The sequence below is a fragment of the Aythya fuligula genome, chromosome 6 (assembly GCF_009819795.1).
Source record: "Aythya fuligula isolate bAytFul2 chromosome 6, bAytFul2.pri, whole genome shotgun sequence".
In the NCBI taxonomy this organism is placed as follows: domain Eukaryota; kingdom Metazoa; phylum Chordata; class Aves; order Anseriformes; family Anatidae; genus Aythya; species Aythya fuligula.
In genome coordinates this window covers 22636913-22745464 of record NC_045564.1, presented here as the reverse complement: position 1 = coordinate 22745464, position 108552 = coordinate 22636913, and the positions used below count along the sequence as shown (strand labels likewise).

The following is a 108552-nucleotide window of genomic DNA, read 5'->3' as shown; positions in this document are numbered from 1 at the left end:
AAAAGCTCTCATAGAACAGCTTTGCAGCAGCCAGGTTTATGTGCCACTGCTATTTGCAGAGTCCTGAAAGCTGGGAGTTTTGCTACCCATTTAATTAATCTTCAGAAGGATCCAGAGCAGATCCCCGTGACTTTCAGACATTTTTTTGTCAGCTCGGTGTGTGCCACTACCATCTACTGGCCAGGCTGGGACTGCGTTTCCAAGCTCCCTTTCCAATGTTGCTGCAACTGTTGGAGCTCAGCTAACTGCTCCTGCCAGCTCCCCACACAAGGGCTGCATCAGACTGTCACAGATCAGCACTGCTCTTCAGGGGTTGCAAATCAACACAGCGCTGATCACCAAAGGAAATATTATTCTAGCTCAAGAGGCCTTTTTATTGAGAGCTGAGGATTTTGAACCCAGTCGCTGAATGGGCACAATTTAGCTTTACACCAAAAAAACCTGCTTATATATAAATGGCCTGGAGGGAGGGTATGCCACGGATTTCATTACGGGGGATTTATTATTACAGGAGCCTGAGGATGACTGTTATTAAACTAATGGAGGGGCAACATGATGGAAGAAAAATGTAGGAGGCTAAATTAAATGGGATTTTGTGCTGTGGCACCCTGGGAACCAGAGCTGGCCAAGTCTCACATGGTGTGCAAAGTTGTTCTTCCTTACGCTCCCTCTGGATCGTAGTGCACAGATTTAAAGCAGCCCCACTGCCTCTCTTCACAGAAGTGTGAGCATCTGTGCAAAGGCTGGGGAAGGGAGGAGGCTCCCTGAGCACAGCAGGAGAGCACTGCTCATGAGAGGCACAACTGGAGAGCTGAGCCTAGGAGTCACGCTGCCCGCTTCCAGCCACAAGCCTTGCTTCGCCCCTTCATGCCAGACACGTCCAGCATACATACATTCCTATTGCAGCCTCCTGTCCAGCTGGGATGCAACAAATTCATCAGCATCTCACATCTTTTTCCTCACAGATGCACGGCAAGGACTGCCTAAGGGACCAGGAGGTAAATTCTCTCCTGAAGCAGTCTGCAAAAATAAGCATGTTTGTTGGTTGGTTGGTCGGTCTTGTTTTGCTTTTCTCAAAAGTTACTATCTGGCAGACAAGGTTTGTTATACACTGGCCTGAGTACACCCATCTCTGATGGGGATACTCTTCCACTCTTTCCACTCCAATTCACAGGAGCGGTGAAACGTCTAACACTTCCCTCTCAATAAACACACTCAAAGAAATGGGCACAGCAGGGGAAAATGCAACCTTCACTTGCCTGCTCAGGCTCTGGTGAACCTGGTTCTTGGACATGGGAAAGACCTCAGTGCCACAGCAGAAGCTACCGCTCTTCAGTCCGTGTACTTCCACCTTGCTTGTGGCAGAAATGAACAGGATCCCACACTACACAGCCTCTGCAATCTAGCAGGGCAATTCCTCCTGCCTGTCACCCTCCTGGAGGAGCCTGGCCCCCCAGCTGCAGGGAACAGGCACTTGGCTGAGAGAATATCCACGCATCACTGATGTGCTCCCCCCCATTGTACCTACTGACAGCGTGTGGCTTTTTCCCCTCCCAGAACCTCCTGCACGCAGGTCCCAGGACGCCCTTGTTCATGCCCTGGGGAACACCGGAGCCATCACACATGTGCGTGGGTCTGCTGGGTCCAGCCAGGTAGGCAGAAAGCAGCCTGCTGCAAGCAGTCCCTCTCTGCCAGGATAACCTGGTGCAAAGCCTGGGAACTGCTGCTACAAGATACTAAAGCTTGGCAGCTAATTAAAGCTGGGGGAAAGGAAAACTGCAGCACAGAGAGTTGTTATTCACACTTTAATTTTCCAGTTGAAATAATACAGTGAACGTCACTGCCGGTAGTATCACAGTCAGCAATCAAAACGTAGGCACCACGTACTCTGATCAGGAACAGGGTAGGAGATCTTGAATTAAGGGAAAACAAGTGAGCTATGGTAAAATCCATAGAGTCACAGAACAACCCAGATGGGAAGGGACCTCAAAAGATCAGCAGGTTCAAACTTTTATGGCAGAAGGGAACCTAGATGAGATTATCTGGCACCCTGTCCAATCACATCTGGAAATCCTCTAGTGATGGGGGCTCTACCATACCCCTGGGGAGGCTGCTCCAGCAAATAATTGTTCTCAGCATAAAAAAAGAAGTTCTTAGATTTACAACAAGGAATAGAAAGCAATCAGCAGTTACATTCTTGAGTGAATAATACTTGCAATTAGAAAAGTTAAATGATGAAAGATTTTCAAAATAAATATTTACAGGACTGTTCCCTTAGAACTATTTCAAAGCATGAAGAAAACACTGCTTGAACTGTTTTTCCCTTAATGCAAGATCACGCACATCATAGTCTATGTTAATCAACAATCACTATTTTGAGGTTAGGGTTATTTATTATACAACTGCCCTTCAAATATATTAAAAATGATTACAACAGACTTCAAGGAAAATTGATAAAATGCCTACGTCAAGTTTTTTGAAAAAAATATACACCTTCATTAACATCAAAATCTGACAGAGTATGCTTAACTAGGTAACAGCATAAGAGCCTGATAAATGCACGTCCTCTCAGGTGACCCAGCTTACTCTTGCAAGCAAAAAGCATCCTGCAAGCCACTCTAACTGCTGTAAAAAGGCAGTGTGTACACGTGTCAGTGAATGTGATGAACAAAAGATGTTGGTTTTAGCTCCTCCAACTGTATTTAAATAGGTGAAATTCTCACGGGGAAGGGAGTGATGGTCACAATCTTTTATTTTTTTTAAATGTGAGATACCGCAAAATTAGCCCCATGGAAGCTATCACAGTTCATACACACAAATAGCGAATGGTCTGGCAACTGCACTCCAAAGCTGCAGTGCACAACCTGTAATAATGGGCTTCACATACAAGCAGTCCCATACATAAATCTGCAGATCCACAGCCAAGCTTCAAAAACATTCCTGAAGACTAATGGATGGGGTCAAACCACTAGACAAAATATACAGAGAAAAGCTATTCAGCTTTTCTGATAAAAAAATCTGATGGAAAAATCCCGACAGGAAAAAAAAATTCAGAATAAGAACATCTAATAGTTACAGCCACAGAAGTTTTTTTCAAAAAGTCAGATGAAAATTGTATTGGGATCAAATGCATCTGTAGCCTCCTTGACCACGTTTCTTGAATTCTGTAAACCAGCACAGAAATGTTCTATGTATCAAGTAATTAAGAAAAATATAACCCTAGACATAATTATATGACATGAAAAGGCAATTTTTGCAATGTTTATAGAACTGGCCATGTGAAATCCAACTGAAAGGAAGTCATACATTCCTCTGTATGCGCATAAATACTAAATAAAAACACTGCAGTTGGCTTTGGCTGCTTGCTAAACTCTCAAAAATGTGCCTCCATCTTAGGGCTCTTGCAAAATTCCTAGAATGAGTCACCACATAACAAACAAACAAACCGACCCAACAACATGCGCAGCCCTTCACAGCAGCCTTTAGAGATGATTGAAGGCACAATAATTACATGCTGAAGTAACTCTTTGTGATTAACATTTTGTTTTTCCACTCTGCAATAAAAATAATAATAAAAAATCCTCCAAAAGCCATTCAGATATTTTCACAGAAGTGGATGGAGGATTGGGTAGGGTTGTGGGAGTCCCCCAGGGAGTCAGCATGTCCACTTTGGACCACTGTAACCTGAAACTGGGTCTTGCAAAACCACCAGCCTGAGAGGAACAACTGGCCAGTGCAAGCTCACTCCTTCATTAGCACCTTAGTATGATGACTGAAAGTGAAAAGCAGCCTTTTGAGGGTGTGTTTTGGGATTACAGGACTCTCTGACTAGAGAGAGGGGCATCCTTTGGGAACTGCAGATGTGATTCTCCCTCATCTTCTCCTTATGTTTGGAGAGCTGAGTCTCAGAAGAATGCACATAAATACTACTTGTAGTATTTCTGTAGGTGAACACCAAAGCCATTTATTACTGTAACATTAACAAGACTCATAACAGTATTTTTCTTCAAATGGATATTGTCCCAAAGTGTCTTTAAAAGAGGTTGATGGGATTTGATTTCTGAAATAACCTGGGTGAGAGATCACATTGTTTTCTAACAGAGCACCAGAAGCATCCCTATTGAATATATTAACTTCAGGATGACAAAGTCCATACATCATCGTATCTCTAGCCTAGTATATTTTATAATGTAAACTAGACAAACTACCACAGCTCTGACACTCCCAAATCAAAAGTCGCTTCACTTTTCTGCAGGCTTGGAAATCCACCTGGCAAGGATCCACTGCCTGAAAATTAACTCTTCGTTTTACAGATGCAATGGGTATTAGAAAGAACTAACCTATAATCCTTGGAATAGGTTTCAGAGTTCCTAAATACAAGGACAAATTTTAATGCTGGCTCATGAGCAGCTTCTGCAACATGTAAAAACAAAGCACAAAAGCCCAAACGTTCCTGAAGGAAGAAGCTGCATGGAAATGCCCACTGCTCAGGGGCTCGGACACAATTGTTCCACATGAGGGGTTTGAGGTTTATACTATGGGAGTGTTTTCAGTTCTCAGCTTTTCCCAAAGAAGCCAATTTCTCCACAGTTCTGTGCATCCTCACCAAATTCTGCCACCAAGCCAAAGCAGTCCAAGCACAGCAGCCCCTGCGTGTTTCTAGCAAAGTTACAAGGGTTTCTCCAGAATTACATGCCCTGGGTTGCCTGCAAAGGGGCTGCAGACCCTCTGCCACCGAGGAAGGTTGGGCTCGGTGCTGGTGAGATCAGATGTGCCTGGTGCTCAGCTCCTCACAGCTCACCATGAAAACCTTTCAGACACTTTGCTGCAACAAATTGAAAAAGAAGGGAAGAGCAGTGGCTGCCACTTCACTCCTCTCGCCGCTCTTCCAGCAGCATTTAGGTGTCCTTGCTGATGGCAGAGAGAATGAGCTGCAACTGGTTCACGGAAAGAAAAATGCTGTAGGATGTGAAGTGTAACACTGAAGATGTGACTGCTTGTAACTCCCAGTGGATTAATTGTCATCTCTCTCAAAATCAGAAATGAGGATGCTTTCTTCCAAAGCAGGAACGTCTGCGTTAATCTGTGGGAAATAGGCATTTCTAATCCACAGTATCCTGCTGAAGAGTCTGTTGTTCTGTTTGTACAGGCACCACAAAAAAATGGAAATGGCAGCCAGCATCACCAATGTTACAAGAACAGCCAGAGCTGCAAGCCCAGGGTATGATGCTGAAATGGAAGAACAGAGATTGTTATTATGTAAATATAGTTTCATTTATGAATTATTTTAAATACAAAAATACAAATATTTTATGTAAAACACTCTTCATATGCATTTTAAATCACAGGCTTAACAGTTAAAAAAAAGTAATCTCACAAAATATCAACCCAAAACATATTATTACTCCTTATAAAAATTAAGAAAGGACCAGAAGGAACTTACATTTTTCAGAGGGTGCTGTTGCATCAATATCTGAAATAGAATCCAGAACAGTTAGAAAACTATCGACAGAACTAACAAAAATTAGTATATACACTCAGTGTAACACTGACACTCAGAAGACAATCTGCCCCAAAACATACAAGAGCAGGCTGTTCTTTGTTTAACTTTACTCATGTCAATAGGATTACAACAGGCCAAGTTAAACATGACCAAATCTGTTACCTAAAATATCTTAAGTTCAGAGGAATGTATTAATTGGCATTGTGGCAAGGATGAACAACAGCATTTATGCACTTTAGAATGTGCAAATGCATGAACAGAAGAGTGCAGTGGTGCATTATTTGAGCTATTGGTCCCTGCAGTGATTTTGGCATTTTGGGTGAGCTCTCACAACACTTCAGGTCTCTTGCAGATGTTTTCCCATTGCTCACATCCGTGCAGGTGCACATACTGCAGGGTCTGTGGAGCTCAGCCTGGCTCTCTGTGCACCCATACAAAAGAAAGTCTACTGCAGAATGCAGCAACAAAAAGGCTGCACAGGTTCCTCACAGGGAGGTTACCCTGGCTGGTTTGTTCTTCCACAGATATTTTTTCTAGTACAAAACAACAGAATTATTTAAATGAAAACTGAGAGAAAGTAACAAGGAACACATAAACAATGGTTATAAGGACACGATTGCCTGCTTCTATGAAAGCACGTACCTGCATCCATTTTACATACAAATCCTTTTTTTTCTCTGCATGGAGATATTTGCCATATACCATCTGTGGTCCTCAGGCTGATACAGAAATTTCCTTTGAGATGATCAAATTCAGGCTCTCTGATGCCCCAGTTAGAATAATTTAAGGGAGAGCCATCAGACCAGGAGACTGTCTCATCTAAGGGCAGAAGTTATAAATCATTATAAAATGTTATCATGCTTTGTTAAGCATCTGTGTTTCAGTTGGATTTACCTTCACACACACAAAAAAAATAATACTGTATTAAAGGAATGCCAGGATTTTGTCTGCTTGGCTATTATAATCCTTTTTTGTTGCTTAAGAATTTAAAAACATAATACATAGCTGATACAGAAGATAGCCTGCAGTGCTTCTTTAAGAAGCAAATTAAGGCCCTCTCACACATGCATATATATTGACTTTTCAGAAACCTATTAAACGATTACAGAAAAAAATTGGTACACAACAAACAGGTAATAAACAGCGAAAAAAAGTTTCAAAAGATAATACTGCTTTGGATGGGGCTTATACCAGCATTTAAAAAAAATAAAAAATCCATATTCTTACATTCAGTTCTCTTCCACCCAAAACTTACTATCTGTAACATGCAGGATGTTCAACCAAACCATTTGCACAGAATAACCCAAACTGTGCAATTCTTCCAGAATGAAGGTATTTTCATCTTCATCTTGAATAGTCAGAAGATTAGATCCTGTAGATTAAACACAAAACAGATTTTCAAACAATTCCTGAAACTGAAAATTAACTTTGCACCTTTTAAAAAGTTAATATGAGGAACCTTAATTGAAAAGGTTGAAATGTCTGGTTATACATTATAACTTCTTAAATTTTGCAACTAATGTTAAAAAGGCTCAGGTTGATATAAAACTCTTTGCACATCATTTTAAAACAATTTTGAAGTGAAGAAATAAGTTTTGTGTCTTATTCCAGAAATCAGTATTTTCATGCAGAAAGGAACATTTTTTGATATATATAGCCTCCAATTTTGTAGTTGGCTTATGAGCTCCACTGTTGTTATCTTGCACTAGAGAAAATACATGCTGTGATTTTCAGAAGAATGGGGGTTTTTACGATATCATGATGACATTTTACAGCTACAAAATAATCACTTACCTTGATTTCTGCAGACTTCATATGCAGTATCAAAACTTGTGCCCTGGAGAACTGTGGTAAAACTGTAGCAACTGTTTTTGAATTTGATCCAGGGAACAGTTTTTTCTGAACATAAGCCTTTATAGTCAGTGAGTTTCTTCTCTGTGATGGAAATAACAGCACAGCTTTATTGGCACTACAACATACACATTAATATAACATACCACACACTGTTTTGGAATAATGCTAATAAGCATGTTATTCTGTTATGTCTCTATTTTTCAAAGTGAAAATCTAGCAACTGTATACATTTGTATTAGAACTGTAGAGCTGGTTTTATTCCAGCTGAAAATCCTTGAGGGCTTGCACAGTAATAGCAGGATATTTATCTAACACAGAGTGATGTGCACGGGGAGTTGAGGAGCATCCGGCAGGCACTCTGGGCTGCTCAGCATCTCCAAGGGATTTCCAGGGGCTGCAGAGCTTCTCTCCACAAAGCCACAAAGATAAATGAATGCCAAGTACCGTGGCACGGAGGCAGATAAGAGCTTCCCATTGGAGCTTCCCATTGGAGTGCAGCAACCAGCCTCTCCAGTGTACAACATACTGTGCCAAAGAGCCTCCCTGAGTCAGCTTGAGTGTAGTTCCAGACCTGAATTCTATGTTCAAATAAAGACCAGGTAATTGGTAGAGCTCTAAGGACACTAAATGTATTTTAGGATACAGGAAATTATTCTCACCTTTATTTAAAAAAAGAAGTTGCAAAATCTTTTATGTGCAATCAGTGAAGATGTGACTTATTTTTTCACTTTGCACTAAATGCTTCTCTTTTCCCATACGACAGTTTATTACAATTAACTGAATTTATTTCCCTTCAAGCTAGTTATTAACAGTCATTATTTTTTCTTAGATAATATAGTATTCACTGAAGAGAGAAAGTAATTTTCTTGTTCCTTTCCTATTATGGCAGTTCTCTTTTCATTTTCAGATGGACTGGACCTGATGGCCAATATTTTATGGGAAACAAAAGGCTTTGCAAATAGGAGATAACAGCAAGAAAATACCAAAAATATATATATATATATATATATATATATATATATATATATATATCGGTTTTGAATAAAGTATCAGCATTGCTTAACCTCAAATTGATTTATTTCCTTTCATATACTTCCACTGCCCCTACACACATTTATATTAAATCTTCGCAGCTGCAAAACTTAACTTCAACTTACTAGGTGGCACGTGGCAGACTGCTCCTTGCAGAAGTCGTTCACAGTTTGCACTCTTCCAGTGCCCCGAGGTATCCATATACACACAGCTGCCAAAGGCCTGGGACTCGTCATCTTCCCAGAAGGTGAACAAGGACCTAGTCCCATCCGACCATTCAAAGTTAAGCCCGTTCTGCCAAACCAAATTTTACATTATTCCTCTGATATACTTTACTGCCATACAAATGCCTTTTCTTCTGGTGGCATCCTGACCAGAGCTCCTTCTACCCCTCCTAGGCTGGGTTATAAACAAATGGCAGTTCCAAAGACCCTCCTGACTTATTTCTAGGAGACCACAAGCTACATCTACCTTGCTTTTCTGTTTGGTGGGTGGGTATTTGGGTCATCAAGTGCAAGTGATTATTGAGCCATAAAGCAGCTCAAAATGAACCATAATTTGAACGTTAACACTACAATATATAAAATTTTTCATTTTTTTAATGTTTTCTATGGCTTTCATTTTTCAGTACTCACTGCATCAAACCATCTTTCATTAAATCTATGTATCATGTTGCGAAACATAGCTAGGGCTCACGCTAGAGTTTCACTTCCAGCTGAAAACTTCACATAACTTCTAGTGAATGATACAGATATTAGTTTGCTAATGAAAAAAAAATAAATCACATAGACAGTGAATCCATTACGCACATCTGCAGTGAACAGCCCGATCCAGTGGTTGTATCCCAGCCGATTCACAATGACTGTGAGGAACGCTTGGTGATACTGATCTGCAATGCTGACCAACTCAGCTCCATTTGCCATGCAGGTTTTTAAAGCTGCAGACCATGTAAAATTCCCACGTATTAGGTTATATGTTCTGTTTGCATACTCTAAAGTATCTGGCACCGGGTACATTTCAGATGCGTTGATGACATGCCTGGATGTGTCTGTTATAAACAGTAAAAAGATTATTTTTTTAAATGGATAGCTTGAACACAGTGGAACAAATAATAAAACTATGCTTACAAACAAATCTAAAGATTGCAAACTCCTTGATTTCAGGAAGGCACGGCAAACAAAATAGTTGACTACTAGAACAGTATCTGAAAGGTGATCATACCACAAAACTCATGACAAGAGTGAATGACTATAATGTGTCCAAAAGAAAAACCTGGATGGAGTTGGTTCCACTGAGTAGACCTTTGAAAGTCTGCAGGAAATCGCATGGGATTTGGCCATATCCCAGATGTGGGCTGCAGCATGCTCTTAACCCTGACTCCTTGCATGTAATTTAGAGCAGTTCTTTCTTGAAGGGTTATTTGCAATCTTTTCCAAGCTCAGTTCACAGCACAATATGTGGACTCACAAATGATTGAACAGGCACAACTGAAGGGATGATGAACAGTTGCTTCGCTAAGATGTGGAGTGTTTATAAATTCAGTTTCCTTTACAGCTAACAGGAGTGTTAACAAGCATCTTAAAGAAGTTAACTGATTATTTGTAATCCACAAATCATTTACAGTTTGAGAATTCTAAGCAGAACAAGTTCTGCTCTTGAGCTTACTGAAGCGCTCCATTTTGTTCCAGCTTTCAGTGTGTGTCACTGCTTAAAAAATTAAATTAGGAAATACAGTAAAATGCTGACAGAGTCCTAATACGAGCATCACTGTGAGATTAGATCCCAGTTAAGATCTCCCTCCTGGCAGCTTCCCTCCTGGACAGCCTTTTAAAGCCATTTCTGCCTGTTTGGAGCAGCAGCAAGGGGGTTAAGATAAAAATGTAAACACAAACCAATCAGAGGAGGAAAATGCATTTTTTCTTCCCTTTACTGTATGCAAGATTACTCCTGCACTCCCCACAACTGAGCTTTGTAATAAATGATGTCAAACATGGTTATGGTTCTCAAGAGCCACATGTGAGTTCTGCCCAAAGTGTGCTGGTTTACTCTATTTACTCCATTGAGCCTCTTGCGGAGAGCCACAGGAGCTACTTCCTCTTTAGGGCTTAACTATGAGGTGACAGATAAAGCTGAGCCATCCTAAACAACCACCACATCCAGTATAGCCCCCAGGGGTGCTCCACAAAGGCTCAGATGACAGCCCAGCCCTGGCTTTAGAGTGCACACTTTGCCACCAGTCCATTTTGGTAACATGCTGCGACAGCAGCACCAGCAATGCCCAGGACGTGCTCAGGGTCAGCAGCAGCTCCCACCCGAGAGGCAGCTCTGCTGCTCAGCTCGAGCAAAACCACAGCGAAACAACGTGCGTTCCCTGTGAAATCCTGCTGCTTCTGGCAAGTGGACATTACAGTGACAGAAATGGAAAAGCACAAGAAAAAAAGGCAAGCTACGACTGATCAGCCAATTGGCTTGCACTGTTCACAGAAATACATCTTCTAGAGTCTAGTCTGGTCCGAGATTACAAGTCCAACAACAACAAATACTTTCATTCAAATTATCCTGTTTTGCCTTTTGTAATTTCATGCTGGTACTCTGCTTACAATGACAGACAACATGAAATTCCATCTCTAGTCTTAAATCCACAATATGTAGCTCAATGCTAGGAACAAAATTTAACAGCAAAAATTTTTTTGAGAAATTACTTCAACATCACAGCTATTGATTTATTAAATAGTATAGAGCTAGTCTGATGAAATATCAAAGTAAAACTACCTTAAAAATCTTTTTTATTCCTGGTTTTAGACACCTCTAACAAGCTGCTTCTAGATGGAAATAAAGTGAATAAAATGGAATTCAACACAAGAACAAATGAGAATAGACGCAAACCAAAACAAATTCTTACCCTGCTTTTTTTGGCAAACAAACCCATAATTTTTCTCACAGTTTTCTAAGTACCATTTTCCCGTAAAATAAAAATTCGGGCTATTTGATACCAATGTACAAAGTGGAACTTGCTCTTCAACGTTGGCACTATTATAACGCTGCCTCTGCAATCAACACAGAATCTTACATTAATTATAAAAGACACTATGTAAAACAAGACATAATTAATAATTAACTGAAACTCACTGTTATATATATGTAGTTAGGTAGAACAATGAACATTCACATAAATGCTATTTGGCCTCGTAGGAAAACATGTTGCAAACTTGCACTGAACAAACTAAAACATTAACCAAAATACTAACTAACTTAGTGTAGAAAATGTACTAAAATATGAAATTCATAATATTATTCATAAACTTTGCTCAGACCTAGTATAAGGTACCAACCATATAATTTAAATCCCAGTGCTTGACTGAAATTGTAAAATAATGGGACTACAGCCATAAATTACATAAATAACTGTCTAGATAGTGCTCTTTTTGCAACCTCTAGCTACACTCATAAAATTGTGCCCACAGTTGTCTAAAGTTGCAGAAGTTAAGAGAAGACTAAGTTGCTATAACAAGTTTGGCCTTGTCTTTGTGGCATTTGTGATGATTGCAGCCAAAACAACAACTCAATGTCCTTAAAACCCTCAGAAATACTCACATGCACTGCTTGAATTGGAGACCAATTGGAATACATTGGAGGATTTTCATTCACCCACTTTTCATAATCATCACTCTGGAAACCTATCCAAACACTAGTTTTCTGTCCAAATAGATTCATTGTTATGAAAGCTGAAAAATGAAAACAGAAGTAAAATATCAAATACATTAAACTGGTAACCATTTGGTTGAAGTCTCTTCCAACACGTTAAAGCACTGAAAAATAAAACTACCAATCAAAGGCATTACCTACTTACTAGAAAGCAGGAACATGAGTGGCATTTCATTGTCATCTAGCTATAAATTCAGTAGCACTAATTAACTTCAGCTGGGTCAAGAGCTAGCCTATTAAGTCTTCTAGAAATTGTGACAGTAGTTCGAACAACTTAAGCTGGAGTACAACTTTATTCAGGGTACTGGATCGTTGAAAAAACTTTTTTCATTTTTGGTGAAAAGAAATATTTCTCAAATAAAGTTAGCCAATTAGATTCTTGCCACCTCCAAACAGAAGGTTTTACAAATGCATGGAATTCAACCACAGATTTTTGTGAATATGGATTTTAAATATTCCTGAATGTGCTAGCATTCACTTCACTAACATTTCCAGCCTAGCACTTTGTGCTATAATATAGATCAGATTTTAAGTAATATTAATGGATAAAAATGAGATTGCTTTGACAACAGTGTGATGTTGTATTCTTTATATTTTGGGAAAACAGGAAAGAAAACACATACTGATCTGTTTAAAGCACTGGAAACCTGAGTCCAATTTGTGTGATCTTTTTTCCTAAATCTGTATCCAAGATTAAACCTTATTAAAGCATCACAGTGAAGATGAAATTTCATTTATTTAAAAATATGTTCAGTATTCTACCTTGTTCCAGTTCATCTTCGAGGGAAGCGAGGGAACCATCATATCTACTGCAGAATGCTTGTGCAGAGTACCAGCTCCTCAGGTGGTCTGGATCCTTCGGAATTTGTATCAAAAAGCACTGTTTCAAAAAATAAAAGGCTTGCTTTGTTTTTCCTCCAGTTTAAACTGCTCACCAGTTGTTAAAAGTGCTGGATCCACAGCCACAGATACCATGCGGTCAGTAGCATACTACTGCATTTCACATAAAGACACAGGTCTCCTTCCCTGCTTTTCCAGTGTCTAACCTGTCCTGCTGAGAACCCCTGGATACCATCAGGTGGGCTAGTTAGGATTTGAATCATTGCCACTGAAACACTTCACACACTTTACTGAAACTACCTATTTCATTAGTTTCTGTCCTGTATTGGATCATTTCCACATTCTTGGTATTGGTGTTCAGCTGCACTTAGGCTTGGATTCAAACTGTTTGTTTAAAAATAAATGTAATCTAGGTTAAATTTATCATTATAGTCACTGCATTTTAGCACTGGCATAAGCCTGGACACCTCAATGCACGTCACCGTTAAGGAATGTATGTGTTTAAGAAAAGCCTAATGAAGTGACTGCCTTTGAAACTTCAATTTCAAATAGGCTTCAGTTTATAAGCATCTTTGACAAACACTATTTGAAACCACATCTTTAGGAGGATGACATCCATCGTATACACCAAGGGGTCAGAGTTCTGTTTTTAGGCCATAACAGAATTGTTACAATGGGAAAAGGCATGGAACAGGCTTTTTGATGGCATATGTATAAATGTGCTTAGAAAGCTTTTGCATAAATAAGTATACATTTCCTTGAACTAAAGTAGAATTTAACACCGTATTAAGGCACTTTCTGTGTACAAAGCTACTTAACAGCCATAAACCTTCATATCACCGTGTCAGTATTCATAAACCTAAGGGCCCTGCTTTCAAAAACTAAGAAAGTTTTCAAATACTGAATAATCTTTAAGAAGTCCAATTTCTGTCATAAATATGGAATGCGTTTTGAATAGTCAAACAGCAGGAAAAAATGTTTTACTTTGAATCCAAAGTGCAACCAGCCCTTGGGACATATTCCTTGTTGGTTCTGGTCTTTTGGAATCTCTTTCTCAATTTTCCATGCAATTTTACGTTTACAAATACAAGGAAGAGAAACAGTACAGTTTTCATCACCCCAGAGTCCTGTGTAAAAAGAAAAAAAAAAAATCAGAGTTCAATATTCACCTGAGAACTGGAAAGAACATTTTTTTTAGCTTAGATATTGTTAAGAAGGGTATCCCCTTTATTGGTTGAACAAGTCAAGATCCTACATCAAACACATTTGGACATATCATGTTATAGTACATGTGATGGTCCATGGGGCTCACATTTTTATTCACAGTTTGATTTTATTAAGTTAAACCAATTCCTCTACGCTGAGTCATGTAACATATGCCTATATCATCATTTAAAAAAAAAAATCAAAAATCAATTATATATAAAAAAAAAGAGGAAGCATATAGAAATTACATCTTCCAGATAAAATAGTTTGACTTCCTTTCATTGAAAATTGTTGGCAAGATGCAGGTAGTGACATCCAGTGCTGACCTGCTTAGAAGGAAAATAGATTTTTCAGAGGAACACAATGCACTCAACAATTTGTTGACCTGCTCCCATCTGTTGGCCAGCTGATGGGAATGGGCGGGATCCTCTTCCCCCCTTTTTTTTTCTTTTCAGTTTTGGCTTTTGGATTACAAGAGTGCAACTGGATCACTTTTTTCAGCTCTTCTCATAAATATAAAGCTGGATATTTTTTTCTTCCAAAGAACCTGACATGTTTACCTTATCATATGACTCACAAATCAGAAAACAGAAACTGAGAAATGATAAAAATCACTGGAACTGGCAACATTTTAATTTATTTTATTACAGTAGCAAAAGAAAGATCTATGTGACAATGTAGAGGCTAGCACCATTAGATAACAAAACATGGTACCCAAAATTCTTCAGCAGATTGGCTATGCGATCAAAAATGAGATAGAAACCTGAGTATTTAAAAATGTTTGCTGATATAAAAACAGTTTTTGAAAGTAGGAAAAATTGCAGCTCGGTCCATCTGGCTCTTTTGGTTATGAGAAAAGTGACTGTGAAAACCAGCAACGCATCAACACTTTTTGCTGTGCCACATAATAGATTCTTAAGTAAAAGTAAAGATTCAGTATCACTGGGGTATTTATATTTTGACATTAAAATACTAGAACTATTAATATACTTTTAAGCCCCATCACCTTGTCTCAGAGAAAATTCATGATACTTTGCTGCTCTTTTCTTAACCATAGAAACAGCTATGCAATCTATAACCACGTAACAAGATTGTAATACAAACTGCACTTCTTGAAAGCAATTAAGAACATAACCCCCTTTGGAAAACAACAGAATCAATTCACAACTTCTGCAAAACAGGAAATATAAAATGAACCTGTTTGTGATGAAATGAAGCCACATCTTTTCCCTGGTTTATGCAGATCTCGTTCTCTCCCTTCATTCCAGTTCTGATATGTTACTAGTGATTCATCTCTCCAGCTGCACAGAAATGTTAAGAGTGTAGTTACACTTTTCCCTGTCCTAACCTAAAAATACAGCCCCCATTAAAAGTGTTGTAAGTAGATACAGGGTAAAAAGTGCCCATTTATTAACTAAGCGTTAAAACAAATGAAGAATGGGTTGGTAGTCAAGCTTTGGCTTTCATCTTTTGTACCCCTTTCAGAAGAAATACTGTAACATGGAAATAAATGAAGGGTAATGTATTCTGAAAGGTATTTACATGAAAGCCGAAGTTGTCTCTTGAATATCCCACTCAGTCATCAAACAGTTTTAGTCCATCAAACTGAATGGCAGCTTGTAAACAAGACATGCCAAGTACAAATCAGAGCAGCTGAAGCACACGCTTACCGAAATTCATTGCTGGCATTTTCTGCGTGCAATCCAATCCACCAGTGAACATCACTATTCGATAGCTACAAAAAAAAAAAAAAAATGTTTTGCCATATGTTTAACTGTTGTTGCCCTCTTATCAAAGCATTAACAAACTCCTAAAACCAGACCCTGTTTGTATTCAGGCAAATAGCATCTCCTTTTGGGTTCAGATGGAAAAACAGGTGCTGAACCCTGCCTGTGTGAATTTACGGGACTACTTCTGCCTCCCTTCAGCAAGGTTATTCGTCTAAGTAAAGCATGATTTAGCCCTGTTTCCACTGGACTGCTGATGTAACTAGGTTGTCAATTTAAGGAATTTACAGCCTATCTGCCCTGGCAATTACTGTAGTCTTGGTTCAAAACTATAACTTAAGTAATTATCTATTTTTAGTAAAGTACAAATATTTCCTCTGAGCATTAGATAGACCTGATGTTTCCAGTATGCTTTCTAAGAGCATTTACATTACTTCTTATAGCTCATACAATGGATTCATAGACACACTTTTTAGACTGATTGTTATGCTCATGAAAGGTTCTAGACTTCCAGTCCTAAACGGCAAAGTATTATGGATAATTCACAGAAATAATGTAATTCAAACAGCCACTTATTACTGCTGTGCTAACTTGATTCTGATTTAAACTCTGAAGAAGCCTTCACTTTCAAGATCAGTCAAAGAGTCACGGTTTGGGGGTCAATGGGAAAGTCAATAAGGAAAAAAAAATAAAAATGTTATGAATGTTACAGGGCGCTGTAAATGTTATCTGGCCATTTGGAAGCATTACTTTTTCTCCAGAAAGAATTTAAGTGCCCTGTGTATTTTGGCAGCCATACAGCCCTTAGAGTTAGTTAGGATTTCATAAGCTAACAGCATATATAGCAATATCAAATTAAAAAAAATAAAAATCAACGTTTTGGACAAAGAACAGATTCTAAGTAATGCCGTCTGGTTTGATATTGACTGGGCCTTGAGTTCAGCTTTCTAATCATAGCACTTAGCATACATCACAATTTTTACAGTAGTGAAAAATGTGATTTTAAATCCTGTGTGAAGAAATCGTTACAAAGTTTTCTAATAGCACATACAAATTCTATCCAGACTCCTCGTTATTATTTTAGTGATTGCCATCCTTACTCCTGCTTCCACAGAAAATCAGTTACAAGCATTTAAGGACACACCTGGCTGTATTGCAAAAGTTTAGCCAAAGGCAGCAGGTTTTAAAATAGCTCAATCTGTCATATTCTGAAATGAAGCTTGAAGTTAACCCAATTTCAAATGCAAATGGAGTAAACTTGGCATTCTCACCATCAAATGCTACGATATCCACTACTTCAGTTATGAAGCTGCTTTTGAAAGATCTCTTGTAAGTAAATATGACTTTAAAGAAGCATCCTGGTTAGCCATTTTAAGTGATGTTAAGTTGGAAAAATACATCTTTTTTTACAGCTTTGTCATTTTTGAAGTCACAAGCATACAGTTTTAGATAGGACAGTAATTTCATGACAGCACAGTAGTATCTAGTAGGCATGGATGAAGACAGCTATATCAAGTTATGCTGCTCTTCCACAGTAAGCTATTTCTGCCATGAACTGCTGGTTTAGATCCAGTTCACCATGTCTTGATACAAAATCACTTTAGCAAAAGACGAAAATGACACATAACTCACTAGAAACTTAAAATACCATCCTACTAGAGAACAACCGTCCTTGTGTTTTTATTTTATGTTAAAAGCAGAGAAGGCTGTACATAACGCAAGCAAAACTACATAGGCATAAGTCGAGAGCTTTTCTGGCTCAGCACTAGTTGTTGTTCTAATGATTAAACTTTGCTATCCCTTTACATTACAACTGAAGGATTTTGCCTTCAGTAAAGCAGACAGTTTTTCAGTTATTATATGAGGAGGTTTTTTTGTATTTTCCTTCTTTCATTTTACTGAGAACACCTAGAAGAAAACACACTGTTTCTTGGAAATTCATCTGCTTCTGCAGTTATTTCTCAACTTGTGTTACCTCACTGTAGCTCTACAGAAATTCTGCTTTCTTACAGAGAGGAATTTAGAGCCAGATGTCTTTTTCCATATAAATATGTCCAGTATTAAAGGGGTCTTATTCAGGAGAGACCATACAAAGCTGCAGAAATAGGGGAATTTTGCCCAAGGTGACATATATAGAGGAAAAACTGATGTATTTTCCAAGGTCATAAGAACCCATCACTAGGGTTTGGAGCTCTAGATGAGATTAAGGTGCAGGGAAATCAGTACTCTGAAATCAGGAAACATTTTGGCCAGCACTGCCCAGGATTAATCTTTCCAATCATGGTGTTAAAGATTCAAACCATGAAGACTGTTTCAAACATCTGGATGTACTGCCCATCTCATGCTAATATACCCACTGAGGTGTCCCACAGCACTGCTGCTCCCAGACCAGCTGCCAGTCACTGAATGGGAACCAACTGCAATTATGAAGCTGTGTGGGATCAGGAGCAATCATCTGGGTGCAGAACTGGCACATGAACAACTGAGGAGCCATGAGGGGCAAGCATGAACTCAGCTCAGCTGTGCTAGTATCTGCATCCCCTTGGTCACAGAGGGGTGGAAGCAGAAAAAGATAAGTGGGACACGCATGTGAAACGTCTTTCTCTTACACGAATTCATGTCTACCTAATTACTTTCATAACTTTGGGACAGACAACTGTTTTTTGATCCTTTTACAACTCTTGAGGGAGACAGACCTGCTCATTAGCACAATGATTATGCAGATTCTGAAATGTCACTGACTTCTTTAGCTAAGCAGGGCCCCAAGGAGGGACGTGAAAAATAAAGACAGCCAGAAAATTATTTCTAAAGTAAAATGTCTTTTGGATTTTACCTGAAGTAATAGGCAATCAGACTTTCCAAAATACGCAACAGAAAATAACTAGTAAAAAAAAAAACAGGGAGAGCATTTATTTGTTAAAATTATAGTCTCTGTTACCTTCTTAATTTTATTTTCAATAAATGCTTGTTCACCAGAAGAATTTATTGTTGCCATTCCACTACGAAGCCAGCCACAGATAAACTCATAGGTGTCCCAGTCCGTAGGATTTACATGGAAAAGATACTCTGCTCCTTGGTAATATGACCATGGTAGTTCTAGAAAACGAGCAGAAGAGTGAGAACTGTGCAGGCATAAAACCTCACTGGAATTCACGTTCTTTGCAACTCACGTGGCCTGCTTCCAGCCACCTGTCATGGGACAATATTCCACAACTAGCAGCAAAACCGTATTTGACAGATTGAATTATGACAACGAATGGATAATTAGCAATTTTCGGCTTTATATTATATCCTGTGTTAACATAGCAATGTTAACAGGGTTGCCTGGACTTTGCAAAAAGGCAATTTTAATGTTATTGAGAGGATATCAAATTCACGTGTGTAATACTGGCAATATTTATTTTTTTTTTTTTATCTAACCTAAGTAGGATCTTACTTTTCAGTGTTCTTAACCAAAAGAGCAGCACATGTTCTTCTGTAGCAACAAGAAGTTCCTACAAGGTTACATAATTTAAGTTTTTAACTTAAAACAGTTTAGTTATTTATTTTTACCAACAGCTTAAATTACATTTTTTAATGATAATATTTCAAGATGTGACAAAAAATTAGAAAAAAGGTTTTCATACCAGCTATGTACCAATCTGGATTCTTTGGTTTAACACCTGCGAAAATACATAAATAAATTAAAACACATTAGATTAAGAATGAGAAGAGATACTGCACTGAAATTACTTTCCCCGCATGGTGAGAATTTAATCGAAATGATGAAGAATGTTGCTATTCATGTCCAGGGACAAAAAAAGAAAAAAATTGCCACACCTAGCAATCTTAACATTTTTAGCAACTTTTATACATCAGGACTTTGGTTAACTCCTGCTAGCTAAATACTAATCGTTGCTACCCATTTTTAACCTGCCTGAACAGATAAGTCTTTGTAACTGGCCAACAAACCCTAATGGTTGCATGCAGCTTTGCCATGATTTCATGCAGAAGACCAATAGGGAGATTTGGACAAAGAACAGTCTTTTAGATATTTTTTCTTGTTTCCCCTGAATTACAAGTCAAGGATGTAATATGCAATGTGTGTTAATTAAAATTTCACCTTTTGGTATTTTGCATATCCATTCACGTTTTTCATTGCAGTGAGCAGGAAAGACTGTTTTATTTACTTTGAACACACCACAGTTTCTTGAATCATCTTCAACATATTTGCTCTCCAAAAATGAAGACACAACCTGCAAACAGCACAGACATTATTTTTAAGGGAAAATTCAAGATAAAGCATTTCAAAATTATTATAATGGAAAAAAAGGAAGGATATGGAGATGTGCTTCATGAAGAAGTAACTTCCAGACTAGGGAACTAGAGGATTACCTAAGTTATGGTGGTATAATATTAAAAATGGGATCCATACTAATTTTCTTGCGATGTCCTGTTCAATTTCCTATCTTAAATCAGACTCTACCTTTGTAAAAGAAATTGCATAGCTATGAAACCTAAAAGTTTTTTGACATGGCACTGGAACAGTATCCCCAGGGAAGTGGTCACGGCCCCAAGCTTGCCCAGAAGCATTTGGACAACATTCTCAGACATACAGTTTGATTTTGGGTGGTGCTGTGTAGAACCAGGAGTTGGACTCAATGATCCTTGTGGGTCCCTTCCAACTTGGGATATTCTAGGATTCTATGATTAGCAGTGGTCGTCCAAGCCCAACAGCCTTTGCTTTGGTTCAGCACCTTACATGACTGAACTTTGCACTCATATTCTGCAATTACTTAAGTAGTGACGGCAGAGCTGGCACCGTTCCTTACGGCTGAAAACTAATTACAGTTCAAAAACTGACCCTTCTGTGTACTCCAAAATCCACATGCTTGTTCAGAAATCTTTTACAATGCAGTGTGACATATCCTGGGCTAACCACAACATGCTTTGCAGGAAAGCACACATCCACAAAACTTTATAATTCTACTAAATTCCTTTTGCAGTTGTACAACCCTTTTGCACAGGCTGTTTTAATAGTAGTATAATGTTAACCCTGCTGTAACAATTATTTTAAATGTAGTATGTGGTTGTGAAAAAAGCAGAACTTTCCTGGCCAACATTTGTCAGTTCACATGGCTTATTTTGGGGAACTGATGCACAGATATTACTTGAGAGGTTTCTGAAATATATAGTATACGTGTATTTACAGGTGTTCTGTCAGACCACTGCCACGTCCCTCCAGAAAGTGGGTTTCTTTTATTAAATCCAATCCAGAATTGTCTTTCTTCTGTCCTGTGGTGGGAGCAGAAAAATACTTCTTACACGCTTTTTCCTTAGTTATTTCACAGATTATTTTTTAATTAGTGCAAATACTCATTCATTTATTTATCTCACGTATCATACTGTATTACATGTATTTATAGTTTAGTATCTGGTTTTGTTTCTAAAATGTCAGGTTGTATTTTAAAGAAGAAAATGTTTAAAGTAGGATCAAATTGCAGAACCTTCATTTCTACAGGGAATGTTACTCACAAGATACTTTGACATTAATAGTCATTTGACACCTACTACAGAGATCATCTTCAAAAACAATCACATTACAGTGTTGGTATTACACTTCTTTTCACCCATTTCTAAATTCATGAGTCAAGAGTAGAGACTTCCTTAGATACTATTAAAGAGCATGGAAGGCCTTAAATCATACATTATTTTTACAGATTAATACATTTAAAATAAACCTTGTTGATGTTAATAAAGTGTACTTACCTATCAAAAATTGTATATAACAAATTGTTTAGAAACATCTCTTCATAGATATGGGAAAAACTAGCAAGATGTGCTCCAAAATCTTGGCATAAAGTTTCTGCTTCATCCCATGTTCTTTTCATCAGAACTTTTTCACTGTGAAATATCTGCAATAAAATAAACACTGTCATAAATGCAGTTGATTTTGGAGAGCAAGTTGTTTCAGAAGCCCATGAAAATCAAATATTATTTGCAGTTTTTCCTATAATAAAGTCTTACACATTTCTAACATAGTTCCAATTGAAGTCTTAAAGACTTTTATTCACTTTAAAATACAGTGAAGGATGGTAACAGTTAGGTAGAAGAAATATTTTATCTAAATATTTTTGGAACAGTTTATTCCTACACCGATGCAGAATCAATTTGCCATTTCATAAATTCAAGTTTGCCACTTACCTTGTAGCAGTTGAATAGGTTGGCTTCAGACTCCCATCCAAAGTAGCAGGAACTCAAATGTCTTTGAAAAGTAAGTTCAGGTTCTTCATAGGAATTGATTTTTTGCTTGCACAATGACATTGCTTTGAAGTTCCTACAGCTTTTTACCTCCCAATAACCAACAGGGTTCTCTCCGCGCATTGCCACACATCCTCCAGAATGACCTAAAGCACAGAAGTAAGCATCGAGTGCTGGAATAAAGCACTGGAATTTTGTGAATTTTTGGTGAAATGTCTATTTTATTGGCATCCGGTTCTATATAAAACCTTGATGGGATTACAAAGCTAGCAAGTTCTCTGGTCAGTGACCAGGTTGTAAGCCTGTCTTGGCTGACTTGAGCTTGCAAAATGAACAAAGGATTCCTTTCACAAAATGCAGAAGATAAAATGCGACTTAAAATAGTACTTTAACAAACTGCAGTAGTAAAGCAATAAATGTAGAGTCAAAAACTTGGAAGAAATTAGTGAAATGGCATGTATTTATTTTCATGTCTCCTTCTCTGGTATCTTTAAGAGGTTTATGCTTCAAAAGATGAAGAACTTAAAATTCTAGTCATCTAAAGAGTCAAAAGCTTGGCAACAACATTGGTGGTCATATTTGAATGTTCAAATGTTCTGTACATTAACCTGCTATTTAATTTTATCATTTCTATTTTCTTGTAAAGTTTTCCTCTGTATTACTATAAAGCAAAAAAAAAAAAAAAAAAAAAAAAAAACAAGCAAACTAAGTATCAGCAAACTGAAGAGGAAGAAGAAAAAAAACCTCCACACAGTGTCCTTATTGTCAGAAATGTATGTAAGACAATCGATACTCTCTTCTTCATATAAAATGCCAAAATGGCAAACCATGTGTAATGAGAGTTTTTTGCTCCCCACAAGTCTTTTTTGTTTTGTTTTGTTTTGTTTTTTTTGGTTTTGTTTTTAAATCAGTGCATTACTCACGTGGCTGATGCTTGTTCCAGTTTGCGTAGCTCACAGAGTGATTCTTCCCATCTGTTGTTAGCCAAAAGTATTCTCCTGTGTTATTAAGGTCTTGCAGACCTATCCAAAAATAAGTTCTCTCAGATTTTACCATGCTATGGATCATGCTGGTGATAAAAGCTTGTTCAAACCTTAACAAAACGATCAGGACAAAAAGCTTGTTAGAATATACATCAATTGGTGTTGTGGCAAGTAGGCATCACGAAAAAATGTAATCACCCAAGAATAGAAAAATATCTAAAACGTATTTAATTTTCTTTACAGAATTCTGTGGTAAATTTCACACAAAACTCTGTAGTATAAAGCAAGCATATTTTTTCCTCCTTCTTCTTCCTTTTTATTTTTTGCTCTCCAGCATTTGTGCACATTCAAGGAACCATACATTGAAATCTCTCAATGCTTATGCTACAAAATGTTAAAACAGAATATATTCATGATGAACAGATAAAAGTAAGGAAGTCTTTAAAGTAGAAAAGATAGTAGGGTCACAAAAAGATACAGAATAAAGAAAAGCAAAAGCTTTAGCACAGAAGTATCTTACTAGAACTGGACACACAAAATGGCACTAAAAATCAGAGCTGAAGGATTCAAAGCACCAGCTGTTCCGAGCTGTTTTGACTGCAGAAGCAATTAGTTTTTCCTTCTGAAATTTACTCATTTAGAAACTTAGATGAGACATTTAGATCTTTTTCAAGTAATAATGGTTGCATACAGCAGCCCCTTGTCACTTCAATGTAATTTATTCAGATATAATTGGTATAGCATTATACAAAAATGTTTTAGTTTATAAGCACATTTAATCAGCTTATGAAAATATACATGTTAAAGTTCTCAGCTTGATAAAGACTTATAAAACTTCTCTATTTTTTTCCTCCAGATTGTGAAAAGAACTGCTAAATACCGTAAGAATGATGTTAATGTAAAAATCTGAATGTATCTGTAACACTGAGTGACTGAGAACTTCTTTATTTATTTTTCATTTCCTTTGCATGTTCTCTTTTTACATCAACTCTTTCTATCCAATATAATTTTAATGAATATTTCAGGATCAACACACTGAGAAGTTTTTATATTTGTCACATCAGAGCAACAAAGCGAAGCAGTAATTAAATTTTAAGCTAACCTAGCTTCCTTTGTTGCTCCAACATCGGAACTGGAAACTAACGTAATAAACAGTGATGGCTACACCCAGCAAAAATAAAATAAAAACAAGTAAAGAGAAAAACATAGAACACATGCTTCCAGTGATGTGCAGCATGCCCTTAGCTCCCTTTCAAGTTTGAGTTGTAAACACTCAGCTGCCCAGAATTTGTCCTTTATTCTCTTAGTAAGAATTATTGCTGCATTGCAGTATACCATTGTATTTACTTTGCACAATCCTGAAATCACCTAGCAGGCCAAATTTCCATTAATTTAAAACCTTATGTTGGGTAGCCCACGTTTTCCTGAAGTTTCTAGCTATCGCACATCTGATTATGAGTGGTCACAGTGCTTCCCCAGGGTCCTAAAGGGATGGAAGATTTCCTCTTTAAGGCTTTTTTGTTTGTTTTTGTTGTTACTGTTGTGATTTTTTTTAAAAACACGTATGTGTAGATTAAAGCATGCATAATATATATCTATTTGAAATAGCAGTATGTCAAACTAATTGGAATCCAACATATAGGGTAAGTCATAAAACAGACCAGAGAAAATCCAAGCATCTGGACATCTGAGGAGAAGAAGGCTTTGCTGAGGCTGGAATATAGGTAGATAGAAAAAAAAAGGAAGACAGAGGTCAGATGCTCTTCAAACATATATGCTCTCCCCTGGGTTTGCTGAGGATTCATGTAAAACGTAAAACTAAATAAAAACATTTATAAAACAGTAATTGATTTGGATTAAAATCTTAAGGATTTTGATCACAAAAGTTAAATGCACTGTCATTTTTCAGTATAGCTTCCAAGTACACTAATAAAATTTCTTAAAGATGTTACATACCTTTGTATAAAGTGCTTTGTTTAGATTCCTGCATGCTCACGTGTGCACATTGCTATACATCTAAAGTAGACTAACAACTGCTTTTTACTAAAATTATTTTCAATTAAAAAATAAAGCAGAACAAACCTTTTATTCTCACCAATGTTAGTAATTATGCTCAACTCTCACACAAACAATATTTCATAATAGTAATATCTTTTGCCATGCAATGCTTTCTGAAGTTAGAATAGCTCTTGTTAGAAGCATCTTCACACTGTCTGATAGGATTAACTACCTGTTTGTTACTGAAACAAGTGCAGATGGGCAGAAATAACCACTGGAAGCATGTTCAAAACTTCGAGGGGTACTGTCGATTTTGTAACAATATCCACCATGTCTTTCCCATCCCTTTAAAGAAATGAACATTGTTTTATGGATTATTATATTGCTGTTAAAAACTTGATCCCCTTTTGTTGTTTCTGTCTGTTCGTCACTTGTGACCCTACAGCCCTCTTCCTTTCCACTGTGGCTCCAGAACACTTACCCTCAAGGTCACTGAAAAGGTGGGTGAATTTAATGAAATAAAGTTGAAATCCTTAAACTGTGCAAAAACTGGCTAAATACACACAGGTGGTAACATCTGTCATGGGCAGGACGAAGATATGGGCAACTTAAAGGCACTCCCTCCACACACTACTTCTGTTTGCATTTTATACTTTGAACATTGATTTACTGACTTAGTCTGGGGGTGTATGCCAAGCTTTTTGGCACGAAGCATGTAGTAGCACTCTGGTTTATAGCTGTGGTAGCTCATTCCTGATATTGAATATCTGAAGTGCAAGGTAAACATTGCCTTGTTAAATTCAGTTAAGTTGCTTTAAAAAAAAAAAAAAAAAAAAGCATTACCTATGCCCTTTGTCTTCAAGTGTAAATTGAAATATGTATGTAAACTCCGGGATTTGGGGGGTGGAAGAGGTTTAAAGTATTGAATAAAAAGCTCCTCTACATCATTCCTGGCAACTACAGAAAAAGCTTTTTTAAAAAATAGCTATGGTGACACAAGGCCTCCTCCTTCACACAGCATGCTCAAGTGCGTTTCTTCCTTGTTCAACTCTTGGCATGTTTAGTCACTCAACAAATTTCCCCTTCTCATTACCACTTCTCTGTCTTTTTTGGCAGGGTAGAGAGGTCAGAAATCAAATTAACTGTGGGAGAGGCTGTCATACAAACAGTCAGAGCAACAAATCACCCAGCCTGGCCCACAGCCACCCAAGCGCTCTGTGGGAGGGCAGGTGAGAAACAGCAAAGCTCTGGTTCCCTTCAGCTGGAGTCCTCCAGTGATCAAGTGAATTGCATGAAATTAAGTAAACACAATCATTCTAACCTCTTGGAAATTTTAATTGGGAACAAATGGCACCTCATAACCTTCCTCTGAAAGCTTTCTTGGTGCCTTAAGTCTGGAGGAAAGAAATTTGACACTAATCTTTATTAAAATTAATAATAACTGTGGAGTAACTAGACGATGGTAAGTTTGCATTGAGGGCAAACACGGGTTGAGAAATTCCAAACTTTAAAGGCTGAGTAATCAGTCAACCAAATGGCATTCAGTGCAGATAAATATGATGTGATGTATTATGGGGACCTCTCCTGTCCCCACCGAATCATTTCATTTGTGCTGTGAGGGACACCTACCTTGCTCCTACCAGACAGGAATGAGATTTGGGGGTTACCTTCCACGGAAACACCAGCTTTGTCAGTAAGTCAGATCAAACATTAAGAATTAGAAGGAGGGAGAGAACAGAGAAAGCAATTATGTCCTTTAAAATTCATTTTTTATTTCATTTTTTTGAGTTGCAGCCCCCAATCTCAAAAAAGGATGTTAGAAAAGAAGGGCAACAAGGATGACCAAACATATGTAATTGCTTCCACATAAATAATAACCAAGTAGGTTGGGTCTCTTCAGTCTGGAGAAGTGATGCCTTAAGGAAGGTACTACACACATCTACAAAACCAGGAGTGCCATGGAGGCAGGTGTGACTACCCCAACAGGAGACTTTGGGGATAACAAATGAAGCTTAGCAAGGAGGAGGTGGATTCAATGTGGAAGACAGTGTTTTTCCACACAAAGGGTAGCAGATTTATAGATATCAGTAAGTAATGTTGTAAACTCAAAGAATTAGAATGAGTTCAAGAGAAAATTGGACAAGCACTTGGAGGGGAAAACCAGTGTGAACTCTTAGATACACAAATCATAAAAGGCTCTGGAACTCCCCCGAATGGTCGGAGGTCAAGGGAAATTGGGGGATGTGTTACCCACATTTGCCCTTTTCTGCTCTTCCCCAGACATTGCTTCTGGCCACTGCTGGGAAGCAGAGCACGACCCGGATGGACCCTTATTCTGAGCAGTTGTCCTTCTCTTTATGAGGTTTTATAGCTTTAATAGCAATTCTCTTCTCAAAACTGCAGTTCTCTCATACTACAACATCCACACAGACAAATGCTTGATTTAGTACTATACTGTTATCTTTTAATGCACTAATTGAAGTGTAGAAGACTGAAGAAAGTTACCAGTACCAATATTGTCAGTTCTGTACACAGAAACTCCCAACTCAATTATCAAACAGCTGACAACTCCACTGCCTGTTTCAAAAGCTGATTTAAAGAAAATGTCTAAAGCTGTTAATTCAGTTTTGGGGAAAACTGCATAGAGAATGTGACCTTTGCAATACAATGTTTATTGTCACTAATAGCCTGCCAACTAGGAAAAAAGAATAGTTGACCTGCTAAGGGAAAAAAGTCCTTAACACTTCTTGTGTTTTCAAAAGACAGAAGTGTAGGTTTCTGCCGTAACTTGATATTGCAAAAACTTCACTCAGCAGAACCACAGAGAATTTTAAGGACTAGTTCATCCAATTCACAAGTCATAAAATCAACATGAGATAAAAGCTCAGTAATAACAGATAAGACTATAAAGCTTTGTAAAAATAAATAATTATGCCCAAGGCCAAAGCTCCCTGAGTCTATCAACCATCACACATGAATGACAGTAACAGGTTAACGAAGCAAAAGATCAAATGTGAGAAACACCAATAGGTACTCTATACATTTAGGGTAGATTAGCAACAGAAAAAAAAAGAAAAAAGTGTAACTGTATGAAATAAAGAGCTAGCCCTAGAAAACTAGGCTGACAAGTAACAAAAATATATATATAGAATATTAAAAGAGTATTGTTAAGACAAAATGTCTGAAATAAAAGGCAACTTTCAGTAAGCTTAGAACTGATTTAACTTGATTAAATCATTATGACTCTTTCGTGTCAGAAAGAAAAGAATCTATAGAAATCAAGAGACTGTAAGAGCATTCACTATGTATTTCTAGAGGGTATGAAACATTAACAAGCAGAAATTTATTCTGAACAGGAAGCTTGCCAGAGCATACCAAACTACTTAAAACCAATGACTCTTAAATCTCAGTTCTGTGCGGTACCCAAAGTTCAAGTGCTGTCAGCTCCTAACTACAACTGGAAGTCCTGATGCTCAGCACATTTTTTCACATGGTCAGGACTTTAACAAACTTTTCTTAACACTTCTAACACATGGCATTCTTGAGTGCTAAAATACATTGGTCCAAATGAATCAATCATCTTTTGGAAATTTTAACCTGGAACAAAGCAGTAATGATATGGCCAGAACGCTATACATCTGGGGAAAAACAGCATCCGGCTCCGGACAGTTTAGCTTCCACCTTCTTACAATTTAACTGAACTATGAAAAGAGGCAAAAAAAAAAATGAAAAAAAAAAAAAAAAAAAAGGAAGAAAATGACCTAAAGGGTAAAGAAGTTAGAGGGCATATACTTTTGTTGATAGAAAAAGGAGAAGAGGTTCACAGAACTTCTCCAATGACAACATTTTAAGAACATAAATTCCACAAGTTTGTTGTTTACACTGTTGTATACACAGGTAAAGGAAGCAATGGCAAATAAAATCATACTTTAAAGAGTTACCTATTACTAGCAAAATGTCAAGCCTAAAAGCCTGAAAACATATTGTAATGTCCTATTAGGTAGCTAGCTGCGCTCCTTCCCGTTTTTGCTTGAAAGTAAAAGGAATGCTAATGTATGAGTAGAAGAGTTCATTCTCCGTGTCAATGAAACCGATTGTTTTTCACCCTGACATTCCTTTTAAATGTATGAAAACCATGTGTGGGATGAGGCATCATATAACAGCCATTATTTGCACAGATGGTGTACAAAAGGGTTTTCACTTTTGATCTAGAAAGAAATAGGAACTTGGGTCACAACTGCTGACAATGCAACGAACCATGAGAGGCATTTGGGGAAAGCTTTTAATCTTGCCTTACATTTTAGTTTACATATTTTTAAGGCAAACAATGCGATTTTTCCTAGCAAAACATGCATGTCTTCAGTATGAAAAATGAAAATTATCTATCTACTCACTGACACCCATATACTCTACACCTCTATTTATAATTCTGTTTTATCAGTAGGGTTCTGAAACAAACAAACAAAAAAAACATTAACTCCCTTACCTCTGGACAACTTGATTCCATCTCAGAAGAAACATTATTAAATTCCCCTGCTTTTTTGCAAACATAGAAAGATCCATCTTCACATTTTTTAACTTTCCAATGTCCCTCCTGAGGGGGAGGAAAAAAAAGTATGTTCTCTACATACCCATTCTCATACATATGTAATACACAGATGTTAGATTATACAACTTCTCTTCCTATTTTAACTTTTTAATAGAAACAAGCAACAGAATATTTTTTCTCACTCTATTCCTTTATTTGCCTTTAGATGGATCACTTACTTCTACCAACACTGATCTGAAAAGTCCTGTTGACAATCACACAAAGGAGTTTGCCTCTTTGAATCACTCCTTGGGATGTAATACATTTTAATTAACTAAAACTATAGGCATGCCAGAATGCTTTTCAGAATCATATACTGAACCTCCTTCCCATCCACTGTAGTTCTTTGTAAGATTAACATTTATCTTTGAACAGCCCTTACTCAAAATACTACAGCATTTGTATAATACAACTTTTAGACATCTATGAATACTGGACATGTACCAATTCTGAACCTTCTTTTCCACTACTGTGTTTTATGCTTTCATTTGTTTGCTTACACTTGTAAAATTAGTAAAATGTAGTTTTGTGTTTCTAAAACCAGGCTTTTACCATTTTCTGCTTCAAATGAGAGCTGACTTTACCAGGTTGTTGTACTTGTTTTGGCTTTCTTATCTATGAATTCAAGATTGCAACTTGGACCTACTGCTGGAGAAACAACAGAAAACACTTCTTGATACAGCTTTCATGCTTTCACAAAATTTACTTTACTGAAAAACTGAACTATAGTGCCACTTAAATCAGGTCTGAGCATATATAAGTATTGTAAATTGTAAAAGTAAAGTACATTTATGACCAAATTAAGAAAAATGCTGCCTGTCATGGTTCAACAGGGCCTAGTCTAAGCTTATTTGAATGTTACTCCCAGTCTTACAACACCTGACTGATTTGTGGGTCAATCTTACCACTCTCAACATCTATAGTTTTATGTAGATCTATGCTACTCCCTGTTTTTGAAAGATGCTTCATGAAAGTTATAAATGTTGACAGCAACATAGAATTAGCACAGTTGAACATTTTTCAAAATATCAACTTGAAGCTTTAAAAACTGGAACTAATGAGTCATGAATTATAATATACACCACTTTGATTTTAAATTACTTTGTCTTTATCAAAATACCTATGAATATTTGCTTGCTTCCATTTGGCAAGCTTTACGTATATAATATTTTTTTTAATTCAACCTCAAAAATAATAATTAACTTTTCTGTGTAGCAGCACAGCAAAATGTACTGGTTTCTAAAGGCTACGTTATTTTTATTTCAGCTTGAATATATTAGGAATAAAAAGACAAAGTCATACTGCAGGTCATGGTTTACAAGAGTATATACAGTGAAAAAATAAATTATTGTGAGGTGAAATAGGAGTGTCTGTCTTGTTCTTTCAAAAGGAAAAGAAAACTTACAGGTCCTTGTGCTGAAACACAGAGTTGTCCTGTTCTTTGAAAGGTATTAGGTTCTTGGCTGTGCCAGTTGGACAGCTTTACTGGGGTGCTATCTGACCACTTGAAAACAACTGGGGTATTATTACTGTATAACCCAATCCATGTTTCAGTTACGTTTTCTGTAAAAGAATAAAAGATTTCATATTTTAATGATGAAGAAATGATGCCTATTGTTCCTGTAATATCAACACCACTATTGAAATTATTCATGGGATTTCAATAAGAATTATCTTATTTCATGAAAAAAGAAATAGTTGTACGAACTTCAGGAAACCTTACTGATGAGATAATATCCTACTTCCCTTGAAGGCTAAATGGTTTCAAAAGTAGATCAACATATGCAATAATATGCTTTGAAACCCAGAAAAATACAAATCAAGAGCATATGCTCTTGAAGCTTGCATGGAGCAGAAAGCCTAACATGGAAGGGAAAGATTTCTTTTCATAATCTTTCATGGCTCATTCAGCTTTAGATTTTCTCTGAGCAATGGCTTTATGTCCCAGTGAGAGCTCAGTTGTAGCCACAGTGGTTGGTAATCCGTGAAAGATGAGTCTTGAGGTTTGACGTAATGCCTTACTTGACTAGCTACTATAGCTAGTGAAAGCAGATGAGCTTTCAGGCACATAAGCCCTTCTCCTGAAAAGAAGGATAAAGGAGGGCTGAAACACCAGCAGCAGATTTTGAAGCTGACTGCAAGCTGACAATAATTAATTCTATCTACTACGACATTTCTGGAAAAAATGGTGTTTGGTATCTATGGAGGGTGCTAACAGAGGTGAGGAAGACAACCTGTGGTTAATCTCCCAAAGAAAGACAAACAGGACAACAGAGAGGACGGGTGGTGTGAGGGAGGAGAATGCGTGATCATTCCAGTATAATGCACCACTTTGCAACCACAGCTGATGGGACAGAGTTGATAAAACATGTCACTATGCCCCCAGCTCAAGGAAGTTACAACTCATGGCCGAACTATGCAGTTCTGCTAGGCTAGGGATGTCAGCTTGAAGCACAAAATATTTACGCTTATTTGCTACTGTTACGACAACAAAACCCTTCACACTGTTGCACCTAAGAGCTTTTGTTCATTACGTTCCTTCTGTAATTATTCTACCTTTTAAGGCAACGTGGACTAACAGAGCTGCTTTAATGGTGTTCATCAAACAGAACTCCAACAACACACTTGCAGCAGCAGAAACTCTGCAGCATGAACAAGGCCAACTTGCAAAGCAAAAGACGCTCTGAATTGTTGTTGCTTCCAAGCACAATTCTTGCATGTGGACAATAATTGAGTATTTTGCAACAGTTTGCATGGAACCAGTCAACAACAGGAAAGGACAAAAGCCAAACTGTTGAGGGTTCCTGAGAAGTATGGTAATGCCCAAGAAAACTGACGCCGTTTTACTGGGGATCTGTGACTTTTGGTATAACCGCTGACTGCCACTTGCCCAGCATGCTCCAGTGCAAGTGCTGCACTCCCATAAAGCACAAGCAGCAGTCTTACAAAAGCCCAGGTGTGAGGTAATCCTGAAACAATAAGGGGAGCATACAGTTTCTCACTGTGTTCCAATATGTTGATTCTTTTCTTTATTATGTTTATTGAAGGCTGTGCCTTACATTTTAAGGACTATTAGAAGAAGCACACATCACACTTTTTTTTGTAAACATCATCTGGGTGTGACACATAATATTGGGCTTACAAGGCCAACAACTTTACATGGCTACACAGGAGAAACACTTCAAGAAACACAGCACACTTTAAACTAATTCTCAAAACTCACCACGTTCAAGCAAGTTACGGAGCAGCTCTGCATCTGCCATGGAGGATATACTAATGAGTCTGCTGTTGTCACTTTGGCACGAGATCAAAGCATCGTTCCAGCTCTTCTCCTCTTTATGAAGTCTATAGCAGTTGCGATTGTGTGGGTACCAGCCAGCATCACAACGAGTGGCATAATACTTCCATGTATCTTTTAATTAACCATGCAAGGTTAGAGTATATTAGACAGAAATACAAAGGATGTGCTGCATTAAACTATTTTCTTATCTTCAGGTGCTCAAAACAGAGTCATCTTAAGGACATAACACATGGTCTACGGATCACTACCCACAATGCAAACTGATTTTTTTCCCACCTTATTTTATGACTCAACCATTCAGGCCACTGGACTAGTACAAACACAGAACTGTTATTCAATTAAAAACTTTCTTTATCTGCCTTATTACCTTTGGGCCTGATCCAAAACCAGCTGAAGCTTTTTCATAGGCAATACCTACAAAGAGTTTGGTAAATCCCTTTTCAGTATCTGAAACAAGTAGGGAAACTTTTTTTTATAATTTATCAGGAAAAAGTTCAACCTATCTAACTTTTCTTATCAAAACAGAAATTAACATTCCAATAAACACAAAATTGCGTTTAAGTTTCCCACAGAAGGGGCATCTGAGACATTCTACATACTATACACCTTACAGTCATTATATAAACACTTTGCTTTTTTGGTATATGAAAAGCATAGCACGTCATAAAAATAACTGCATTTATGCTACTTTATCTTCTGTGGGCAATGGGCTAATTCCTTTCTAAGCTGAAAGCCTATTTTTAAACTCAGAAGTGTTGCCCTGTTGTAATATAAAGAGAAAGCATTCTGTAAACCTCTGATGATGTAAGGAACCAATTAAATGCTACGCATATTGAAGTGATTTGTCAGTTTTAAGACTCTTAACATGTTACCCAGAACTGCATTTGAACAGAAGAAAGTGTTACCACTTCAGTTAATGTAAATGGCATTCAACTTAAATTAGCAAGCCTATACTGCAGCTAAGACTGTTCTCATAAATTTATATTCAGGTAGCTTCCTCTTGTTCTCCATCCATACTCACAAAAAGGACACATTAAAATTGAGATACTTACCAAATGTTTCATGCTTTGTCTTACTTAAATATTTCTTGCATACAAAAGGCAATCCAGATTCACACAAGTAACTTTGCCAGCCGTACTTCATTTTTGAATTAATCACCACACAATGATTTTCGCTAAAACGGTCATCAGAGACATCTGCAAATGCATTTTTTTTGAGAAGCATGCAATTAAAAAAAATCAGTTCTTGTAAAATGGCGCTGTATTCTTATTGAACAAATGTATATAAACAGCCCTGCACACCCAAACTTCTAGGAGTGTTACACCAACCCTATGGACAACTGAACGTTAACCACCGCTTACATATATATGGCAATCTTTCCTTGCCTACTGCTATCAGAGAGGCTAAATCCAGTTCTGGTGTCGATGTTACATGTGCTGGAGGACAGACTTCAAAATACAGCAAACCAAATCTCAAAGCTCATGTTAATGTGCTAGCGTTAATTACAGCATATTCATGTAAACAAAACTCCTTTCCTCCACGCAACCAGCTAGAACATAGTTTTTAAATATGCAGCTGGAATCTCAAAAATACCCTTAAAAGCAAATGACAGGACTATATCATTAACGCTTTGAATAAATGCATCTCCATGGATGCCACCCACATCCCTAGAATGGGCTTTAGTTCATGAATATGAATAGATATGTCTACAAAAAGAGAGGTACACTGGTCCACTTGATTCACTTTTCAAACGTAGCTGTACGAACAGCTCTCTTGTGCTGCAATTACAGAGAGCATGTAATTACACTGCTGCAACAAATCCAAGAGAAATATCTCATACTTGCTCTCCAGTTCACAAACATCAGTGGTGCTCCATCTGACCACTGCCAACCAGTATCTTCTCCCAGTCTATTCAGGCCTGTCCAAAGCATGATGTCTGTGGCGTTTAACTGCCCTGAAACAGAAAAAATAATCAAAATGACACTTCACACATTCCCCATGTTTTAAAATATCTACAGGTATAGATACACTGTCCTGACTTGTAACAATCAGAATAAAACAAAGTTTCACATCTGTCTCCCGAAGGCTCAGACTTATTTTTTTTTTTTCCTGTTCTTGGAAAAAGTCTATTAGTTTGTTAATCAACACAGCTGAGGAGGAATAAACTCAAAAGGTCTGCAACCCTTCAAGAACTGCCCATCCTGCAAACCCTCCCCACATAAGTTGTTGGTGGCCTTAGATATTACATCTTCAACACCAGCTACAGAAACGCCAGCCTGTCTCAGCCTGCTGTCAGACACAAAACAAACAACTTCCAGTCCCTCTACAGCCTGTATACATATCAAAAAGCTAATGAAATTATTTTAAAAACTTCCTGTTAGCTTATATCCTGCAATTGAAAACCAGCAATAATGGGAAGCAATGGGAAAGAAACCTGAAGCTGCCTTTCACAACACGGTTTTAGTGCCCGGTCCTTCACTCAGTCCTCTTCACCAACACCAAAACAGCCACGAAAGCAATGCCATCAGAGGACTATGCAGAACTGGTCTGAGACTTTCTACATGCAGGACACGAAAGAGCTTCTATCTTTTCTACCGAAGAGGGAATACCATCTGTTTATAAAAACAAAGCTGGTTGTTTTTTTTTTTTTTCCCCTATAAGGGTAATTTATTTCAAGCCTGCAGGAATATTCTAGTATTTCAGATTTGGTGAAGTACAGTTTGCAAAGGAAACCTTGCAGGAATAAAATGACACTATGGTGCACTGCTGAGAAGGTAAACATCTCTATAATTCTCAAAGAAAACAAAAACAAACACCTAACAACCCACATGTCCGTAACCACAGCTGCAAATATGAATAAAAGTCACTGTGCGAGCAGGAATTAAGACCATTACAGCCTCACGTAACACATACCACTGCTTTTGAACTCGGATTATTAAGGCTGTAACTTACCTTCATTCTCGCTTTGTCAGGTACTTAGGTGTGCTATGTGACAAAGCCTTGCCAGCAGCAATGGGAGAGACTCCAAAGCTTTTCACTAGCAAAATGGAAATCTAACCACAGGCTTCTTACATGGTCCCCAGAGAAAGTCAAGCCAACCCATTTCCCAGAGGAGCGCAACCCATCCTCACACTGGGGACAGAAGACTGCTGCTTCAAAGTGCACTCTGCACCTTTCCAAAGGCTACAACAAAATTCAACAGCCTTCCAAGACAGCAATCCTATCTGAACACACTAAGCATGTGCCTACATCCACTGTTAGCAGTGTGCTTTGTGTACTCACGGCTTAATTCACTGATGTAGCTCTGCTCTTCCACACTGGTGATGCTGAGCAGATCTCCTCCTTGCATCTGGCATGCAGCCCGTGCCTCATGCCACGACAGCACGGATGCCACGTTGAATTGGTAGCAGAGGTTCGTGGCAGGGTTCTTCTTCCAAAAAGCATCGCAGCCACTCTCTGCTCAGAAACAGATTCATTACCAACAGCACAAGGCTACAAGCTAATCAGAAGTACAGCATCTTTAGAAAATAAATTAATGACATTAGCATCTCAGCGGAAGCATGATGATGAACTCCAGTGTTCCTTTGTTAAAGTATGTATGGAAATATGACGCAAGCTGAATAAAACACTGCTTCATTTTTCAGGTGGTTGATAAATTCTCAGGAGCTCATCTGCAGCTGGTGGTGATTTTCACAGCTTGCATGAAGCCAGAGCTACATTTTAATTCGCACCAGCTGATCATTTATTCCTAAAGCTGGATGTTGGAATAGTCACACTATGAGTGCCTCACCCAACTTATGGAGGAGCAGTCACCTGGATCTCCTTCTACCCAGTACTCAAGAGATTAAAACTATTATAATTACAATATAGAAGCAGGGCTGAAAATACTCCTCATTATAATAGTTCCCTGGAAATTCCCATGAAATTCCCATTATGAAATCACATTTCCAGCTGTTTATAACATGCTTTGGACCAGAGATCTGAGACACAGCCTGAACACGGAGGGCTTTTCCAAACCACTTCTGCTGAGAGAAGATATTTTTTTTTACATATTTATGGAAGAAGCTACAAGTTGCTATTTATAATTTTAATATTCACGAATATCATGTGTCCAAAATCTTTCAAAAAATATTTTCAAAAATATTGCTTCTAAGTGTTTTAGGTCCAAAATATAAGTGTCCAAAGAGTGCCTGGGAGAAAAATGAATATAAAAGATAGAATGAAGTCAAAAGCATAATCTATCTTTGCAGGAGCAATCCCTCTTTCACATGCTCCAGAGAAACCCCCTATGGACTGCTGAGGAGAGCAGAGACAGCCGTGGGTTAGCTGCAGGGCAAGGTCAATGGGTGGCACCGAGCAGTGAGCACTTCACATCCTGCAGCTCACCTCGTGGAGTTGTGCTTTTGGGATGAGGACTTGGGTCTCCAAAGACCATACGTGGTAGATTATATTAAAGCCTGAAGTTTTCTCTCTCTCTTTTTTTTTTTTTTTTTTTTTTTTTAAGAGACATTCCTCTCTAATAGAAGTAATCTTATATTCCAAAATAGAGTCCATGCTAGAATTATTCATAAGGATCATGGATACTGTAGGAGGGAGAGAGAAGCAACATCTTACCAGCATTTGGGCAAAACCCCCATTTTTCATCTTGTTCATAGTAGCTTGTTGTGGCACACCAGTCAAATTCCCTTCCATCTCTGGTACACTCATAATACCACTTGTTGTTATATTTAAATGGAAAAACGCATGGGAAACCAAAAGAATTTCCCAATAAGGTATATGTTTCTGTAATAAAATAAAAGTAGAGATTAAAAGAACACATTGACAGAAATTCCACCCCCCATATTTCATCATTTTTGTTTTTAACAGCAACAATAAAATAAAAATATCTATGGTTATTTGAATTCATAATTAATACCACAACATAGAGACAAGTATGAGAAACATCACTGAACAGAATTTGAAAATGTTAGCTTATGAAATTTATCACCATGAAACAAGGCACATTCCCATAACTTACCCCAACTAAAAAAAAAAAAAAAAAAAAAAAAAAAAGAACAATTATTCTATATCCTATTATCCTGCACTTAAATTTGAGAACAACTACATAAAACTATGGTTAGCATAATCAGGACATGCTCAGATGCACGCTCTGCTTATTTTTTGTTTGCTAGTCTATGATAGACAAGCAATTTAGCATAATTTCCTCTGCTCCACCCGCTCTTGTATAAATGGATTTCTGATGTTTTCTCCATTCTTATTGTCATTCTATGGGAAAGGAAATATGAAAGACAAAGGAAAATTAAATAAACTTTTAAAAATATTTTTTATACCATGGGGAATAGTAATCTAAAGAACTGATGTTATGTACCTTTGTTGTTACATCAATTATTAGCTTATAAAATATTTAAAATGTTGCCCTGTTATATTTTCAGTACTGAGAGAATCAAGTGCAACCCAAAGTTGTAAAAGATTTACCTCAGTATCTCCTTAACCTCAGAGCACATGCTTCTACGAAAGGTCAAAGAACCACAATCATACTTGGAATTAAACTGTTTGCCAAAGATCCCATGCTGATATGCTAAGATCAAAGTCCTTCAACTACAGAATAAGGACACGCTGCCAGTTTCCCAGAGATAATGGCTGGACGCGCACATGCAAAAAATGCAGTTTATGGATTGTAAATCCCCTTCAAAGCCTTCTAGCAGATAATACAAATAAAGCGGGTTAAAAGAAATCAGGTTTGCACCTCTGCCTGCTACCATGATGCTAGCTAGCTACAGAGGTTCAAAGGATTATCTCAGTCCTGACAAGTAACAGAAATTGACAGCTGTGTTCCTGTCACCATAGTTAGACACGCTTATTTTGAAGATAGGGATCCCTCCAGCCTGTTGCACTAACTGGCTAACTTGCATTTGCATGTACATAAGATGAAGTGGAAGGAATAAAACAAGTGGAAGGGGGAGAAGCTTTGCCAAGGCAGTCGCTAATTTTCATCCTGAAACTGCCAGATTGTTGCAGCTCTAGGACTAGACCAGATCTACCTCCATCTCTCTGAATGTACGCAGCAAACTTTTAAGACTTCATGGTTTAAAATGTTTTCTGTCTGGTCTTAAGTATAAACTCTGCTAGGTTTTAGAGATGTTGGATGCTAACATGCTTCCATAGGCATTGCGGCTCCCAAAGGAACTCCCCGGAGAGAGCAGAGGCCAAGCCCAGCTGCACCTACAGAAGAAACCACCAAGATCAAAGCTCCACAACCCAAATATGTGGAGACCAGAGCTCTGCAACCCCATAAAAACAGTTCAAACGGGGAGAATCAACAGCTCCAGCCTGAGACATGCTATGCAAACATTAGGCCATTCTTCTAAAGAAATGCTGAAGGAGAGGCTGAGGAAGGGGTCAAGGTGCAGCCTGACTGTGGCTGTTCGTGGAAAACGGGTTATCTTCATCCTTTATCCCGGAAAACTGTTAAGGTTTGCAGGTCTGGATCCTGACCTAAATTCCTATGCCTTGACTAGCTGTACAACAGGATTAATCAAAAGCCTGATTTCTGCTCCAAAGTTTGGCACGTTCAGAGTCCAGGTGCTGAATGTTGCAAACGTTTGGATAATGCACACCAAGATTGCAGGCTGACTGTCAGTAATCTGAATTCCAAATCCCTCTTTATCTCTCTTTGGGTTTACTTGACAATGAGAGCTGTGGGACTGCAAATACTTAGTTCAGCTTTTAATTTTATAGACCATTTGGAATGGGCCAGGATTCGCAAGGACACTAGGGCCTTTTTGGGGACCCATATAATAGATGAGGAGAAAAATTAATTGTGCAGTGTACTCAATTCAATTATCGCCTATTTAAAAAAAAATATCTGACCTTCCATCAAAAACAACTTCTGTACATTTTTCCTTTATACATTTCTATGACAAATTTGATTTTTACCTTGGAAAGGACGTTCACAAAGGTCTTCATCATAAGACATGTACTGTGTCCATTGATAATTAGAATTTTTTTTGGCAACAATACGTTTGCTGTTTTCAATAGCTAATTTGTACTCCGATACACCAACCAACGCTCTTCCATCACAATTCCACCACAATGAGTACTGCGTTGAATCACATTCAAGCATAGTCAATGGCTGTTCTGGTCTACTGATGTTCAGTCCTAGACAAGTACTGCTGCCTATATTGAAAAGCCGACGATTGGATACCCATTTCCATAGCATGTATTTGGAGAGTTGACTGCAGTCTTCCAGAACAAGGCCAGCTGGATCCACCTTGATGCATAAGTTAGAGTCTGAACTTTGGATAATAAATATCCCTTTATCTGTATGGGGAAAAAAAAAAAACAAACAAAAACAAAAACAACAAAAAAAAACCACTCTCAGTTTGCAGAATGCTACAGATGATGAAATAGTATTGTAGGACATGTTTTAGCTATTTATGAAGAAAACTGACAATATTCATCAGAATATCTGACACTGCAAAAAAATAAGAATACTGGTCTAAATATACTGCCAGCCAAGTTTGTAACATGTAGACCATTTGACAGATCACTGTGAGATTAGGCAGTATTTCTCATGTTGGTCATCCAAAAAACATCAGTCACATTTGAAGAATTACAGCATTGTTCACCAAGAAATTCTACATAATGTGGTACAGGTTTAAGTGTTACAGCAAGTCATATTCAGAGCTGTAAAATAATTCTCTGTGAGGGACTGGAGATTCCAATTAAAGGCTAAAAAGTGTAAAGACTGAAATTGCCATATTCTCTGACATTTTCAAGCATCTCTGTCTGCAACTATAGAGGCAGAAAACATATCTTGCATTGTATGTATGATACAGGAAAGGTGGGATTTATCTCAATCACAAGAGCTGGTGATCAAGAGGTAACATATGCCTTAACTACTGGATGCATATTGTTGAGCTATAGATGACCGCCCTGGCTGGACCAAAGCAGACGTGTGAAGGTTAGCCTGATGTCCCAGCTTTCTTGGAATTGTGTAGAAATTCACTGAACAATGTGACATCACACTATAAGCATGTAAAAAAAAATCAGCTGTTTAACGCCTTGGGAACAAATGTCTAACTGTGCATATAGACTGAAAAACTGAGAGGGACTAAGGAAAATAAAACCTGTAACAGCTCAGCTATTTCATTTATTCTGAAATCCAGTGACGATTAACCCACAGAGTTTCTCTCACATTATAGGTGAGATACTTATGCCTCGGGAGGTTATTCCCTGAAAACCTGATTAGCATTTCCATTTTGCCATGAAGTTTTGCAATAATAATTTCTACCACATGTGCTTTCTATCTGTAATTCACTACCCCTAACATCCTGAAGAAGTAACAATAACAAAAAGATACTCCAAATCTAGAGTACAAAATGCAGAAGCCCACCCAGATGCTGTGTCTGGGTTCAGCACCTATGGTTTAGGTGTAGCTCTCTGACAGAAAGCCTTCAGCCAGCAGTGCTGCGTGACAGACAGGCAGAAGACCAGCTCACCAGCACGTGGCATACACGATGAGTGGCCCAGGCAAGATACAGGTTACAAAGAAGAGTTTGGTTCCAGGTCCTGCACAGATCCCACCAGTGGCCAGACACACAGCGAGGACAGAAGTTCCCCTGCAAGCTGCTTCTCTGGGATCAGGTGCCGTCTGCCATGTGGCTATGGTTGTCTGTAGCTCATGATGGTGCAGGAGCGTGGGCAAGCCTTTCTGACTGACAGCAGGTAGGAACAAGCCTGCTGCATGTAACTGCAGTTCCAAGCACCTGGCAGCAGCCTGGCTTTAAGTCCTTAACACTCTGGGGGCACAGCAAGGCTCCTAAAGGAGCTTCCTATGCTCCATTAGTCCATCACATTTCTACAGCCCTCCAGCCACGAGCTCACTGAAACACCACCACTCTGTGACAGACACCCAGGGGGGACTTCGCTTTTGAGTTTTCTATGAAGCTGTGCAGCTTGTGCTTCCTTCTTTTTATCCATCCTCATCCTCCATGGGCCACAGAGATGGCACAGCCTCTATCTACAAGCACAGACTACAAGGTCAGACAGGGTTCCTACTTCTCATGCTGGGGTACGGCTTTCCTACAGCAGCCTTATCTTGGCTGGCCAAGAAAATGCGTTGTTTATTTGCTAGATAAGTAGAAGCTGTGATGTCGTTAGCACCAGTAAACACTGATTAATGAGGTTAATTCACCACGATACTGGGATTCACACTTAAAGTTCTAATACAAGTTCCCAGTTTATCTCTGCTTGCACCCGTGATGCCTCCCGCATAACAGCATGGGCAACAAGAAACAACTCAGAGATGAAGGGGTCTCGGCCTTTATGAAATGCATCCGAACGCCCTTATCCGTAAGGCTCTTAAGAGCTGCGATGACTGCTGAGGAAAGATAAGGGTCTTACAGAGACCTCACAATTACACCAGCGGAGGGGGGACAAGGAGACAAGCGGAGCGACACCAAGCCCATGCCACATGGGCTTCCTGTGCCCACAACCCTGCGGGTGAACAACCACGAGGAGCTCCATGAGCTTGCACACCCCAGAGGGGCCAAGGGGAAAATCCTAAACCCTGCTCTGAAGGATATGACAGGGCGGAGGGAGCCCTTTGGGAACGTCCCCCTTCTCCTGACGTCCAGGCCCCTCCGTACAAGGGCAAGGTGACACGAAGCAAAGTGCCAGGAGCAAAGCTATGCGCCGAGAGCTGTCCGGGTTCCTGTTTACTTAGGCTCGCCACTACAAATAATGTATAACAGAGCTAGGAGGGCAAGATTTTTTTTTTCTCTTCCTTCCTCTTTACCTCCCATTTCCTTCCCCCCCTCCCCAAAAACCAGCAGAGAGAACTGCTTAAATGGCAGTAAGGAAAACAGCTGGAATGCACCGGGGGCGAGGAAACCCCCTCGGCACAACCTCCGGGGCCAGGTGCGAGGACAGCCGGGCGTGTGCTCGGCCACTGCCCCGGAGCCGCCGCCCCGAGGAGGGCACGGCGAGGCCCGGGGGCTTCCTCCGCACCACGGGACAGGACCGGGGAGGGGGAGGCGAAATATCCGCATGTTCCCCCCTGCACGCACACCTCACGGGGGACGCCGGCTGAAGCAGCCCCTCCCCACCCCACCGTGCACCCCCCCCGCCGCCCCGGGACCCTCACTCACTCCGCAGGGCGGGCACCTCGTCGGGGCTGAGGGCGGCGGTGGCGGCGCCCCGCGGCGGGCTGCGGCCGCCGAGCAGCAGCAGCAGCAGGCAGCACGCCAGGAGCCGCAGCCGCATGCCCGGCATCGCCTCGGCAGGGCACGGCTCGGCACGGCCCAGCCCGGCGCCCACCCGCTCCTCTCCGCGCCGGGAGCCCGGCCCCGGGGAGGGCGGAGGAGCGACCCCACCCCGCGGAGGGCGGGGGGAGCGCGGCAGCCGCCCGCGGAGCTTCCCCGGCCGCGGGCCCCCCCCTCGGGCCCGCTGCCCAGGCCGCGGCCGGGGACTGAGGCGGCCAAAAGGAGCCACACGCGCCTCGTTTGCAGTCCCTGAGCGCTTTCTGGTGTCTGCTCTCCAGGCCGCTTTTCCTAAGAAGAGCCGAGTGGCACAAAGACGCGGGAGGCAGGAAAACATCGGCAGCGCGGCTCGTGTTCGGCGCCTTGCTGCTCCGCTGCTGCGTGTCCTCAGACAAACTTTTACAGAGACTTGATTTTTAGCTAGGTCAGCACGTCAAGGCACTTCACATTTTTGGCATGGGGAAAAGTAATTTCCTTCTTCCCTCTTGTACATCTCTGTCCTTAGGTCGAGGAAGGATTTGTAGGAAGTCCCCCATTTGGGGACAGTTTCAGTCTTACGGAAGCTATGAATAGCGCGGGGAAAGGCAAAAGCAGAAGCCCTGGGTTTAAGATAGAGTAGCTTCACTGGAATCCACATCACAGTTGGGTTTTAATCAGCGTGGGCATGTTTCTCCATTGTTCTTCATTCATAGCAGACAAATAAGTATCTACGTTTATATATAAATGTATAAGCGTAAGCATACAGTGCCAAAGCAGAGCCGAAACGACTGGCCTCTGTTCCCCCATGCCCACTTCAGTTACGGTACAGGGACAGGAACAGAAACTGCTGGGCCTGGGGGAGCTCCGGACGGGTAGTTCAGTAGAAAGTATTGAGAAATGAGGGAAGCCCAACACTTACAAAGAAGCAGATGAGTGGAGGGGTTTCTCCACTTTACAGATGATAAAAATGTCTGGCAGAGAAGAACTAACAGCAGAAAACATCGCTGAACAAGCTGTCCCAGAAGTGCCCTGACTTCAGAAGACAGAATTGCTCTAACTCTCAAGAAAATTTAGCATCACCCCCACACCTCCCCCCAAAAAAAAAAAAAAAAAAAAGTTACCAAGCTGTTTTTGAAAAACTGGGCACTCTGAACTTCAGGAGTGTTGGCTACCACTTTGAGTCCTGAGCTCCAGAAAAACCTGCCACTGACTCTCACAGTGTGTTTGCACTCCTACGTTTGAAGAAAACAGTGCCAGTGAGCAAAAACGGGGCTGCTCCAAGCTCTGGGGAGCACTGCCACAGGTGGATTTTTCTGCTCATTTTACTAAGACTGAAATAAGCATGTTCCGATTACAGATATCTAACACTGGACATATAAAAAATATTTATGTAAATATTTTACTAAATACGAATTAGCAACTTAATAGTTATGAGTAGCTTTACTTCCTCATTTTTTTTCTTTATTATTCACATTTTCCTCTTTGACTAAACAATTCTTTACTGTCGTGGATATGTTCTGTTCGTACTAAACCGTTAAATTCCTTCTAGTGCAGCTGCAGTTACCCTGGCCTCTGTATTTATAGCTAAGCCGTACTAGCTGCATTACAGTAATGAGACATCTTTGCTGGCATAGTGCTGGCAACATGGTTAGCAATATTTTCTGAAGCAAACTTGATGACAGTTTGTATTATTTTGCAAAGTAAATTGTAAATTTACTTATTCTATGCTTTCCTTCAAGGCGTTCATTGTAGTGATTTGGCTTTTATTTCCTTTTCTATCTGGAACTCTCTTTTTTTTTAAAAAAAAAAATATATCCATTTCTGAATTGATGATCTATTTTCTGTTTGGACACCTATAGATGCACTTGTCTGAGCTCCTCTGCCTTCACTATTTAGGTATTCTGCATAGGTGTTCTGTATCTCCTGGTACCTTTTCTTAGCAATTAACTCAGCCTTTTGTATGAGGCCCATACACATCCACAAATACAAGCCCTTGTCAAATTCACACTAATTCAAGTTTCTCACAGACTTGTTTCTGCTAACTTAGGGTCAGTATGCTAAAGATATATGTGACTGCCACCAAGGCATACATAGGCAGCGTCCTATTGTTAGTACTGCTAGATCAATGTTGGAGTAAGACTAAAAATTTTTGCAAAGATCTGATACAAAGGAGTAGTTGGTGTGTTCCTAAGAAGAGCTAGTAACAGTAGACTTAATTACTAAATAGACCTATGACATTTTGTAGTCAATAAAAAAATTACACATACTGTGATCAACAGTCTACACATTACACTTTTTAAACAAATCAATAAAAATCATCATATAGTTGCTTAGCAGGTATTTTAGAATAAATAAAAATCCCATAAACCCTTCACAACTTTTGTTTTGTGGTTTAAAACATACCTGAGAGACTGATAGTTTTCTCCATGTTTCCTGATCATATGCAAGTGGGCCTGTAGGCATAAACCATTCCAGATTTGCTTGACCAGTTTGTGTCTTCACACCATGCTAACCACTTCCTTATGCAGATCCCTCCCCCTTTCATTTTATCAGAAAAATGCTTCGTAAATCAGAGTAGTAGGGAATAAGCAGGTTTCTCTAGAACAAAAACAGGAGTAGACGCTGATTTTGACAGTGGGCCACAGAGAATACTATTCTTTATCAGCTCCAGGCAAGCAGATTCCTTCAGGCCCAAGACCTTCAGTCTGTGTTCCCCCCACACCCGCAGGGCCATGCTGCCCTGACAAAAAGCTGTGGTGGTTTGGCAGCACAGCAGCACCTGGCTGAAACTCAAACCTGCAGCTGCTGCCCTCCAGCTGCCACCACACCACAGGCCTCATGCCAGTTCTTGTTGCCCTGCCATGCATCCTGATGTGGGAGCATGGCAGAGTTTGGGCTTGGTTTGGTCTAAACTGGGGGTGATGGAAGCCACAGTTTTAGTAAAAAAAGAGACCAAGAATGACTACTTGGGAAGGATAGACAGCCTCTAGCAATGTGCCATCAGTCTAATACCCCAAAACATACTGGGTGTGATATTCATAACAAGATTAGGTGCTGGCAGGAATGCCAGGACACAAGGTGTACCCAGTGCTAACACTAGCAGGGTGTGCCCCTGAAGCATGTACACTCCTTCCCAGAAGAGCTTATCTTTTCTCCAGCCATGCGTACACATTTAGACTGAGAGAAATCCTACAGGTAGTGCAAAAGAATGTCCACGCTCTTTGGAGAATATGCACACAGAGAAACCCAAAGTAATTTTACTTTGCCTCTTTCCTTTAACCAATTCGTTTTCAGGTGAAAAAAAAATGCATTAGGTATCTGACTTTGCACGCAATAAAAATGCATATACATTTATATTTTTCTTCTCTTATTTTTTATTGTGGTAAATCCAATATGTGGTCAGTCTCATATTTGAGGATTTAAAACTTGGATTCAAGAAAGTTTGGAAACCAGGGCTCCCATTGGCTTTACATGGTGGTAGAATATGTCTTCGTTACTTATATAATTATATTTTGTATTATATCTACAGACATGCACACGTAAGAGAAACCAGGGAAACACTCATTAACATTTCTGGTGTTTTCTCTAAACTTTATGCTGGTAAGAAAGCAGAAAGGGAAATTATTTTTCCTTTGCATCCTTCCATACACAAACTGAAGCATTAAGAACAAGAAATGTAACTTCATTGGTAAAACCCAAAGCTCTTTAGCTGCTGCTCATTTCAGGTAGGAGGAAAAGAACATTTGCTGGTAGATTGTTTTCTTGTGAAAGACCTGGACACATTATGCAGAATAGTATCATATCTCTGCAGGGAATTCTGTTCACTGTAATGAGACTGAGTTTATCATCAAGTGCAAATGCACAGTCAAAAAAACGTAAACGCTTGAATTGAAATAGACTAGATGCTCTGGTTATGAGTCATGGAAAGGCTCTAACAACTTTATAACCAAGGGAATGACTTGCCACTGATGCTATTAAACCAGTCAGTTCAGGTATCTTGGCCTTTGATATGGAGAAAGACAGAGGAGTTCTGTTATTCATCTTTCTTTATCTCATTGGAATCTCACCATGCAAGAATTCAAAATTTAATCTAAATTAATTAAATTGGTATCTGTACAGAAAATGACAAACTAAATTAAACATGTTCAGACACTCCTGTCCTTACCTTGGAATACAGATTAACTAAATTAAGACCAGTTCAATTCAAAATGGATGTTGTCTACAGTTTTTATGGGAATTATGCAACTCACATTAAATTCCTAGATTTATTTTGGAATGAATTTCCTGAGTGCCAATCATGGACAAACCCTGACGTAGAGTCTTTCCACACACACTTTGGGAATACTGACTAATCATCCACTATGAACACAGTAAACACCATGTCCAATGACACGTCTATCTCTGATAAAGCTCTAGTGATTAACACCTGTATCTTCCAAATTCAGGGACCATAAGAAGGGGAATACAAAATCTATAGTTTACAGGGAGATGTTGAACTGGTTTCTTGCAGCTGCTGTCCCAGACAGCTTGAAGCAGTAGCTGCAGGTACTCTAGGATGAACATGAGGTACAGACCACTATCTATGAACATTCATATTCTCTTGCTTGCCTATGGTTCATTTGCTTGTCACCTTGCAAATTGGCTCATGACACATTCCTACAGTGGACTTTCCCTGCAGACACTGAGGGGGTCTTGTCAAATATTTCTGTAACAGTTCGTTGATTTTAAAGATTGCTACTAACCTTAGTTTGAACAGTTCCTTTTCCTGGTTTGATATATTTTCTGCATCAATTTCTCTAACATTTTAACATTATTGGGGATTTGTGTGCTTTTTTTTCTATTTTTATTTTTATTATTTTTTTTATACTTTTTTTTTTTTTTTTTTCCAAATCAATCATAACTTAAAATAGAAGCAACCTTTACATGGCTTGTTACATGGAAATTATGCTATAATCATAGGTCTGATTTTTAAGTCAGGTGAGAGTTTTAGAGAAAGCAAGTCTTAACCTCTCACCTAAGATGATCAACAGCAGCCACAATTTGCCTTTGAACTATAGTTGTTAACTTCGAAGCCAGAAGTTGATGGTACATGCTTTTCCAAACATAGGTAACACCCAACCGCTGAACACTAAATAGAAATTTCCTGTTTTTCTTACATAAAGACCTCATTTTTATTTACATTTGTACCTTGTCTAAAAATGGAAACAGTAATAAAAAAGCCACTGTTGAGCAAAGTTAACCAACCCGTGAAATAATAGCACTTTTTAAAATATATAATGCCTTGAGAACTTAATCTGTCTGAATACAGAAATGTCTTGAAACAATTTTAAGTTATCTAACTTGATTAGAAACAAGCTAAACTGTAGTGTAAATAACATGATGTAGAGAGAGGTTCCAATGAAAATCAGCTTTTGGTTCTGTCTGCTTTGTGCATAGTGATTGGTAGAACAAAGAGACTGAGCCAGCTTCAAGAAACAATGTTGTGATCTACTAAAATCTTTGAAAAGCCAAAGCTTTTTCATTAAGCCACATTGTGTGTAATTATTGTGCTTTTATTGCTATCTGTCAGTGTTAGCTGGTATGTACCTCAGTGGAAACACAGAAGAAAAGTTTCTAAGCATGAACCATTCGTACAAACCAAACAAAATAAGAATGCATAGAAATATTTGAGGTGGAATAAATTCTAAATTACATAAAATAAGGATACGTTACACATTTATATCAATTTCAGTTTTAACAATCCACTGTGAAATTCAAGAGAACATGACGTTATTATGTGCCTGGAGAATAGAATTGGCTTTAAATACAGCTCTTTCCAGGATGCCAATGAATGTTCACTTCCTCAGAGCAGGAAATTAGCAGATATCAAAATACATTAGTATTGATTAGAAATAAAAAAGTAGAGGTAACTTTCATATTAAACAGAAAACATGCACTTTGCCATGTAGTTCCAAAAAGATATTACTGTTTTTACACTTACAAAATTAATGGATCTATGGATCTTTAGCTTTAAGTAAGTTGTGTATTTTAGGTGCCATTGTATGAAAAGAATGCCATATGTAATCAATCATATCTCCAAAAATCAGTTCCTTACAGGATTCAGCCATTAATCATTTCCTTGAAAAGTAAAAGGATTGCAAATAAATGAACATCCAGACATCTTAAAGCTCACATACTATGTTAAGAAAGGTACAGAAAGAATTTATCAAATTAGCTCTAGGGTATGCCAAAGCATGAAAAAGTTGCTAAGATTAATCAAATTGCATTAAAAAAAATGATAGACACGCAATAAAATGGAAAATGAAGAAAGAATAAAAGTATATAAAAATGCATTATCTTTTATAATCTTTATTGAAGGTTAAATAATCCTTCTTTTACAGAAATAAGTTGAGGTATTTACCTGTTTCTTGCAAATAGACCAAGATAAAAAAATACCTCTTGTTTACTTCTAGATTGTGTGTGATAAGTACTGTGGGGCAATAAATCCCTTACACCCATTGCAAAAGAAACCTGGACTTCTGTATAGCATTATACAACACATGGAGAGTATTGCACTTGACGTTTTGCTCTTGTATCCCGGCTTATTACCCACTAGTTATATTACAAACCAAAGCTGAATGCATCTGAACATATACAATACAGGTTAACATGTAACTTTTATAAATCAAAGGAAGAATTAACCACTTACTATACATTACTGAAAATGCCATTCTACAAAAGATACACCAATACAACAAAATTGCTAATGATTTTTGGTTTTATTTAGTTTAACTCTTCAGTGAGTAGATTTTCTATTAAAAACGTTTTGGCCACTCTCAAGGTCCAGCCCCAGGTCAAAACAATATTCATGAAAACAGCAGAAAGACTTTTTCATCCCACTCACCACACAAAAACCCACTCAGAATTTGGTGGAGGAAAAAAGAAAAGGTGAACTTTGATACAAATACTACAAGATAAAATGATATAATAAAAAGATATGAACACCACTCTTTTTCTAGGGCGAATGTCAAGTAAGATCCTGAAATCTAATTGCTTTCTTATATTGTCAAAATATATGATCTAAATTAATGCTGTTAAAAGAATGGCTTATCCCTCAATAACAGAAATATTTCTCACTAAGCCCTTCTATTTTCTCGTCTGATGAATTCTTAATTATCTGAGTGATTTTCATCCTGAAAATTTTGAAGGTGCACAGCACATTTGTAGTACACTCAGTTACAGCAGGGAAATTGAAGAACATACTGCCTAAATTTCTGTACATTTTTGATAATTTGCAGAGAGATTGCTAGGAGGATTAATTGGAATGTAAACATTGCCTCCATACAAAATCAGATCTTTGCTGATGATCAGAAGATGTAAGTGATAGTAACAGACGGCATAGCTTTGTGAAATGAAAGCTCCTGTAGGAACGGGGAACATAGACCACCAAATGTTTTACATAAAACATGAACACCACTTTGAGAATCTCTGAATACTGAAAAGTAGTTCAATGTTGAAATGAGTGACCTACAGAAGAAGGGCTTTCAACCCTCATACTGAGCTGCAGAATTTAAAAGATACCTAATAAACAGTAAAGATTTTTTTTTTACTTAAAAAAAAAAAAAACCAACAACACACTAATTTATTCTAGAAAAAGATGACTTCTATTTGAAAAATAGAAGAGTAACAGATAATTCACATGGGCTAAATCCAGATTTCCTGGTCCTTCAGGCATTCTTGGCCCAAATGGAATTTGAGATTGACTTCAGGTGCCAGCTTTACCTGCAATGTGTTTTTATCCGTGTGCCAGGGAAGTAGGATTTGGTACCACATATAGCTTGCACTGACATCTGTAGGACTTCAGTGGTTGGAAGAGGTGCAGATGCCAGTCTTTGTGCACATTTTCACCTTGAGATACGCAAGAGTACTGAAGAATATAGATGCGAACCTGTAATTTACTTGTTCCAGTTTAATGACAGCCATCATTCCCTTCACACTGCAATCATTTCTTATGAGTTTAAAGTATCAGTTCCTTTCCAAAGGCATCAGATATTGTTTATTTCTCTTTGCACAGAAATATATACTATAGGTTCTAATCCACTAATAGACAGTATTAATTGGTTTGTTTAAACAAAACAATCTTTGTAAACCAAAACTAATAGTTTCACTGAAACTAGATCCTCATCTGTAGCCATTGACTCCAGTAGGCTTTGGATCAGGCCCTAAAACAGGCATGGGTCAGACCTAGCTGATAGATCAGTCTCGTATCCAGTAGTGGCAGAGGATACAGAGGCTGAGGTTGCACAGACTTTGTAAATATTCATTACAAAATGGACAAGTTTTTAGATCAAATACATAGTTTACCATAGGGAATGTACATAACTGTCTGTGACTATATCAATGTACCTTTGTTTTCAAAGTATTTTCTTATAAGTACATTTGTATGTACATTTTGACCAAGTATTCCAGATAATTAAAAATGCAGAGGAAAAGTGATATTAAAAAGTAAACTACACTATTGTAAGTTTAAAATAGCCCAATACTGTAACTTTTTTGTCATCATGTTAGCTGATTTTGTTGAGGATTTTTTTTCTTCATTCACGATATCAACATTACAATTTAAGAAGTTATGGTAAGTCATTAGTAACTATTTAAAACTGAGATTTAAAAATCCTCATTAGTGCCATGGAAATGAATATCAGGTGGAATTCATAGATCTATTTGTTGCTTAGTATGAAAAAAGAAGTCTAAAAGAGATTAATAATTTCACACACAAATAAAATGTTTGGCTGCTGGGCATTAAAAGAACCTCTCAGTTTAGGATATATCAACAAAAAAATATTGCCTTTTTGTGTGACACTAAGTCTTGATGTATGAAATTTTCCTGCACATAAAGAGCTCATGCAACAGTTCATGCAATGGTCTAGCATGAGAGGTTTATTTTCAGTGCCTAAAAAGGAGATAAATATTAGACTTGACGGGGGGGTAAGGGGGATTCTGGTAATCCTCTGATTTAAAGTTTGTCTAGTAGGGCCACTAATTTAAAAATATTTCTCTTTTGCTCTTGATCCTCTCTGCTGGAATTTAAAGGAAAGGGGGGGGAAAGAACTTTATACTTGAACAGAAAACAACTGTGCAAGTGAATATGAGGTTGATTTAGTTTTCCCTGAGATAACCTCAAGGAGTGGAGGATTCTTAAAGAACATCAAACAGCAACCAATTCAAGGACAAGGAAAGAGGAAAGCAGGACAAGAAAAAATTAAAGAGGAGGTATCTCTATACCATAGATACATGGAAGGTTGGCCATAGCAGTAGCTGTTTCTGATGAAAAATGATTCAGTCAAACAGGTGATATGAGGAACCTCTAACCACAGTAGTTTAAGCAGCACTGATGAAAAATTTATGGTATTGAATTTAAACCAGCCCACCAAACAGACTGGTGTAAATACACTCCTAAATACAAATGTGTTTGGGTTCTGTGGATGAACAAAGTAGTATACAGCTCATTTTATATACTTAACTTTACAAAAATAAACTTACTTTGATAATTTTTAATCCTCGGTAGTAATGAGCAAATTAGAAATATTTGTGATGTTATTTTTCTAAGATGGGGGTGGTTTAATATTAAAGCTGTTTGTTTGTTTTTAATTTGTTAACCTTTACTACTGGTGCTATCTATAGTTTTCCCAACATAAGATATATTTTCTCTATCAGAATGATTATACTACTGCAATATGCAAACAAATATCACATAATCAGCTGAGAAGAAACAAATAGAGTTTTTAGATTTCGGGCCAGTAAAATTAAGTTTGTAATGTCCAAAGTGCTAATAGAAATCTGCAGCCGTGGCTCCTTTTTGTTTTTCTTGGTTCTTGTAAGTGACATTTTTAAAAGTGCTTGTTGAGCCTCTGTACAGTGGATTTGTTTCCTACAAAAAAAATAAAATAAAATAAAATATGCAAATCGTGCAGTGTTTAACTCATCTTGCCATTGCTTCAGCTACAAGCATATATTGCTGTAAACCACTGCTTTTAACATACCTCTTTAGCCAAGGGTTAATTTTGATCCATGATTTCAACAATTGCTAGCCCAGTGTTGTGATACACATCTTACACACACCAGCTGGTACTACTCTGCTTCCCAAGGTGTAGAAGATGATTAGTACTCTACTTTGTGGGAAACCCAGGCTAGACACCTGGCAATGGACACACACCTGGCAAACTGGCAATGCAGGCTGATGGAAGAGAGCTACCATGTGTTTTGCAAACCTTGCAGATCAGAGAGGATGTCATCCTTCTACATATCTATGTAAAGATATTTTATACCTACACAAACTTTATCATCTAAAATATCTGTGGAAATAAATCATTTGCCTCAAACAGTTATTGTGTAAAGATGTCTTTTGCTTCTTTGGAGCCTGCTATCTCACTGTTCTTGTACAGGAAAAAGTCAGTGAGAAAATGGCCCGTATTAAATTTCTACAGTGGTAATTTTATAGACCAATATCACATTCTCCTCCCGCTATTTCTTCTCCCTAGTTACGACTTCTGGTCTATTCTTTGTACAGAAGTAATTTCGTACCTTTGATCATTTCAGTGCAGACTTTAGCAACTTTCTGATATTCCAAGACACTAAAAATTAATCCAGTCTGTCTCAGACAACACAAGCCAGTCTAGGGTCAGAAACATACTTCCTTCTGCATCTGCCTCCCAGATTAAGGTAAGGTACATACTCAAACAATACTTTATCAAATACATAAGTTGTTGTGTCCTAAATGTTGTGATCGAACCATTCTATAAACACAGAAAAAATGCGCAGAAATACAAGAAAACTCAACTGTGAGATGTAACTTGTCAGGGTCTTCTTGTGTGAGCCCCACCAACTGACACATACTAGACGGGTAAGTCCTACCTAGGCTTTTAATACTGGCCTCGCATCATTCCATTTGTATCATTTCCTCTTGTGACAGAAAAGAAAATCAAAATATTTTTATCAATAGTATCCTTCTCTTCCCTCTTACCACACATAGCCCTCCTGAAGAATTAGGAAAACATTTTCAAGTGGCCTTGCCTGTAAGTAACTAATTTTTCCTGTCTCAAAAACTGAAAGGCAGGCAGTGTCCATTCTTGCAGAAATGTTGCAATCATCAAGTTTTGTAGAGGAATGTAGCTAAGTAAACTGTACCATATTGCATATCCTCCTGACACCCATCAGAAATGCTTACTCAACATGATTTTTTTCAAAAAGTCTCAGAAGTCATAGAACTATTGCAGAAGAGAAAAAAAGCCAAGGGCAGAGGGGAAATAGGAAAATGGAACATGGTATCAGCTTGCATTAGACATATGCACGCTATAGATAGAAGCTAAGGGCTAGATTGCTCTGTCCTTTTACCTACATTTTGGACAGCTTACATTGCTGCTAAGCATAAGTGGGCTCTCATTGTTATAGAGGCCATTGATAACCTCACTTTCCTGCAGCAGGCTCTATATCTAAGGAGTATACCTCTGAAAATTACGTAGGCAGTAAGCAACTTGGCTAAGATTAATCAGAGTGGAGGTACTAATTTAAAAAAAAAAAAAAAATTATAAAAGTATTATCTACACCATTTTACATGTGGAAGAAATTAAACCAGGCAATTGAACACTAGCTATTCTTTATCCCTAAAAAAATTAGAGATTTAATAGAATTTTTCAACTTCATAGAGTACTAAAAGTAATGAAAATCTATGAGCAAAACCTATCAATTTAAAAGAACACAACCAAGACAGAGTTTAAAGGTCTTTGTGCATCATACAAAAAAATTAAAGAACCTCATATAAAATTAATACATTTAACATACCGTATGCCATTTAACTTTTGATTTTTCTGCTTCAAACTTGGCCACCTCTTTTCGGTCTTGAACTGACACCAGCAATTTCCATATACAAAGCAAAACAATGCCAATCAAGAGGATAGCAAGGGTGACACCCACCATTATCATCGGGATATTTGGAAGCTGTGGGCAAGCTGTGAAAACAGAAATAATTATGACTGCAGATATCCAATCAGTAAGTTTTAGGCAATTGAAAACAACCAAGAGGCATTCTGTGGTTCTCATTTGCTGGGAACTGTGCATATATGTTCCTCCAATCCCATATTATTTTACTCCTACTAGCTTGCTAAACGGTTAGCAAACCTGAAAAATATTGCCTTGAAATGTAAAGAAAAAATAAATTAAAAAGTAAAAGCTTTTTTATCACGTTGATTAGCAGCTGCTGAATACAGACCCAGATTCTGAGGAGGAAAGTTAGAAAATTATTTTCCTATTTGTGTCTTTATAATTACATAAATAGGGCTGGGTTGTATTTATATGTATTTAATAAAGAGAAATCTCTCAGAGGCTTACCTTTCAAATCTTGATTATTACAGGTATAGTTTACAAGCAAATGTGTTTCTTTAATTTTAATTTTTAGTACAGCGATCTTTTCTGCAATCATAATTTATATAAAGCCACACTACTGTTATTATAATAAAAGCTCTTTTTTTTTTTGTGAACTTTTAATGGAAGTGAAATCACTTTCATTATCACATGAATGCTAGAGAAAACCTACACAAAGGGTTAACAAAATAAATGCCATTTGTACTAACAGAGGTAAGTTACAAATTTGCATGGCTTTCACTAAAACATAACCAACATTTAGTACTGAGACACTGGGTGTGACCAAAAAAATTTAATTTTATTGCCTGGAAGCCAAACTGCTTAGCAGCTGGAAAGTGGTATCTGTGTTCTCTCCTATCCCACTACATCAGAAGTTTTACTGAAAAAATCAGTAGTGAAATAGCATTAAATAAAAAATTGTTAAATGAAAGGATATAAAAAGATCTGTTGAATATTTGTTATTTATGCAAGGCACTCAAAATTTAATACTACTACAACATTAAACATAATTATGAAGATGCATTTTGTCAGGTATAGTCAGTGTTTTGAATAAATAGTGCAATTTGCAAAATGTATGTCATTTCACAGTGGATTACAGTTTTTTGATATAACACACAGGACATTCGTTATTATCATCTTAGAATTGCACAGTACTTTAGAAAAGTTAACAAACTCTTGTAGCCCTTGTGGTGATAAGAGGTTTATGGGTATGAAACTCAGGGAGAGGTGAAGTGGCTTGTTTAAACCCACAGAGAGAGGCAGGGCTGAGAAGCAGAGTTCAACAATGTCTGATTAATCCACTGGATTATTCTGCCCATCTTCCATGGGAGACCAAGCACTTATTTTAATACAGCATTAAATAAATGCTTCAGTAGGTGCTGTTTTGGCTGGGCAGAGGACAGTTACAAACACAAGGAGGTGCAGTGCTGTTCAAAAGAGCTCAGCTCCTGGCATTGCTCAAACTGATTGTCTGTCACATCTGTGCTTTTAAACCAGATTTCATGTAGAAAAGGTAATGTAACTGCTTACCTTTCTGCTTTATGCTATGAATGATTGTCCTTCCCTGTTCATCCACAGCCAGTAGAAATGTGGTTATACATTCATTTTCCCCCTGCAAAGAGCAAGGAATGGATTTATCCTCTGAAAAATCTGCAAGGGGGGAAAAAAGTCATCCATCAAATCAAATGAAATTTAACATGCAATAACAAGAGACACTGCTGGTGTAACATTTGTCACAACCTTGTCTGTATACGGTAAAGAGTAAAAGATGAAAGCAGAAATACCCGTATAATTTCTACTGATTTTAAATACTTCTCTCGCACTCCGGGTTTTGTTTTGTCTTTTTTTTTTTTTTTTTCTTCAGATTTTTCACTTGCATTTCAGAAGAACTGATCCAGGTGTTGTAAATCTGCACTGACCATCCAGTGCACTTTGCTAATCTGCTGTAGTGTGAATTTCAATGAATTGGAAGTAATTCTAATGTGCTTAACCACCAGCTGTCTGGGAAATGTAATAGTCCCCAATTATAGGACAAAGTAAACAGTATGTTCTCTTTAGTTTAGAGCTACTCACATGCCTAGATTATGTTTCAAAAGTAGATACATACATATCAAACAGAAATGGAAACTGTTTAAAGACATTTATGTCTTCAGCAATAGTTACTTCAAAGATCAGTATGCCAAACGTTGTCACAACAGTAAATATAAATTAATAACAGAAAGCTGTGATTCTGGGATCTTTGTAATGTGATTCAAAGGGAAGCAGATAAAAAGTAACCTGAGATGACAGTCTGCCTGGGTTTATTTGTCTCTTCATTTAATGCAGATCTGCTGGAAAATTTAATCCTTTTTTTTTTTTTTTTTTTTTAAATGATTCCTAACTAGGAAACCTTTTCTGCTGAGAAAAGTTCATTCAAAAGGCAAGAGAGAGACAGGAGAAAGCTACCAGTGACAGACAATATAAAGCAAATAGGACAATTGAAAATTGAGACTACCGGTCCAATGCCAGAAATGCTGTATTTCTGAGCCTAACCATTATATAATTTTTTCACAGGGCAAAAATATCCTACCTTACAGCTTTGTACACAAATACCTCTGTGGCTGAATGCTTATTATGTTTCCATATAACCCATGATTAAAAGACCATTGGAAATCTAGGTATGCTTTTCAATACAGTTTTTAGAAAAACCTGTTCAATTTCTATTTGCAGAGGTTTAAAAAATAATAATAAATAAATAAATAAACAAAACAAAAACAAAAACACAACAGTAAGCTTCTGAAACATTTTTTTGTGAAAATGATCAATTGTATCCATAACCCTTCCATTATTTCTTATCCAGTTAAAACTTTTACTGAAATTTCACAAGCAACTGTGCTAAAAATCTTTAGTCCTCAAACTTTGGCATCAAGAAGAGTAATGAAATATACAGTAGGAATCTGAGAAGAATAATGGATTTTAAAATATCTATCATACATAAAGAAAGAAATTCTCACTTTTTTTTTTATCATAAGGTGTGGTCTTATAGTAAATACTATTAGACAGTACAGAGGGTACAAAAGTATAAACAGTTGACTGCCCTTTTCTCTGCTTGTTATAAAGTGAGAATCACATCTGGTTGGATTTTAATAGAAACATATTCTTGACTTGTGCTAATCTTGTATTTAACCTGTTGCCTGTCCTTGATGTCAGAACAACATGCTATCTATCAAGGTGACAGGCAGACAAGACGTGCCAATTTATCAAGATTTGTTTTTGTTAAAAGGACTAAAACCTCCAAGACTGAATGTACTGAATTAATGACACTCATTGCTAGGTCACAGTTCCAGTGCTATCACAAGTTTTGCAATATTTGTTGTTTCCCAACTCCTTTAAGCAAGCAGATCCAAAGAATTTTAGCTTTTTCTTTAAAAAGGGTAGTTTTTAGCCCTCCTGAAAGCACAGAAAACCTTGCAAGCATGTTCCAAATATAAAACACAAACAAACAAAAAGTAAAAACTACAAATATATTATTTTTTTAAATTAGGTTTAAATTAACCTCATAATTTCAGACCAAGGCATGCAGAAATGTGATTATGTGCAAGGACACACAAATGAAGGTGGAGATGCCAGTTCAGACTATTCAGAAAACAACTTATACGTAGTATTTTTATTTCTCTGATATTATTTCTAGGAGGATGGATCACTAAGGGAGACTACTAACTAGAATATTTTATTTTCATAGGTGCAAAAATTCACCAAGGTAGGTAAACTTCTGAAATTTACACCTATGTCATTTTCTGTGTTTTGTAGTGAAACATAATACTTTTCCATCTTGTGCTTGCAGCCTAATTCCATTAATTTCAATGTGATTTGATGTCACTGGAGTCACACTGGAAGAAGAATTGAGTAACAGTGGCAAGATGGATTCTCAAAGTATGAAAGACTACCTGTGTCTTAACAGACAATTAGATAAAAGAGTCAACAAAAATCGGTCTGGAAATTTAAACGTCATTATGCCCTTTCTTGTTTGTCTTTTGCTCAACAGAATAGTTTTTTGGGGGGCAGTTTCACCTTGCTTTGAGACAGAACCACAGAGCAGTGCTGATTGAGATTTATTTTATCTTTCAGGTTTCAGCATCCTCTTTGTTGTTCCACAGGGAATTTCTGTGGTGTCAGTACTATGAGGTGGGAAAAAACTCACTTTCTCCTAGGAAAGCGTAACTGTCCCTGCTGACCTTGTGGCATGAGCAGCCTGGTGCTCTGTGGCCAGGGTGATGGCAGGAATCACTTTTTAGGAATTGTGGTTTCCCCTGGGTAGCAGGTACAGCAACAGCAGCTCCTCTTAGACAAATCACACAAAGGAGTGGCTAGCCTCTTTTTTGCATAAATATTCAAAACAGATTAAAGTAAATAGTTAAAAGAGATGCCTGCCATTCAGATGAGCGGCAGCTCAGAAAATGTGAGCACATCAGCACCTCCAGAACCGCTGTGTCATCACGTGCCCTGCTTGATCTCTAGGCCCAGAGGCTTCCTGCAGCACAGTGGTGTGAGTGACCTCGCTGCGGGAAAGCAGGAAGAGAAACCCACAGAACAGATGAACTGCCACAGAGCGGGCAAAAGGCACTGCCTAGAGTCTAAAACAGGCATTCCCAGGAAACAGAAAAATGTAAAGCGTATGCTATTTTATGGCTCCCCAGTTCTAGCCACCGTGTTGCAACATATGCATGCAAAACAGAAAGTAAACTTTTAAAGTGCTAATATTCAATCTAGCCTAGAGATATTTCTAGTTTTCAAAATGCCATGACAAATTAAAGAAGCTGAAGTTAAAAACAGAATGAAGCATTATACTACCATGTGAAATCACATTAAAAATCTGTCAAATACTGTGTGGTGCTCTAGTTATACTACTTTCAAAATCCTTTTGTTTGGGGCATATGGTTTTTATTTCAGATTTTTATTTTATTTTATTTTTTTCAAGTCCCTCGTCCTGGACATGTTAATGAGACTACCTTGATGCCAAAACTAATCATTTGTACTATTACACAAGTAAATTGAGATGAAACAATTTGCACCAGCTCCTTTTCTTTTTCTTTTTTTTTTAATTATTTTAAGGGGTTAGGACAGGAACAGCTATCCAGCCTTCAATACAACAGTTGCTATAGCTGCTGTAAGTACATTTTAAACCTAAAGAAGTAGCTGACATCCTTGATCAGGGAAACACAGGGCTTGAAAAAGAAGATATGCAGGAACAGAACATGCTACTGTCATTCTCATATTCCTTTTTCATGTGTGTGTGTGAACAGAACCACGAGTGACTGTTCCTGTTATTGATTACTATTCATTATATCTGAAAGCAGAATGCCTCTTATATCCCTACCTGCAAACATCTGCTATATGGTGATATCAGCCTGAAAGCTTTGCTAACTACATAGGTACAATAAAAGCGCTTGCACATTTTGAAATTTGTCAAGACATTTTCATATTTATAAATAAATACTAATATCTTGAAAGGCATAGTAAAATAATAATGTAATAAAAAATACATTTGAATTAGCTTTCCACGAAAGGGAAATATTTGCAACATTCAAGCTTTATTCAGAGCAATGTTATCAAAAACAAAAGCTGGAGCTTTGTAGAAAAGATATGTATTCATGAAATTTTTGCATGTATGCAGATGGACTTCCAACAGTTTAGCAGATTCAATCCTTATTTATGCATACACCATTTTGTGTTTCTATCCATCAGATTAATCCATCTAATCCATCAGATTTAATGCTTACATTACATTTATGATGTGGGTATAACACATCAGTGTCCTGCCTCACCTAGGAATTGCTTTTTGCCATAGGATTGGGTTAGTTGCATTTAGAATAAAGAGCTTACCTACTGTACAGGCAAGGACCTTCCTCTACAGGAGTGAAAAATGCTTCAATACACAATTCCATTTAGTTATGTTTCTTACTGAGGGTAATATTTCATTCAAGGTCAATTCCTATTTCAAGAACTCTCACTGATGGAGCGCAACTTTGAATTACTGTGGTCAACTGAAAGATGTGCTTAGCCTTTAGGATACCAGAAATGTCTCAATAAAACCTGACAAGCAGCAGAACATCTTTGCCATAGGTTAAAGGACTGTGTCTAGTTGCCAAATATAATCAACCATCTGCATAAGGATTGGAGTCAGGTTTTGAATTTGATTGGCAAAAGAAGCCCCACTGGAACTGACAGTACAGGCGTGACAACCTCAGGGGCTTTCATCAGCAACTGATTTTCAGGGACTGGTATTTATTAAATTCTGTCCCTTCTTACATAAACTGCTTATAAAGTAGGAATGATCCAATGAGTTAATTGGAGGGGTGATATCAGCCCTGATCTACATTTCCTACTTACTGTAGAATGACCATAGATAGAGAGTGATTGCCTTATGGGCCCTAATATAATTCCACAGCAGAAAAACAAGGCTACTTTCAAAGATAAAATTACCGAAAGTGGAAGCTATCAATAATCATGTACACACAAAAAAGAGAGATTGAGTATACAAACCCTCTGCAGTGCTGACAGTTGCATCAACTGATTTGCATTTTTCACTGCATTCTCCCTGCGACTTGTCATCAGAAGCTAAATGACATTCCACACAGCTCCTGCAGAAAACAATTCAGCAGCTCATCAATCTCTGTCTGTCACAAAGCACCAATATAAAAGCGAGTATGTATGCATCTGCATTTTAAAAAGAAGCTAAACAAAAGGTCTTGTGCTATGGATACAGTAGTTCTCAGAAATATGATAGGGATTGCCACAAAAAAAAAAAAAAAAAAAAAAAAAAAAAAAAAAAAGAACCCTACCTGAATAAAGCTATTGTGGATAAGCTCCCTCTTGTGCTCTTTCTCTCCCAGCTTATTAGCTATCAGACAGAACCCTAGGCAACATTATTCATGTGGGGCTATCAAAGACATGGGGTTACTCAGACATAACATTCATTTTCAAGAATAAATATTCTGAAGTAAGCTTATACTAAATACCAGCCAAAGTAATGCCTATCAGATGAAGAATATTTGAAATCAACTTCAGAGAGATCAAGCTGGAGCACCTGTTATAAGTCTTCCTTTGTTGAAAGTCGATTGAATAATGTATTAAAACACAGTTCAGGAATCTCAACAGATGTCTCTTGAATGTGATTATTTGTCTCAGGAATTATTTAGATGCTAATTATACCAGCACAACTTATTGTAAAAGAATTTCAAATTATTTACTTTATTTAATGGTGCAATGACTAAAATATTACTTAAAGCCACAGAGTTTAAACCAATTCCTTTAAAAGTCTCTAAAAGTCTTCCCAGAATTTCAATGAGGATTTTAATAAACAGAGAATTCATTCATGAAAAAAAAAATGGGAAAAACAAAACAAAACAAAACAGAAGTCATATATGAAATTCTTGATGAAAAGGTATCTTGCTGATTCTTCATAATTAGCTTCAGACAGATAAAGGAGCTGAGACTTTAAAAACCACCCTGAAGAACTGATAGAGAAAAGAAAAAGAAAAAGAAAAAGAAAAAGAAAAAGAAAAAGAAAAAGAAAAAGAAAAAGAAAAAGAAAAAGAAAAAGAAAAAGAAAAAGAAAAAGAAAAAGAAAAAGAAAAAGAAAAAGAAAAAGAAAAAGAAAAAGAAAAAGAAAAAGAAAAAGAAAAAGAAAAAGAAAAAGAAAAAGAAAAAGAAAAAGAAAAAGAAAAAAAAGAAAAAGAAGAGAGCAACAAAATGACCCAAGAACATCTGGTCATCTCCTGTTGCACTGAGTTACATATATCCATGAGAATATGCTGAGGCTACTGAGATTATCTTCACTGGATGGAGATGACCTTAACACTCACTCACTCTGGAGATGATGAATAGTAAAAGCGAGTGGGTAATGGGATAGCCCCTATCTCACAGACAAATTCGGTGTTGTTGGTGTTTTTGTCATATTTGCCATGTTTCTCATACTACTACTCTCTTCTTCTCAGCTGCTGAGCCATTCATCTCAGTCCCCTCTGACCTGGCCTTCTAGTGCTCTCGGTTATGCTACCCAGGTATGTCAAGTGTCACTCTTCTGGCTCTCCCTGCCTTGCATCTCAGCAAGGGAAGTGACTGCAACAGAGACAAAAGATCTAACACTGCATAGCATATACATGTTTAAATAGGCTAATGTAATGCCCATCATGTAACTTTATACTTCTTATTCTCTGCCAAATTGGGCAGAGCAAAGCAGCAGCATTGTACTTTGTGTTTAGAGCAGCTACATGCAGAAGGTTCTGTAAACTGAGGCCTGTGCACGTGAGCTTTGAACAAACTGTTTGGCTTGCTTTTATAGGTCAAATTCAGCACCAACATAAATGGTAATTACAATGCATGCCGTAGAAAAGGTTCTCATCTCAGATACAGCATAGACTGGAAATACAGGCATGAAAATACAGTGATGGAGAGCTGGTGTGAAGGAGGAATGGGTCTCAACTCCCAGTAAGTAGACATGACATAGTCATGAAACAATAACGCAGCTTACTCTGACTTGGTACTCAGCAGGCAAAATGTGTCATTAATAACACATATTCTTCATAGCCTACTTTAACCTCTAGCTTAAATTTCTACTGAAATTCACTCATTTTAGACTGACTTTAGCCCTGGAATAGCTCACCAAATGCAAGCACAAGCATATGTGTATTTAGAGCGGTCAGCTTTAAGTCACACGTTTTTTCATTCCTTTTCTTATCATGCACCACAGCATACACCATGCATCACAGAAGGAAAGCTACATAAATTTTGTATGCTCAGTGAACAGAAGACACTTCACCATGTACAATCAATTTATCATCAATTTATATATGACATACAGCTACCCACTGATTTTATCCCCAGACTATGACCTAGTTTTATCACGGTTGGGCCCCTGTAATTCAACCAAGATTAACTGAATTTGGACTGTAAATTTGCACATGTGTAAAGCTTGAGCAGACAGCATGACCTTATTAGTTCATACATGTGAGAACTGTAATGCAAATTCCAAACTTTTCTGAGTTTCTTCCCTATGAGTCCTAATTTTTGTTATAGTAGCTATGCTGGAATGGTTTCATTCTGTATTTTGGACTGCAAGGAGATTCATCTGTATTTGTCTGATGTTATCAGATAAAGCCACCATTCTGATTATTAGTACAGCCAGGGTTTGCAGTGAAAGTGTGTTTTACTTGTGCTGCATGAAGGTGATTAAATTGTTTCCCTTAACTTTTTTTTTTTTTTTTTTTAATACAAGATAAACTGATAATAAATGGTTGATGTATGATTTATGACTACCCCTCTCGAAGTGGAAAGAAGTTCTTGGGTTCTGGCCTGTAAATCCGATTTATCGTTGTGGCAGTAAGCACATTGCTGAGGCAGTATAGGAAATAGCTCGATGATACCAAAATCAGAGACACAAACCCAGTACATTACCGTCTAGAGCTGCAAGGGTCACCACACAGAGGGCATTTTTCACAGGTTTGGCCTGAAGCCCCTGGATGTGTGCAAGCACACACCCCACAGATGCATTCGCCTCTCCCACTGCACAGTGTCCCGTCCTCAGAAATGCAGGAGCCAGTGTCAGTTGTGCAATTACAGTATTCACCAGTCCATCCACTGTGGCACACACATTCCCCACAGTCACAGTCACCATTGCCTGGGAAAACATATATTATACTTCAGATCAGTCTCTCAGTATGAATTGGAATGATGACCTTTAAAATAATTCTCCTTAATAACAGATATTTTCACTGCTCCAACTCTTAAACCTCTTTCTTCTTCCTCTAGCATTTTTAGTTTTAAGCCAGAGGATTTTTTAAATTATTATTATTAGTGGTTGTTTTTTTTAGCTTAGACTGGCCATAAGCCAGTGCAACTCTGTTCTCTTCACTGGAGTCTTCCACATAGATTGTTATCTCCCAACAGTGCACAACTTAATGGGTAAACCTTCTTTCATTTATAGCAGCATAAATCCAGGCTGTCTGTTCAACACAATCTCCTTGCTTGTTCCTGCTAGTTTAACACTATTCCTATTGTTTCAGTAGAATCACTTCTGACTGATAATGGTATAGCCCAGGAAAAAGTTTTAAATACAAATCCTCAAATTCTGATTGTATCATACTCACATAACAAAGAATAGCTGAAGTCATTTAGATTACGAGGTTAACATTACAAATAAATAAATAAATAAAAATAAAAATTAGCCCCCAGATGGTTAAGATGGCTATACTTTAATAATTATGTCAGGGTGAAATTGTACATTGCTTAATATCAATGTATGTCAATAAACTTAAATTTCTTCTGAGCTACGACTGTTTGCAACCATTAAAAGTCTGACCCAGTGTGATGGAAGCTGGTATGGTCCAAGAAAGCTATGGCAATTTATACTAGCTATGGAGTAGCTAAGTGTCTCATTTTAAAATTTGAAAATAGGGCAAAAAATATTTATTGTTTCAAATCTAAAGATCATTCAGAAATACTACATTATAGCACTTTATACAGAACTGATTATAATTGAATATATAATGAAAATAGAGACTCGCAGGCTCATAAGTAAGAGTGGGACAGTAGTGGTCTGAACCATAGACACTAGAAATAGCTCAAAGGGAACATACCTCCACACTGAAGTCCTCTGTGTCTCACACACGAGAAGTCATCGCATTCACAGTGTGGCCCATACACTTTTCCATACATTGATGGATGGCAAACGCACTGCCCACAATAGCAGTTACCTCTCCCGCTGCAGGAGCTCTGCTCTACAGAGCCCTTGCAAGAACCTGTGCTGAGGGAGTTCTCATCACACTCGCAGTGTGGACCCATGTACCCAGGGTTGCAGATGCACACTCCACACTCAAAAGAGCCTTTCCCCTTGCTGCATTTTGAGCTGTTCATCTCAGCATCGGCCTGACAATTACAGCTGCATTGGGGTTGGATTTCAATTTCCAGTGTATCACTGAGACCCACAGGTTTTATCACAATGTGCCTTCTATTTTTTTCACAAGTGGATAGGCTTATGTTCACCCTGAAAGAGACCTGGAAGAGAAAATGGTGTCTGATCAGATCTGCAGCATACCTAGGTCTGCAGGATATTCTGGAGATACATGAATAAAACAGAACAAGAGTGTCTTAGATACTGCCTGGTTTTTGTAACTTGCTTGGAGGAAGATTATTTTATAAATTAAAAAAAAAAAAAAAAAGTGTTCAAAATTCTCAGGAATCAGTATCTTTTAAGAATCTGTTCCTTACTTACTGTGTCTCCCACTTTCACATGAGAGCACTTCCTCTGATGTGGAAAAAAGGTCCCATTGTTACAGATTGCAGTGAAAGAGAGATTGAGTCCATCTGTGTCTCCAAAGACCTCCAGCTCTACTTCAGACCTCAGCTCCTTAAAGGAAAAGGAGTGTGATGAATGAAGTGATAACACTGCCAAATGCTGCTAATGTTCCACATCTGTGTAACATGGCTTGTAACTTATCCCAACCTACACGGGAGTAAATTCATGGTTTTGGCTCTTTATTTACATACTTCTTTATTGCAAGAACAATGGAGAGCAACCGAAACAAAGAAAGTGCCGACAGAGCTGGCTTTCAGTTAAAAGCAATGGTGGTATCAGTTTAATATCCGGTATCACGGTGCTTATTTCCTGCTCTTGTAGAAGAACAAATTCAATGTTTTATTAAATCATCTTTCATTACTAAGTGCTCTGTTGACTGATACAGGCTTTTCTTTAGCTCTGGTCTTACCGAGGAACGGATTTGTGTTTCTGATTGCTTTGCTAGCGCCGAGCTTTTCTTGATTAGCCAGCGTATGCCAATATTAGTCCCTGTTTATCTCTGCTATTAGAATCAAACCTTACAATCTCCCTTCCAGCAGGGCAGGCTCCAAGCTCAGTTTTGCCTTAATGCAGGGCCTCTGTGACTTCACCCAATGTTTCCAGAGCAAGAGCCAGAGTCTATCTCCATGATTAGCTCACACAACCGGGTGGCTCACACAGTTCCTTTTTTCTCCCTATGGAAATTCTTGCTTCATGAGCTGTTGGTGCTGTTTCAAGATGTATTCAACAACACTCTCATTTCTTAAATCAATTTGTTAAATCAAACTTACATTTCTTAAGTGAAAAAGGCTCTTCATTTTACTTTCTGAATGCTCTCATACCCAGTTGTTTTTTTAATATTTAACTCTTTAAAATATTTTTATAGCAACTTTGGTTATACAACTTAGCCTTAATCCAAAGCCTATAGGAGACCATGGGGAAATTCCCTATGACTTCAGACTGTCGATTCAGTAAATGGAAATTTTTCAAAAGCACCTAAGCAATTACAGAGCAAAAGACTTGGCTTTGTGCTCTTGCAAGTTTAATTGCCTTTCAAAATACCCACTGTACTTCAATCAGAGCGTGAGGATCTTGCTGACCTTACTTCAGTGACTCACTCTAGTAAAGGCATCAGGATGATTCACTGGAGTAAAGGTCTAGTGGGGTGAAAACAATGACACTAGCCGAAACTAAAAGTAGAGTAGTTACAGACCTGCATAGAAAACAACTCCCTGTCCTTTCCAAACATCCTGGATTCTTTGTAAGTTCATCTTAGAGTCGTGGCTGGATTTTTGGTTCATTTTTGTTTTCAAATTCCTTTTTATTTGGAAAACCTTGTCAGTAAACCATAGCACTTTAATAAAGGATAGCAACACCTATCACGCGAGACCTAATACCCAGTGCTCTTTCCAGCATGCATCCAGAGAAGTAAAACTGCACTGGGCATCGGGTTATTCATGTTGTGTGGATGTGTCCAATTTTCCCCTCACATTTGTCTTGGAGTATGGTGCTCATGTTGCTATCAAAACAATGCAGAGATTCTTAGATAACGATTTGTTTGCAATAGCTAGACTCTCACAAAATGACTAAATATAGGAAGCTTTAAGATAAAAATGTGAAAGTTGGTATGTGTTAACATTATAGGATATATCACCAAATATTCCCTCTTCTGTCTGCTGCAAAACTACGAGGCTCAGACAGAGCACAGCTATGAGAGAAAATTCAATGCTGCTGAACACAAATTCATAATACATTAAATCGTGTTGTTTGTGCCAGGTCAACATGAACATCCCTCCCTTAGCTGTTGTGAGACGTCCAAACACACACCTTAATCCACTGAAAATGGATGCATGAACTGTGATAAACTCCATTTTCTTAGATCTATATCTGTGGGAATTTCTAATGGTGTTTTAAATCTAAGCTGCCTGGCCACTGTCTAGGGACAAATAGCAAGCAGTTTAGTGAGCTTTAAGCCATTCACAAAGAAAAGTTTGCAGTTCAAAACTTTTTCTGAATGAATCAACAGAGAAAACAGTGTTTCAAACTTGTTCCCTTGTGTTATCTGTCCTGTTTTAACATATTATTCTTTTGTGTTATTATCACATAAGTTAAAAGGGAGCAAAGCAGTGGGGGGATGACAGAGTGGGGGGGTTGTGGAATGAAATTTTTCTAAAATTTTAAAATCCTGGAATAACTTCAATCAAAAGGCCTGATATGTGCCACAATGCAAGATAGACTATGATTCTGCAATACAAAGCTATACAGAATTTAATGTCAAATAAAGCAGGCAGAAATATGCTTTCAGAAGAGAATGAATCATACTTGGAAAGAACACGAGAACTCCTTGTAACAAATATTTTGACAGCTCAGACTTTCTTAACTTGCTTACTTCCTCTCTGAAGCTTTTAGATAGCAACGCATGGTAAATGATATTAACAAACCTTGTGCTTGTACAGCAAAGACTCTAGAACACTTTAAAACTGTTAAAAGATTTAGCCTAACACTACTCTTCTGGGGTAAATAGTTAGTTATTCCCTTTTTTTTTTGTAGTTAAAGAAACAGAAACACTGGGAATTGAATTACACTTCTAGGAGTATCATAAAAGGTCTGTGACAAATTGGAATTAGATTTTCTATTCCACATGTAATTTTTAACCATAGGTCTACCCTCATTTCTCATTTCCCACTCCAAAAATTCAGATGTCTTCACTTATGTCAAATAAGGTGTTTTTCAGTGTTTCCTGCCTGGAAGACTTTCAATCATGAAGCAATAAGGTTGTTAACCTTTAAGGTTAAGTGCAATAAAATGGGCTCTGGGAAATTTTGAAAGTGTGACTTGTTGCTACTTGTACAGTTTGTACACTTTGAAACCTATATGGGACTTCAAGAACCTATAAGCAACTCTGGTGGATAGTCCAGTACCTGCTCTAGGACACGATGAGCTATGACCTGAAGCCAAGAGAATAGCTCCTGCAACTGCCTTCCTGCCATGACTGAAGAGGACCAAGCATCAAGCTCATAACCTCCTCCAGACCCTGCCCACAGCATGGCTGAACTTGGGAGCGAGCAACTGAACTCCTTTTTGCCACAGGAGGTGTTGGAGACAGAAAGTATCATTAGGTTCAAACAGGGGAGTAGAAAAAAAAATCATAGACAGCATACATGACCAAGACACTATATATCTAGATATATATCTTCCCAGCTTCTAGCAAGACAGAAGAGACTATAAGAATACAATTAGAGGAAGCACTGTTCTGCACTTAACACATTGTTAAAACAAAGTCTCCAAGACACAACACTGGGACAATTATTTACATTTTCCATTACTCACTGGACAAAATTTCAGCTAATAGTAACCTCTATCTATAAGTTAGAGTATCACCCTGAAGAAATCCTGATAGGAGGCAGATGTGACTAATGACAGGTTAGACTCCAGAAGTGAAATTCTGGTGCTACTGGATGTTTAGAGGTAACTTCCTCAAAAGTTTCCCCTCATACTTGTTACAATTAATAGACTTCCAAGTTCTTCCAACTTTAAAGTTCTTCACTTATCTAATTTTACATGTGATAGAGAGTCTTCTGGTATTTTATATTTCATTTTAAAATCATAACCAACCAATTTTACTGTTCCTAAAAGACTTAAAAGAATTTGGTTTGCTTTGCTTTTCTGTCATCAGTACCAAAATAATTTTGGGGCATAATAATGATGGTCTTATGCTGCAGATCAGAGAAGGAACATCAGACAGAAAAACAAACAATTTCTTTTAAAGAAAGGAAAAAAAAAAATCAGTAGGGAAAGAAATAGAAAATGTTCTTTGCAAAGAGTTATTTTTCATTACAGCTAGCTGTTAGAACAGGTTTTTAATGAAAAGGAGGGTGAGAGTGAAGACAGAGGTCTGTGGCATATCAGCATACAAGTAAGTGTATATATCTGTGTGAAAACATGTGAAACTGTCTAAAAAATATTCCTCTGAAAGAAGAGAGACAGGCAGCCAGGATGTATTTTACAAATGCAACTCTGAAGAGCAGCCCTATGTTTATGTTCCTGTCCTCTTTACAGTCTTTCTTGGTATTATCTAAACAAACACATTCAAGTCTTCTCTTGTCTCCTAAGTTCTGCTTTTTAAAAACCTCAGAACAGCCTCACAGGGGCAGCATCAAATTGCTAAAGCAGAAAACAGCACTGATCACAGAACGGTGCTTTTTTCCTGCCACATATTCCTGCAGAACTATTGGATCTACACTCCAGTGACAGTTACCGATAGGAAGAGAGCTGTGCCTGCAGAAGTATTGAACTGGAAGACCTGAATTCCTATATTAAAGAAGGCTTTCGAGTAAGCATGAAATAGAGGACTATGAGAAAGGCAAGACAGATGACATACTAATGTGAGTTTAGCATTCCAGAACAAGTAAGGAGTGACAAAAATTTATGGGAATTCTGTTTGGAAAACCATGAACTATATGGATATAGTTCTAAGTAACAGAACACTCAACCTTGAGTGATTGTGATATCACTGGTTAATGGAGATTTAACAGACTTTGGAAATAAACCCTACTAAAGCATGCAGAATCCAGGATAAACGTATAAAAGAAGCTTTTCAGCAAAGCACTGCTATAAAGCAGCCTGTGCCATGGTACATGCTACCATCTCTCAGTCACTCTCCATAGTGCACTGCATAGCAAAAGCAAGTGCCAGTTACATACAGTGTCCCATTTTCTTTGCCTGGTGACAGTTTGATAGCTAAAAGTTAACAGAAGTTAATAATGAATTGCATGACCAATGCTGGTGTCTTACTGTTGTGGCTCTAAATCCCGATTTTTAACAACAATTTATAAATCGTAATTTTGACTTTCTAAACTACAGAGTGAACGTTGCCAAAGCATTCACTCTGTAGCTTAGAAAGTCAAAATTTAATTTGGTTAACTAAGCATTTCAGTAGAGTGTAACGAGTTAAAGTTTTACAAGTAAAACTACTGTTTCTGTGCTCACTTAATCCTCAGGGTGAATGAAACCTTTACAGCATAGGTCAACAACTAAGCACAAAAAATTATGTTCTTGTAATCAGTGCAGAAAAAAAAAAATAGAATACTTCTGTATTTACCAAATTGCAATCTGACTTTGAAAATACAGACATGCAGGAAGAAAATACATTATAAACACCTTACCTGATATGCAGCAATTATCAACTGAAGAATATTTCCAGAATCCTTCTGCAGTCGTCCAACAGTAGCTCCAGGAATAAGCTTTGCATAGTTCTGAAAACATGAAAAAATGAAAAAAATTAAACATAAAAAAAGACTAGATGATAAAGTAGGTGACAAGGAGCTACCACCTGAAAAAGAATGTAATACCTTGGAGGCAACTGAAATAAATAATAGTCACATTTTCAAGGACTCTTGCTGACTCAATAACACACTTGTCATATTAGTAAAAGTTCTATTGATAAGCGTTAATTTCACTGACAATTAGTGGGACAGGAACTGCTAAGTGTGCTTGGGAGTTTGATGCTATAGTATTTTCTATCTATATTTTTTAAAATTTAGAATGAAAAAATCTAAATTTTAAATTCTTAACTGTTGATAGAATGGTTCTTTCAACCATTGTGTTTTTCTTTAAAAACAAAAACTAAAACTAAACAAAAGAAGAGATTCAGCTGCTCAACTGTTGCTGTAATATTTGAGTCTTGAACCCTACATTCAATGACAGCAGTCACTTTTTTTGTCCTTTCAAGCAACCCAGAATCTTGGAATCTTGTTAGCGAATGCACAAAACTTAAGAAGTTTCAACTAAGAGTTACAAGAACTTCAAACAAAGACCCTTAAAAAACTGCTGCCGGTTTCTGATTACTGTAACACCCCCCACATTTTCCAGTGATCAGGGGCTACGACTGATTGTATGTTGACTTTATGTTAATAATATAGTGCCAATTTAAGAATTTATTTCAGTGGTAAGTGTTCCTTTTTTTTTTTTTTTTCATTAAATTGTATTCTGACACTAAAATGACATCTAGCAGATAGACTCTAAATATGCTTGATTAAAATCTTGCCTGATTATTAACTACATTAATTTCACTTGTTTGTACCTATGCCTTTTGAGAATAGTAAATGGTCATAGTTAAAAGCACATGTTGTAACATTCATTTTCATCTGTAATTTATCATAATATCAATGCTGTTATTTTAATGTAAAAAAATCCAGATAACTATTAATAAACATGGATAATTTGATACTCTTATATCACCCTATACTTCACATCTCCAAAAACACTGTGATTACTTTATACATTATGTATGGAATACTTATCATTCGTTAGATTTCTGAAGTGCTATTGTAAATCAGTGGGATTAACTACATTTTATGTTACAGCTGGTGACTTTGCATTCCTGCCTTCTCTTGTGAGTAGTGCTCTCTCAAGTACTCTTCTGAGAGCACTGAAAGTCTCCATTTTGAAAATGTGGACCTTCCATGAGCCGATTATATATATTTTTATATATATATATATATAAAAAAAAAAAAAAAAAAAAGACAATAGACTCTTGGAATTTAAAGTCTAGCATCCTTTAATCTGTGACATGCAAACCAAACAGCGAAACAGTGGGGATATCCTGTTCTGAAGACTTAATCTCCTGTTTGAAGAAAAATTCACTGCATGCTAATACAAAGATGATGGTGCATTCCCAGTCTAAGTGTGAATCTCCAGCTCATTGGTTAAACCTTACTTTTTAGCATAATTTCTATTAACAGGATGAGGCATACTGATGCTTTTGGAGTGCTACCACCAAAAACTATCCAAAGGATGCCATTGGATTTAGTCTTTAAGCAAATATTCATCAAAAGATGAACTGCCTTTTTCTAGAGATTCTATCATTCATGTTAATGCAATTTGAGACTTACATGTTTTAGTTCAGTGGGGCTATGTTTAACTTATAGCAGTGTAAATGACAGGAGGATTTTCAGCATAAAATGTCATGCCAAATTTATTTAAAAAAAAAACAAAAAACAAAAAACAAAAAATATTTGAAGTTCTGAATAAGTTTGGAGACTAATATTTTTAATTCAATTTTAAGCACTGAAATACAATCTGAAATAAATCAATTTTCAAGCTGTATTCTCCCATGATATAAAAATAAATATTTTTTCAAAAAAAAGAGTAATTTCTGCTTTTTTCAGCAGTGCTCTTAGTTAGGATTAAAGAGAGAATGTTTTCACTCAACTAGTTTGAATAATTTTTTTTTAAGAATTCTGCTTGAAAACAAATAATATCAACAACAATAATTACTTGATGAAACCTTAAAGACTAGTGTTTTCTTTTGTACCAAAATAGGATTTACAGTTCATCAAAATGTCATTGTAATTGCAATATTCACAGATACTTTGTAAGTGAATAGTGTTTTTTTTTTTTTTTAAATAAGTATATTCCCTGCTTCTTTGGTAAGACTCAGTTGAAACTAATGATACAAAACATTAGATGTGAATATATTTTAAAGGAATATACATTTTGTTTTTAAAATCTTTTCTTATAAATAAAATCTCAAATGATCAGGGCTGAGTGTAAGGACCTTCCTCCACTTTCTTGCATTTAATTTTGAGTGGGTTTAAAAATGTTTCCACATGACTGCTTTTAAAGTTCTTATGATCAGGCAAAACATGACTAACTTGACAGGGAGAGCTTCAGACCTAAAACTTCCCCCTCTTTTAAGGAAAGTAGCTGTATGGTCATATGGGAGGATCAAAACTAAAACCAGCTGTATTACAGGGATATACATTTTGTGCTCATGCAATCCATAATATTTTTGTGTTAGGTAATATGTACATATTTAAGTGAATAAACTGAAAATTCAGTTGAAGAGGATCAAGAATATTAAATGACTAAATTGTTTTGGGCTAAACCGTTGAAGATTACACAGGGCTAGAAATATAAAATACATATTTGCCAGTCTGAACACTGCACTTAAGACTATTGGAATCTATCAAGTCTATTTAAAAAGATGCTTTCTAAGTCCTCACAGTCATTTTAATGCACATTTGTCCCCAGTAACTGAATTATAAATAAGAGCAGTCAATTTTGGGTCTGATATAATTAGATGCAGAGTTCAAGTAGGTTTTAGATAAAATATCTGGGAAGAAGCTTTCTACCTTAAATGATAATTAAGCTTGGATGTTGTTTTTTTTTAATATGAGAGAATATGGGAAACTGCAGAATCCTCATCACTAAGGCTTTTTTTTTTTTTTAAAGAGGGGTTTAATGGTGACACCCAAGTGCCAGTTTAGTCTCCTTTCCCAGCTCTTCCAGGCCATGTGAACACTGGCCTTAAGACAATAATAGATCTTATTGCCTTGCTTTACTCTTTTTGCACTCTTAAGCACAGATGACTGCATGTTTACGTTTATAAATTTGAACCATGCAGGTGAAAACATGACACTAGAGTCCCGTTTGCATGTCCTACATACACCCTTGAAAGTATACTATGTTTTTGTTTTGTTTGTTTTTTTTAAAAAAAAGGCATTGTGAGACTTGATTTTTGTATTTGCTTTGTTGGATTTTTTACATCTACAGAATAGAAAGCAGAGCATAACAACTACAGAAATCCAATTAAGTGGCAGAAAGCAGTGCTGAAAAGATGAAAGTAGCAGATAGAATATATTCAATGGGATTCCTATATACAAGATTCTCCTATCCTACAAGATAGGAGATAGATAGTAGCTTTTTTCTTTTCTAAGAAAGAAAGTAACAAGAACAAAAAAATCTACAGTTGCTTTAACAATGACTTGCATTTTTTTGTAAGGTATAAATCTTCTTTTAGTGTTCCCAGTGAACAAAGGGTGCCACTTGATAACTGATACTGGTATAACACTGACACAAGGATACTGAAATAGAAAACCCCTGATAAGAACACTGTTGGCCAACTCTGAGGGTGACCACCAGCAATTTCCAAGGGAAAATACAATGCCATCGGTAAAATAAAAGTTTCTTTGGATAAAATAAGGCTCTGTAAATCAAAGACTCTTCTGAATTACCTTCTAGAATAGTCCTTAGTTGTGTAGCACCTATTGAAATTAGTGTAAATATTTCACTTCTCATAAATCAGGCCCTTATTAAGAAATGGTTGAACAATAAGATTTAGTAAAAGTTTCTTAATGCACAAATTTTAACAATGCTATGCTATGATTGTAGAATCCCACTAAATTTGGAAGTGATTGCCTTCTACTATTATTGATTTGAATTTTCACTGTTCAGCTCACAACTCAATATGTTTTTAAAAAACGCTCCAAGATGAAAAGTGCTTCCTCCATTGTTAAGGTTATAATCTGAGAATCAGTTTGTGAAAGATCTCACTCTTATAACTTTTGTCCAACACCTGGAGAATTATCCTTATTTGAAACAACTCTACAACTGGAACCAATCACAGAAGCACTGAGGGCCTTCTCAAGGACAGAAAATAGGAAAATAGAAACAGAAAACAGTACTGGTATGTACTGAAAGAAAAATAAATAAAACTATCACGTCAGCTGAACAAAAAGAATTATCTCAGAGTTGAACATGAAGATGCTCATTTTCAGAATGTATTCTTGTTTTATAAAAGGATTAACAGGCTTAACTGTCCTCACCTAGCCTCACAAAATATAGAAATTTAATCATGCTGATTACACTGAATAGTTTAGAAATGCTTAGTTTGACAGTCCTTGTCTATCAACTTAAAAACTGCAGAGTGATTCAACTTTAAATCCAAATTGAAAGTTACATAAGAACTTCAAAATCAGTAGGTGCAGAAGAATTTTCCAAGTAAAAGAGCCTTTCTATGACTCTGATATATAATTTCCTAGATATTTTTATTACATAAATACCTTGAAGAATTGTATCCTTATTACTGAAATTATTATATTAGCTATGAAAAACAGTGAACCGTAAAGCAAATACTAAAGAACTGAACATTTTAGTTTTCTCACCTCATATATATGAACTTGTTCATTTGTTACTGCAAAAATTAATAAAACATTGTTTTGCACAAGTTTGTCAATTAATTGTCCAATTGTGGGATACTCCTGAAAACAAACAGAAGAGAGCCACATCAGTGCATTTTTCACATATCCAGTTGCTAATTATCTCCCATGAAACACAGTCAACCAAACATAATTAATACTATATTATTAGCATAAAATAAACTACAGTTGGGCAGTAGATGTATACAAAATAAAAGTATATGTAATTTCCTTGCCTTGATTTTAAGAAAGTTTCTTTGAGAAAAGTACAGTGTTGACCTCCACACTGGGACACTGGGTTCAGTAGCATCTGTGATACAGACTGAATAACAACACTGTGCCAAAGGAAATTGGAATTTGTACTAGTTATTGCATCTTAATCTGGGAAATTTTCGTACATGAACAGTGTCCTAAAGCTTTCTGAACTCCTCCTGAATTCACACCCATACAGGGAACAAGATTGATGAGTATGACAAAATTCCCTGTATGAGGAAATACTAGTCAGTCATGTCCTATGTGTTTTCCAGGTTATCAGGAACAAGATGTATGCTTTTTTTTCTTTCACAGTTATAATCTATCATAATTCCATACAAATTGTTCTCTTTTTACAAAAATTTGCCACTACTAATAAAGATAATGGTAAATGTCTGGATTCCACAAATTTTACAAACTTCATTGGTAAAGGTATACTTTCACTGGCTTTTAAATTTGCTTATTTAAATTTATCTTTAACTTCTACAGAATGCAAGACTTATACAAAGTTCATAGCAAATTACCAGAACAGTTGACATGGAATATTCATTATTGTGGTCCAAATGGCAGTTTCCATCATTAGGAATAACAATCCCTGCCAGCTTACTGTCCATCCCAAAGTGGGAATCAGCATCACTCACAAACACCAGCAAATGCAGAGAATCATTCCTCCATCCGATCTTTTCCTGTAATTTAAAATACATTAGTTTAGCAGGCTGTATTATATTCACAAATAGAAAAGCATCAAAAGATTTGGAGAATGGCATCTCAAAACAAATGAAGGGAAACATCTTAAAAGGTGTATCAAACACATCGCATCATCTGTTGTACGACTGAGTGTCATTATCTTGAAAAAGATGTTGGTGTTCATTCTATTGTCTTTGGCTAACATTTTGTATTCCCATTCTCGTGTTTATTAAAATATGCTGGCCATGTTCAATTCAATCTGCTTACTACTCTAAACATAGTTAATCAAAAATATTTAAAGAAAAAACAATCAAGAAAACAGACCCTGTAATTATCCCTGGCAATTACAAAGAAATACTAAAATATTGCAATATGCATGTTTAACTTGATACAGCCAAAAGTATTTTCACACAAACCTAATGAGACTCTTGGACTGCATTAAAAAAATCTTGAAAAATAACGATCTGCTTATTTGATATATAAGCACACAATAGTGGAAGTGGAAACATACAGAATAACTAACATCATACCTACTATTTTAAATTACCTTGCAAACAGCTGCCTGCATAATTGCATCAAATCCTCCCTCTGGAGTGTCTATATTAGCAGAGATTCTCTGTCCTTTCACAATTTCATTGAATCTTTCAGCATCATTTGTTAGTGACAAAACATGTTTGTATCCAAAGGTGGGTAAGCACTCATATGGTACACTTCTGCATAAGAAATGAGACAGTTTATGGATGACGCAGAGAGAAAATGACTACAATGGCTACTTTGCAGGCCTGTCTGGATTAGTTTTTGGTTATGCATTTCTCTTCTGTGTCTGAGATAAGTCCAGTGAAAAACATAAGAGAATCACAGAGCACAGATACACTCAGTTGGGTTGCACACAAGCCTTCATAAAGCACAGGAAATGCCACCTAAAGCAGAGTAATTTAGCCAGTTAATATGCAGTCCTTGCTGTGCTCCCTGCCACATTTTGTTTTCATACTCAGAAGCACTTAGGATCTGTAGTCCCTTAATGACATTTAGAAAATACCATTAGGCTTCTCCATTTCTGCTTCAGACTGCAAAGCAGCGAAGGCTGGAGAGCCATCTTCTCCTTGTAGATTAAGAAAGGACTGGAGCAGCACAGGTTTAGAGGATACTGCTAGGCCTCAAGGAAAAACACACAAAACAAAAACAGGAAAACAATGTTGACAGGTAAATGAATGAAATTGCTATTCCATGCTGGGTATGAGTGTGAATCTGTTTAGGATAGCAGTGTCATAAAAATCTTATAAACATATATATATATATATGTATGTATATGTATATATATGTGTATGTATATATATAGAATACCTGTTTGCTAATCAATTATTATTTGCTAATCCAAATTCCTCTCTTTAAATAACGTAAGATGCAACAGTTTCAGAATATGAAATTAAAAGAATCAAATCTTGTTTCCCAAACTGACTCAGTTACTACCAGAATAGAGAAGAGATTCCGGTGAGGCTGTTAAATTGGATTTTACCCTCAAGATTAACATTATGACTTAATGTTGGCATGCAAACAGATGCAGGTACTTTCCCTGCCTACCTGCAAGGGTTGTTTATTTCTTCAGCTGTAGTTTTGATAAATGGTGAAACTGGTTTTTCAACAAAAGATCCAAAACCCAGCCTGAAGTTGCTTGTCAGCTTTGACATTTCTTTGGAAAGAGTTGACCCTAACTCTTTTATTGTATTCAAATCATCATCCATGGAAGCTGATAGATCCATGAGGTAATAGAGATCAATTGGATAATCTTCACTTTGGCGAACCTTGATCTGTATTGTTTCTTCATGTCCTGTGAAGGTCATGGGAAAATGGGATACATCTTAGTACTTCTAAGTAGAAATTATGAACAATGTCAGTTAGTTCATAAACTTATACATATACTTAAAATTATTTAGCATTTGAAATCATCAGTACAATTAAGAAAATAATTCCCTGGCAACAAAAATCTCAAATTGATTGTCTGAAAAATTAAAGCTGTTCTAGTGTTTTTCTAAACTGTTCTTTAGTAAGGCCGTAGCCATGGACTACAACTGATTGTTGTAATATAAAATATAAGAACATCTTTTGGGCAGTATGCAGAAAAATTCAGATAGGAAGATAATTAAAACTGGAGGTAGCACCTATGGAACATGCCATGTATGTTAGAAAGCCAAAGAAAAACAGAGCATACACCAGGTTTTATTCTCAATTGCAACATGCAATTGTAATCACATAGTATGACCTAACTGAATGTTTCTTATGTTTCTTTATTCCAAATTTTCTCCATGAAAAATACACATCTCATGGACCCCAGAGTAGGTCTGGAGTACTTCCATAAATGTCACTAGTACCTTGTAAATCCTCAAGGCAAGATTTTTATACTGCATCTGATATATGCTATTTGCCAGACCTGCAGAGAGAGAGGCAACAAAAACAGGGCTGGATAGGTATGGGGCTATTTATTCTCTCAAAGACACCTTAATTGACAGAGAATACAAGAACTAAAAATTAAATCCTTATTTTTATGATATACCCAGCACTTCTGAAGGATTTTGAACTCAACCGAACATAGATTTCATTTGATGAGTCAAATGACAGATAATTTTGGACTCAACAAAAGTATTTTGTCTTTTATCAAGATTTTTTTTACACCATTCAGTCTGAGTATATCACAGTATCTCAGTATATCAGCAGAAAAAAATAAATTCTGTATTTATGAACTGAGTGATTTACCTGGTCGCAGTTTGAGAGTTAATTTTTGAGGAGAAATCTGCGTGACATCGGAATTGTTCTTCTGGGTCGATACAGTTAGTGGCATGTTTCTATGAATTTCCACTTCTGAAATGGGAAATTCAATGAAATTCAACTGGCATCCTTTTGATAAAAGGTTTTCTGGAGTATCACACCTCCCATGAATTCCAGCTGAGTCGGTGTAATTCTAAAGCAAACAGGAAAAGGAATGGATGAGTTAAATGTATTTACTGACTGGCCACCAGCACCTGGCTGACAAAAGGTCAATCCAATGCAGGGGAACCAGAAACAAAAGGTGCAAGTTATATTATACAATAAGTGCAGACTAGTGCAGAAAGAGAACTAGGTGGCATAGAAAGCTAAATTTGCCCTTCATGGGTCATGTCTCACAGGTGTATAATTAATGTAACTTACACCAGTCTGGTGTCCTGGAAGAAACTGCTCTATTGTTGGGGAATGGGAATTGTGCCACTTACATTTGGCTTCTCTCAGCACTGCAAATGGGAACACAAAAGCCCTGTGAGCTTTTTTTTTTTTTCCCCTAAGGAAATAACTTACAGGACTATGCCACAAATTCCTAAACAGTGTTTGAACTGCTGGTGGAATATTTAATAACACAAAAGCAAATAATAAACTCCTACACATTTTCTGAGAAACTGGAGGTGGGGTGCGTAGAGTTCACTGATCACTTTGTTTCCTTCTGACCTTCTCTTTCTCCTGAACACTGATTTTACTCATTCACTGAAGCAGGTGGAATGTCCTCATTACCCTCACTGGTGCCCAGCAAGCACCACAGCTCCTCTTGCTCTCCAGCGCTCGTTGGGCTCCTGCTGTGCTCTCATCTGTCTGCTCACATCTGGCTCAGTACACTCTTTGACCTTCTCCCCCACAGAGGGAACCACAAGCCTATCAATATCACTTAGATATCTTGCAGTTTATTTTTTTTCCTCATTTCAAAGCACTTATTATGCATTCTTCTCCACAATACTGCAAGGTGGGTATTATCCCCATGTAATAGTGAAGTTAATGGTTAGTTTTACAAAGAGGTTTCTGTGCATTATTAGCATTTCCTAGAGCTATGTCTAGAATTTAGATCTGCAGAATCATTCAGCTGCCTCCTGAACTGGAAACCACTCTGGCCCAAAAGGCTTTTTGGTCAAAACCTGTGACATGCCTGGGAGAACTGGCACCAAAATGCTCAACACCTGGTTTATGGTCACAGGCCCAAAGCATGGGACCATTCTTTTCTCCCAGGTTTGGATAAGCAATCTTGGGTTCAGCCATTACACCACAAATACTCTCTGAATTCAGTAACTGAGAAACTCCCTATCCAAAGCAAAACAAATTTACTTTAAACTTATTAAAAAGAGAACTTGGCCTCTCCAACCAAAATTTCATCCTTCATGGATGAAAATTGTCGAAGATCTTGTGTATTTTTGTGGAAGCAACACTGAGACACCTGGTGGGAGCAGCGGTTTATTGTGCTTCAGACCAAGTCTGATGTCTTTGCCTGGAGAAGACTCTCACCAATTGCTTCTGAATTACAGCACACACAAAGATCATGTAAGATTCCAAAAATTTTGCAGGGAGAATATCTCCTGCAGTTACACACTTTGAATTGCTGGCTTTTTAGAACATGTATGCAGAAGCAAACTAATATTTAAAATATAGCTAGACGATGTGTTTTTATCCTGTAGAGATTTAAAACAAACAAACAAACAAACAAACAAAAGGTAATAGTTGAAATCACGTGATCAGGTTTTACTTGAAATGAAATTTGTTTTGGTTGTTAAGTACGAGCAAAAACTACTGAAAAAAAATATTTTTTAAAAATTATTATTTCCCCTCCCCTCCCCAAAACATTATATGCGAATTGCTAAATTATTTTTAGCAAACTTCTTTTTTTTTAAAAAAAGGTACTTTTTGATCTTTTTAAGATACTTCATGCAGCAGCACATTAGCACCATCCTATATATCATCTTGCTGATTAGCAATAGCAACAAAAGTTTAAATCAGAAACTACCATTATTTTATTTTTCTATTGTTTCTGGCAAGTTTTTAATTATGATAGCTAACTATTTTGCAAACACTTATTTTGATAATAAGATTGATAATTTGTATATGCAAACTGACTGACTGAAGTACTTTCTGTTTATACTGCATGAATTGGTATATGATGATATAACGTAAGATGCAGTCTGGTCTAGTATTTGATGCTTCATCCTTAGTGCTCCGGGTGAGTCAGCCCTGTGGCTGATGACCTGAGCCCCTCTAAAAGCACTTTTATTTCTGCCTAAAATGGGGACGTTTTTTAAAAAAAGAGAATAATACAGCTTAAAGTCTATATTTGAATTCCACTTTTGATCCTCAGAAAGGCTTCACTAAGCACTGCATGCATTACAAAACCACAGGCTAACCCAATTAAGTCAATACTTCATCACTCAGAGCTACTACAAACATTTCAAGTTTTACTTTGAAATTTTTTGTATCATCTACCTCTTGGAAACACCAAGCGCAGTGTGGTCCGGAAAGCACACAATCTTCACAAGTCACTGCACTTTCCTGAGAACAGGTCCCTAAATTTAAATAAAAGAAGACAAAAGACTGTCAATAATGTGCTTAATCATTCAGCTTATGATGAATCTGGCTAGTTAGAGAATGTGGGAAGTGAAAAATGCACACATTTAGCCATATACAGGATTACTGATGAAGTTATTTCATAAAGATGTTTCTATTGGTAGAGTATTAACTCTCTGGAAAAACAATACAATTACTGACAATTAACATACTTGCTTTTGCATGCTTTATAGATGTGTATTCAATGAGAACATGCTACTTGTTTGATTGAGGGCACTTGATAAAACTTTATATTTGTTTCTGTTATAGGGCATGTACAACATTGGCAACATAACCAGAGATACTAAAACCACAAAATTATGTACGTTCACTGTATATACTTAACATTGCTTCACCAACATCTGTAGATACATGATATGATTTTAATTTATTGTGCAAGTACTGGTGAAACATTCAGTCACATACACAGTATTAAGTTTCTCAGTTCAGACATTGATTAGTATAACCACAATTGCTCAAATGCCTGTCTCTTTTACATGTTCTGCTATGTAATGACCACATAAATCTTAAATGAATTCACAGGGTTGCCCTACAGCAGTATGTCAAAAAAAAACACCAGTCGTCCAAGAGAAAGGAGTGATTAAATACAGAAGACAGAAAGCTATTTAGTATCAACTTAAAGCAAGAAACAAAGCAAAACTGGTTTAGAAATGGACCCCACTGCCCCCGAGTCTTACCTTGAACATTGTTATTTCTTTGCAGAAATAAGAAAAAGAAGCAAAGCAATTCAATCCCCATTCGTTTTCAGTGCTGGCTGTGTGACAAAAAATATTAACATGTTATTTATCGTCTGTGGGAAGACAGAACATCATAAAATCCATACATTCCCAAAGCGTACGTTTTAAGAAGTCACCTACACTGGACTGCGAGGAATCTTCAAACCTATCAGGGCAGAACATGAATGAAAATAAAAACAACAGCTACCTGGGCAGGTAAAGACGGCAAGCTTTGCATAAAAGTAACCTGAACATGGTTATCACTTCCTTGTTTTCCTGTACTCCTTATAAGGTATACAATCAGAAGGAAAATTCATTCAGGTGAAGACTTCTGTCAGTTGCAGTCACTCTGGGTCCTAGAGCAAGCCATCCAAGTGAGCGTTTTTGGCGTATACAGGAACTCTAAAATGCTCCTCTAAAATAACTCCTTTAATTGTTCCCTGAGAGAGTGTGTTAGGCAGACAGGTCATACGATTGCTAAGTAAATATACCTGGAGAGATGTAAAAATCCCATTTTTTCAGATTCCCTGGTGTGGAGGGAAACTTGTAAAGGCAACTGCAAAAAAAAAAAAAAAAAAAAAAAAAAAAAAGCAATCAATTGTTATAATTGAGGACCTGGATCTTGGTAATTCAAGACACAGAGTACATTTATTTTATTAACATTGCAAAGTGGAAAGGAAATGCTGCAATCGTGGATTTTTTAATATGTAGAGGAAGGAGTAATTGTATTCCCAGTTCTGCAACCGACTTGAAAAAAATCACTTCAGCTTCAATTCTGTGTAGTAAGTGCCTAAATATTCTATGGCAGTACAGCATGGATACAGCAACATAACAAGTTTTTGCTCCTCCCCACCCCTTGGAATGAAGGGAAAATATGCCTTTCTTACTGCATTATTGCATTATTAAAGGAAATAAAATTTCTTATTTCTGGATATCATCTCTTCACATCTTTTATGCTTTGCTATTTTCTGTTTTGAAAATAATTTGCTCAGGATAAGTCCTCTTTTATCTTAGAGTTCGCAACTGACTCTACACACTGCAGTATAAAATTAATATTTCATCAGTTGTGCTGTTGATCTACCCTAAAAGCATATATCCTTTTTTTTTCCACAGTCAGAATCCTACTGAAGCTGTGAAGCTAGCTTGTAAAAAAACCTAAGCTGCTCTCACCATGAGAACTGGCAGGATCAGACCTCCCTTTTCAAACCTGGTGGTAGCTGCAATTTTGGGGCAGGATGTGACAGTAGGGATAGGTCTATACTAGTAAGCTCAACATGCCTGGAAACATTCCTGGGCATTGAGGCCAACTGGCACAGAAAGACCTGAGTTTATGCTTGCAAATTGCCTATTGGGACCATTCTAGCAACCAAAATGTGCCCAGAAATTGTTTGCAGGGAGTGTTAATTGGAAGAGGTCAAATTCATGCCAGGGAGCATTTTAACAGTTTAATAGCACAGAGAATCTCATTCTAGTGCCTGGAAATATTCCCAGATACATCCGATTTTACTAGTATTTACACAGTCTACGGGTATTTTCGTAGCAGCTCAAACTGGATTACGTCAAGCCTACCTTTGCCCTGCTCACACCCCTTCGCTCTTACCACTACTGATGTCCAAACAAGCAGTGAGCTGATTCAGCCTGATCCAATTAAAAGCCAAGCACCTTCCGTGGGGAAGGCTGGGGGGCTAATCTTCCTCTGGGTGGGTCCCCTGAGCTGTGTCACTGCCCAGCCCAGTGTGAGCACCGGCTCAGGAGAGGGAAGAGGAAAGGCAGGCAGAGCTGACAGGGAAGGTGCCAGCATGATAATTTGAATTTAGCCCAGCTTAGGTTCTTGTGGAACCACATCCTAACATTTCTGTTTACAACAGTAAATTCTTAAGTTTCCTTCAACTGCCTTCTAAACCTTAGAGTATCCTTTGTGAATCATGTGTTCACCTACAACAATTCCTTGTGGCATGAAAACAGCATCAATTAGATTATGTTCCCTTAGCTGGTGAAGACACGGGTCTATGAGGACAATGTCCATAACCACAGAAGGTCAAAATGAAGTGGAGTTGACTGTAAATGTTTGCTCATACAAAGAAAAAAATCCTCCTATAAGAGCCATCCAACACATTTTATTTCCCCGTCTTTAATTTACATTTGTGTGTACGTCCTATACTACTGTTGCTATGCCTACAGCCTTGCAGAACTCCAAGAACTAGTGCTTGCCCTTTCAATGTACAAGTTCATTTTGCAGCTCTCGCTAGCCCCTGGTAATATAACAACACCTCAAAGCCTACACTCAAAGGACTTGATGACAGTCCTTCAGCCACCAAAAGACACCAGAAGTCTCCCAGGTTAAGGACCAGCCAGCTGAACAGCTGGCACTTAGTAAAGGCTTATTTTTAGATTCAAGATATCAAACTTTTTAGTGCAGAAAGAATAATACAACCTACATAAAACTTACAAGTTCGGTTTGATAGCATCAGTTCTCCATTTGTTTGTGTGGTAATATTTTATATAGGTCTTGGCACGGACAGCATGACTGGAGGCTAAGTGCCTGCCTCTGAATGGGATGGCTGCCAGATCTGAGTTAAGTCTTGCCTTGAGTAAAATAACTAAGTTTCTGCAATTTATTAAGAACAGACCTCCCCAGATTGTAGAGCAGAGGAAGAATAGACAACAGCAAAACAACCACAAAAACACAAAGGAAAATATACGGAGAGAAGAACCGAGGTTAGTTTTGACTTTTAAAAGCTCCCACAATGAGAAGATCACAGGACTGGACAGAGTGGGACTGACAATCTCAGCGATAGGGGCACAGGATGATAAGAGAGGTCCGGGAAGGAAGATAGCATCTACAAAGAGCAGATCTTGGGCAAGGCAAGAAAACCTAGGTAGGACGCTGATATAATAGGTTTGTTTTGCAATGTCACTAAACATCTTATATGATATCTAAAGATAAATTGACCAGGAAGTTTGTCTATTAGTGTACTGTTTTACTGGCTTTAGCTATCACAAATACTAGAAGAGCACGATCTGGAATAGCCATGCTGATGTGGGGAGGATGGCCTCTGAGGTCCTGGCACTGCTGGATCTGACAGCAAGATTCCCTTTCTTTAAAAAGGTTTGTAAGACAGTCTTGTTCTGTTAACTCAAACTAGAGGCATCAGCCCAATGAAGTATAACAAATGGTAGTTTATAGTACAGACAATGCAGTTATTACTGGTTTTATCAGCCACTACACATTCATTTTGGAGCAAATTCTGGTCTTGCTTAAAACAGAGTTATGGTTTTACAATGACACAACCCAGCAGAACACAGCTGTTTATCTTTCAGTATGGGCAGCACTGAACAATGCAGGTCTGTCCTTCTCTAAAAGGTAATAAAATTTGTACAGGATAAAATCTTTACTGCATTTTTCCCCATACCTGGCACTTACAATACGTGAAAGATAGCACAGAATGATATGATGGTCATCCAACCAACCTTTAACAAATTCATTGGTGAGCAGCCAACTTTGAATATAGAGAATACAGAAAAAAAAAAAAGAAAAGCTAATGATGTGAACAGGGGATAAGAAATAAACCAAAAATATTAGCCTCAGGTAGCATTTCATTAATAAGGCTTTTTTCCTCTTTAGAAAAAGCTACTAATGTATGGCTTTTCTGGCACATTTAGCCGAATCCAAAAGTCAGCCTGGTGACTGGGTCTGTACAAGATCCAGAATGGAAAGTGTTTGCATACAAAAGCATGCCTCATCATTGGCTCATTTAAATCTAAAAAATGACTTCATTTTAGAAAAAATACCAGCCTCTCCTGCATACAGGGCATGAACTGATGTAGCATAATTATATATACAAGAAGACCAGTTCAACAGAAATAAACAATTAGTTCCTCCTGTGCTAGACAAAGCCTGGAAGAGGCGGCATGTTAGCTCTAGTGAAAGCCTACCAGTCAATGCAGAAAAGATCCGTATGTCCCAAGCTCATTGGAGCAAGGAAAATCTCTTTGAATTAGAAGCTGGAGAGCTATTCACATGGAGGAGAAATTCTTGTAAGTTATCTCTCAGCTTCACACCCAACCCAACTCTTAATTCTCAATGCTCTTCTCATACACACTCAATCTGAAAGCTTGGAAAAATACTGAGTAATTTGAAGTCTGGATAGCCCACATGCTGAAATGGTTCTTTGAGTATTTACAAAGGTGGAGGAAGTGTCTTCTGCCCTTCAGAAAAAATCTCTTCCTGCCCCTCATCTGCCAAGTTCTGTGGGAATGGAAGCAGTGAGATGGAGATCAAAATTTAGGGTAAGCCTTTTGACCAGAAAGATGACAACAGAAGAATATGCAAATATTACTGAATAAGTGAGAAAAAAAAAATCTTAAAATGGTGAAGCTGTTCTATAGCTGCACAGTCAAGTGGTTCCTAACTCTTGGGCCAGCAGAAATGGAAGGCACTTTTAGAAAAAAATCTTCCCCAAAATATATCCCTCACCAGCCTGACAGCCCTAGTTCCAAAGAACAGCTACGACAGATCTTTCAGAGGATGGCTATCAATTAGCTAGGCAATGAAGCCTGAAAAAAGTTTCCAAGCTTAGATTCAGATCTAAGGGAACAGAGGTGATTTGAGTAGCCACATAGCAATGGGAATATCCTGTGAACAAGTCAATCCAGCACAGACAGAAACTGCTCGCAAATATGGCAGTGACACTAGGACTGTCCTGTCCCCACCTTTGCTGGCAATACTTTGGGGAGATCAGGAAAATACATTTAAAGAGGAAACAACAATCCCTAATGAACAATTGTGTTTCATGGGGAAATTCATCCAATTTAATGATGGTGAATGCAACTAAACGGTTTTACATTTTTTTCTTTAAACATGATTTATTTTTATTTTTTTAAGAAAACGACAGTATCACCTACCAAACCACTGTGCAAAATAAATAAATGTATTTGGATTTATGCATATTAATGTTGTTCGATATTATTTGTTTTCATTCTTTGTTACACAGCACCATGCGACAGGGTATTGTTCAAAACGGAAAACAGCCTCAGTCCAAAGAAACTGCTGTAAGCATTCAGGTCCTGTGTAAATGACACAGAGCCTGCGGTATGTGAAGATGTGAATGCACAGCGGCTGAGCTGCCCCTGTTGGGACGTGTATACTAACTTCATTCCCAGCTATGGGACTCGCACCAAAACACTGCTGTGTAGGTTAAGGCACAGAGCCCTGCCTGTGGGCAAGTGTGTGAAAAGGCAAAGGCTTCTCATAACTCTTCGTGTTTTGTTTGCAAGCAGTACTATACAGGCGGTGAAGAGCAGTTTTAGAAGATGAACAGAGTCTGTAGCTCCTTCCTGCGGGTTGCATGAGCTGAACGGCCACATGTAGGAAAGGAATTTTTTCCCTCTGGCCCTGAACAAAGTGGGGTGTTGCAGATGCATGACTCAGGTCATGATTCATGCTCTGGTCTCCTCTTGTTTCCGGAGCAGTGCGCTGCTGCTAGATGAAGGCAGAGCCAAGTCAACAACCTACCTCTGAACAAACAGAGAGGAAGAGGAGGAGGAAGGATGAATTGCTCACCAACTGTGCAGTGAACAGCAGGCAGACAACCCAGGGTGTTTTCAACCCATGTTCACCTCACCCACAGCTCTGACCCAGCTGGTTTCAGCTGAGGGCGTGAGCAAACCTTTGTCCTCAATTTCCTTTGCATGGCTGAGCACTCTGAAAGGTCTGTTTGATTTTCAGATTTGAATAAACTTTCACACTCAAAGCCAAATAATCAAATCTCCCAACTGCACCAGAACTCAGGTGGAACCAGTGGAAAAATCACGTGGCTTCCAACCAGGACTGTCAGCCAGCCCACAGTGCTCAAAACATGCCAGGGATACCACACAGCCTATTGAATCTGGCCTAAGTTTCTGTTTGATTTTCACAGTCGCATTGTACACCACCCTGCCCTATAAGAGTGAGGTGGTGGGACCCCAGAGGAAGCACCTCAGCTCCACGCTGGTGGCTGGAACTGCTCTGAGCATTAGCATTAACCCCACAGCACTTAACTCCACAAGATGTTAGGTCTCTGCCCTTTAACTGGCAGCTTTCTGCAGCTTCCTCCATTCAGGTTAATGCTGAGTGCAAGCTCTACCTACTTTCCCTCTTACAAAAGGGCCAAAGGCAGCCCTGTGACACGCATGTTGCAGCCATATAGCATGAAATGCGATGAATAAGCAAAACGAGCTAGGTGCCTTGCTTTTGAAAAAGCTGTAAGGAATGTGTAAGCACGATGTAGTCAGGCCTGATTTATCCAGACGTAAATTCTGAACTATGAGACTGGGACTAAATCACTTGTAAAAAGTACCTTTTCCACGCTGGTCTTACACAGAGCAAATAGACCTCTATTTGTTATAGTTGACCTTGCTATACTTAGGGGTACGGAACTCCAGTGCTTTGCTCAAACATAGGGTTTGAATAACGTCAATCTAGAGTAGCCAAAATAGATAAGCATGTTTACTTCAGCATCCAAACAGCTGCTAATAACTGAGAAAGTGGGCCAAGACGCTGACTGAAACCAGCTAGATTTATGAAGCTTTCAAGTTATTCTGAACACTGATGGTATGGTTTCTATTTACAGACACGCAGAATTCAGTCCACTCCTCCTGTCACAGGGCCCAGTCTCCCCCTTGGGAAAGAACAGGATTTAGGGTTTCAGGAGCTCTTTGTGCAACGTGCTGCCATCTTATGGCTATTCTGCTATTCTGGAGTAGGTATTACTTTAAAACCTGCAGGCATAAAGGCGGTCAGTACTAACTCCCCTGTGACCTTTTGGCAATATTTTGCCTGGCTACATATTTAAGAATCTGTCGAAACACACATCTTTGTTAAATGATTTGGTCATTTATGTTATATTTGGGTTATAAATTTTTGTTAACAGCTTTTTTTTTTCTTTGCTTTTTTTTTTTTTATTTTTTTTAATTCCTTTCTCATCTACCACAGTAAACAGAACATTATTTCCAGTCTTTGTTATAAGCTCAGTTAACATGATTCTGAAATGTCAGAACTGTTTCCAATATCTTTGTTGACATAAATTATTCCTTTATTTTGCAAATCTTGTTTTATTGCTATGAGCATGTGTAGGAAGGAAATTTAAACCAGCAGGGTGCATTGATATGTAAACAGGGATATTGGAAGAATGACCTTTTAGAGAAAGATTAGTATTTCTACAATTCTTAAAGAACTGGTGAGAACTGTTGGTATTACATACCTAAACAAAACCCATGCAAGACCAAGAACCTGCAAATGAAATATCTCTAAGTAAAAATAAAATCAACTAAATCAGTTTCAATTATCTTGGCTGAGTAATACAATAGGAATAAAGCAGAGCACGGTTTCCTTAACAATGCTTTCTAGGAGTTCAAAATGATTGATGATGTAAAGTCTATTAATAATATTCGATTGACTGATACCTTACGCTTACCTCAGCATCACCCTGTTTTGGCTGGACAATTAGCAAGACCAGAATTACCATAATTTAAGCTTTTTAATTTTTTTTTTTTTTCATTCTTAATGTTTTGCAGCATGTCAACATGTCCCAGAAGGCCATAAAGTCATGTTTTCTCTGTGAACCAATAAATTAACAGAAATTTCAATAGTTCAACACAGTGAAGGATCTCATAGATACCAAATACGTGTCCTTGCACCTTATACAGCTGTGTTCAGGAACTTATCAAAATCCGTCATAAGACTGCTCAGACAGTTTCTCTTCCTGGCAGGTAGGCAAATACAAAGTGGCTCTACTCACCTGTGCGGTATATGCAAGAACAAGGTGAATTCTGCATTATCCAACTCACAAGCAAATAAGCTCCATTTTACTGTGACACCCGCAGTCACAATGCTTTGTTCCTGTTACTCTCACTAGAAGACTGCTTCAGCAACTTTACTCTTCTCATCGCTGGAGACCTTCTAAACTCCAGCCTAGATGGATTAACTAATTTATATCCATTTGTTTTAGTGACAACATTGTCTAGTAACTTAAATAACTTCTTTCCTTTCCTAGTATTTGCCCTGCCCTTCGTTCCCCTCCCCTTGATGTATTTATAGACAGCAATTGTATATCGCTCATTCTTTGGTTTGTGTAGCACTACTTCTCTGCATTTCTTTCAATGCTCTTTCCTAATTGTGGGTGACAGACTGTTCACAGCACTCCAGAAGGGCTCTGACCAACGCCTCCTACGCTGGAGCCTATACGTAGTATTCCTTCCTCAGCTGCCTGCATCATATCTAAGGAGGATCATTTTTTGCCTTTTCCATGACTCAATCCCAACCCTGTGAGCATCCTTCTATGACTGATCAAGACATTATGGTCTTTCTCCTGTCCACTTGATAATTTTAAGTTTATAACAGAAATAATTTCCACCTCAGTTTGTGCTATGAAATTCAACCCCACACATCCAGCTCTCAGGTTCCCGGACTGCCCATATAACAGGATGGATATTTTTCTTATTTGAGCATGCCATTTTTAGCAGCAATGAAAGCATTAATAATTTCAGAGATTAGCTGAAACTGTAATACTTGAAAATCTGTTTGTAATCTCTGATAGCCCAGTAATTCCTTTTTCAGAACAGATGGTATCTTCCATACATATTCTCAGCCCTTATATATTTAATCAAACACTTATTGCTTTCATTCTATTTTTTCCTTTTCATATCCACATCTTTATTTGTTATTTCTAGCAAAATGTGTACACAATTTGCATATGGTTAAGGTCAAATTAATGAAATTCTACATGTGAGGTCACTTTTCCTCCACTTTTCTCTCTTCTTTGATTTGATAGGTCTTTTAAGAAAAACTTGCTCCTGTATTTGAAATTTAATTTGGTGTTCTTTCAGCATTTTAGGATGGATGATGGACATCATTCCACTATGAGCCTACTCTGTTCTTTGGATTTAATTTTCAAGTTTGCAAACGTTAGTTCTTATTTCTGTGGATTCTTACCATCTTATTTATTTTCATCTGTGATCTCTACCATCCTCTTCATAGAAAAAAAAATATTACTTGGCTTGGGCAGCATTTACACTATCTTTAATCAACGTCCCATCCTTACCACATGCCAGACCTCCCTTCATCTTTCTGGTATAAAAAGCTTTTAGTCTTTGTGCTTTGGTTTACAGATGGTAAATCTGTTCGCCACTTAACAAATATGACTGCACTCTACACTTCTTGGTGTCCAAGATACAGCTGCTTCCCCTATGTCTTTCACTCTTTGCTCATTCCTAATATATTTTTTCTCACTCTTAATATAATTATTTATATATTAAGATATATATAGATATTATTTCTTCAGCAAGGTGTTAACACACTTCATTCTCTACTTCCAGCAGAAAGTGCAGATTTATTATTATTTTTATATATATTTAAAGAAATTCTAATCCTAACGCTTGGAACTTGCATCCACTTGACAACACTAGCTAGTTCCTCCAGTTTCTCAAAATTTGTTCTTCTGAAGTAATGTATATAACAGACCTATTTTTGTTTATTCTTTCACTTATTTTCAATTTAATCAAGTTGGGATAACATTAGCTAGGTTATTTTCTACAACCAGCTGCTCTATGGCATCACTACCTAACAAAGACCACCTAGAATAGCATCATATTAGTCCGGTGACTGCATAGTGATGAAATCTGCCAGCTATCACACCCTGGAATAACTGGCTCTGCTGTTATCAGTAACATTTGCTTTATACTCTATTTCTGTTCCATCAAAATTTCCCATAACAATACAATGCTTGGAAGTTTCGCCTTCATGCCTGAAGTCATCTGTATTACAAATATATCTAAGAGTCCTTTAGTGGTCCTTCAGAAGACCCTTATTCACCATACTTTGCCCCAAAAGTTTGACAAATTCCACCCCACCCATGCTGTCTCTGCATTGTTACTGAGTGATGCCTTTGTACATTTGCTTTTATTTTTAGTTTTCATTACAGTCTACACATCAGTTTAAGAGTGCTTCAGTCATACACTAGTCATCAACCATACTTTGTTATCATTGAGAGATTCAGGGTCATCCTGGACCCTGCGCTTCTAGCCTGTGTTTTCCTGCATGCAGTTTTTGTATATAAATACCTCAGATTGTCTTCTATGATGTTGCACTTTTTTTCTTTTTTTTTTTTTCTTTTTTTTAATTACATGGTTCACATTCTTTTTATTCCTGACATCGAGACCATCCACCTCATGTTCCCACCCATGTTAATACTTATTTTTCCTCTTCGTGTTTTTTCCATCATATATTTTTCGCCCCCATGCATTCATCATTTCCTTCTTTTCAGGACCATGCATGGAAATTACTTACAAGTGTCCCCCAGCCTTCTCTCCTATTTTCTTGCTTACAATACTTTTACTGGTTATACGGATATATAAATATATATTGTCAGCATGCGATATTTTGTAGTATTGTTACATGATATAATCATGTTATACTGTATTGATATCAACTACAGGAATACTACTTCCAGAAAATGAATACCACACCTGCTCAGATGGAGTTCATCTACTTTTGGTGAAAAATCCTCTGTTCTCTCAAAAGATAAATGCCTTAAAACACTCCTCATAACATCAATTCTTAAGACATCTGCTACTCTTTATTGTCTTGCATACTTTAACACACCCTCTTCAGGAATGAAACTCTGTAATGGTGGTTTTTCCTTCAGACAGTTTTCCCAGTTTGTGTTCTTCTCAGTGCTCTCTCCTTCCACCTTTTATCCTACAATGCAAGCTGATGCGAAGTCATGTTTCGTCTCAGAAATGACTGCATTGCCACAGATGCTAAAAGGTCTTATTGTTTTATTAAAAAATTAAAAATTAAAAAATGGATGCACATACTGTGCATGCATTTGCCTGGAATACAATCATTTCACCTTGAAATTATGCTGTAGGAATGCTGATGACTTTATATTTGTGGGGTAGTTTTAAAATAGCTTCAGATAAGAGAGAGATGTTTTTTAAAGAAAGTGATAAAGTAAAAGCTTTAATTTACTTTTGAACCCAAGTACTTGTAAGAAGTCTCATCAGGTCTCCTGAAGGCATTTTAGTCACTTGGAGTTAACCATTACCTGAAACTACGTGGGGAGAAAAAAAAAATAAAAAAGAAAAAGAGGAAAAAAAAAAGAAAAAAAAATTCAAAGCCAGCCTACAATACAGTGTGTGTTTAGGAAAGAAATGCAGACACTGAGTCATAGCTATCAGTTATTCATTATACAGTCAGTCAGTTATGATGTGACCCTTCCCAACATTACTCTTACTTTTGATTTACCGTATGTTGCTGACCTGGTGGATGAGACTCTACATTAGGGCAAGACCCTACCCACCCTAATCAGGTGAGACACTTGAGAGTCTACTGTAAGGTCATCATATGAAAAACATAAATAAGGGTAAAGAGGTTACTGAACATACTATATTAGTCAACCTAACAATTACCATGTGAGGTAGGAGGAAAAGATACATAAAAATCCAGTTCTCTGCATGGACTGCAAAATGGCATAGAAAGCCTTATTGACAAAATCTAACAGAGAATGATATAATTTCTTCCCAGAGAGGAATAAAGGATTTATTTATGAAGAGTGAAAGCTTTAGGAATGCCTATGCTGGTACCTTTAGCACCTGAAGAACCAACCCTGAAACTATTATAATTTAGCATGTCTGGCTCATGAGACTGATTCAGGAGAAACTGGGGAAAACAACCATTACTGCAGAATCTGTTGTTTCACTATGTTGCTTTAGCAATGTTATTGGCCTAGAGGTAACTACAGCACACGTGTCCATAAACAGGTAAGACAGACATTACTCAGCACTGTAAAACTCCCCCAGATTGGTCAATATCCAAGGGAATTTTCACCCTGTGTCTACAACAAACGTCCACCACTCACTGATGGTTTACAGATTTGAAGGAGAAGCTGTGCAGCTGCTGCAGCCTGATGAAGGTGTGCAGTCTGTAGCCAGCACAAAGGATGAGCGACAGCTGAGTTATTGTTAATTTGGAAGAGGCATCTGAATGCCCTTTTAAATCAGAGAACAATCACCGTGCTCAGGAACGTCTGAGAGGAACAGTAGACACCGAGGAGGAATTCAAACAGATTGTACACTGGTGCTATGACTACACCCAGAGAGCGTGCCAGGTCATGAACATGTTATAAGCAAACCTCCAGGGAACAGTAAACACAGGTCTGAGGTTCACACACAGGAGATGCCCCTTTCTCTGCATTTTCTACAGACAACAGTCAAAAATAGACTGGCTCCAAAGATGGGCACATTAGGTGTTCACTTACACAGAACAAATCTGGGCCAGAAAATTAATAATCCAACATATCAAATGTTAATTTTTTTTTTCAGCTATCTTTGTGAAATTCAAAGTTATGGATATTCCTATACTGTTCTGTAGTTTGACCTTTCTTGCACAAGGGAAAACCACAAATGCCCACGTTTTCCTGTTTCACGTTAACTTAAAGATAAAGGGCAATGGTACACAACCTACTACTCAAATCGTGGTAACAATTTCAAGCAAGATTATATAATAAATAGTGCCAGTAGCAAACTGAATATGCTAGCAGTGGCTTGGAGAAAGTACATATTTATCTGTTCTTATTATGTCATCATTTTCTCTCACGTTTTTTTGTAAGCTGCTCAATATTTATGGTTTAAAAGCCATAGAAAAACAAACAAGAACATTACAATTACTTATTCAGAGTGTGACTGGGTTTTTGGAACCTGCTGATAGACAGCTATTCATGATACCAGTGCAAAGTCGCATTACTGATAAAGGCATTCATTTCACAAGTCTCATCTAACATCGGTTTGCTCATATAGAATAATAAAGTCTATTTTTCCCTTCATTCTCCACTGATACCTATGTTCTCATGTGTTACTATCTGATTTATTCTTACCACTTCTACAGTGGTATTTTTCTTTCCTCTCCCCCCTGCTTCTTCAAAAGCACCTCTTAGTTTTATTTGCTATGTTTTTGTGTTGAGCAATGATAGTTTGATTTAGCTAATGCTTCTGAACTTAGATATTAATGAATCTTCCAAGTCTTGGCCTTTTGTTTACATTCTTCTAAGTTCACAATCTTCATAGCATACTATTTTCTTAATGGTCCTGGTATTGTGCTTCTTTTGTTATTATAGTGATGAAAATTGCTTGAGGAAGATCACTCCTTGGAAGAAGCTGCTCCTCTCTTGCTACTAGTTCAAGCTCAGACAGAGCATTGCAAGCTCCTGCCTTGACAGCCTGTGGTTGAGACTTCTTTCTGTTTATAATTTCTATTAATACCCTGAATAACAGCACAGGCATCACAGATGCCCTGATTTTATGAGGACAGCAGGTAAATTCTGCCCGAAAAATAACAGTCCCGTGTTGAGAACAGGGGATTTCCAAATCTGAGCCTAAATGCCTGGGTGGACAGCCAAACATAGGGGATACAGAAGCCAGGAAAAGGTCAGAGAGGGAGCAATGCTTGCTGAAGCTGATTTTAAACAGCCAATTGAGGTATTGGCTGTGCTTTTAACATCCACTGCTACTGGATCAGAGGAACTGATGCTAGCATGGCACTGTGGGACCAAAGGAAGCAAGAAGCATCCTCCGATGATGATAAGGATCACTGTTACAAGTAGGTTTTCTGTCCTGGGGGTGGGAAGATGACAGCAGCATTCTTAGTCCTACCCTCTAGATGGTTCTGCTTGGGTAAGGAAATAAATAAATAAATAAATAAAATAAAATAAATCTCTACATGACCTTAATAAGAAACCTCTGCAGACATAGCCAGTTGGCTTTATCACACAAGTGCTGTTCCTATGTGGTCTGGTAGGGTCGCATTTCAGGAGCAGCTACCAGTAAATGAAACCTCATTTTGATCAAGCTCTATCTCCCAGCTGACAAACCTACAGATGGCTGAGTATTGCCTTGTCACAGCCTCCAGGCTGTCTGGGTGCCAGCAATGGGGAAAAAAAAAAATACTCTGATGGGGAAATCCATCCTCAGGTCTGTACCTCTGCATCTCTGAGAAAAGGATGCCAACCACTGTGAGAACAGTGCTGCTCTGGCTCTGCAGGTCTGATGAATTCACTGCAACTGCTTGGGTTGCTACTGGAAGTAAATGCTTGTCAAATGCATCAGGGAAAAATCTGATGCGTGAATTTGTGTTTTCTTAGATACAGGATTCTGGAGAGCAAGTCAGATAAGCTTTGGATGCTGTTGAGATGCTGACCAGGTCACAGGAGTCTGATTTATGAGCATATTCCTATCCTCCTAAACTTTCAAAATGAAATGTTGTGAATGACTGCACAGGCATCTTATGAGTTTCCCCCGAACCCTTAGCAGACAGTGTGAATGTTTTAATTAAAGCTTTGACAGAGAAGTAGATCAGGACAACTGTATCATTTTCCTTTCGTGGCATGTTTCAGCAAGCTGATGCAGATTGCTAGGTCGATGAGATATATCAATATTATAAGACACACCATGTGTCAGGCTGAACACATTAAAGGCTGACGTTAAATTTTAACATGGGTCATGAATCACAGACTTATTCAGCCACCCAGAATTAATATCAAATGAAAAGTCTGGGTAACAAGTTTCTTTTGTTTTGGCTTTATATAAGTAGGAGGATGAGGAACATGAACAAAGGTTCATATATGAAAACAACTTGAACTCTGCTCATGTAGGAACAATTCAGACATTCATGGTGCAGAGAAATAGACAGTTTGCACTTTATAGAAGAGCTTATCATAACTCTCTGAGAACTAAAATTTTGACAACTTGATGTTGGGGGAGCCTGTTAAGAATAAGTCCAGTCAAAAAAAAAAAAAAAAAAAAAATGGATATTAAAAACTTTTTTTTTTTTAAATTGTCTCTCACATCCCCCAGAGAAAGAATAAGCAATGTTTAAACCAAATGCTGTTTTACTCAGTCCCTCCCCTTTTGACCATTTATTGGCATTCATAGCTAAATTTTCTTAGACAGGTGTTCAACTAAAATTATTTGGGGTTAGACCTAAACCACACAACTCAGTCATGAAAACACAAACCAGTGACTTAACTCCACTGAGTAGTCTTTGACTTCACTGGTAGACCCTACAAATTGTAGTATAAGCTCTTACATTTCTGTCCTTGGGACAATACATTATCATGATTCATCATTCTTTATCTATCTTTTTATCTTCATTTCTTTTATAGCTCACCTCTGTCTAGACCAACACATAGCTCCTTATAAACACATGCTTAATCATAACCAGACGTGCAAGCTCAGCTGGGCAAATATGTGATGTTCTCTAGTACTTCTCATCAGATCAAGTTTCCCTTTCTATTTCAGTAGGATGGAAATATTTTGTTCTCAGAAACAAAAACCTTTATTATTTCCTCCTTATTGTAGGACATGTGTTGATGAAGTATCTCATGATGAAATTCCCTGTGGACTATTATTGAAAATACGTGCTGCAGTAAGACTATTCATTCACTTTCCGCACATTTTTGGTAAGCCTGTGGTACCTCAGAACATGTGTCTGTCACTGAGGACAACACAGAAGCCTTCACAGGACTCTAACAGCTGTGCCAGAAGCAAGAGCTTTTTTGGCATCCTGAATAGCAGTAGCTCTACAATGAAAGGGCATTGTTCAAAAATGGCACAATCATTAGAAATGGTGGCACAGCAAAAGAAGCGCTGAGAGCATTGCAAACAGAGACGTAAGTAACAGGTCTATTCATAGAAGTGCTTTTCCCCGGGGAATGGAGGCTTGTGAGTGACTTCATTAACTGCTGACAGCAGACAGACTGCACTGCGCTGGGAGTGAAAGGGAAACAGTCATCAGATGGCCTCAGCCACAACTGAGGAAATGCACAGAAGAGATAACTGGCAAGTGTGGTGTTTTCTTCACTATTCAGAAAAAGTTAGTCATCCTTAAATTTAATGGTCTATTTCATTCCTTTTGGCAGAGCAATCTTTTTGTATACGGACTCACTATTTGCACAAAAGGTTCTTCTGACAATTAAATGCACTGTTGGAAACATCCCAAATTGTGGAAGGTGATGTCTGAATTCCAGACAAATTGTTAATTATAAGGAAAAACCCCAGATACCTTGGCATTTGTTACTTTCAATAGCCAGAAGACACTTAGGAAGCCTTGTTATATGTCAACACCATGCTGTATTTGACCTCTCACACTGTGTGCAGTGGAATTTGCCTCACTGCACAGTCAGCTGAACCTGCACTCTCTTTGGTGTCTCCAGCATATTTCTTCACAGAAACAGGGTTGTACAGACCAGATGACCTATATCTCTAGAACTTCTTTTGACAAGCCAAAAGCATCCACCGCACCAAACCTACCTTGAGAGTGTGCTATGTATTAGCTTGAAGGTGTTCTCCACTCTCAGAGACCATACTAGCAGCTAAACAGTTGATAGATGAAATACAGCATTTTCTATACATAATTACCTCCTACTTTGTTCCCAACATAAAGATAAGGAAAACAATGTAAGCTTACCTCCCATTCTCCAATACGCTTGAGCATTTTTTGGGCACGGAGCAGACCTGTCCAATGCTGCAACAGTCTTGCACAGCAGCTCTGCTTCCCGCTGTATCACAGGGAGCTTCTCTTTCTCTGCATAGCAGCTTTCTTGCTCCTTACCAGCCCTGCAGCTGACCTTTCTTTTTAAAAGTACACCACTGTCCTACTCCTCCTAACTTCAATTTTCTCTGTGGACCCTCCACGCTCACTGGGTGCGTGCACTTCAACAATTAATACCTTGATTATTGGCTTTCTCTAACAGGTCTCTCACTGTCCAAACCCTATCTCCTCTAGGAGGTTTAAAGAGAACTGGCCTAAAATGCCACCAGTCAAAAGTCCTATTCTTCCCAGAGGAAATACTACTAGTCCTTCATAACCAAGCAGGCTATTTATAGGGATGGTGACAGTGTGTCTAACCCCACAGCACAATGAGCATGACACAGTCCACAGAAGACGTGATGATAGAGGCTGTTCATAAAATCAAAACTGGAATTCATATGCTGTATGTCAATAGTGATTTAAGCAACCACTTTCCTGCCTCTCGCCAGGGGGAAGAAATAAAAGCCCTGTTAGCACAGGGACACGCAGCACAACCTCTCTGGAATAATTAATCCATTACTTTAGAGACTGGTGTTAAGGCCATTCTGGTTTCTAAATCCTTTTATTTGCTATAACCTTAATCTACTCTATTCCTGTACATTCAGTGCTTCTGCCTCCAGCTCTCTCACTTTCCAATCAGGTCACTTGTAGTTTCTGAAGGTGCTTTTTCACATTGCACATTAAGTTCATTTTAACAGATCAAAATTTAGGTTATTTGACCAGGTTAGCAGAACGTGCTTAGTTTGGGATGCACAAAAGAATCCCAGACAAACCCCAGACAAAATCAGAAAAAGCACCAAGGCAGAGTTACATTAGGATATGAGCAAGAAAGCATCAGCATCAAACAGATCACAACATAGAAGAACAAATACCTTATCTCTCTTCTAACACTAAGTGGGCACACAGAACAAAAGCACCCCAGCATATGTCTTATTTTTCTGGGCAGGGGATGAAGAGCTGGGGTAGCACTATATGAAAAGGGAAAGCAAACAGAAAGGAAACAGGGTGAGGTCAGGATCTGTTCTGGGAGCGCATGGAGGAGAATTGGAAAAGCAGGAGTGAAAGATCAAGCAGGGGACATTGTGTGTAACAGGGCTGGGGACTGCTGTGCCCAGGGCACCCTGAGGTGGCCCAGCAGGCACAGCAGCCACTGGGCCCCTCACCACACCGGGCCACCCACTGCAGGGGCAGAGGGCCCCAGAGCTCCACCACAGGCCTAGGCCCCAGTTGGAGACCTCTCACCACCAGCAGTGGTGGTGTTGATGCTACTGCTGCTTCTTCCTATCCACTGTACTAAATAAAAGCAAACTCCTCTCTGCTAGGCCCAGTAGAAACTTAACAACCACTGCCTTGTGTGCAGCCCTTTCAGCTGATGCCCACAGGTGGGGAGAAAATAGGCCCAAGATCACTCTCTCCCTGCTGCAAGGTGTGGGGCCTGCTGGAGGTTACTTTAATACCAGTATTGCCTACACCTGCATCTGCTTTTTGACAGAAACTTGCCTTGGGCCCGAGATGGCTTTGCATTCAGTAAAGCCCGTGCTGGGGTGTGAGAGGAGAGGGGTGGTAGGCCATTTCCTCTGAGAGCATTCAGTCTGTGGAGGTGGTTCAGGGGAAAGGGAGGAGGGGAACAAACAGCAGGCAGGAAAGCTTCAGGGAACCGTGCATGTACCCAAAATGGAGGTAACATTAGCAGCAGTGAGGTCAGAGCAGAGTAGTAAGTTACACTCTAAGAGAAAAGTGCCCTAGGACTGGGTGGAAAAACTATCAGAGAATAAATTTTGCTGAAGCGGAACAGTAACACTCATTGCTACCTATAAATCCAAATCGTGGCTTTTTATTGATACATCCCTAGGAGCTAATTAGGGCCTAAAGTTCTAAATTGGCAGCTGACTTCAAAGCCTGGAGACCATGTATGTGGAGCAAGGTGGTGGGAGGTGCTTCCCTTCCCACCCCATTTCTGGCATTTAGCCTCAGTCAGACACAAGCCACTAATCGCCTTGGCAAGCTGTGCCTGGCGCACAGGGTCACTGAGCAGTGCCCACCACACACCAAACTCAAGAGCTGCTCGCAGTGACCAGGATGCATGGGATGAAAGAAGCTGGGCCCAGCAGGTGCAGGCTGCTGATACACAACATGGCTGCACCGCATGGCATCTGCCTTGGTGTCACACAAACCCAGCAACCAAGCTCTGTGGAGCAACCTCTGCTATGTGTTTATACATATTTCTATAATACAAATCATAAAGGCCCTTTGCCTGGGCTTTTACTGTCAATGTGATAATAGGATTCCCTAATGTGCCAATTCCCAAATAAGTGCCCTTGAAAACAGAACTTAAATGTCTAAAGAATGACCTTCAATTATATCATGTAGTTCATTAAAGCTGGGGTGGTGGTGATCTTTATTTTTTTGTATTTCTATTTACTTCAATAAGGGTAAACTCAGTTTCTAAGTGAAACACCTCAAGTCCTCCTTTCTCTAGGGTAGTCTAGCTACATTTTTAGAACATTAGTTTTTTCACTTTATTTTTTTAATCTGATGATTTGAGGAGGATAGGTATACAAACTCCAAGTCAGGATGCCAGACACTAGGGAGGACAGAATATTCTCCATACTCCTTAGCTGCCACATGGGGCCTAAATATCTGCAACTCAGCTTGACAGTACATTGCTGTGGCACTAACCTTTTTTGCACCAATCTAATACAGAGGTTGCTGCAAATAATAACTGAGCTTGCTTTGTCCCTCATATGGCTTGCATTTTCCTTTTTTTAAATTATTTATTTATTTATTTATTTATTTATTTTAGGAAACATTACGTAAACAGTGAAGTGAGCCAAATTTAGACTGATACCTAGACTTGTCATCTAACAGATGGGACAGAATCAAGATTAAGAAACCAATGGACAGTAGCAGAATCTGAATGATTAATGGCTTGGGGACAAAGGTATTTTTAAAGTTGTCTCACTAGCAGCACCTGAAAATGCATTTAAGGGTGTTTTTTTGTTGTTGGTTTTTTGTTTTTGTTTTTTTTTTGAATGATATAAAAAATACATGAAAAGTGACAGAGAAAGACTGAACCAATCGAGTAGAGATGGTTGAATTTTGCCTTTGATTCCTGGAGGAATATATTGCTAAGAACTAGAACAGATTGTCCTTAGATATGCACTCCAGGGAAAAATATTAGTCAAATTGCCTTACCATGATTTTTCTCTTTCCTTCATACAAGCATAAAACAAACAAACAAAAAAACCCTGCCTTCTTATATACAAGATCTGAGAAGAGATTCATACCATGTATAATTCTGTTACTTCTGATCCTGCTGACCAGTTGTTTCTTCAGTTATCCATAAAGACCAAGAGTCATAGAAAATTTGAAGAAAAAAAAATGTTTGTCAAAGATGTGTGCTCCAATGCACAAACAATAAGTAAGACCAGAAAATACTTTTCCTGTGTTATAATGCAGCCCCTCCATCCCCAGAAATTCACAGTTTTTCCTCAGAGAAAACATTTATTAGTTCTGTGCACTACCCTGAAGTAGGTAAACCTCACAACTGTAAGACCAATGGTGGCAAAACAGAGGATCTCATATACAGTGAACAAATTACATATAAAATTACTTTTGACAAGCTCAGTGAAATCAAATGCTGTCACTGCTTGTGACAGTCTACCTCACCAACCATATTGAATTTGCCTAGATACATGTACATCCCTGAGAGCTGAAACTGCAGATGACTGGCCCCAAAAGATCTAGGTATGGAAGACCAACAAACTCCCATGTGAAAACTATATCAGAGTATGGAAGATAAACTCACATATAACTCCACTACGCAAAATTAAGTAATAGAATTACCTGACCATTTTCTGGGACAAATTCTTGCTGCTGCGTATTTATTTATTGAAGATAATACTTATGGCCAGATACCTCAGGCCTGTGTTCCTGAAGATACTTAATTAGTCTGTGGCTAACACTTTCTCCAATTTTTGTATTAAATGAAGTCATATATAACTTTAGATCTTGATCAACAAATATTGCATGCACTTGATTTAGAGATTAAAAAAGATACTGAAGGTGGTGTTGGAAGAAGTTCCTATGTTATTACTTCTATTACACTACTACCTCAATCAGAAACAGATCTTTGGGGTAGAGATTGTACAAATATAATTATTTATAATTATTAATACAATTAAATTAATAAGAAATAAAATTAATTATAATTATAACTCATTCACCAGGGACACAACAGAGGTGAGAATTCCACAGCAATAATGGGGTGCATACCATGTACAGAAGGTGCTGGAAAGGAAGCATGGCAGTAGGATGGACTGAAAGCATGATGAAGTCTAAGTAAACAACAGCAGCACAACAAAAAATGAACTGAGGTGCATTTGTGATGTTACAGGAGTCAATGAGCTTCACTTCTGCTCCTTGGTAAAGGGACTACTAAGTACTGTGCTGGGGAAAAATGCAGGCACGCTTCATTGTCTGCCTCAGACCAAGTACAATGTCATAAATCATTAGAACGGAATCTAGTATTAATTATACGTAGTTTTAGTTTATCTCTCACAAGCCTGAGTGAAATGCAATGCAGCTTTAATAGTCTCAAAGTATTAATAAGGAAAATATAGATCAGTCAAACTCTAGCTTTCATAATTGTTAAAACAGTTAATTATTGCACCATTTAGTGAATGATTACAGGTGTTGTATGGGACTGATTTTTTAGCAGAAGTTGCAGATCATTTCTGTACCACTTTAAAACTTCATTTTAAAAACATTCTTCATGCAGTAAAAAAGCTGAAAAAGCCAGAATGTGTTTAGGCTGTATAAATGGACTATGACCTTCTTCATTTCATGTTTAAAAAAATAAAAGATATTGAAGTGATGCATAGTTACAGCAACCCTGAGAAAACAGCTAAAAGTGTAACTTCAAACATACTATTTCATAGCCAAATCAATTTCTGAAAAACCTCACAAAGTAAAGGACATACCAGTAAGCCTTTCATGTTATTTACACAAATTATCAAAAGAAATTAACATTGACAAACTTACCTAAATTTAGGAGTGAATTATGTTCTCCTTCTCAGAGTCAGCTTCAGTATTTTAACAAGAAACTTATCGGAACCATAATGTAATTATTTATAAATATATTTTTCACTAATCAGTTGAATGTATGTTTTGTATTCCTAGCTGCAAATTACAGCGATAATAGGAACAGACCTACTCTATGTGCTATGAAGCCTTTAGCCACACATTGCACTACTTACCATTCAGAACAGACCTTCCAGTTCAGAAAGTGCTGAATGCATTACCATGCCCATTGTCAAAAAACTCTGCTAGACGTATCATTTATCTCTATTGTGGTAATAAAGAGATTCCTGGCATTCTGGTATTAAGAAACCAGAAGTAATATATTAGTTTTAATTTTCCTCTGCTACTTAAAAATGAACACATATGATAGAGCACATAGTTTAGAAGACTATGAAGATAGTGTCCTATCGAATGACAGACTGTCTGGTTGATTTACATGAAGTACCAAGTGCTCATATGAGAAAAGGTTAAAATTAGATTGACGAGCAAATGTGCTACCAGACTGCTGGCTGACAAATGGCAAAGTTATGCCAATGTATTACTTATTCTGGAGGCGCCCAAGAAACAAGCAGGAGGATAGTAATTCATGTGCTAGAATACATTCACGTTTAGCATAAACAAAGAGTCCTCAGGGTCTGCAACAGGAACATATTAGCTATAAGTAATTTCTGTCAACAAATAAGTCAGTGGTAAAATTTGATTATTAGATACGGAATTTGAAAGACTTATGATTTCTTAAGTCAAGAGCAGGCTGCTTTACTGTCATTTAAATTAGTTCAGAATAATGCCCTGTTGAATGACTACATTGTTCTTCAGATAAATTGGCTATTGTGGCTACATCCTCCTTCCTCCTACCAGTTAGACAATGCAAATACAAATTAGTCATGTAACCTTTCACTGTGGCTCTCAGACTACAGTCTGATTGTTTCTCAGTCATTGCGAAGAGTAGCCTAGTTAAATGATGGTAATTCCTTTGTCTTTCTCCTTTCTTTTAAGGAAGTTCTCCTGAGATCCATGCAGTCAGCTACATGAATGTTTGTTTAGAAGTGTTGTCTGAGAAAAAATAAAAATAAAAACTCGTCTAACTGAAGACACTTTGGTTCTTAAAATTCAGCAGCAAACATGCATCACAGCCTAACCTTTTTGCTCTGGGTACTCAGCAGATTTGAAAATAAAGCTGTATGAGAGATAAGTGCTAAAATCATCATGTCAGGGATACAGAATGCTTCTGTAAGCATTAGCTTTAATAAGTAGCAGCTGGATAATGGTGATAATGAATAATTACCAATCATATGTCTCAATTTTGTCTACAAACTGGATATAAGATTGTGAAAGAGATAGAAATGAGTTAAATTACTGACAGCTGCTACTTTTTAACTCACGGCTTAACTAGTTAATACTTAAAATTAATAAAGTTGTTCCTTTATCAGGTGGACAATACAAAACAGGATCTTTCTCCCTCTGCTGTTAATGGAAATTCAGCAGCTCACTCCTGTGGAATTGCAGGCTATAGGGTGAATTTTTAAATATGTAAACATGAATTAAATAGGATTTTACAAAGCAGACAATATTGCTTGATCCCATTCCTCATTGGAACAACTTTTTTTGACATTTTGTTAATATGAAGCTACGTTAAAGCCTTAACAGACCCAAACCCATTTGTCAACCTGTTTCCTTGGGGAAAAAATGTTCTTATTCCCTTTCAAATAGCCATGACAGACAGCATGTTAGGAGAGGGAGCTAATTGTCCCTGTTAGTCATCACCTTGTCAGGATGACTGGCAGCCAGTAGACTTCAGACTTGCTTGAAAAGCTAAAGCTAGTTAAGATCTCCTTAAGTGTGGAATGGAGAGACACCTTTAGACTTGTTACCCCTTGGTGACACCTGAAAAACTGGTCTGATATTTTATGCCAGGTCTTTAATATGTCTAGTAGTTTCTTCTTCTTCCAAAACTACTGTCAGGTAACAAGGGAGGGAAAAGGGGAACCCAAGGTCTGAATCACAGCAGGGTCTCCTTCTAGCCTCCTCCCCCAGCAATATTATTCTTGCAAGTGAGCGATGACCAGGGACACGTAGGAGCAACTTGTTACCATCTAAAATAATCCACTAGGGTGCAAAATAGCCTCTATAAAAAGAGTAACTATTTCTGGAAAAATCTCTGCTTTTTTAGACTATAATATATTGAATGGAATTTACCATCTGAGTCTTCACAAGTAACTGTTGGAAGCAGCTATTAAAGCAGGTATTAGGCTAGATTCAGATCTTGTACAAACAGTTGTAGTTCCTGTGAATATGATCACACTGACAGGCTGGTTTCAGTCCTCTAGGCAAAAGAGAGGCAAAAAGTGAGAGACGCTAGCAGAGCATCTGCTAGTTAGATCAAAAAAAGTCTGTCTCATTGGCAGAGCTATTGTCCTTTGGTCACACCAATCCTAATTTGAGTCCTGCTTGCAGCAGCATATAAAACCTGTGACAAACATAGTCATGCTGACATTGAGGTGGCTGCCAAAAGAAGATAATCACAAGTGCTTGAGACTGCAAAGGAAAAGAAAGAAATGCGGAGAGAAAAAAAAAAGAAGCTTTCAGGTCTGAAGTTTGCAAAATAAAATAAAATTATTGGACTTCTTTTTCTCCTCAATCCTGGTTCAATATAAAAAGCAATCCTCAAAAATTACAAACACACGCCTGGATCAGATCCTTGCCCAGAAATACAGATCTGTGTCTGTTCACTGTTTAGCCTAAGGCTAGGGCGTATGCAAAACAGAAAAGTACTTTATATTTCCAGACTTACAATATTTTGTACTTGTTATTCACTAATGTCTATGAACTGTCCTATTTGTTCTGGTTGCTCTTTGGGTCTTTTATTTTGTCTGATACAGCAATTGGCCTGTCCAGAAGTGATTCATCTAATTACTTTGAAGAGTGACAAAATCCCTGGCAGAGATTAACAAATACTTCTTGTAGTCCACATCTAAGAAAAAGATTGTGTAGGTCAAAATTGCTGGCCTCGCCTTGGTCATTAATGATACAGTATAAGGCTGAGTACCCAGCAGAATTAGAGGTGAACCGTCTGAAATGTGTACGCAAGCTGATTTCTCTTGATCAAAAGGGATGCTACAAAAGGCTTCTGAGACTGGAAGCACTAACATCCTGTGGGGATTATGGTTAATTTATTCATTAGATTCAAGCTGTACTGCAGACAGAGACAAGGCAGCAAAAATAACTATTGTTGCTGTTGCCCTCCTCCCTCTTTCCCCATCTCTACTAGCAATCTGGATAGATACAGAAGAATTCATCTTTGATGACCACTGAAAGGTCTTCTTGAGTGAACTTTGCAAAAACGAGCAGACTTTTCTGTATCAACCCAAATATTTTGCACAC

At 37.9% G+C, this 108552-nt stretch overlaps 2 protein-coding genes across 6 annotated transcripts; both read right to left on the bottom strand.

The window, feature by feature from the left end:
• Positions 1-1803: 1803 nt before the first annotated feature.
• Positions 1804-43302, bottom strand: PLA2R1 (phospholipase A2 receptor 1). 2 transcript variants are annotated; one of them, XM_032189756.1, is made up of 30 exons: positions 43129-43302; positions 39914-40297; positions 37592-37759; positions 36260-36433; positions 34818-34931; positions 34030-34173; positions 32900-33088; positions 31082-31239; positions 29575-29682; positions 25321-25433; positions 23031-23200; positions 22051-22253; positions 21616-21761; positions 21057-21141; positions 19970-20102; positions 19494-19529; positions 18806-18963; positions 15811-15875; positions 15338-15441; positions 13919-14061; positions 12857-12974; positions 11984-12114; positions 11292-11436; positions 9199-9437; positions 8515-8683; positions 7298-7438; positions 6759-6875; positions 6146-6322; positions 5444-5473; positions 1804-5229 (listed from the first exon to the last, which is right to left on the bottom strand). In XM_032189756.1, the coding sequence occupies exons 1-30, from the start codon at positions 43250-43252 to the stop codon at positions 5015-5017; spliced, it is 4401 nt and encodes a 1466-aa protein (XP_032045647.1). In that variant the 5' UTR covers positions 43253-43302; the 3' UTR covers positions 1804-5014. The 2 variants fall into 2 exon arrangements, with proteins under 2 accessions (XP_032045647.1, XP_032045649.1); XM_032189758.1 differs by lacking the exon at positions 25321-25433 and adding an exon at positions 24752-24803 and having other exon boundaries at positions 23031-23129.
• A 7536-nt stretch (positions 43303-50838) lies between these two features.
• On the bottom strand, positions 50839-105287 carry ITGB6 (integrin subunit beta 6). 4 transcript variants are annotated; one of them, XM_032190470.1, is made up of 17 exons: positions 105133-105287; positions 83960-84024; positions 83430-83506; positions 82612-82691; positions 80098-80302; positions 78928-79174; positions 77894-78059; positions 77184-77345; positions 76375-76470; positions 71593-71682; positions 66365-66499; positions 65730-66147; positions 64549-64771; positions 61636-61733; positions 56644-56763; positions 55036-55202; positions 50839-53125 (listed from the first exon to the last, which is right to left on the bottom strand). In XM_032190470.1, exons 3-17 carry the CDS (start codon positions 83488-83490, stop codon positions 53024-53026), a joined length of 2370 nt encoding a protein of 789 aa, XP_032046361.1. In that variant the 5' UTR covers positions 83491-83506; positions 83960-84024; positions 105133-105287; the 3' UTR covers positions 50839-53023. The 4 variants fall into 4 exon arrangements, with proteins under 4 accessions (XP_032046361.1, XP_032046363.1, XP_032046362.1 ...); XM_032190472.1 differs by lacking the exon at positions 105133-105287 and adding an exon at positions 103377-103395; XM_032190471.1 differs by lacking the exon at positions 105133-105287 and adding an exon at positions 99967-100331.
• Positions 105288-108552: the final 3265 nt, after the last annotated feature.

Coding starts and splice junctions, on each gene's coding strand:
- PLA2R1 (XM_032189756.1), bottom strand. CDS start 43,252: ATGCCGGGCATGCGGCTGCGGCTCCTGGCGTGCTGCCTGCTGCTGCTG. Junction 29,683..31,081: donor GTGTTTCAGCACAAGGACCT/GTAAGTTTTCTT, acceptor CCTCCCCCTCAG/GAGGGACATTGGAAAGTTAA. Junction 25,434..29,574: donor TGGAATCAAGTTGTCCAGAG/GTAAGGGAGTTA, acceptor ATTTCTTTAAAG/GGATGGGAAAGACATGGTGG.
- ITGB6 (XM_032190470.1), bottom strand. CDS start 83,490: ATGGGGATTGAATTGCTTTGCTTCTTTTTCTTATTTCTGCAAAGAAAT. Junction 82,692..83,429: donor AAGAAATAACAATGTTCAAG/GTAAGACTCGGG, acceptor ATTTAAATTTAG/GGACCTGTTCTCAGGAAAGT. Junction 79,175..80,097: donor AACTCTCAAACTGCGACCAG/GTAAATCACTCA, acceptor TGACCTTCACAG/GACATGAAGAAACAATACAG.